Raw genomic sequence first — 124,185 nt, 5'->3', positions numbered from 1 at the left:
CTCCCACCAGCCATCAACTTGAGTCCCAGTTGCCCGTGTCTCTCACATACAATGATGTCCTGGCTGGTGAAGATGATGGATTGGTGAAGTTTAATGTCTCCGAGCAGGAGGTGGAATTCACATTCCATACAGGAGCAAGTTAGCTGTAAACTTCCAAATGTAACTGAAGGAGCTGGAAGTGAGGTTCGGGATCAAAAGCACAGGGTCCAGGGAGACCTCAGCAAAATGCCCACACCCTTACCCGAGGCAGACATTCACCCTCAGATTGTTTCTTCAGGTAGGACCAAGCCTACCATGAGCTCCTGTCAAGCATGGGGAGGGGTGGAGGGAAAGGGAGATGAAGAAAAGGGCCAGGGGCTGGGAGAGAAGGAAAGAGCAGGGAGGAGAAGGAGGAGATGCCTCACCAGGAGAGGACCCAAATGGCCAAGTGGCTGAACCAGGGTACAGCCATGTCCTGTCCTGGTGGAACACATCTGCCTTCTCACCCAGGCTAGCCCCATTTACACCAGCCACCAAAACTCAAAAAAAAAAAAAAAATGAAAATCACATCAAACTGGCAAAGAAATAATTTCTGAGTCCTGTGGAGGACAATTCCAAATCTTAGTCCTGTGACCGAATAGGTTAAAAATTAAAAGCCATCTGGCAAAATCCTAATGCATTCACTAACCCTGGCCTACTGGACAGGAAGAAGCACGTGAGGTGAAGAGCCCCAGCACCGAGAGGGGCCAGTCCCACCCAGCGCCTGATCTTGGGGTCCTCCCTGAGTGCAGAGACCTGGAAATACACACACACTTCTCACCTCGTTTCTGAAACCTCTCCTCTCACTTTAGCATTGGCAAAACCGTCTTGAACTCAGCCTGCCTCTTCTTCTCTGGGGTGGAGGGTTTTATTTTGTCTCCAGAAAGTCACATTGAAGTTCTACTCTGAGAGCACCTGGGATCAGGAAGGGCTCCCAGGAATAACATGGGCCAGGGCATCTGGTCACAAAGTTGTTTGTTGAACAAATTGGACAAACCAACCAGCCATCCACTTTGCTTGAATCTAATATGGCCTGGAAAGACCAATAATTCCACCCAATCTCCCCAATTTGTGCCCTTAATGTAAGTCCAAGCATTATGTCTTACTTTTTCACTAGTCACTAAATCATTCTGAGAGGAGTGCCATCACATATTAATTATGTAGCATGACAAAGCCCCCTGTCCTCTGGTTTCCGGGGTTGTGTCTGCTGGGAGGCAGTGGCAGTTATTAGACAAGTTCGGCTGCCAGGTTAATATCATCCCTTCTGGTATCAGTTTGCAACCCACCCTCTGTGCCTGGACTGTAAGCACCAAAATTAAACCCTCTCTCTCAAACATGCAGCAGGCTGAGTCTTCTGGGCCCTGGGCCATGCTGACCAGGCAGTGACTTTATTTCCTTGGCTTCAAACTTCTAAATTGCCCACTCAGAGTAAGTGTTCAGCGCCCAGGAGCTGTGCCAGCCCAGGCCCCAGGCTGGGAGCCTGGCGACCACTCTTCAGTGTGGGATCCAGCTCTGGCCAGGGGCAGCTGGCCAGAGGGAGGCAGAAGCACCTCCAGGCTCAGCCAGAGGCCCAGGAAACCTTAGCCCTGAGTGCTCCAGAAAACATTCCTGAAACCTTCCTGAAGAAGCCATTTCCAAACCCTGTCCATGTCCATCCCGGTTATTAACAATCTGTGACACACCAATAAACGTTTTCTGTGTGGCTAAAACTCCTTCATAACAAACCTGCCACCGTTCACACTGGAAAGGTTCTTCACGCTCACGCAGTGCCCACGTAACCAGGCAGTCTGCTCGAAGGGGCTTCCAGGGGCCACTGGGGAGTGAAAGGGACACCAGAGTCCCTTGCCCTCCAGCGGCTCAGTCGCCAGACCACCACCTGCAGGCCCCCTCTATCATAACTCAGCCCCCAGCTGGAGGCCTCTCAGAAGCAAACCACTGACAGCCGAGATGATGGGCAAACGATGCCATGCCCACTGCCTTCATTTCAAAAGGGCACAAGGACTCTTGTGTCACCACTGGCAGGGACACTTAATGAAGGTGTGTGGTGGTCTGCAGCACACAGCACTCGACAGGACGCCCTGCCAGCCCTTCCCATGTGGTGCGGCTGACAGCGTGAGGCAGCAGACAGACAGCAGACGCTCACCCCAGCTCACTCCTGCCCGCCCCTCGGGGCAGCTTCCTCCCAAGCTGGTGCTTGGGTCTCCAGGTCACAGCCACCTTTCACCCAGCCCCCAGACCTGGGCTTCTAAGGCTGCACCTGCTGGTGAGCTGGGCCTTCTTGGGGACAGTCCCTACCTCCATATGTACATATTTGAACTCTGAGGGACCACTGGGGTCAGAGGGGAGGGCTGGGATGCCTCCCTGCTGGGGTAAACAGGGCCCATGAGTCCACTTAAGTCAGGAAAGGAGGGGCACCCCATAACCCTGTCTAGACCATGGTTCTCAAATCTTAGCCTGAATCCAAATCATCCAGGGAAACAGTTAAAACACAGACCCCTGGCCCCAGCTGTGGTGTCTGATTCAGCCTGTCTTGGATAGAGTCAGAACCCAGGTTCTTCGGTTACCTGGGATGCTCTGCTGCCTGTTCTTACAATGTGCCAAGGCTGGCCAGCCACCTTTCTCCTTAGGGAGCAGGGCTTGGCTTGCCCTCTGCACACCGCCTGCTCTTTAGAGCCTTGTACTCTGGCATGTCTGGGTGGCCCCGAGTGCTGCCCAGCACCCTGGGTGATGCTGGTCCAGGAACCACAGTCTGAGAACCACTGGCCTATTCTGTTCCTTCCCCTAATGATAGGATGGTGCCTGTGATAAAAATGGGTCCCAGGGACTCATGGTTGCTGATGGTTCACTTGCCACCACAAGCAACCGTCTCAGGCTTCTGCAGCTTCCTGCACCCGACCTTGTCCTGATTCCACACCTCCAAGCCACTGTGTTCACAGGGCTGTAAAGACATCCAGGGTGTCACTGTCCCACCTCAGCGGACCGTCTCCCACCTGGCCACCTCTGAGTGTGGCAGGACCTTCACTCAGGAAGCCAGTGGAGGGTACTACCTGCCCCTGTGGAGTGTCAGGGGACGGGGCAGAACAAAGGAGCCCACAACAAGAGGAGAACCCACAGACCTGTTCTGGGTGGTGTGGGGATAAGGCGAGCATACAGGTGTCCAGCAGGTCTCAGCCCAGAAGCTGTGGACACTCAGGCAAGGTCACATGCAACTTCAGCTGCAAGACTCTGACATGGCTGATGAGAGTCCTTCCCTGCAGGCCTCCTCTGGGGCAGGAGAGGAAGGGGCCTTGGGAGACAAGTTGAGAGGGCGTGAGGCTGAACAGAGCTGGCTAATCCAGCTTGGGACTGGGTCATGGGATGGGGGTACAAGAGGGAAATACAGAAAGATGGGTTAGGGCCAAAATTACAAAAGGCCTGGATTGGCAACAAGAGGCTGTGGTTTTGCCTATAAGCAATGGGACTATGAAGTTCATTCAGTTTTCTGAGCTTGTGACAAATGACACTGATATGTTCAAGTAATTAGTTAATTAATCCAAGGCATGCTTATTAAGTGCCTGGTTGATGCTAGGTGGGGGCCTGGCAACAATTAAACAGGCCCCCTGAAAGAACTCTCCTTCTAGTGACAGGGAAGGGAGAAGACGGCTTTGACTGTGGAGGACAGGAAGGAGTGAGGCGCCACCGTGGGTGGCCAGCAGGGGGCGAAGAGCCCAGTCAGATGACCAGAGAGAGACTGGCTGAACAGCCTGGAGCACAAAGGGTGTCGGCTGTGGGCTGAGCTTCCACAGGACCCCCAGAACCCCCAGGACCCCCAATAATTTTCCTTTTTGAAAAAGAGAAAATTAAAACTGTTATATCAGAGCTGTAACCAGGCAGGATCCCTGTGTGGTCACCACATGGGGACATGTTGGCTAGAGCAGCCTGGTGACCCTGGGTGCAGCCTCTATGTGGGATCCTTCCATGAAATGGTGAGAGCCAGGTCACATGCTGCCCATAAAAGTACTAGAGGTATGAGGGTCACCCCAAGTTCCAGGAAAAGGGGGCCAGGACACACAGGCACAGGACCTCAAGGTCCCTTGAGGGACTGGCTACTGAGCACAGGCATATGCAGCAAAGGGTCTCGTCCTGTGCTCTGGAGAACCCCCAGGAGGTAATTAGACAACCCCCCACTATGAGGAAGAGGAACCGATCTTATTAATAACAGCATCTGCTATAGGCGGGGGCTGTTCTAAACATTTCACATGTATTGACTCATTTAATGAGCCTCTCAAAATGGATACACTATCATTATCATTGTTGTGTAGAGGAGGAAACCGAGATCAAAGGACTTCTTACAAATTCATAGCTGAGACTCAAACCAGGTGAAATACCAGATGCAAGATCACCATCTAATAAATGTCATCACTCAGATTAAAATCCATGTCTGACCTACAAAGCCCTCCGTATCCCATTTCCAAGTCAGCTGATAAGACAGGAAACAGTTTCAGCTTGAGAGTCCTACGTTGGCCAGGCAGGGGAAAGAATGCCAGTGGAGGCCCAGATACAGAATGCTTACTGTTACTTGGAACTATCATAAATCAAGCTAACCAGTTGATTCATTAAATATGCTTAGCCACCTTCCTTGAAAACTAGTTTCATAGTCTAGAAGACAGGTGCACATATGGAATCCTTAGACTCTGTAGAGGCCCGTGGGACAAAATGGCAGGGGCAGAGCTGGCCTGACCAAGGCCTCAGCCCATTCTCCTCCCTCAGCCAGGCCTAGTCCTTTGCTGCATGTGTATATGCACACCCAGCCTGCAGTCCTAGTGTCCCCTGCTCCCCTGGATCACACTGGCCTCTTCTCAAGCCTAGGGATAGGGACACCTGTGGGGCTGGGGGCCCTGGCCTTGGGGATTTTCTATGGGATGAGGGAGCCAGAGAAGCAGGGCCCTTTGTAGTGAGGGCTGGGCTGGGCCCTTGTCTAAGGCAGCCCAGGATCTCTCCAGTCCCACTGCTCCCTGCTGCCCTAGCCACAGGTGGGGAGAGCTGGACCTTCCCTTTTACCTTCCTCAGAGACCATTCTAGGAGTCACCAGGTGAATGAAAACAGAGCCAGGGACCCCCTAATTTCCTTGCAAAAACTAATCCACTGCTTTGCAACTTTATTTTTCTTACTGAGACTTTGAAAGGTCTGCAAGGCCCATTTCCATCTTTGCTTTGGCCACCCAAAAGCTCAGAACCTAACTTCTTCTTGAATCACGCTTGTTTTCCCACCTTCTCCGCCTTCTCCTCCTGCATAAGTTTTCCATTTTCTCTTCCTGTTTTAGCAACCTTATTGTGCACATATCTTTCAATGGAAGCTGCCTCTGATCTTTTTAGAAGCTGACACAGTGTAAATTATAAATAAAAATAAATACTGCTGAAATCTCCCCCATTGAAGCCTTCTTATTTCAGAAGGTACCTGAAATCCTGACTTGGCATTTGAGATCAATTCAACGCAAAACATCTTGTGCACCAACACATTTCTAAGGTTTTGCTTAGATGCTGGCTTGCAATTGGCCTGGACTCAAAACTGAAAACTCTCCTGGGGTAAGCATCTGACCTCAAACAGGGCTGTTTGCAATGCCTCACATTTGCCCTAAGAAAGCATGGTTTAAATTTGGGGGTTAAAATTTGTGGGTTATTCCTAGCTAGCTGGGCATAGCTGGAGTGGGAGGTTGGGAAAAGTGGAGTCACTTATGATTGAAGATAAAGAGTCTTGAATTTACCAGTTAGCACAGGGATTTCATTGTCTTTCCTTTTTCTCTGTCATCAGAGGGGCCAAAGGAAAGAAGGGCATTCCCTCTGGCGGGGATGCAGTAGGGGGAAATCAGGATTCTGCTGCCACTGGTCTAACTCTCTAAAGGGAGTTCCAGCACTGACCGAGCAGACATCCTTCAGCTCTCCAGGGTCAGGGAAAAGGAACCTTCTTACCTAACCCAGGAGAAAAGACACCCAAGAGATTCAGCCTGTCCAATGAACACCTTTGTCTCATGCCTTTATTTTTTGAAATCTTATTCAATGAGACTAGATACTTTGCCATTTAATGCTATTGATATTTAGCAGTTGTGCTAGAGAATTCTGTTTTGTTCAAAAGAAGCTGTATAAACACACCCATGGTATCTGGCTGCTTTAAGCTCCTGGGGGCCCCTGTCCCCTGCCCTGACCACTACCCCGAAGGGAGTTTTCTTATTATGGGTCAATCATGAACCTGGTTCTGCTCCTCCCACCCCAACTCCTCCACATCCAATTTAGCCCTGCTTTTGGTCTGCAGGACAATGGGGTCTCTTCTCCATTCCTGTCTTCAGGACACTGTAAGCTCTATTCCTCGGCCATGGGCCCAGCTACTCACTGTGGGTATGTCTCCTGCAGTCACACTACAGGACATCCTTCCCCGTGCTCACCTGGGCTCCTCCAGGCATTCTGGACTTTGCTCCTCTTCGAACCACACAAGCAAAGCACCTGTGGCCTATGGAGGTCCTACTGCCAGACTCGCTTTGAAGGATGAATCACCCTTCAGAAAGTGAATTTACAAAGTGACATGAAAACCATAGCTGCAGAAAGGCTGGGCACGTGGCACTGTTTTCAGTGTGAACACTGCCGTCATTGTGCATATAGATGCATCTTTCCCATGCACACATCTCTGGAAGCCGGGACCCCAGGGAATTTTAACCCTTCTTTGCACTCGTTGGTCTCCCCCAGCCCCAGTGGACATGCCTTACTCTTCGAACTAGAAAAAGTAATTAAGGGTGGTTTTTTAAATAAATATTGAGAATAATAAAAACAACATTGCCTACAGTATATTGGTTGATCTGAAACCTTGAGCAGTCTCCACTCCCCAGTCCTACCCTGGGGAAGTAGAAATGCCCCCAGTCCTCCTTGCTGTAAGTCTCTGCACCAGACTGGTGCTTGCCTGGGGCCACTCGGGTTACTTGAGATCATGGAGACCCTTCAGTGTTCCCTCTGCCTTAAGAGCAGAGCCCTCAGTTCCCACTCTGGACTTTGCTTGCCCACCCAGAGCAGGCCTGCTGTGGGTGGAGTTGAGATTCTACAGAAGCTGTGTGCAGTCCTGCCCCCAGCACCTGTGACCTTCTTCAGAAACCATCTTTGCAGATATGATCAAGTTAAAGTCATATTTCATTAGAGTAGGGTCTACTCCAACATGAATGCTGTCCTTATAAACAGAGAAGAGACAAGGACATGCTGCAGAATGGCACTGTGAGGAAGACACGCTGGAGTGACAGGTGGCCCCCTAGGAGAAAGGAATGGAGCAGATCCTCCCCTGGAGCCTTGGAAAGCAGGGCCCTGTGCACACTTAGAACCATGGGAGAATAAATTTCTGTCATTTTAAGCCACCTAATCTGTGGCACTTTGGTGAGGCAGCTCCAGGGAAGAATACACGGCCTTGGTCGCCCCAAAAGCACCTGCAGTGGGCGGCCCCTGCCGGGTGCCCAGTGGAAACGCCTGCTGCTGACTTTCCCAGCCTCACCTCCTAGAGGAAGCCACCCATCTGCCACCCCCATCTGCCGCCCCCCTGGGCTTCTGATGGCGTTGCTTGTTTGTCAAGCTGTCTCTGCCTTCACCTCCAGTTCCAGGAGGAACTGCGTCCACGTCTTGTTGCTCTGTGTGGGTCCCCACGCTCTCAGCATGGGCTCACAGGCAACATGAGACAAGGTGTCCACCCCGCTCGCGGACCGATGGGTCGCTGGGCCACAGTCAGCCTCTCGCGCTCCTCGGCTTGTCCCGCTAAGCTAAGCCCGCCCTTCCACCGCGTCCCCTTCCAGGGTCCCCTGCGTTGGTGTTCTCAAGGACACCGTGTCGACTCCCCCGTGGGAGCAGGAAGCGCGAAGAAGTGTCATTCTCGCTTCGACCAGCAGATGGCAAGCCCGACGCGGCCCGCGGCTGCTGCTGTCGCGCTGCTGGCGGGTGACAGAACCGCGGAGAGGGCGGGGAGCGGGGCGGCCCGACACGGGGCGCTGTCTCAACCCGCGCAGGACGCGGCCTCCCCCGCGTGCCACAAGCTGGCCTCTGGCAAGCCAGGGCCCAGCCTCACGTGCCATCTGCAAAAAGGACTGCGAGGACACCGCCAGGTACCGGGCCCCGCCGCGCGGGTCGCGTTGCCTTTGGCTCTTTTGTTTTACGTCCAGTTCCCGAGAACCAGGGCCACTAAAGGCTCCCGGAAATGCCCAAGCGACATCTCGCCGATCTTCCCCCTGAGAAGCCACACGCAACCGGCCTGCCCACGTGTCCTAAAGGTGTGGTCAAGGGCTCGTGGTCACTCCGACCCGCTCGCCTTTAGCCATTGGGCACCAGTCCGGAAAGGCCCCCTCAGGCGGACCTGTCGCCTGTCCCTGGCTCCCGCAGCGCACAGCCCCAGATGCGGGAGGCCGCATGGTTCGGGTCCAGACGGAGGTGCAAGGGCGGAGAGACACTCGGGGTTCACTCCCAGCCGCTCCACCACCCCATCTCCACGCTCCCGAGAGCTGGCAGAGGAGGGCGACAGCCTGCGCATTCCTGGAACTCCTTGTCGTGCCCGGTGCCCTCTCCTGAAGCTCAGCCCCAGGGGAGCCCTCCCCAGATTGCCGGGGTTGCCGGCGAGATCCAGTGCAGTTTCTGGCGATTTGGACATCAGCTTACTTTCTAAGTGTCTACTTTCCTACTTTTTGAATGACTTTTGTTTCTTGCTCAAGATACAAAAATGAGAAAATGTATAAAACATATAAGATAAATGAATGAAGAGTCACCTGAAATCCCAGCTTTCTCTGCCAGTAATGGGAGTGACATTTAGGTGTGTCTGTCTCCGTGCATGGGTGTGTGTACAGTGATGTTATGTTTCCAAAGCTGGGGTCACACCCTCCCACCTACCTCTGAGATGTGCCTTTCCTGCTGCTGAAGCGTCATTGAGCACACACTCAGAGGCCACACGAAGAGCTGGCAGCCCTGGGAGGAAGGGCAGGGCGTGGGGGGCAAACCCCACGGCCCAGGGTCAGGGGGAGAAGGGCTAAGCCTGTGAGCCTCCCGAGCACCTGCCACCCCATGGTCCCCGGGGTTCAGTGCGGCCTTTTAAAGGACTCTTTGAATAAGAAAATACCATTCCTGCTCTTTCTCTCTTGCCCCTGCCAGTTCCATCTGCAATTGAAACAACTCCCTCCTTCATTGGGGGATCTTTTGTCATGGATTTAATTCTGAAAAATATGAACCACATCTATGTATTGATACCTAAAGGAGCACCATGCCTATTGTCTACAACCTGGCATGAAGGAATATTTAATCAGTGATTCTCCATGTGGAAGGGTGGAGGTCAGGTCTACCCCTCCCGCAGGGGACATGTGACAGTGCCTAGAAACATTTTTGATTGCCAAGACTGGTGGAGTGCTACTGGCAGTGCACAGGACTGGTCCCACAGGGCTGGGTGGTGGGGAGCATGGGGGTGGAGTAAGCCACTCAAAATGCCTATTGTGCCCAGATTGAGAAATCCCACTTCAGGTGTTTCTAGATACAATCCCTTAGGGCCCAAGAGCCCAGATCAAGGCTGCAGCACGGACTGAAGAGCCATGGCCTTGCCATCAACATAAAAGGCTTGTGACAGAGGCAGGCAAGAGGTTGCAAGGCAAGTCAGCTGAGGGACACTGGGCAACCGGGCAGGGGTGGCTAGAAGCTGGGTGTCTTGTTTCATGAAGCCTCATTCACGTGGATTCAGGTCCTTTCCTAAGGTGTTGGGGAGAAGCGTCTCATCTTCTGGGTGATTCAGGACCACCTTTGAAAAACTTCACATCTTTGATGGCAGAACCCAGGTTGCTAGAGTTCAAAGAAACCATGAGCACATTCTCCCACAAGCGTCTCCTTCTCCTGGTGGGAGCCCAGACTGAGGCTTACTCACAGCCTCACTCGGTGCCTCAGTTTCTTAGTCGGCAAATTACATATAATAACATCTACCTGCTGCCAGCTCCACCGATGCCTGGAGCACTTTCACACACATTATCTGTAGCGCAGTGGCCCTAGGAAGGGGAGTTGCTTATCCCGCTTTACAGGTAAAGGTAGGAAGCCTTGGAGACTCCAGATAATCTACCTGGAGCCACAGGGTGGGCAGAGCAGGTCCCAGGAGGAAGGTTTCTCTCAACGAAGGCCAGTCCAGCCCACTGGGTCTTAGACTCTGCTGCCCAAAGGAATCATCTCGGAGCTTTTAAAGTACAGATGTCAGTGATTCTGGTCTAAATGGTCCAGGGGCACTGTGGCCCCTGAGCTTTTCAAATGCTGCTCAGGAGAATCTAATTGCTCCACAGTTGGAGAACTGGCACAGAACGCATCTCTCTCAACCATTCGTGAGGCCAGGGAAGAGTCTGTTTCAGGAAATGCTGAGATTTAGGACTAGCTTCCTGGTAACTCAGAGTGTGTGTGTGTGTGTGTGTGTGTGTGTGAGAGAGAGAGAGAGAGAGAGAGAGAGAGAGAGAGAGAGAGAGAGAGCATTCATGTCATTCAGGTTACCTTCAAATGAATATTCCTTCCACCTACATATGGAGTTCCTTGAGCCTGGTCCATTTGAGACCCATACTTCCTGGCTACTGTTTGGAGACTTGAAATATCAGCTGGAAATTTACCCAGGGTCCGTGGGGTGAAGGGCTGACCCAGACACCTGATCCATACAGGCAGTGGGGGTAGGGTGGGGCAGGAGCTGAGAGCAGCTTCCCCAGCCCAAGGGATTAAGGCCCCACCTCTCCCAGGAATATTTGTGTCTAAGGAGAAATTCTGGAAAATGGAAAGCCTTTAGATTATCATCACATTAGCATGTGACATTTTAGGGACCAAGAGGCAGGAGGGACAGTAACTGGCCTGGGGCAGGGCCTGTTGCCTCCTCTGTCATGGGCCTCAACCCTGCAGGCCTCCCCTACCTCTATCCTCCAGTCTGTCTGGTCCCTTTCTTTCTTAAAATGAGTCTGAAATGTGAGACAAGGAAAAAACATACTTAAAACCTGAAGTAGACTGTTCTCTGGAGCTGGGTGTGTTGCCTGCTTTTCTGCCTCACTTTGAATAGCGAGCATTTAACCCCCAAGCCACGGAGCACAGTCTTACAACAGCTGACCGAGCACACCTGCTCCCTGGCCTTTTGAAGATGAGGTCACCAGAATCTCAGAGTGGCTCTGAGAGTGCTGGGGCAGTGGGTCTCAGTTCTGACTCAGGTCCTGTCTCCCACTTTCCCAGAACTCCCCCCCCCAGCTGATGGCCTCCTTCCTGGGTCACTGCTCACCCCTCAAGTCAGCTCATTTGCATTCTGGCCTCCATATTCCAGCCACTCAGGAACTCCTCCATCCCTGGCACAGGGCAGACCATGTTTCTTTTACCTCAGGGCTTCATATTTTCTATATAAGTCTCCAAAAGTCACATCTCAGAGCCAACCCTACTCTGACACTCCTTTCTGGGCATGTTGGGTGACTTTAGGAAGGCTCTAGCTCTCTATTGTTATTTCCCCACATCTTCAAGCTCAGTTTTTAAAAAATAACTTTATTTTATTTATATATATATATGTAGAGCTGAGGATTGAACCCAGGGCCTCGCATGTGGTAGACAAACATTCTACCCCTGAACCATAGCCCCAGCCTCTTCAAGCTTGATTTTGACAGAAGTTTTTTACACTAAAAAGGTTTGGTCCATCCTGCAAATGTTTCTGAGTTGTTAGAGTCTGTAAACAAGTCAAGATGGCGCCTGGCATTTTGCAGAAGGAGTGGTTTGTGAAGTAACGCCAGCAAGCCATTAAGTGTGGAGATTCCTTATTGGTTGACTGCTGTATCTAGTTTATGTTAATTAAGATAAGCTGTGTGGAATGTATATATACCCCTCCTGTCCTACAATAAAGGGGTTCCACTCCTGCTGTATCAATCTACACAAGTTGCTCATCACCCCCCCCCCCCAGGTTAGTTTGCTGCAGCCGGATTGCGGCAGATGGTGGCCCGTACGGGGAGCCCCAGGACACTCGGGGGTAAGTTGATGAGAAAAAGCTTCTTGTCCTTAGATAGGACGGGAGCAAATTTGCTCATCCCTAGGCAGATAGGTCAAGAGGAAAAATGGTCATTTTGAGAAAATGGAGAAGATTGATACAATATGTTTGTGTCTTGTTTTGTTTTGAAATGTCTTTGTGATGAAAATATGGAAGGGGTGAGAAGTAAATTTCTAAGGGAAGGAGGCACTCCAGTGGAACCAAGAGCAGTTAGGGCATGTGTTGACAGAAGCCCAGGAACTCTAGTCAGAAAGAAGAAAGTTCAGAGGAGGAAGGATTATCAAGAAAGAAATTGCAAAAGACTACTAGTAAATACTTTTCATTACTGGAGAGTGCATGAATCGGTGGTGGCTGCCACGTGCACGTGCGCAAGCCGGTCATGGCGCAGCAAGGACTTTCCAAGTGGCGGGAGCCGGGTCTTCCCAGCCCCCCCGCCCGGGGTGCAAGACGCCACTGCAAGAGCCCAAATCCAGTCCTGACCTGGAGGCACAGTCTCACAGGCTTTTGCTCCCTATGCCCAGTGACAGTTTGAGTCCTGGACGCTCCCTGGGACTCTCCCCGGGAGTCCAGAACACTCCCCAGACTCTCTCTGGGGCCATCTGGGGCTGCCTGGGATGCTGCAGGTGGAAGATGGCCCACGTCCCTGAAGTTTGATCATTTCCAAGGCCAGTAACTACAATGGTTCTCCCACACTTGGATTAAGGCTTATTTCAAATGTAAAAAACCTTGAGATAATGTACTAAATTGTTCAGAAGGTTGTTTTCTTAGTGCCTGCTGGAATACTACAGGATTTTCTTTAGAATCATTGCTGGAGTTCCTGCCTTCATCCCAGTGCCAGTGAGGACGAGGCTGGAAACTTTCCAGTGTTGCTGAGAACCAGATGAGACTTTGGATCAAACTAGCTGCCTAAAGAAGTTACCTGGACTGTGATTTAAGCTAGCTGCCTGCTGGGAGCCATCAGCCAAGTAGGTATGACAATCTCCTTGCCAGCTTACTTCCATGCTGTCTTGTGGAAGGACTTCTGAAAGGTGACCTTGCTCAAGGACCAGGGCGGTTTAGCATAATAGGAGATTAGGGTGTTCCCCCTTTAGAATAGGGCAGTTTAGCATAATAGGAGATTAGGGTGTTCCCCCTTTAGAATAGGGCGTATCCTGCTGCTGAGTTCCTCTTGAGTTCTTAGGGTCAGACAGTATATTTTGGGAGACAGAAGCGCATGCGGAGTGGATTTGGGCAGAGTAGTGGATTTGGGCAGAGTGTGGATTTGGGCAGAGAACGTGGATTCCCCCAGAACGTGTTTGTAGACTGCTGGTGTGAGATCGGGAATAAAGAATTGCTGTTTGAATCTACAAGCTGTGTGGAGACTCGTGATTTGTGCCCAACCGGAGACTGCGGCATTTGGTGGCTCGTTCGCGGAACGTCTGAAGCTTGGGGGTAAGTGAAATTTCTCGCCCCTGAGGGAAGGCAAGAGAATGGGTGACCATTTCAAAAAACAATGTGTTCTTCTTTTGATTTATTTTGTTTTTCTTTCAAGCTGCCTGTCCCTAGAAATTTCTCAGGCAAACTGGAAAAAATGGTTGACTAAAGGCTTGAAGTTTGTCAGCCCTGAGGAAGAGAAAATTGATACAACGATTTTTTATTCCGTTTTTGCTTCATTCAGTTTCGGTTTTGTTTTGTGTTATCTTATTGGGTTGCGTTATCTTTATAGTAGATTAAAACAAACTGAAAAGATGTTAAGTAAATTGTTAGAGGTTCAGAACATGGAGAAAGACATTTTAGATCAAGCAAAAGAGAAGGTCTCTCGAGCTAGTCAGACAGAGGAAGAAAATTTAAAGGAAAAGGGGTTCTTAGGAAAAAGGCCACAACAGGAGGCTGTTACTAACTCCGTTTTATCGCAAGAGGGTTTAATTCAACCAACAGCCCCACCGATAGAGACAGCTGAGTGGCCCTCAAACCCCGTAGTTGATAATTGGGATCCTGAGACAGGACCTCAAAGATTAGCATGCCCTGTACTTGAGCAGGCAGGAGGACAGTGAATTCACCGTGCTTTAGATTTTAAAACAGTGAAGCAGTTAAAGGAGGCTGTAACAACCTATGGTCCCCAAGCTCCCTTCACGGTGAGCATGGTTGAGTCCATTACTAACTTGGACATGACGCCAGCAGATTGGGCTAGCATGTGTAAATCTGTGCTAAATGGAGGACCATATTTGTTATGGAAGGTTGCCAATGAGGAATTTTGCACAGAGACAGCTAGGCGAAATGCAGCAGCTGGTTACCCTCAAAGAAATCTAGAGATGTTGCTAGGGAAAGGACCTTATGAGGGTCAGCGGCAACAAATTGAATATGATCCTGCTATATATGCACAAATTGCTGCAGACGCAGTTAGGGCATGGAAGACTTTACAAGGACATGGAGATTTACAAGGTCAGCTATCTAAGGTAATACAGAAAGCTAATGAACCTTACGCTGACTTTGTAGATAGGCTAATTCAAACGGCTGCCAAAATATTTGGGGATACGGAACAAGCAATGCCATTGATAAAACAACTGGCTTATGACCAAGCAAATCGTTTCTGCAGAGAGGTTATTAGACCATGGAGACATGAAGATTTAAACACATATATTAAATTATGTAGAGATATTAATGAACAAGGGCAAGTCTTGGCAGCTACAGTAAAACAGGCTTTAGATGCCAGGCCAAAAACATGCTATGATTTTGAACAAACAGGACATTTTAAAAGGAGTTGCCCCATAGGAGGAGGATTTAACAAAACTAGGTATCAAAGAAATAGAATACCGGGTATTTGCCCACGATGCCGTACAGGGAGACATTTGGCTAATGAATGCCATTCTCAAACCACCATTGAGGGTACTCCCTTATCAAAAAACGGACAAGGACCAGGTATTTACCCACGATATCGTGGAGAAAGGCATCAGGCTCCATTGCCAAAAAACGGACAGGCAGGCCCAATGCTCAGGGGCCCACAACCACAAATATATGGGGCAGTGGAGGAACCCAGCAACACCATCAGACTAATGCCCAGGACACATTGTCCATTAAATCCCTCATCAGAAAAACCTGAGGGAGCACAGGGTTGGACATCTGCGCCTCTGCAAGAGCAGTACTAACTCCAGAGATGGGAGTTCAAATCATTCCCACAGGAATAAAAGGACCTCTTCCCCAAGGGACAGTAGGCTTATTATTGGGACGTAGTTCATCTACATTAAAAGGACTTATGATAAGTCCTGGGGTAATTGATCCTGATTATGTAGGTGAAATAAAAATTATAGCTAGTTCTCCAAGAGGTATATCAGTAATTTCACCTGGAGATAGAATAGCACAGTTGTTAATAATACCTAGCCTACATAATAAATTTCCTAGTCATACTGTAAAAAGAGGTTCCAGGGGATTAGGCTCCACAGGTGTAGATTGGGCTATGTTGTCTTTAAATTTAGATTCTCGCCCAATGTTAAAACTAAATATTCAAGGACACGACTTTAATGGGCTACTGGACACAGATGCAGACCTTAGAATCATATCTAGTCAGGAATGGCCAAAACATTGGCCATTACAACAAGCCACTCAAACGCTTCGAGGCCTAGGAGTGGCTACTAATCCTCATAGAAGTGCAATGGGATTAGATTGGAAGAATCCTGAAGGTTGTGAGGGAACTATACAGCCATATGTATTGGATCATCTTCCTATAAATTTATGGGGACGAGATGTCCTAGATCAATTAGGTTTGACGTTAACAAATAACATCAATCCTAATGTGCCCACTACTAGGGCTAGACAAGGTTTTAGGAAAGAAAAAAGATTAGGAAAACAAGGACAAGGTATAGCAGCACCAATTCAAATAGATCAAGGAACAGACAGACATGGGTTGGATTTTCAGAAAGGGCCACTGAGACAATAAAAATTACTTGGAAATCAGAAAGACCAGTGTGGGTTCCTCAGTGGCCCCTGTCTAAAGAAAAGATAAAAGTAGCCCATGATCTGGTCAAAACAACAATTAGCGGAAGGACATATACAACCTTCCATATCTCCCCATAATACTCCCATTTTTGTCATTAAAAAGAAATCTGGTAAATGGAGATTATTGCAAGATTTAAGAGCCATTAATAATGAGATGGTTATAATGGGACCTGCTCAATCAGGGATTCCTCAATTGTCTGCTTTGCCAAAAACCTGGCATGTTTTAGCCATAGATATTAAAGATTGTTTTTTTTTCAATTCCAATTCATCCCGAGGATAGTCCACGTTTTGCATTTACTATCCCTGCATTAAATCATGAAGGGCCTGATCAGAGATATGAATGGAAAGTACTCCCTCAAGGGATGGCTAACAGTCCAACTATGTGTCAAATATATGTTAATAAAGCAATCCAGCCACTTAGAATTCAAAATCCTGAACTACAAATATTTCACTATATGGATGATGTATTATTGGCACATAAAGATAAAAACATATTGCTGGAATGTTATGCCACACTTACAAACTTATTAAAAAATTATAATCTAGAGATAGCAATAGATAAAGTACAATTAAATTTTCCAATTAATTATTTAGGAGTTCTATTATCCTCAACCATGGTCCGTCCACCAAAAATTCAAATACGAGTAGATCAACTCAAGTCACTTAACGACTTTCAAAAGTTATTGGGAGACATAAATTGGATGAGGCCTTATCTAGGCATACCAACAGGAGAGTTGGGACCTTTATTTGATATTCTAAAAGGTCCATCAGATCCAAACTCACCTCGCATGTTAACTCCTAAAGCAAGAAAGGCATTGAAAATTATTGAAACATATATGGAAAATATACATTTGGATAGAATTTATATAAGTTTGCCTTTATTATTTATTGTACTACCAACAAAAATATTCCTACAGGAGTATTCTGGCAAGAAGGTCCATTATTGTGGATACATTTATCTTATTCTCCTAACACTATTCTTGCTAGGTATCCTGAGGCTGTAGGACAATTAATACTCAAAGGAATAAAACCAGCGAAGGGAGTGTTTGGAATTTCTCCCAATAAAATTATTACTCCATATACTATGGAACAAATTGATGAGTTAGCTAATGAGTTAAATACTTGGGCAATAATCATGTGTAAATCTAATGTTTCATTTGATAATCACTTACCATCTAATCCTTTGTTGTTTTTTTGGTCTAAGCATCCTGTAGTTTTTCCAAAAATGACAAGAAAAACCCCTATCATGAATGCTCCAAATATATTCACTGATGGGTCAAATAATGGTACAGCAGCAGTAGTTACCCCTGATCAAACTTTTACATTTTTAGTACCCAAACAATCAGCTCAAAAGGTAGAGCTTAATGCAGTATTACAAGCCTTTTTAATGTTTAAAGATTCTGTTAGTCAGTATGTAGTTAATGCTATAGTATCTCTTGAAGATGCTGGTAGGATTTCCCCTTCTTCTACTGTTTTCTCTTTGTTTTCCACTATACAAAGTCTAATCTGGGACAGAAAAGATCCATTCTTTATAGGACATATTAGAGCACATACAGGATTACCTGGAGCCCTTAGTTTGGGCAATGATTTAGCAGATAAAACTACACATGACATACATATTTTCTCTACACTAGAAGAAGCTACGAATTTTCATAAAAAATTCCATGTTAATGCTAATACTTTACAAAAGCGTTTTAAAATAACTAAGGAACAAGCCAGACATATAATAAAACAATGTCAAAATTGTGTGACCTTTTTACCACAAGTTAATCTTGGAGTCAATCCTAGAGGACTGATACCTAACCATATTTGGCAGATGGACGTCACACACTTGCCAGAATTTGGAAAATTAAAATATTTACATGTTACAGTTGGTACTTCTTCCAGATTTTTGATGGGCTCCCTTCATGCTGGAGAAAAAACTAAAGATGTTATAGCTCATTGCTTACAAAATTTTGCCACTGTGGGCGTTCCTAAACAGTTAAAAACTGATAACGGTCCTGGCTATACCTCTACCTCTTTTAAACAATTTTGCTCATCATTTGGTATTACTCATATAACAGGAATTCCATTCAATCCACGGGGACAAGGCATAGTTGAAAGAGCTCATCAAACTATGAAAACGTACTTATTAAAGCAAAAAGAGGGAATTGGAAAGGGGTATATATCCCCCAAAGATAAACTTAAAATAACGCTTTTTACTCTAAACTTTTTAAATTTGGATTCATCAGGACTTAGTGCTGCGGAAAGGCATATTTATCCAAAAAATGTGCATAAACCTAAAGTTCTTTGGAAAGATATTCTAACAGGACAATGGAAAGGTCCTGACCCAGTAATTGTCTGGTCAGGGCTCTGTTTGCGTGTTTCCACAGGGAGAACAACAGCCGATTTGGATTCCAGAAAGACTAACTAAAACGATTTCTACAGATTGAAAAGAAGATGATTTGACTCAAATCCATAACAGCTGATATCCAGAACTCCAGCTTGGCCATTCTTACATCTGTGACTGTGATTAACCAGGATGCTTTTTTCAATATCTATCTTATTATTGCATTTTTCCATATCATAAGGTTCTATTTTTATTTTTTGAGCTCATACAAACCTAGGTTAATGTTTTTCTGATCAGTTTTATTTTTTTGACTGTGGAGTTTTTAAACATTGCAATGGAGATTTCACCTAGGTAAAGCTACAAGGCCTTTATTATTATCTTATGTGTTGTACGTTTGTTTGCACATTTGTGTTTTGTGTTATATGTCTGTGTGTGCGTATGTTCATATTTCATATATGAGGAGCGCTCATGAGAATATGGATCCAAATTATTTTTTTTATTCACGTGATTTAAATGGCTTAATTTAAAATAGGTAAACAGCTCTTAAGGATTATTTTTAAAGGTGGTTAACAGATCTGCTTGTTTACTAATTTAAATCAGGTAAACAGCTGTTAAGGATTGTTTTTTAAGGAGATTAACAGATCTGTTTGTTTACTTTCACCTTTTCTTTTCATTATATTTAATAATTCTTTTCAGGATAATGTCTTTTTAGCATCATTGCCAGAATTCCTATCTTCATCCCAATGAATATAACTCAACAAGTATGCTCAATCAAGGAATCAACTTACTTTGGGAGGCAACAGACTTTGGGAGGAGACGGACAGATTGATAGATTCCTCCACTTTGAACTGCTTACAGAACTTGCCTAGACTATGTAACTACGTTTAGTGCAGCAAATTGTGGTAATGCTGGCATATATTTGCTGATGGTGTCACCAGTGATGCAATTTTTATTTCCTTGCCAGCGCACCACATGTTAATTGTGGTAATGCTGACATGTCTTTGCTGATGGTGTCACCAATGATGCAATTTTTCCAAAGGAACTGTCAATTGGCTTGGTGTCGTGGCATTTCTGTATCCTCCTCCCTTCTGCTAGTGATGGTCTAAAATTTGGGGGCCAATGGCTATATGCTGGACCGGTAGTCAGTGACAGGCATGATCCAATTGCAGTGGTATCAACCTAAGACAGGAGGCTGACGCCTAAAGGTCAGTTGCCTAAAGGTCAGTTTTCCGATGACGGGTAAGAACCATATGTTGAATTGGAAAACCTACCAGGCACGGTCCTTAAACCACATTAACCTCACTGCCCCACTGGCAAAAAGGCCAAATTTGTGGGCCAACAGAGGTGAGGCAAAGAACCTCACCCCCCCACTGGTGCATAGACCTATCCACAAGTATGACTGTATGCTGGACCGGTAGTCAGTGACGGGTATGATCCAGTTGCAGTGGTATTAACCTAAGACAGGAGGCTGACGCCTAAAGGTCAGTTTTCCAATGACGGGTAAGAGCCATATGTTGAACTGGACAACCTACCAGGCACGGTTCTTAAGCCACATTACTTGTCGTTTAATTAATCAGAAGGGGGGAGATGCCGGGAGCCATCAGCCAAGTAGGTATGACAATCTCCTTGCCAGCTTACTTCCATGCTGTCTAGTGGAAGGACTTCTGAAAGGTGACCTTGCTCAAGGACCAGGGTGGTTTAGCATAATAGGAGATTAGGGTGTTCCCCCTTTAGAATAGGGCAGTTTAGCATAATAGGAGATTAGGGTGTTCCCCCTTTAGAATAGGGCGTATCCTGCTGCTGAGTTCCTCTTGAGTTCTTAGGGTCAGACAGTATATTTTGGGAGACAGAAGTGCATGCGGAGTGGATTTGGGCAGAGTAGTGGATTTGGGCAGAGTGTGGATTTGGGCAGAGAACGTGGATTCCCCCAGAACGTGTTTGTAGACTGCCGGTGTGAGATCGGGAATAAAGAATTGCTGTTTGAATCTTCAAGCTGTGTGGAGACTCGTGATTTGTGCCCAGCCGGAGACTGCGGCAGCTGCCTGCAGAACTTACCTGGACTGTGAGTTAATCTATTGAGACACTGCTTTACCTGGACTGAGACAACAAACTGTAATCTACAACAAATTGTAACTTGGTATCTTTGTTAATGGTGTCATTGCTGGTATAATTTTCCAAGGGCTTCTTGCATGGAGCCATCAATTGGCTTGGTATTGTGGCATTTTGTATCCTCCCCTTCTGCTTGTAGCAGATTATTTATGGTGTTTGTGTAAAAACCACTATGGTTGTTATTTAAATTAAACAAAAGGGGAAAATGTTAGAGTCTGTAAACAAGTCAAGATGGCGCCTGGCATTTTGCAGATGGAGTGGTTTGTGAAGTAATGCCAGAGAGCCACTAAGTGTGGAGATTCCTTATTGGATGACTGCTGTATCTAGTTTATGTTAACTAAGATAAGCTGTGTGGAATGTATATATACCTCTCCTATCCTACAATAAACGGCTCCCACTCCTGCTGTATCAATCTACACAAGTTGCTCGTCAACGCCCGGTTAGTTTGCTGCAGCTAGACTGCGGCACTGAGTGTGTTCAGGGGCGTGTGCAAATGTGCATGAAAAGTGTTCAGTCAACTGTGCTGGTTCTCGTCCACAGCCATCGCCTGGTGACCTGTCAGAAATGTCATGTCTTAAGCCCCACCCCACACCAGCCCTAGTGAATCAGAAATTCAGGTAGGCCAGCAAGCCACATCTCCGCAAGCTCTTAAGGTGATTCTCTTACACACTTATCTCCAGAAAAAGCCAGTGTTTTATGATTCACTCCCTCCCCAGGAAAGAGGGACCTGAGCCTTCAGAGTATAGGAACACATGGATGCTAACATCCCTGACCTGGTTTCAGGTCTGCAGACGCCTTTGTTCTTCATCAGATTTCTTTGTTCACTATTTAACTTACAAAGCATGCATTGTGCATGAGTGCATGCACATGAGTGTGCAATCACACACCTTCTAGCCCTGCTCCTGTTTTGAGAGGCCTTTCCTCAGCATTTGGCTCTTATTCCTAGGGAAATGTAGAACCGAGTCCCATCACTCCAAACTCAAGTCATTTTTTCACAGAGAATGGCTGAAGGAAGCAACGATTAAACCAAAGGAATAAAGCTGCAGTGGTGGGATTGTGGGCCCTGCATGAGTAGTGGTGGTTGTGACAGTGACATAGATGGAGGCAGTGGTAGTGACCGATGGGTTCTTGTTGGTAGTGATGCTGTTGAAAGGAGTTGTAATGATTGTGTTGTTAGTGATGGTAGTTTGGTGATGGTTGGTAGTAGCAGAGCTGAGAGTATTACTGGTGATGGGGTTGGTGGTGGTAGTGGTGATGATGGTGATGGGGTTGGTGGTATTGATGTTGGTGATTTGGATGGTGGTGGTAGTCATGATGGTGATGGTGTTAGTAGTGATGGCAATGGTAGTGGTGATTGTGAAGGTGGCAATGGTATTGGTATTGATGGTGATAATGTTGGTTGTGGTGGTTTTGGTGGTGGAGGTGTGACAGAATGGGTATTGATAGTGATGGTGATAGTGTGGTATCAATGGTGATGGCATTGTTGGTGATAATGTTGGTTGTGGTGGTTTTGGTGGTGGAGGTGTGACAGAATGGGTATTGATGGTGATGGTGATAGTGTGGTATCAATGGTGATGGCATTGTTGGTGATAGTGTTGGTGATGATGGTGTTGGTGAAGGTGGTGATGGTGTTGGTGATGGTGGTAATGGTGATGGTGTTGGTGAAGGTGGTGATGGTGATGGTGATGGTGTTGGTGGTGATGGTGTTGGTGAAGGTGGTGATGGTGTTGGTGAAGGTGGTGATGGTATTGGTGGTGATGGTGTTGGTGAAGGTGGTGATGGTGTTAGTGTTATTGGTGGTGGTGTGGTGAGTGGTGGTGACAGTGGTAGAGATGAGGGTAGTGCTAGTGGTGAAGTTGGTGCTGGTAGTGATGGTGATGGTACCAGGGCTTCATTCATACCAGACCTTCAGATCATCTTCCTGACTGCCCCCTCCTCACTGAGGCGGTCTGCCCTGCAGTGCATGGGGTGTGTGATGGTGTGTGTGCATGGACTCGGGTGAGTATATGTCTGACTTTGACATTAGCACTTCCAAGGTAAGTCCCGAAATTTTTAAATAAAAATAGGGTTAAATTATTTGGATCCTGGGCATTAGAATAAATGAACCACCCAGATGTAGTTAGTTATAGGCAATTAATGTGATTCTGGGAGGACTTCAGTACGATATAATGGAAGTGCTGATGAGAAGTGGGCCAGGGGTTCTAAGGGAAGTCACGGCAGTCCCTGAGCTCTGGAGAGAAGCCAAGACCCCACTGTTAAGGCACGTGGCCTCCTCCCACTCTGTCCTCAGCAGAGGAGGGCAGCCAGCTGGGGCGGGGCTGAGCTCAGCCTTGTGTATCTCAGGTCCGGCATCTGGGAGCACCACACTCTTCTCCGTCGTCCCTTCAGGTTCATAAAGAAAAGGCAGCTGAAAGAAACCCAGAGAAGGGCGAAGAGAAGCAGGGCAGAGAGGAGAGTGGGGAGGGGAGGGTTCCATGACAGTGGGTGGGAAATGGCTTCTGTCCTGGGTGGGGGACAGGCCGGATGAAGGACAGTCCAGGAGACCGGGAAACTTGGGCCCCAGAGCCACCTGGGATTCTCTCCAAATCCCACATAAGGCATCTCAAAACCCAGTGTGGCCATGGTCCGGGTCCTCAGGAAGCACCCCAGTTTGCATGTCTACATTCTAAGTGTACCCTCCTCTGGGCTCTGTTTGGCCCCCCTCCTGAGTCTTTTAGGTGTCTTTTGAGGTTCTGGTATTTTGCTTGCTCTTCTAACAAGTCAGAATGTGCATGAGCAGGCCAAGAAAGAAGGCACAGTGCCTCACACTGGCTGCTGCTGAGCTGCCCAAGTCCACCAGGCTGGCTGGGGTTTGAGCTGAGCTAGAATGTCTTTGGGTGCCACCTCGCTTTCCTCAGAGCCTGTGAGGCAGCTGTGCCCTCTCTCTAGGGACCAGCCCATCCATGATCAAGGGGCTTGGACTCTTCTCTTGGTGCTGTGAGCCTCCTGTGGTCAGGTAGGGTAGGAAGACCTGTTGTCTGGCCCTATTTAGGTCTTGAAGGAGTTCTTGTCCTCAAAATTTCTGTAGTTTGCAGAGACACCAGGGACTTCATCTTCCTCCTCAGACAGTCTGGGTACAAGGAGTACCTCCTGCCCACCCCACTCCTAGAAGCACAGCGAGGGCCCTCTGGGGCAGCAACTTGGGTGAGCTGCCCAGGAGAAGCTCTACCCTTTGGAGGATAACTACAAACCTGGTCGTTTCCAGTGGACCTTGTGAGTGGTGCCTGGGAACCTCTGTGGCCATTGCTCTGTAGCACTTGTAGGACTGAGACGCACAATTCACAATCACACATTGCCGCAGAACAGTGTATTGCGAGAGAGGGAATCTGGGCCAGGCTGTTGGGTGGGAACCTTTTCCACTGACTGTGGTGATTCAGTCTCTCTGAAATCAAAGTTCTTGTGTCAAGCTGGGATAAACCTACCTTACAGGGTAACTCTTAGCATTTAGAAGTAAAAGATTCAGTGTGCATGGTTCAGCCCTGGGCCTGATGCAAATTATGATAATGATCTTTTCTTCCTATCATTTTTCTTGGGCAGCAGTCATTGGCTTGATAACCTGTCAGAGAAATTCCACCATTTGTCCTTTGATCACGGCTCAATATAGGGGTCATTAGAAGCCACCAATATCTGGTATCTAGATTTTACTGCCCAGTGACCTGTCACTCAATCTTGGAAAGCTGTCCCCATGTGGCACCACATGAGCACCTGTGCAAAGACTGATTTCAAAATGGGCCTTGTGCAGAGAAGTGAAGCCCTTAGCAGAGGTGAAGAGTGCTTTCTGGGGTCTCCTTTTCTGCGTTTGTTTATGTTGGTCCTTTTGTTCAAACAGCATATATTTGTCCTATTATTGGTGGCTCCCCTCTTCTTAAGGAAAATCCCCACCATATGAATCTTGACTTCTCAGGCAGCAGTTCACATTCCCAGCTCCCCTTGCAGCTGGACTTGGGCTCCACCCACCAAATATGACCACAGAGGGAGTCTGGGAGAGGCCAATGCACAGGAACCAGCCTGCCGGGCAGCCCACCGTGCTAGCACTGGTGGAGGCAAATGTACCCCAGTTCTGGTAACAGTAGTGGCTTGGGCTGCAGCACCTGGCTGCTTGGTCCCCTTCTTGTGCAGGGAGGCACTGTGGTGGGTAGAGCCCTGCTTGTGACGGAGCCTAGAGCTCCATGTTTGGTGTGACTTTGACACTGATCCTGGAAGATCAGCCTTGACCTGTTTCCCAGACCTCTCCATGAGCCTGAGGACGCCTGCTACCCTTTGTTGATTTCTTTCTGTCTGAGCAAAGCGATGTGTCCTGCTGCTCAGAACCAAGACAACTGCCCAAGAAGCCTCTGTTCCCTGATAGTTGCGATACCATGTGGCAGGTCCACATCCTCTTCACCTCGCTTCACGGCATCGCCTCATTCCTTCCACAACAGCCGTGGAAGGGGAGCGACTGGCCTCAGATCCAAGCCTCCTCGTGTCAGCCATATATCTCTCTCTATATATATTTGGGTCATCAAACCTAAAATACACTTCAGACCAGACGCTGAGATGGGCACTGGAGCTCACTTGGAGCTCACAGGTACTCCATTGCCCCCGAGCAGCTGGACCCCAGTTGCCCCTTCTCAACTTGGAGCCCCTAGGTCTCAGGCAGAGGCAGGAGACCTTGGGGAGTGACGGGGAGAAGTGTGCACCCCTGAGGCTTCCTGGTACCATCAGGAGGGAGAAGGCCACCTCATGCTGCCTGGGGAGTCTGCCTGGGCCTTGCCCTTTGCCTCACTTCTTAAGTTTGTTGAAGCATTTGAGCTGCTCACCAGCCACTCAGAATACCCATTGAACCGCGTCTCTGCAGGCCAGGCCCGTGCATGGAAGGAACAGCTGTGCATGCTCATTTTCTCTCTGATGACCCTTGTCTCAAATCTTTCTGTGAGCAGCACTTTTTATCTCCTTCAACGACCACCAGGTCAAAGCCAGGGTCTAAGTCTGGATTAGGAGGGCTGCTCCCCCACCCCCACTCATTCCCTCACTTAATGCACATTTCTTGAGCAGACACTCTGCTGCGCTGGGTGTGACCCTAGGTGTGGGTTCCCGGTGTTCATCAGACAAGGTGATGCTGCTGTCATGTGGCCTTCACAGCATGGAAGGCAGACTCCAGGAATGAAGGAGGTGGTCTGACAGAGGACAGGTCCCGGAAGACATGGGGAGAATGGGGTTTGCCTGGGCTCTGGGGGTGCTGGGCAGGGTCAAGCTCTGTGACCACCACAGACTGAGACAACAGGGTCCACTAAAGGTCTGGGGAGCTCCTGAGCCTAGGAAGAAAGAGGACGATTCTGGTGTTCAGAGGCCAAAGGGGCTGGAGTGCGGGGGATGACAGAGAGGGTGGGCAGAATCTGTGGGCCCACTGCAAGGCGAAATCACAGGCCTATTTTAGTCAGCTTTTTTGTAGCATTGACTAAAGGACCAAACCAGAACAATTGTAGAGGAGGAAAAGTTTATCTAGGGGCTCACAGTTTCAGAGGTCTCAATCCATAGACAGCAGACTCCATTCCTCAGGGCTCAAGGTGAGTCAGGACATTGTGGCAGAAGAGTATGGCAGAGGGAAGCAGCTCACATGGTGATCAGAAAGTCGAGAAAAATCGCCACTTACTAGATACAAATATATTCCCCAAGCCACACACAATGCCCACCTCCACCAGCCAAACCCCACAGCCTTCTGTTACCACTCAGTTCATCCCATGGATTTGGTTAAGACTCTCACAACCCAATCACTTTCCCCAAAAACTTCTTGCATTGTGTCATATGGTGGTGGAGGCGATCCCCCACTCACTGTCTTGACAGGGTCACAGTGAGAAAAAGTGTTGGCAAAGCCGCTCTCCCACTGTCTTGACAGGGTCACAGTGAGGATGAATGCTGGCAAAGCCACGCTGGTTGGTGGATAACCGAAACCATGAGACCCTTTTTTATGTAATTGGGACTTTGCATTTTCATGCTTATGTTTCTCACAGGAGGCATGAGTATGTTAAATGCCAAACAAATTAAATTTCAGATGGCTAGAACAGAACAGGTAGTTCATGCCTTGGAGGCCGTTCTACCCACCCCTCAGCATATCAAGGACAAAGTAAAAGGCTATTCTTCTATCTTAGTACACTGTGGACAAACTTAATAATGGACAACAATCACCCCCTGAAAAACAAATTCTTTGAGAACTAGTGCACCTTGACTGAGAAACAAACTCTTTGAGAACTAGTGTACCTTGACTGAGAAACAAAGAAACTCTTCGAGAAAGCAGCTCAACCAGTTTTATGAGAATAAATTTAGGAATTAATTAAAATAGCTTTATAAGACACAGTTTTAAAATAATGTTAGAAATATTATTTTATTTAGATTCTTAAGTTTAGAAATTCTTAAGTCTTTAGTTGTATAGGTTTCTGATATGTTTTAAGGATGATTCATAAACTTTAAGATATTTTAAATATAAGATTTAAAGGGACTTTTTTAGATGGGAATTTTGAATTAGAAATAAAGTACAAGTGTACTTTAGGTTAATGATTGGCTAGGAGACTTAGAGTCTGGTTACGTAGTTTGGCATTAGTTAATAAGGAAATAACATATCTTGGGAAAAATAGTAAATCTTGGGAAAATCTGAAGGATGTAAATTGGTGACATGTCTTACTGATGATTCTGTACTTTGATGATTGTATGGCTGGGGGTCATATCCAGGAAGAATGTAGATCGGTGTGCTCTCAATCATGGTTAAGGAAATGTCATGTCTTGGCAAAGTTTTAAATTATATAATCAATGACGTATTGTGAATCTATAATGATGAAAAAAATTGTAATAAAAAGGGGACCCAGAGAAAGCAGCTCTAGCTCTCTCTCTGGAGATTGCTCAAACGGAACGACTCCTGTCTCATCATTTCGCCGATGCCACTCCTCCTTCAGGACTCCCTGGACCCCGCTGGGGCTGGACCCCGGCAATTGGCGCCCGAACAGGGACCTGAAGGTAATCCCCTCGGCACCTGAAGGTAAGCCCCCTCGGCATTTTCCCTCTTGTTTTCGGAGTGGATAGGCCATTACCCGTGGGTTTTGCGAGCCCCCTGTTGGCAGAACAGGTGAGAGTGGGTAATTAGGTAAAAGAAAAATGGGAAATACAGAATCCAAGGAACGAGGATTATTCATTGATATTGTTAAACATTTGCTTAGAAAGAAAGGAGTTCAGGTTCCCACTTCACAATTACAGAGGTTTTTTCATTTTATTCAGGAATGTTGTCCTTGGTTCCCAGAAGAGGAAACCTTAGATCTAAAAACATGGGTAAAAATAGGAGAAGCTTTAAGAGCATATTACTCTAATTGTGGACCAGAAAATATGCCTGTAGATGCTATAGCATTATGGAATCTTTTAAAAGATATGTTAGATCCAGCTCAAGAAGCTGAAATCTTAAATAAGATTAACTTAACTGTCCCTACTGAAGAAACTCCCCTAAGGAAGGACTCTAGAAGTGCAAACTATGTCCTGAAAAAAGATGAGGAAAAGGATCAGTCTTGTTTAAAAAATAAAGATAATTTAGAAGAAGCAGCTACTAAATATTATAATAAAAAATTCTTTTCCCCCATAAGTACACATTCTTGAGGATCTTCTACCAAAAATAAATTGGGTTCCAAAATAAAAATTAACTTACCACCTCCTCCACGGAATGTAAGATTTAAAGGAGCTATGAAAGAGGCTCTACAATCTAGAGATTTAAGTTTTACTCTCCCTATCACTTTTGATTCAAATGATTAAGTTAATTTTAGATAGACAACATCCTTATTTTATAGGACATATTCGAGGACATTCTGACTTACCAGGAAAATTGTCACAAGGCAATACATTGGCAGATTCATTAACCAGACCCCAAATTCTTACTGTTCAGGAAGCTATAGCTAGTCATGCTTTACATCATCAAAATGCTTCTGCCCTTCGACAGCAATTTCATATCCCTAGGGAATCAGCTAGAACAATTGTCAAAAATTGTCAAAACTGTCCATCATTATTGCCAACTTTACCCATGGGAGTTAATCCTTGTGGTTTAAGACCTAATGATTTATGGCAAATGGATGTTACTCATATTCCTTCATTTAGAAAATTAAGTTATGTTCATGTTGTTGTTGATACTTTTTCTCATGTGATTATTGCCTTAGCAAGAACTGGGGAAGCATATAAAGACGTAGTGCAACGCTTGTTTATTTGTTTCTCATATTTGGGAATGCCTAAAGCATTAAAAACAGATAATGCACCAGCTTACACTTCAAATGCTTTTAAAAAATTTTGTGATATGTTTAAAATTTCTCATTCTACAGGAATTCCTTATAATCCTCAAGGACAAGCTATAGTTGAGAGAGCTCATCAAACATTGAAAGCTCAAATTACTAAACTTCAAGAAGGAGAATATAAATATAGTTCTCCTTATCATGTTTTACAACATGCTTTGTTTGTGATCAATCATCTTAATTGTGATTATAAAGGAGTGACTCCCATGTTAAGACATTGGGAAAGTGAAAAAATATCAGCAAAACCCTTGGTAAAATGGAAAGATCTTTTGACAGGTAAATGGATAGGACCTGATGTATTACTAACTTGTGGGCGAGGATATGCTTGTGTCTTCCCACAGGACGCAGATTCCCCCATTTGGATTCCTGACAGACTGATTCGACCCTATGTTCAGCCTCCGGACCAGAAAGTGGAACAAATCGTGCCCTCCGAGTCTCCGACATGCCTCACCATTGACCACGGTTCCTGAGGAAGATTTGATGACTACCTTGATTCCATCTTTCTCCCGAATCAGCTTTGATGACCCTCAATCCTTATTCAGACAATTATCTTCTACAAGATTGGCAGAATTACCAACTTGGGGACAATTAAAACAATTGACTCATCAAGCTCGAGAACTTATTTCTACTCAGTCAAACCTCTGCACTCCTGAGAAAATGTTTGTTGCTATGCTAGCTATTCTTGCCTGTCAGGTAACCAATGTGTCTTCTAAATATTATTGGGCATATTATCCTGATCCACCTTTATTTCATCTCACTACTTGGGGAAAAGGAGATATTAAGGTATTTACCAATAATACTAATCTCCTGGGGGGTGAATCTAATTCTTTTATTACTCCTATATCAACTCATAATTTTAGTTTTAAGGGTCATAGTCATTTACCTCCTCTGTGTTTTAGTTATAATATTATTCCAATTGTGGGCTGCATACCACTTAATTATAGAACTTTTATGACAAATTCTCCAAATGAGGAAAATGATATAAAGGATCTTTGGATGCTTTCTATTTTAGCTTTAGATTTTCCTGATTTTAAAGAAAATTTGCCTTCAGAAAAGCCTTCTTCTATGTTTCAAGATTGTAAAAAAGCTGAGTCCCATCTTGATCATTCATGGGTAAGAATAGATAGACAATTTGGGTTTCCAATGTGATATACATGTATGTTTATTGAAAGAGGATTTAAAATCTTTACAAAAAGTTCTTCTTTTCCAATATATGATTTTTCTATTTCTGAATCTAAATATGAGGCTCCTAAAATTTTATCATCACCTTCATGGAATACTCCTCGAATGCAAATTATTAGGAGCATTCCACTTGAACCCATGAATGAATGGTTCTCAGCTGGATGGGTTGCCCCTTTATATTTTACTAAAATTAAACAACATTATCAGGTTTATACAGAACTTTACAGATTATTGGCTTCTTTAGACATAATACATATGATTAGGCCTTCTTTAGTACATGAAAGTCATTTTGTTACAGCTTGTGTAGGATCTCCTTATGCAATATTACTTAAAAATCAAGGAACACTAAAGATTTCAAAATTAGAAGAAAAAACTTATGAAGAAAAAACTTAGATTATTAGAAGAAAAAACTTAGGTGAAGGAGTAACCACTGCATTAGGGTCCTATAGGGGACATTCGGAGGGAGAGGTGTCAGTAATAAACTCACTAATCAGTATATTGCGTGAGTCACTCATTTTGCATGGGGAACTGGAAGACCTTCAGTTGGGACAAGGGCCAGAGTCATCTTATAAGACCTCATAACATCAAATTCCCATGTGCAGTGTTTGTAGCCAGCTCTAGAATTGTCAAGTGGAAAAATGTAGGTGAAACTGAAAAATTACTCTCTGTCTTTCCTAATGTCAGTGCAGCATATCACCTTAGATGTCCCTTGGCTGTGTGTTGATTCAGCACTCTTTCATAAGCACAGATTCAACATGTAACATTGTAGTCACTACAATGCTGCTACCTTTCTATTAAAAATATCTAATTACAAAAGAATTGTATAGATATGTTTTAGATGTTAAAAAGTCTACTTGAATCATTACCCGATCCTAGCCCCATTCCCACAATTATTTATTTGGTATTCATGCTTCCAAACACTTTTTTTTAGCATTTGCCACTGAATAACTGTGCCAAGAGAAAGTATATAAAATTAATTTGGAAGGCTGTTTTTGTGTGATTTGCTGTTTTTATGTGATAGATATTCTGTTTCCCTTTTTAAGTTAAAAACATATTTTAAACATCTTTCCAAGTCAGAATATAGAAGGCTACTTTCCATCTCATTTCTTTTTATTCCATGGTATTAAGTATTATAGAATTATTTAATTGTTCCCTTTCATGAACATTTGGGTTGGTTTTTTTTTTTGCCACTATAAACAAGGCTACAATTAACATTCCAATACCATATTACTTGTTATTAAAAACACACAAAGCTAATTAAATCTCTTGGCAATGGAGGTGTTTCTGCTAGATTATAAAGAAAATTCCACTCAGCCAACTGGACCTGAGTATCAGGCAGTGCCAAATAGTTCCCTCACAGGGTTTTAAACAGGAGCCTCCTGCCCACCTGTTGCCTGTGAGTCCCACAAGGTAGGAATTTGAATTAACTGCCTCCCTATTTAGAGGCAAATGCTAGCGGATTCAGTAAGGGTAAGATGAGGGGAAGCTCAAGTAAGCTTTTCCTAGATGAATCAGGTAAACAGGGTCATTTCTGGCACAAATAACAAGAGATGACTGGCAACAGGGCCACACTGGTAATCTTCTCAAGGCTCTGACACCAGTGCCTGGAAGCTATAGAAGTAAGGAACCACTGTGCCCCCTGAGTCTCTCCAATGACTGTTTTAACCTGTCCTTGAGAAGCTTGTGCTCATTCAGTGTAGAATAACCTCAGGACTGGGATGAAGTGCAGAAGAATTCCAGCTGTGGCTTGGCCTGCAGTTAGTGCCTGCCTGCAGGTTACTCCTGGGCTGTCCCTTCCCAAAAAGCTTCTGGAGCATAAATGTAGTCAAAACTTGAACTGAGTGGGTCTATTAAACCAAAGGTCGCCCTTGTCAGTCCAGGGCAGTAAGCAGACCTCCCAGCACCACCATTCTGAGAGCTTAGTTGGAAGCAAGCAGGAAGACCTTCCTACTTTTTATTTAGTTTTGAATGACTCAATGTATAAATGGTTAGGGTTGATTTCAGAATCAGCTTACTACTGTGTTTAGAGAGCAGTGTTCTCAGGTTTCACCAAGGTGGAAAAATCCCTGCATATGTTATTAATATGCCAACAGAAAGGCTGTTTTTTTTTGTTTGTTTGTTTGTTTTGCCAGGGGCAAGGGGTACCAGTGATTGAACTCAGGGGTTCTCAGCCACTGAGCCACATCCCAAATTGCAAAATGTAATAGGTTATTTTGTATTTTAGTTAGAGACAGGGTCTCACTGAATTGCTTAACACCTTGCTTTTGCTGAGACTGCCTTTGAACACTGGATCCTCCTGCCTCAGCATCCCAGGCTGCTGGTATATCAGGTGTGCACCACCACACCTGGCTAGAAAGGCAGTTTTTGAGGAGATGCCAAAATGTCTATCAGCTTCACTGTATAGAGATGAATGTTTGGACAATTTCTGTTTCAGTTTTTGGCTAAAACTTAGAAAAGATGGTTTAAAAAAGAAGTGAGTAAGCACCGAATGTGCCTCCAGGGGGCCGCAATCCTGACTCCTGGTCCACTGGTATCAGGGTTTCTAATGTCCAGGGCTGGAGCAGTGAGTCAGCAAAGCCCTGCTGTCTTCCACTGTCAGCTACCTGCCTGGTTCACCTCTGGCCCCTTAAAACATCCACAAGCCATTTCACATCCAGATGAAAAGTAAGGGGTTTGCCTGCTTGGACGGAAAGTGAAATATAATTAAGGATATTTCCTATGGTGTAAAAGAGAGAGATTTTTGAATTAAATGATGGAGGGTTTTCCATCCAAAGCTACCATTGACTGTTATCTTTCGTGAGTGATTTAGTTTCTTTGAGCCTTAGTTTCTTAACCTATTACATTTTGCTATTTGCCTTCAAGTGTGAATAACTGTGACACCATATAGAAAGCATGTAGCAGAATGCTGGGCACATGTATTACAAAATATAAATACCATCAATTGCTATCATCTAAGGGTTTCTCTAGAGTAGAGAAAAAAAAGAGGGGTAGGGAACTTTCTTTTATTGTGAATCTGTAGCCCAGATATGTATTTGATGCCTGGTTGTCACTGCAATGCTGATATCTGGGACATTTTTCATCTAAACCTCTGCTATGCTGTCTATAAAACAAAAAGAAGTACCCCCATAGGCGCCTAAAGTCACATAATTAGAAAGTGATGGAACTGTGGTACACCAAACACATATCTATCTTCCATGCCATTTTTACCAGAAAACTCATTTACCTGACTGCTAAACATGTTTCTTTTGCTCAAAAAATGACAACCATGTTAATTTCATATTCTGTTGCATGTAAATGCTGAAATAACCTCAAATCCATTGTCTTTTTTTCTCCACCAGTATCTATAATTATCTCAGTTTGCAAATACACAAGCACAGCCTCACTGAGTTATACCTACATATGGTTAAATTTTGTTTATAGTGTGTTGGAACCAAGGAACACACTGCAAATTTAAGTTGCTAAATTAACTAGGACATTGCTTATTTCATGCCAGTAGTAAAAGATTCTGTAAATATCAAATAAAGTGGCACTGGGTTTGTTTGCTCTAAGAAAACAAGATAATCTTCTCCAGGGACAGATTTCTTCTTGCTATTAAGTTGCAGTTATTTCTAGATGTATTTTTTTAAAGTGCATGTAGAAATTTCTGTCTGTGGAATTTCTTTATAGGAGCCATTAATTCCTCATGGAAGAATGTTCAAAGACAACTCTTACTATTTCTCAGGGTTAGTTTATCAATATATGATGGGGATATTTCCTCATGAAGCACAATTTTAAAATGATAGTTTAATTTCTGTCGCTATATAAAATATTTAGTGAATCCAAGAAAAATAAATACAGACTTAAATTCTATGAAAAATAACAATTTCCATACTATTAACATACATTTTGAATCTTTTAGAACAGGCTTTTATAAACATATTCCTCTCTACATCAGCCAAAGAAACACTGAACCCCTATCTAATGTACCATTCCCTTGAATTTGCTATTTCCAGGGACATCGTGAGCTGTGATCTCTTCCCATGTGACTCTATTCCAGGTGCCCTGTGGGAATTTTGATGTTCTGTCTGATCTCTGTTCAATGAAATTTGTCAGTGTGCATCAAGGAGAATAATTGGCCCTAAAAGTGGTGCATGTGTTTAAAGTCCACAGAAAGGAAATCACTTGCATTATTTACAGACTGATCGCTGCAGGGGACTGTGTAGCTGTTTTCTAGCCAAGAACTCTGCAGTCTCAATGTGAACACACAATAATTGCTTGTTGATATGAAGTTGACTCCTCAGAGTATGCTTCTTAGCTAAAGTTTCCCATCTTTTCATGGGAAGTCATAGGGATTGAGAAATGAAGAAGATGTGTATTACAGTCATGGACACCCACTTCCTCTTATGGTTGTTTCTACCCACATGGATAGAATTGGCATTAGTGTTTCTCACCCAGGTGCTCTGGCAAAGTGGCACAAGAACAGCAAATTAGCCCAGAGTCCCTGGACTCCTAATCATTTTCTGTCTGACCTTGTGCAATTCTCTAAGCTATCTCCTTTTTCTGATGTGCAAAACAAGGGGATTAGATGATCTCTGAGAAGCCTTCAAACTCTAAAATTTCTTTGATCAACTGAAATGATTCAATAGTAGAATTCCTTGGATTGCAGGTGTTCTAAAAAAGGAAACATGTTTCTATAATTCGGTTTGACAATGAATTGACTCAGATTGTGGATCCTATGAGCCAGTTCTCATGATTCTTTATATTAAGTCATTTAGTCAAGTGTGGCCACATGCCCCATTTTATCAAGTTTGTGTTCAAAAGGAAGTCCCATTCCATTTACTATTCAAATTAAATAACTTGTGCTTTCATCTTGCTTAATGCAAGAGCCACTTTATTCCATTCACTTGGTCTTCTGTCTCATTCCAGGCCCTTATCCCTAGGTCTGCCTACTTGGTTTAAAGGAAAAGTTTAGAGAGTGGTTTTGCCTTCAGATAAAGAACTTGGAAGACCTCCCTAGTCAGCCAAGGACTTTCTAAATATTGCTATTAGGGATTTTGCATAGGATGATTGTTGATTCATGGGCACATTGCTATCCCTGAGCATTCCTTATCACCTGGATTCCACTTAAAGCATCTTTGAGCTGCATATACCTACACACAATGGATACATATAGCCAGCCACCAGTAAGGCCTGTCAGCTTGGATGTCTGGCACAGTCCCTTTTCACTGAAGATGAGGAGACCTGGACTCCTCCGTCACTGCTTTAGTGGGGGCAGTTTCTCTGAGTAAAGTGATGGAAAAACTTATCTCTATTCCATTGTTAAGCCCTACTACTGCTGTCAGAGGTCTGTAGGTATATAGCTCTTTCAACTTACGCACATGAACATAACATGTTGCTCTTTCCTCATTGTTAAGGGTAGTGGGTCTAGAAATATTTTAAGTCTTAGCCGCACACTGTACGCAGACCCAACCCCCTTCTGTGTCCCTAAGGCTTGCTCTATTTCCTACTTCATTAAGTCCAGTATCATTAGAACAAAGCAGAGTTATCCCTTGAAACCAAAGCACATAGTCCAATCCACAAAATGAAACTATTTTATTTTTTTCTCATTGTGAGTGGTAATATGGGAAACCATCGCTCAGTGGCAATAATATCCATCTGGGTACAGCAAGAACTAGAGTTCCAGTTTACCTCGGTCATTACATGTTCTAATTGCTATGAAAAAAAGGAAGATGCATCTTTACATCAAAGCCTGATTTCTCGGCTTATTTTTCAAAGCATGAGTCAAAGTGTAAGAGGAGGCAAGAGCATCCCACATAGAATAAAAAACAATTGACAGTTTGGTTCCACAACACTAGTTTTAACCTCCTGGGTAGTGGCATTTAATCCTGGCTGCAAGCTAGAATCACCAGGGGACTTAAAGTGAAAACAAAAACAAACTGATGTCCAAAGTTCCCAATTAAATTCAAATTCCTAGGGGATGGACCTAGGCATCATACATGTATAAAATGCCCTCAAGTGATTCAAAGGGTCAGATAGAAGTGAGATTTCTGCATCTTATGGAATGTCAAAGATATAGGTGTACTCTCATGTTAATTGCAACGTTACTCCAGTGGTCAAAATATAGAAGCCAAATAGGTGTCCATTACTAGATGAATGAATAAGGGAAATGAGGTATACACAGTGGACTACTAAGAAGCCTTTAAACAGAATGACCCTCAGTCATTTCCAAAAACAGTGATGGAACTAGCGGACATGCTGCCAAGTGAAATAATCCAGGCACAGGAAGACAAACACCACATAATCTCACTTACATGTGGAATCTTAGAAAATTGCTGTCATAGAATCAGAAGAGAAAGGTGTTTACCATAGTAGGTAGATGATAGTGAAAACGGAGATGTCCTTTAAAGCATACACATTGTAGTTAGACTAGAGAAGTGAGTTTTAGTGATCTGCATGGGACCACAGTTAATAACAACATATCGTGCATTTAAGATTTTTCAAACAGAGAGATTTTTAATGTTCGCACCACAAAAAATAACTTGATGTATATGTTTGTTACCTTGATTGAATCTTTCTACAATGTCTATATTGATTACATTGTACTCCATAAATATGCAGTTATTATTAGATTTGAGATCTGCTGAGCTTACACAATGCTCTTAGCTTAATAAGTGAATAGTCATAAATACATGTAGTCTGACCACACCACCCCAAATTCCCAAGAGGGGAAAATAAAAAAGGCTGAAAGAATAATCTGCAGTATGAAGACTCACAATGCTTCTTTCCAGGTTTAGCCTCACAAAGAAGAAAATATTGCATTCATCTTTTTAAAAAAATTGTCCAGGCAGCACATAAGCAAAATGAAAGAAAGTATGGGTAAAAAGGAAGAGGTGACAGAGTCATTTCAAGATAGGAAGGAGGAGAATGGCTGAAACTGGGGGTGTTGGAGTAATAAGGCAGTCTCCACTGATGAGCTGTAGGTAATATCAAAGGCACATTTTCAGAATATTTCCTTGTCAGTAATTGTACAAAGACTCCCTTGCCATTACAAAGCACTTTTCTTCTTGGCAGATTGAAGAATGCTTTACCAACTAAATGCATCTCAGTAATGTCCAGAGCTCAGGTCCAACATAATAACAAGTTGCCTTGTTATTACGGAAGTAGCAGCCCCATTTAATAACATATTAAATGCATTATTCATTTATGTAACTCAGACCCAGGGACAGCTGCTGGGATGAAAATGGAACCATTCTGTAATGCAAAAAGCAGGTGTGTGCTTACTTGAATAAATTAACTCTGTATTTCTGCACAATTTTCTTCTAAATTTCAGGGACAGGTCTGGTAGGGCTAATGTGATGCCATTTTCATCCAAGAAATAAAATGGTTTCAGAATGGTTTTTGATGAGCATTTAAAAAAAAATCACCAACAGCCTTCTCTGTGGCAGAATCCCAGGAGGATAGATTCATGCTTTGGGTTGAAGCAGAGCTCCTGTTGCTGCAGGATTTGGGAGAACCTGATGTCATGATTGGTCAGAAGGGGTTACAAACAAAAGAAATACTCTGCACTTCATGATGCCAGTAGCAGTGGTGGGCCAGTTCTTCTAGTGCTGCTCGCCAAGATGGAGCCACAGGTGTGCTTGATACTATGCAATTAAAAAACAAAACCTGCCTTTAGTTTGCACACTGCCACACCTCTGAAACCAGCAGGCAGTTTCTAATGCACAGTTAAACTCCCTGAGATGCCATGATTATTCCGGAGGCTTTTGCTGGTCATTTTCTTGCTACCATTGCTGTTACCAAAATGTTATCATTCTCCAATGTATGCACCATGGGAGGTTTTTTTTTCCCCTTTTTTCTTTTCCGCCTGCCCTTATTTTCTCTCAAAATCAGTTTACACTCATAAAAACATAAAAAGGAATTTCTTTTCTAGGCTGATGTTCAAATTGCTCAGGCATGACAGTGACCCAGCAGAATGGTCTAAGTACCGGAGCTGGAGTTTGGAGGCTGCCCAGTCAGCTAGGTGTTAACTCCTTAGTTGATGGATTATGAGGAGAAGCAAGGACTCCTAGGATAGAGATCAGCACTGCTCATTTGGTGGGTGAGGGGCTTGGAGTGTTTGGGGCAGCAGTAATAACTGATGCTATGCTGGCATGTCAACATGTAAACTGATACAGTTACACCAGTGAGGATTTCTAGATTCTCAGCTCTGCTTATTTGAGCACAAGGAGTCCCTCAAGGAGCTTTAAAGTTTATTCATTTCTCAGGAATCCTGTGAAATCATGCAATTCAAAGAATTTCTATTACCTGAATCATGAAGACCTCTTTAAGAGTGTAGAGGTGGGTCAATCTTACTACTGTAAAGAGGCAGTGCAGAAAGGATGTGTTATAGAGACAAATAATCCAAATTGGCCACGCAAGAGGGCACAGAAGCAGAAGGAGCAGAAGAAAAGAAGTGGTTTCAAGAAGATTAGAAAGAGTTTTGGATGGAGCAGAGTGAGCTGGCTGGGGAGAAACTTCAGAAAAAGTAGAATAAAATCACCTTGTAGAGGGCTTCTGTGAAGAATTACAGGATTCACACTTATCTGGAGGGCATTTGGAAACCATGAAGCTTGTGAACAGAGAAAAGAAATAACAATACTAACTGAAAATAGTTGAAAACATTTCACAAGTACTTGCTAAATGATAGGGCAGTTTTCAGCAATCTGGGTACATTAATTAATGGAATTCTTGCACCTACCCCATGACATGAGTTAAGTATTAATGGTTGACCTTTGTGCTGATCCATAATGTCCAAAGTGCTTTTGCAAGTTTCTCATTGATTTTTTTAACCCTGCTTTTAGCTTGTAAATCCTGAGATTCAGGAACAGAGGGAAGGACATTGGCTAGATGTAAATGAATTGGAAAACTGCCTGCAGCTCAGATAGATCCAATCTATTGCCAGTGTTGTCAAGTTTTCCTGGAACCTAGTTTTACCCATTCTTTAATGTACTATGTGAACTTTTCATGGTATAGTCACCAAGCTGAGTAGTAGTGCAAAGACTACATAGCTTACAAAGCAAAAGGCTTATTAGCTGGCCCCTTAAAAGTTTGCCAACCTCTGGTCTAGTATATTTTGATTTCTTCCAATTTATGTTCTACCACTAACGCTGGAAAAGTGAATTTGAGAGATCAAATATAACTACAGGGATTGCTGAGCCCCTCAGGGGAGAAAAAAAAGATGAATTGGTAATACTGAACCTCAAAGTTCTTAAAGGTTGGTCATCCTGAATATACAGATCCTAATTTACTGTGAATCTGATAAATTTCTAATAAATTGAAAGGGACATATTTGTAAAATAATTCATTTATTCTTTTATTAGAGCTAAAATGAGAATAAGCAAAAGTTTGAAGGATTTACTCAGAATGCAAAAACTGAAGCCTCCTTGGTGTAAGGTTTCAATAGTTCAATCAGTATACTTTCTCAAGAAATGATTAGAAATTACCTAATTTAGCCAGCTTTTTCTGTACAGTGCCATTATTGTAGCATCCTTTCTCTGAACTGTAAGTTCCCTTGCCATCTATGCAGTAGTCCCCCATTATCCATAGCTTCACATTCCACAGTTTCAGGTACCCATGGTCAACTGCAGCCAAAAAATGTTAAAAGGAAAATTCCAGAAATACATGTTTTATTATTTTTCAACTGTGTGTCATTTTGAGCAGTGAGGTGAACCATGCCTAACTCTACATCACAATGCCTTTGTTGTTCAGCTAACAGCGTCTCATCATGTAGCCATTGTTCACATCCCATCATCATAGGAAGATACTGGGAGTTCAGTAAGATATTGGGAGAGAGAAAGGGAGACACAGAGAGACCACATTCACACCAATGTTATTATAGTCAATTATTGAAATTGTTCTCTTTTATTGTTATTGTTCTTAATCTATTATTGTATCTAATTTGTAAATCACACTTTCTAATAGACATATTGTATAGGGAAAAGCTTGTATTTATCAGATTTGTTACTATTCATAGTTCAGGCATCAATGGGGATCTTAGAACAAATGCCCAGGACTGTATTATTCATTTTGGTCCTTAATTATATGTTCTTTAAATGATCTCCTTAATTATCGATTTATGTCTCTTCACCCTGATTTTTGACTTAGTGTAGGGACAATGTCTTCCACTGTGTGTATTTCCTACAGTTCCAAAATGAAGAAGTGATTCATCAGTTGATTTGATGAATCAAAGAAGTCAATTAAGATGCAAATAATAGGTAACAATTTGTTGTTCCAATTATTTCTCTCTATTTATCTCTGTTGAATGCTAGATATGAATCAGCCCTAATGCTCAGAGTAACAGGGAAGGTAGGTGGTTGATGGCCCTGATGACCCTCAGGGCCAAGCAGCTCAGTGTAGTAAAATCGTGGGAGTGATCTACTTTGTCAAGAGCTAGATGACAACTTGAGCTTTTCTCCTTTTAGGTATAGAAAGGTGGTTTTCAATAACTGCACTGATGGCGTGCGAGAAGAGTACACGGCCAAACCACAGAAGTGTCCAGGGAAGGCCCCTCATGGGCTCCGGATCGTCACTGCAGATGGAAAGCTGACTGCAGAACAGGGGCACAATGTCATCTCATGGTGAACCTGGAAGAGGTAGGCTGATTCCTGTCTTCCTCTAACCTTCTAGAGCTGGTGATTTTGTTCTAACAAAGCATAGTTTCCTTTGAGTATCCTTTTTAACCTTCTCATTTTTGTTTTTTGGTCTTTTAACTTTGCCTTATTGGCACTTTCAGCAAAATATATTCTCAGGATACATTAACAGTATTTAGAATAATTTAACCCATACATATACTCACCAACCTAAAAGATGCTAATGCTTTTGCCCTCTCAGCCTCACTTCTTGGCTTTTTGTTTTGTTTTGTTTTTTTCCAAAGGAAACAGGCTGGTCAAACATACATCACGAAGGCCAATCGAAACATCACCAAGTCTAATATCTTTGACAGTTGGGAGCTTGTATTTTGGTAGAACCTGAGGGATATCATTGTGAGCATCAATTATTTTTTGCCAAACTATGGTTGTCTGAAATTTCTGACTACATAGATGACAGATAAAATGAAGTTTCTCCTATGAGGTTTAGAATGCACACAGGGCTTTTGTCATCTTGTAAATGAAGAAGAAGGCCTCCCAAGGATAAGTACTTTCATTACATTATTTCAATTATTACATCAGGCAGTCCTACCTTCAACCATATTTTGGAGGAAGCTAAAATGTGCCCAGCACTGTACTGGGCCAAACAAATAAAAAAAGATTTTAAAAGTCAATATTAAATATATACCATTGCCTTCCAGTTTCCTCTTCTGACAGTTCTTGGCTTCAGGTCTTTGACATGCATGGACTTCCCTGGGGAGCAGGTTCAAATGCTGTGTTTTGGTCACATCCCCAAAGATTTTTATTTGGAGAGTTGGCATGGAGCCTAAGAATTCCTTTTTGGAGCAAGTTCAAGGGTTATGCCTTGTGCTTGGAGGAAAACAAACAAAAACAATGTCAGTGTTTTTGGGAGAGGACAAATAAGGAGAGAACAAAATCATAGGCTCTGGGGCATGACTTGAAAGAAAAAGGTGAAGTAATTAGGATTGCTGTGTCAGGTTACATCAAAATTATTTGTATTTTTGTTCCTCTGGGATAAATGAATATTGAGTTTGAAACCGTGGCTTAGATGATGCTTTTCCTTCTGGTCCAAGGGATACTTAAAAACCAGTGCTTTAATCTAATACTTTTTTCCTAATACTCCTAAATGAGTGCCTTTCAAGACCAATATTCTAAATACTGAGATTTCCCCAAAATCATGTATTGGGACTAGAATTATACAAGTTAATTTAGATCAATTGGAATCGCTTGTATTTCACATAAATAAATTCTGTGTGGACTTCTGCCTGAAGCTATGACAGATTAGCTTGCAGCAAACCAAATCAAGAAGACTGGGAAGCTAAGTTCTCTTCTCGAGAGATGAGGGATTCGATGGGATTAGTACAATATTTTATCTTATATTTCTCTTGAAGAACTTTGTCAATTCATATATTATACTATATAGTAAGCTTGGATTTCAGATTCCTAAATAAGACCAGACAGAAAGTGTTGGCTAAAAAGGAATAATAATAATAATAATAATAATAATAATATAAGAAATAAAGTAAATGAGTAGTACAACACTTGCTTAGCCTGTATGAGGCACTGGGTTTGATGCTCAGCACCACATAAATAAATAAAATAAAGTATTGTGTCCATATACAACTAAAAAAAATGGTAGAAAATGATGAAATGATAGGTAGGTCTAACACAAATGGAATTATAGGCCTAGCAAAAAGGGACATTAGGAGCAAGCATCACTTCTGAAGAAATAGTGACTAAGAATGTTCTTAGAGTCTAGAAATGGAACAGAGTCAAGAAACAGAGGTATATAAAAATATATGTTTATGTATTATCTAATGAAATGAATATATATGAGTATGTATACTTATGAATATATATGAGTATGTGTACTTATAAAGAATGTATATATATATATATATATATATTTTTTTCAGTAACAAATACATAAATATCAATAAACAAATCATAGTCTTTTCAATAATGGTGCTGCAACATTGAATATCTACATGGGATATTGAGGCCATTGACTATCCTATGTCTTCCCATAATATGAGAAATAATTCTCACTGGACTGTCATTCTAATTTGGAAGGTAAAACCAAACTTTCTAAAATAAAGCAAGAGTATCTTCATGACCTTGAGTTTGACAAAGATTTTTTTTTAAAGGAAACAACCCGCTGGGCATAAAGAATCTATGGTTTAGTGCACATTAACAAATACTATATAAAATCAAACAAAATATAGTACTTTGTCTTTAGATCTTTGTGGGGAAAAAAATCTCTGTTGGATTCTTAGGGAAGAATTCATTTCCTAGACCAACCCTCTATTCTGTTTACCTGCATTGTATATTACCCAGAGACACATGGAACCTGAATATGATTCGCCAAAAGGTATCTCTTTTGAAGTAGTAGATGTTTATTCTGTTGCTCCATTTCTTAGAACATAGTAGAGCACTCTCTGAAGTAAGACCTTTGGCTCCTGATCAGCTCAGACCTTTGAACAAATGAGAACACACTTGAGGGGCATGGCCTTGTCTCAATTCCATCTGGCTTTCCAAATAACAATAATTATCAGGCATTTCACATTGGGCTGCCTGACATGGGAAAATGGAAACAGACTGGGTGACCTGGTACTAAGATGTGTGAATTCATGCCTTCTGCTCTCAGAAAGGGAAAGAACATATTAAGTCAATTCATTCCACTTGAGTGGGTGAAGCTACATTGGAAGGGATAAAGTCTGCTGCCTTCTGCTGTCAGACATGGCCCCTGGATGCTCTTATCTCCTGTGCAGACATGGAAGCCAAGACAACTGACTCCCATCAGGAGGCCCTGGAGACCACATATTTGAATATGGGATTCTGTGCTTATTCTTCACAGACTCTTGCAGAAACAACCTCAGTTTTTCTGTTGCTCTCTTGATTATGCACATAGGCATGTGTGATAAATGTAATGAACAAGGGAGAGTAAAGGTCTCTGTGTATCCAGGGAGCACTGAACTTTGGCACAATTAATGACAATTTGGATGTACATTTATTGAGCAGTATCAGTTCTAGTTTGCAAGTGCATCACTTGGATTATCTCATTTAGATCTCACGGTGCTCTATGTAAATAGGTGGTGTCATATTTGCCATTTATAGATGATGTAGCTGAGGCATAAAAAAGCAAAGTAAATTAGCTGAGATCATACACGTACTAAGTAGTAGACTCAGGAGTAAAAGTTCAAGCTTGTAGCATCTTTCTATAGCTTCTCTATGATAGAAAGAAGCATTTTCTGAGCAAGAACTTTCTGTAGTTTCTATGCCTCTGTAGAAACCCTTGACTGGGGGCAGATAGTAACAAAGATAAAGAAGTAAAAAGGAAAACCAACATCATCTCTGCCCAAGCCAGTTTGGCCTACAGGTGCTCATGTATTGTCAGACACTAGTTGACAAATCTACTAATATTTTCCTTATTTTATGAGATGATTTATACTTTCAGACCAGTTTGTTGAAAAACATTTCAGCAAAGAGAGATACTAAATCCTCTCTTGGGTTTCTCCCTCTTTGAAAAACTATGCCTTTCATGAATGCCTACTTATATCTGAAATTGTTGAATTTATTCTAAAGAATATTGAAAATCATAAGCTGTGAATGCAGTACCTAAGGAGTTTAGAATTCATGTATAGTAAATCAAATTTCTCCTGTGGCCTAGGTATGATTTAAAATGTAATTGTTTAATAAAAATTAAATCCCAAACTAAAATGATTTTAAAAATTCCCCACAACTGGCAGCACATGTTGTTTCTAAACCCTCCTCAGACATTTCTGAGCATTCACTTCTCACTTGAACTTGATGCACCTGATTTACTTTGGAAATAGTGTCTCACTCATGCCCAGTATCTAGTGCCAAGTGTTATAACAATAGGAATATTTAATGTCATTCCTCTGATACCTGAAAAATAGCAAGTCTTTCTTGTGCCAAAGGGATCCAGAGGTCCCTGCTACCTTATGATGTGACATCATGGTTGTGATTAATGCAGCAGTGGACGAAAGACTCCCCTTCCCTAGAAGGATATTTGTTTTTACTTGTGCACTGAAGCCTGTGTCTCTGTTTCATTGTTCAACTTTCTCCTATAGTCTTGTGGTCCCTCTTGGGCTTGGAGGATGTATGGGCTGATGAAGCCCTCTTTTTTGTTCTCAATTACTTACATCCAAACCCTTTCACATAGTTTCCATCTCCTCTGCCTATTAACTGAAGCACCATAAGGCTCAGGAAGCAATAGTTAGATGTATATCTATTTATGTGTTCTTTAATATATATTTTTCTAAGCACCAATTTTATGTAATGTACTTTCCATTCACAAGCAGACTTACTTTAGGTGTAAGTGAGAATACATGTTTTTGAGTTAACTAGGACCTCTGCTGTATCAAACACTATGTAAAAATCCATCCATATGAAGCATAAATGACTAAAAAATACAGAACAAAAAAACAAATTTATTGCATCACATTATAATAATATTTTTGACATTCTCAAACTATGAATATCATTAAGGTAAGAATCATGTCACTTCTAGTTGCATATTGATAGAGCACATTTATAGAGAAAAAAATAACACAATAAATATGTGTGGATTTGAATAAGCTTATCCAGGAAGGACAGAGACAAAGCCCAAACTTGGAAAAAAAAGACTGTTGAAGTTTGAATACCTTACAAAACAGGTTAAAATCTCCATCTGAAATCTAAGTCTCTTCCTTTATCCTCTAATTGTGCATGTTCTAATCGCAACACAGGAATACATGAAGTGAAGCCCAGTAGCCCATACCTGTAATTCTTGCTTCTCAAGAAGCTGAGGCAGAAGGATCACAAGTTCAAAAGCAGCCTGGGAAATTTAGCAAGACTCCATCTCAAAAGTGAAAAGAGCTTTGGATGTTGTTCAGATGTAGAACACTTGCCTAATATGAGTGAGGTCCTGCTTTCACTCCCCAGTTGAGAGAGAGAGAGAGAGAGGAAGAGAGAGAAAGAAGAAGAAGGAGGGGGAGGGGGAGAAATGGTAGAGAAAATGACCTTGATAAAACTTGATAACACTGCCAAAATCAGAGCAAAGCAGAGAACTTTCTCTTATTGACAATAGAAACTCAAAGATAAGGTTACCCAGGCTAGCTTGCAATTTCACATATGACAGTAAGTACCTAAGCTAGAGTACTGCAGATTTTACCTGTGTATAAAATTAAATCCCTTCTGCAAATAGCATATGAAGTCACTCTCAAAATTTAGGTGACATAAGTGACTTCCTAATACAGTTTCTCTAACATCCCACAGTCTGCCTTACCTAAAGTATTACTCAGAGGTCAACATAACTTTTGAGGTTGATGAAAAATTCCATTGTCAGTATCCATCCCTTCTGCTTTTAGAGTTCTCTCCATATGTATGCTAAAGGAGGGGGGAGCTTCATTAGGATCAGAAAGGCAAAGGAGTGGTATTGCTTCCATCTCAAACTCATTGTAGCACAACTGAGGAGAATACTCACATGCACACACACATACATTGTATTTGTTCATTGTTGTCTCTGTAAGAACAAAGAACAGTTGATCCAAGAACCAACCAAGAAGGAAGTGGAAGAATCTATGAGGTTGTGTCTAAGAAGCCAAACCTTTTCAACTATGCCTGAGTCTTACCAAGTTGATCAAAGATATTTTTGCACTGAGACCTAATCATGCAGTGAGAGGTGGCATTTTAGCATTTGGAGACTGACTCAAGGTGGATGGTCTCTGGAGGACTAACAAGCATCTGATGAGCCTGCAGACTTTCAACATGATAACTGCACAGAGAAATCCAGAGCAAGAACCTGCAGGCACAGGGTGGTTGGTGAAGGAACAAATCCATTTCCAGAACTCAACACAACTAATTTGGGAGTAGTGCCTGCATGTTACAGAAAATAAATCACATCTGTTTTATACTGCTGTAAGAATAAAGAGATGCCATTTTGTGCATACTTTAAAATTTAAAATTAAATCTGAGGCAAGAGACTAAAATTAAAACTTTGAATGGTATCTTGTTGTTTCAATACTTCCATTTACATACAAACACTGAAACTTAAAAAGGAAAATTCATGGTTACATTTCAGTGAGATTTAAGTGAAACCTGAGGGCTGTGTCCTCATTAGATGGATTCCTATGAGCCATAATTTCACTTTCACATACATTGAAAGACTGATGGGGCATGGACGTGCCCACAGTGTAATAACACTTCATAAATATTGCAGGGTACTGGCCACCATCAGATAGTAGAGAAGATGGCCTTAATAAAATGGGCTGTGAGATTCTCCTTTGTTTGAATTCATGACCGAAGAAAGACTATTTAGAGCCTTTAGAAGTGGCACAAAAGGGTTGGCAGACAGTGTTAAGTTGGGGCAGATATCAGCTCAGTTCTGACATACAAGCCTCAGTTGTTTTCTCCTTCTACACAAAGGAGCAAAAGCTGAATTCAATGAGCCGTGAGATTTGAGAATTTCTCGTGTATTATTGCTTACTCCATTCAGCTTTACTCTCTTTGACTCTAATGAGGCAATTGAGCCACTTCATTTCTCTTCCCGTGTTGCCTAAGATTACAAAGGAAAGAAGGAAATGGGGCAGGCAGTTAGGATTGTCTTCAGCCAGAGGCCTAGTGTCTAAAGTTCAAGTTGCATTGGTTGGGCTCCATTGTTCTCTCCTCTCAAAAGCAGTACACATAAGTTGGGGTATTGCTGTTCCTTAGGGTCTCAAAGGAGAGATGTTTGCAAAGAGTTTTGCTCCGCCTTGACCAGCAAAGGGAGATACCTGGCTGATTACTGAGGGTTTCAGCTCAATGAACATCCTCGGGCTTAGAGTCCTGAAATAGTCTTCAGTTTGGAATTTTACCCTTCTAGCCTGCTTGATTGAGGCTCTAACGTTCCACATCATTAACAGGGTGGCAACCACCCTCCAGTAAGGGCTTCACCACACCTGCTAATCCTTGACTGTGGATAACTTCCTCTAGCTCAGGCTTTGCAGTTTACCATTCATTATTCTATGCCTCAGCCTCAGGAGCTCAGTGTTCAACCTAATCCATAACTGATGTGCAATGGAAAATTTCTACCATGTCACAGCAGCACTTGAGTAAGTGCTGCATGTTCACCAGAGTTGAGATGATCCCATCAGCCCAAAGATGTATTAGGATATGTGTGTGTGAGTATTCAATACCACCAATGATAAGAATAATGGAATAATAAAAGTCACTGCCTATCTGAACTAGAAATAGCAATAAGGATCCTCGGGTCTGCCCATCTTTATTTTACAGGCAAAGAAATTGAGATCCAAATGTTTAAAGTATTTCAAAGGACATGCAACTATCTGTTCTAGCTGACCTCTGCAAGGCACCTCTTCCACATATAGCACCCTGCTAGATCTCTGTAAACTCACTTTGATTCCACAACAGCCTAATAATTTGGAACGGGGATGAAGCTACTTTAAGGATAAGAAATGGTGCGTCCATTTCATAGAAGGGGTTGTGTCACTTGGTGAAGTCCACCAAGTGATGACAGGCATAAAAACTGAAAGGTATGTGAAAATGTCTACAGCAAAATCTTCAAATAGCGATTCCACAGCTGTTATGGTAGTCTTGGTTATGTGTATGTGTTCAGGAATTCTCCTTGATTAAGATGATATTCACCAATCTGTTGACAATCTGCTTTCTAGGTGGCAAAATTGTGTGCAATTTTAATTTTCTTTTTCTTCATTTTTTGACATTTCTCCAATGAATACACCGTGACTTCTCTCTCCATTTCTTTTCATAAAGCTTACATATTTCTATTACATCTTTTACTACTAGGAAAATCTCGTTTCCAAGGTTGATTCCTAAAGGAATCTTCCTACTACTCATTTAAAAAATGTAATTCTGTTCTTATTACATAGTTGAATGTTTTACTTTATGAGTGATTTTAAAAGTCACTCAGAAACATTTATAAGATTTATGTCTCTTGGTAACTCCATAGTTTTCCTGCCAAAGTCTACTGAGGTAATTCCTTAAGCCACCATGTAGTGGTAATATAGAGAAAATTCTTAGTCATTTAAAAATATCTACATGGAGTAGAGAGGCCCCAATTTATAGTCATCTCTCTACTTACACAAGCCAAGTGTGCTTCTTCTATGTGCGCTGTTCTACCCTAAGCCAGGCACCAAGTACAGAAGACATAAAAAAAAAATTTGAAAGTCTGTAGTTCCTTCAAATATATGGTGTTATATCCATTTGAAAGTGAAGGAGCAAATCATTTTTGAGGTTCCTATTGAAAGTTCTTGATCTGAATGTTACATCTAGAAGTACCTGGAAGTTTAGTTGGCAAATCCCAAGGATCAGAGTCCTCAGAGAAAGGCTTAAAAACCGAGCTAGTTGCCATCTGATTAATAAAAGGTGAAATTATCATAAGTCAAGTCCAATGATGCGTTGGTCAATACTGTGGTCTCTCTGGTATCCCTGGCCTTATCAGGCCTGACTTATGCCTCGAAACATTACGTACCACTCTCTTCAGTGTGATGGCCATTCCTCCTCCAGGTCAGACCATACGAGTTCATGTTGCCTTTGCTTGCCGAGAGGCCCAGGAGACCTGTGTACCTGGGGAGACACGTGTGCTTTAGAAAACCATCTCTGAACAGGCAAGGGGAGGAGGCTGCCTCTGTTCTGCACCTCTTCGTGTGGTTCAGAGCTCAGGTTTGAAACTAAAGAAAAGCCCATAGGGCATGATTCAAACCAGAGGTGCTGGGGAGACTCTCTTCCAGCTGTTCTGGTGTGGCAGCCTCAGCTTTCAGCATTGGCAGCACCTCTTGAAAGGAAGACAAGAGGCCCAGGAACTTGCTTGGAGACAAAAGTTAGGACAGTTGTAACTGCCTTTTGTCATAGAGTGGTTTGTTCTGCATAGGAAGTTCCCAGATAGATCACCATTATAAAATCTCCCCTGGGAAGGCCCAAATGGCAGTTATAACAGTTACTTCCCAATTACAGTTTCTCATTCATTGTTCAAACACTCACACCACCAGGGGTCCTCATAATCAGAATTTTGTAGCTTCCATGGTATTTTATAGAGCCTGGCACATTTCACTGGGAACCTCTTACATCAGTATTTTCAGAAGAAATTTTTACATGTTTGCATGCCCCTAAAGAAATTTAATTAGGGTCTTACTCTGTTTTGTACTGGTCTAACAGACTGAGATGAGTAATTTAAAAAGAACAGAGATTTACTTGTTACAGGTCTGGAAGCCGGGAAGTTCACAGTCAAGGTACTTACATCTGGCAAGGGTCGTCTCATGCATCATCCCATGGTGGTAGGTAGGTTGGCAAGAGAACATGTGTACTAATGAGAGAGAAGGGGCCCACATTCATATTTTTATCAGGAAGGCCCCACCTCTCAGCACTCTTACACTGGACATGAAGTTTCCAGCTCTTGACCTTTGGAGGGCGATTTCAAACCAGAACAGTCAGCCCTCTGATTTTATGTATGAATGAATGCTCACTCTAGCACCCAACTAGACATGAGCACAACAGAGCAGGATGAGTATCCTGTGAATTAGTAGGAGTGTGAGACTTAGAGTTAAAAAGGACCAGTCTAATGATTCTAGGAAAATTCAAACAGGCCTGAGTCTTTCAGGGTTGAAGATTAAATAAGATAATACACAGAAAGCAAATTCTATTATTTCTTGCACAATAAACTTCCAAGAAACCTTTCTCTGCTTCTTAGTGACCACTAAGGTATGTTCTAGAGTAATCTAGTTTGCACCCCAACTTTGTGTGTGAGTCACATGAGTTCAATCCTATTGAATAAGTGCAGTGTAGATAAAACTTCTATCCAGTGCTCCTTCCACTGGCTGATTAAACATCTTATTTGAAGTCCAGGGTAAAAGGAAAGCAAAGAATGGGGAGACAGGAAAACGAGAAATGAAAGATGGAGACCAGGCAGAGATACACATGGGATTTTATTTGTCAGAGCCAACAAATAAAGGCACATCTCTCCATAGATGGAGAGAGGCAAAACAGGCTTGGGGATTTGGACTTTTATGGGGTGGTCTCAGGGATTAGAGAGCCAGGTGGGTCCTGATGCTGTGTGTGTGTGTGTGTGTGTGTGTGTGTGTGCGTGTGTGTGTGTGTGTGTGTGTGTGTGTAAGTGTGTGAAGTTTCAGGATTGTTACGAGGGAGTGATGAGCCTTTCTCAGAAACACCCTTGGGTTGGAAAGTGAAATGTTTCTTAAAATGGTGGCTGTCACTTAAGATGGCCAGCCAGATGCTAAGCAAGGACCTTACACAGGACACTTTGCTCCATAGTTTTCTCCTTTCCCACTTATCAAGATCTTGCTAACCTGGGTCTGCCTACCTGGAGTAGTATGCTAGGTAATGCTGAGTGACTTGCTCCCTGCCTAAAGATTGCCATAGGATAAAGGGCTGAGGTCTATGATTTCTGTTTAGGATGCTCAGTGCAGCATAAGGATTTTTTATTTTGGTCTCTTTTTTTTTCTTTTTTAAATTTTTTTTATTTGTTCTAATTAGTTATCCATGACAGCAGAATGCTCTTCAATTCATTGTACACAATGGAGCCCAATTGTTGTCTTGTCTGATGGTACACTAAGTAGAGTCACATCATTCATGCAGTCATACACATACCTAGGTTAATGATGGCTGTCTCATTCGACCATCTTATTTTGGTCCTAATTTGTGGTCACAAGAGTACTTAAATAACAACAGACACCCAAACTAAAGTTGACTATGTTTCATCATCAAATATAATATCGGTGTCACATTCTGCTTAGGTCCCATATATTTAATCAATATTTCAATACTTATGGTAATAGTGGAGATAAAATATTGTGATTTGCAATGCTTCTATCCCCCTTTTAAATCTAATGGGATCACCATTTCCCCACTTTTCTCCCCTGTCTTTCAGAGCTCCTGTTGTCTTCGGGCCCCTTCCTTTACACCACCCAGGCCAGAGTAATCAGCATGGTTACATTGGTTAACACCCTTCTTTGTTCTCATACCCACCCACTGTGACATTTTTTGTTTATTTTTAATGAAATGGGATGTACTAACTTGGTCTCTACAATGCAGTTTTTGTCGGATGATCTTTAAGCTCCTTCGGAGACAAAATATTACCGAAACCTGAGTTAAGCCTACTGTCATACTCTGACAATGAGCTTGATTTCATGCAGCGTGTCTCTGACACTTCCTTGTATCTCTGTGTCTTGCTTCTGGACTGAGGCCTTGGTGCGGAGTTACTATGGCATTTATTTTCTTCTCTGAGTCTATGTCACAGAATCTGATAGACTCACACACCTTTCACTGCTTCGGTTAATCTGGGCTTCATTGTGGCTGATTGATACATTTGTTTTTCTATTGCAGAAGTCAGTGATGCCCTTGGAGAATCCCCATCTGGATTTCTTGTGGCTTTTCTGCTTTTGCCAGGCACTTATTTGAGCCAGTCTTCTCAGTTCTGCGTCTATATTAGGGCAGGTGACTAAAGGGCTTTGGATGTAAAGAATTTTCTGTGATAGTCCAGGGGTTTGCTGGCCTGGGTTCAGGTGCAGAAACAATGGCTTTCATTCATTAAATTCAAGTAACTTTCAATTATACATAAAGTTTCCCCAACCATGGATTATAGAAACTGAGTCTTTCTCATATTCTCTATCTTCTCTATGGCTTGAGCATGATACTGCTTCACTGGGGCCAACCCTTCTTGAGTTAGAAGTGTCTAAGTTAAAATGTTGACCAAGGAGAAAATGGTCAAAGCTGCGAATAGAGTCAAACAAGAGAAGAAAGTGAAGCCCCATCTTATCACCTTTCTCTCACCCTGAAAGGTATTACTAGGAACTCTCACCTGAAGAAACTCAGAGAAAACTGTGCTAAGTGGACAGTCTAAAACTCCTCTATAAAACTCTTAATAGCTGTGTGACTCTAGGAATCTTATTTAACATGTCTCTGCCAAGGTTTCCTACTATATCAAAGAGAAATTGCATCTGTCCTTTCAATCTCCCAGGTATCTTAACGACTAAATGAGATAATATGTTAAAAATTACCATTTTGATAAACACATTTTAAATGCACAACAATCAAACTGCATTAAAAATAATTATCTGAATCCAGACATTAACAGAATACATTCCAGCCTTTAGGAGTTTGCAAATGAGTGTGGTATCAGACAGCGACTCATTTTCCTAGAGAAGGCAGCTAATCTTGACTGCACATATCCCAGAACTTCTGTGAGTGATTGTGCTGTATTCCACCAACAGGGAGTTTAGTCCTTTCGTTCCCAGCTTTATTAATGCACCTTTAGCACTTCAAATTCTAGAGCATCCTAAAGAAACTTTATCATCACATTAAAATCTAATAAGAATAGCATCATTTTGTGCTATACTATATTCATCTTTGGATGAATCCAATCACAAGAAGGCCTGCCATTCAACAGTCTGAACCAGAGGGCCTCAACCCTGAGTACAGCCCCATGTAGTGGGGGACCTTCTAGATCTGCAACAAGACTGAGCATCCTCCCCAGAAATCATGAATCATGGTTCTTGGGAGTAGTTGGGCATCAACATTCAAAAAAATATCTATAAGAGATACTGCTGTTAAATGCTCGGAATAATTGATTATGACACCAATTAACTATTTGTGAGTTAGTTTTCAGAGAGATGCATGTAACTTCATGAGGCAGCTTTTGTTTTTAGTCTGCCATTATCTACCCCAAATTGCCTGCTCATTAGCTTCCCAGCATACATGACCCCCTTCATTTCATCCTCCACATGGTAGCTGGAGAGATCATATATCACCATGCATCTTACCCCAAACTTCTGCTTGGCACACTTTAATGGCTGTCCATTGCTCTTAGAAGAAAGGTCAAATTCAGAAACTGGACCCTCAAGTCCCAAAAGGCCTGTGTCTCCTCGCCAGCCTCATTTTACAAGAAGCTCTTGTCAACTCTTTCTTCTTCAGTCTCCTTTACCTGTTTCCACTGTACCATCTCCCCTTGCCACAGAGCCTTCCACTCTTCTTCCTTCTCTCTTTCTCATCGCCTCCCTCACCTCCCACTCTCTCACTCAGTTTTTTTCATTTGGTTAATTTATTTTCTTCCTTCAGGTTTTCTCAGCTCAGTTATCATTTTCTCTGGGAAGACGTCCCTGAAGTTCCCAGTCCATGAGCTTTGCAGCTCTCCTTAATGTATGAACTCACCATGCCCCAGGACACTCCTCCATGTCTTTTTCTTTCTGGTGTGATTATTTAAAATGCATTTATCTCACTAATGATGTGGAAGCTCATGAAGTCTCAGGCCATGTTTGTATTGTCGTTTTGGTTAATATTTACCTCCCTGCAGAATGTGTGTGTGTGTTTAGGAGATATATATGTATATTAAGGTTAGATATATGTCTATCTAGATATATGTACATACATCTAGATAGGTAAATGGATCTTCTAAGAACCTGATTCTGCTGTGGTCTTAAATAATGTTTGGGCCTCAACATTTTAAAATATTTAAAACATTTTCAATTAGAGATGCTTATCGCTGCATTCATGTAAACATTGAGTAACTCCCTTCTTTCACCAACTGTATGCATAGAGAACTTTATCATACATCAAGATGTCAGAATATTATCAAGCCAGAGGACCACATGAAATCCAGACAGATAGAACTTGGAGGGGTTTATGTAACTGACAAGAGGTCTAAGTCAAGGCCAACTAAAGGAAAACAGTGAATACCTAACAGGAAATTCACACCAATGTAGACTAAAATGATGTTGGCTGACATTTTAGTCTTGCTGGTTCTGTGGGTGGCTTCTCTCTCCTTCACTCTCTGTTTGTCTCTCTCTCAAGGGAGAATGAAGCAGAGTTAGCTGTAGGTGGAAATCTCCCCTCCGTCCTCTTGTAAGCGATGGCCCCTGTCTGATGCCTTCTTTGTCCCCACAAAGCCTGTCACTCTCCCTCTCCCACTCCACTGCTTGTTGAATGCCCTGGAGAACCCCGTCTACCCCTGATATTTACCCAAGACTCTCACTTCAAAAAGTCATCTCCCCCCCCCCCCCGCACACACGTAGGGTTGGCTTCCCAACTACTCTGTCAAAAACCCAGAAGACCTGGAAATGGAAACTCACCAGAAACAGAAAGATGGATTCATCAGTCCACTCTGGTTGCCCAAGCGAAGGACAAGTTAGCAAGAATAGTTGACATTTATATTTATTAGTGAAGGGAATTCAAGTAATCACACAATGCCTGAGCTTGTGGATATTTGCTTCATACTTTTGAGTCAAGTTTCTTTTTCCACCCCAGGGGAGGACTTTGGCCTGTGTGTTTCCTGAGAGCTGTACTAGGTTCTCAATGAGTATTAGCTGCTGTGTGCCCCTCAACAGTGCTCGGCTAGGCATAGATCAGAGGAGTAGGTCACACAGATTCATAGGATTTGAACTGCTTTTCCTTTGGTATAAAATAATCCTTTAACCATCAGCTTTTAAATTTGGCCTTTTCAAAAAATGTGATACCATATAAACCTTACTTAATCAAAAAGGCATTTCTAGTTTAAAGGTATTTTTTTCTTTTTCTTTTTATCTGAAAATGCGAAAGACTATCAAAAAGAATGAAACATGGTTTGATAAAGATGGACTGTGTGAAAGAAGTTTTTAGTTCTTGTTGTTTTGCCAATTTGGTCTAAGCAACTTTGCTTCTTGAGAAACTAAAGAGGTCTGAGGTTTTGGATTAGAATCTTTACCTTCTGTCTGCTCATGGGAGGTTTAGAGTCATATAATCCCAGTCCATCTTTGCAGAAGTATTGTAGGTCTTTTACAGCTGTGTTGTTTTTATAGTCATTGATTTTTGTGTAACACTTTATGGATTACTAATTATCTACATATTTTTAAGAATCTTTTGAGTTAAGATGGTGTGGTAGTATTGTGTCCATTTCATAGATTTGGTAACTGAGACCAAAGCAGGCTGAATGATTGACCACATGTATGAAGTCATCAAGCTTGTTAATTACACACTGGGATTCAAGCTTCAGGGGCTTCAACTTTACTCACAGTGGTATGTTGAAATGGATGAACCAAAATCCAGAGGACCAGGTCAGAATCCTGGTCCACCAGTTACTAGCTGTGTTAACCTGAGTGAACGATGAAACCTTTGTAGACTTCATAGTCTGCATCTGTCAAGGCATTTGAACTGTCCCTGTTCTTTTATCCAGACTCAGATTCTGTGAAGACTAAAATGAGACCATTTTCTTAATACAAAATACTGAATTTTAAGAGAATTCAGTGTCCTATCTGATGTCAGGCTAGGTGTTCTCTACCCTTCCTCCAACATGGTTAGGGAACCAGAAACAAAGAGAATGATTCAGGAGAAGCAGGAGGTATCTGGTGACCACAACAGGTAGGCTGAATTTTTGAAGCCACCTGGGTGCAACTTTTATTGATGTGGATGATAAGACTGTTAACAAAGCCTTCTTGAGTAATTGAATATCAAATTGAACCTGATAATCAAACACTGTTAATCTCCAAAGCCTTGAAATTTCTGGTAGTTGGTGCCCTACATGTTTGGAGAGTATCCATCTTAGCAAATTCCTGTCTGCCAGGGAGTGTCAGGAGGGATTCTATCAAAACAGACAGATGTTCCCAGCTGTTGGAGGAGTCAGGACCAAAACAAAGCCCCAGGCCCCTAGAAAGTGCAGCCAAGCTCTGACTCCATTTCTGCTGACTCTGGGCTCTTTTGCAGGGTGATGTCCAGCGGACACTCATCCAAGTGGACTTGGTGATGGCATTGCAGTGTCTTACGTCAATCTCAGCTCCATGGAAGATTGGATCAAACACGTCTATCAGAACATGTGCATTTTTGGAGTGACCATGCAGGTGGACAACAGTCTGGGGTCTTACAGCGCCGTCCTGTACTTGCATGTAACTTGTATGTTATTACTGTTGTTGGCTTATGACATAGCTTAAATTTGTGTCCTTTTAAAATGTGATCCCACATTTCTTATCCAGAAGAAACACAGGAGTTACATTTTAGCAGGTGGGGGAAAGGAAATGAGTCAGAGGGCAAAGTAGAGATAAAGTAAGAAGAAAATCCACGAGGGGAATCTGAGCCATCTTGGAATCTGAATTGCTTGAAATTGTAAATGCAGTGAGATTATTTCTTCCAGATACCTCAGAGATATAGCACCTGCGTGTGGGTCTGAATCTGGGCAATTTTCAGAACTTCTTAGTTGAAACATGGCATGAGTTGCCCCCCACCACCAGCTCTTTGGTTACAAATGGTCAGAAACAAAGAAATGCACAGTTCAATCAAACTAGCTCAGGCAAAGGAATTGCTCCCCTAGCCACTTATTTCAGTTTTCCAAGTTATGTCTTGCTAAAAATCATCCTTATAACATTTTCACTCCTTTTTTTTTCTTTTTAATGTGATTTCTGGGCTACTGTCTAATGATGGTTTGGTATTCCAGAGAAGGTGATATGGAGGGAAAGAGTGTTATGAGTGTTAAGAAAGCTACCCTAGGAAAGAGTTCCAAGACACGCTGTAGCTTTTCCCCATTGAGGAATCAGAAGGCACGGCTGGCTGTAATGAGGTAACAACTAAATTATTTTGGGTATATTGTGTGTCATAAATATTGTATGCATGAAGTTGTCCCCCACAGTCCTCAGACTCATTTTGGTTCTTAGAAAAATAGTTTACATTAAAGTAATTTCTTTACATTAAGGCTTAGCACAAATTTCAAGTCCCCAGATAAAGAGTATTAAGGCCTGGCAATACTCTATACCTCTCCCCTGCACCTTGTCCAGGGAACAAAATAAGAATAATGAAAGTGACATCTAGGTCTCTGTCTTTAAATAATAAGAATAATATAAAAACTGTGTGAAAGGACAGGACTATTTAGGGATGCCCAAGAGACAGTGTGGTTGATTGCTGAAGACTCCAAATGTATTACTTCTTCTCCATCTTTGCCTATTGTACACTCATGGTTGGGGTTCTTTGAGGAAGCACACACTCCCTAATTTGGGTCTAAACAGAGTTAGACAGGGTTCCCACTTTGATAACTGTCTCTCCCACTTTGGCTACACTTTATTAAGCTCTTCCTCTGTATGCCAGGTAGGCTTTGCACTATAAGCTCTTTATGTGTATTACCACACTTCTCAAAACAATCCTATGAAGTACAAGCAGTGAGAAACCCTGCTTTGCAAAGGACCACAGAGCTAAAAGTGAATTGTTTGAGGTAGCTTATGTACTACCTAACAGAGCCAGGCCCCAGACTCAGGCCTGCCAGTCTCAGGAATTCCAGTTCTTGATCACTAAAGTTAGGGTCAGTGTGAAGGGTGGCTTGGGGCTGCAGGAACTATCTCCATCAGCAGGTATTCTCTCCCTCCATACCTTGGCAGACATCCTGAAGACAAATGAGTGTTTAGGTTAGAAGTAGCTTCCTTGTTACACAACTATGCAGGTTTAAGATGCATTCCACAAGTTCCCCTCCATCTCATATAGCCCAAGACACAATACCCCCTGTCCATCAGTGTTGAGGGCAATAAAGGGATGATTATGAGAATAATCTAAAAATCTCTGAAGGTACACCACAAACAAATGTTAATTATTGGTAACAAAAAAATGACTTGTGACACAAATGACAGTCCATTTGCTGAGAATGGTGGCCTTTCTAGTAGCTTATCATTTCCTACAACTTGTTCTGTGAGGGTGGATTTCTACTAGACAGTGACCCTCCTTGGGAAATGGAGCTGCAGTCCACTTCTCATGTATTTATTATGCATGCACCTCACTCCAGTCATGTACAACTCTGGACCTAGAATTCAGGAGTGGCTCTGATCTCCGCTTCTCAGGGCCTCCCATTGAGTCCTCCCTGGCTCAATCTCCCTGTGCCCCTGGGCACTTTTTCTCATTTCTGTACATGATCAGATCCCTTGAGGGATCTACTGCTTCCCCTAAGGATTGTCCCAGATTTCCTAAATCCAGGGAAGGAAAATAATAGATAGTAGACCTCTGTCAAGATCAAGGCCTGCCAAAGCCCAAGGCTTCTAAAAGAAATGAGTTTCTTTGTTTCTCTGCATTTTTTCATTCTATCAACCTGGTTGATCAGGTAAAATAGCAAGAGATGATTTGTGATTGAATGTTTGTGTTCTGACTTTAATCTCTCAGACTCTTCTTGGGTGAAGTTATTGGGTAAGCCCACCTCCTCATATTAATGGAACCCCTTTCTGAGCTTGGCCTTGGGGATGAGAATTCACTCTTATATACAGATTGTGTTAAAGCAGGATCACATTTAAAGCTGTTTGTAGCTCACATTAACCTAATACCCACACCTCAGGAGGGTCCACAGGTTCTGACACATTAGCTCAGCACCTCTTCTAAAGTCTCTGGGGTGCTTTACTATGACCTTAAACTCATTTTGTCTGTTTTCACATCTGTACCATAATAAATGACTTAGGCCCTTCCTTTCAGGTAGAAAAAACAAAGATTGGAGAAGCTCTCTGATTTTGGCACTGTTTTGCAATAAAAGAAAGTCACAATAAGAGTAGCACTGAGTCACACTCCAGAACTTCTAATGCCTGGGAGGTGTAGTAAGTGATTTTTAGTGCCTAAGTGCAGGTGGGGGACAGAGTTGGCTTTGTGAGAGAAACGTTTTTAAAAGTACTGGTCAGAGTTTCTGATGTGCTGTTTAAGTCCAAATGCTAGTCATATTACTCTGTCTCACTGAACCTAGATTTTTTTCTCTATCAAATGGAAGCACATCTTATTCTCAAAAGATCTACCAAGCAGTACCCTGTCAACTAACAACATTTGGTTTTCCATCATCTTAAAGCAGCATGTGCATTTGGACTTCGTGGATTCTGAGCTACAGAACTAGCCACAAAGCTTGCTAACCTCCTCTCTGGCTCTGTCCCACTGACTCCCCCATCGGTAAACTCCAGAAAACCCATTTCTTGTCATACATACACATTCTCTCCACTCTCCAGTGCAGAAAGGTGATTTTATTCCAAATCAGAGGTTTTTCAATATGGGTTTGCAAAGGTCATCAGAAACAAATGGAGCCCATGTTCCTGCTTTAATGCATCAGGAATGGGCCAGCTGCTCTGCTCTCACAGAGCGCCTGGGTAATTTGTTGAAGGTTGACAGTTGGAAATTCCTTGGGGATGGTATTCACTGTGCTCTGCTGTTTTGCAAACTAATGAGACACATGCTGCGGCCAGCATTGCCTTCAGCTGGATGGGGCAGAGATTTTAGAGAGCATGCAGATTTTTGCTCAGAAAGCTGCCCTATCACAACCATCTTGCAGAAAAAAAAAAAAAAAAAAACATTGAAGACTCTGCAAACTTGCAGGATGGGAGGTGAAAGAAGATGAGGTAGATGTTCTAGTTCTTCCTCAAACATTTTCCTTAACTGCTCCCTTACATAGGAGCAATTTGAAGATATCTCTCTGGCCCCACCTTAGGGTAAAGTCATCCATATGGCTTGAAAAAAAAATGTGGCTTTGCAACTATCATGCCATCATTATATTGACTGGCAAATCATAACAGTTTTTTTTTTTTTTAAGTGTGGTTGAATGAGCCACCTGCTCAAAATTAAATAGTAATTTTCTATTTCTGGGTTCTATCCCTAACCTACTAAATTAAGATAATAGGAAATGTAGTATCATAGTGTGCTTTGAACACAGTAGTATGCTTCTTATATATGCTGAAGTTTGAGAAAGTCTGATTTTGGTATATCTTCCTTATAGTTCAAATCCCCTTTACTTCTTCTAGTGTCTTTTTGAAAATCACTTCAGATAAATAAGAATATTACATATTTGCAATATTTAATTAAATATTCAGAAGTCTTCAGGACATAAATGCTAGAGGGAGATCACAGCAGTCAGCGTGCATGTATACACACACACACACACACACACACACACACACACACAATGTTCAGTCTCACAGACATCAGCTGTTTCCTGCAGCATGGGAAGGCAATACAAAAAAAGGATAAGGAAACCCAATTCACCCAAGTAATTCCTAATTCTCTCAACCATCTTGCCAGGAATATTCATATGGAGTGATGCAGCGCCACCTGCTTTCCCTTTTGTGTATCGCAGGCACCTATATGTAGAGCAGCATCTACCAATTTGTTTAGCTCTTTGAGCAGAACCATCAACTGGGGACTTCCATAGGGTGGAATTTTACTCTGTGGCTCCTTTAGGGAAGACTTCTCCCTCTGTGCAGAACAGAGATGCTTAATGGTTAGGGTTCTGGACAGCAAAACCCCACGTATTTTATACCCATGAAAAGTAGGTAAAGACAAGAGGTCAGGCAAATCTGAAAAATGTCACACTTTTATGGAGGTATAATGTATATACATGCAAGGATAAACTTATACAAGCCCATATATATGTACTTCAGAGCCTACAAGGCCAATGTGCTGTGTGTCCTTGAACCCTGATGGACTTGCTCGGCTACATGTTTCCCTCCATTTTTCCACTTAGCTGTTCTTGCATCCTTGCTGGTCGACTGATATGGAAAGGGCATCTTCTCCTCAAGGTCTTACACTGGAGCATCACAAACAGACACTTGGTATAATCTTTCACTCTATCTAGGCCACTGTCCAAACATCATTTCTTCTGAGAAGGCTTCTTTAACCACTCCATCAAAATTAGCCCTGCTTTATGTTTTCAATAACTTTTTCCCTTAAAATTACCTAAGCTTATTAAGTGCTAAATATCTCTGGGACCTAAGATTATACTCAATACCTAAGTACTGTTTAGTTAGCTTTTTCATCACTGTGACCAAAGGACCTGGCAAAAACAATGTTGAAGAGAGGAAGTTTATTTGGGGCTCATAGTTTCAGAGGTCTCAGTCCATAGATGGCTGACTCTATAGCTCTGGCCCAAGATGAGGCAGAACATCATGACAGAGGAAAGTAGTTCAGGATCTGGCAACAAGGATGGAGAGAAATCTTGACTCCCCAGGGACAAAATATAAACCCTAATGGCTCACCCCAGTGACCGACCTCCTTCAAGCATACCCTACCTGCTCAGAGTTACCGTCCAGTTAATCCATATCAGTGGATTAATTCACTGATCAGATTGTATCTCCCAATTCTACCATTCTGCATCTGAACAATTCTTGCATTGTCTCAGACATCAGCTTTTGGGGGATGCCCCATATCTAAACCATGACAAGTGCTTAAGAATTATTGATTGAATGAATGACCATGACTCACTAACAAGGTGTCCTATTTGTCATTGACACAATGACAGGGAGAGCATCACAGAGGAGGTGATGCTGGAACCGAAACCTCAAGGCTGACAGGGCCGTGAGAAAGGTGTATAAGCACAGGACCTGCAGAAGGCAAAGGTGTGCCTGCTGGGGGAAAAGTGTGAGTGGCATTGGCAAGATCTGCACAATCAATGATGGCAAGACCAAGGGGCATGTTCCAAAGCCCGGAGCACACTGGCACAGAGCCCTTCCTGTGTGCCTCTTTCCTGGGCAAGCCTAACTCAGCCCCAAATATAGTGTGTTCCATGCTTACCAGGCAGATTCCCATTCACATGCTCATACACACAGGCACACCTATACACACCTTTGAAATGCAAAAATAATAAAAAAAAATTACTTGTGAAATGATTTGGGGATTTGCATACTTCTAACCCCAATATGATTCTCGGCAGGTCCCCATGATTCTGGTTTATCACCAAGGCTATAATCTCTTGGAAAGACCTTGCATCTTCCTGGGAAATCTTGTCTGTTCATATAAGCACTTCATAAACTACTTGTAAATTTTTTTTAACTTTCACACATCTATAACTCAGGTTATAGACCTGGAAGTAAGATCTGTAAATACAAAATGACAAAATGACTTTGTTTGCAATATATTTCTGTTCTCCAAAGTGGTGAGAGCACCGGGCATTTCCCTTAGGGAAGGTGGCTGTGATGTTTGTGAGGCTTCTGAGTAAATATGTGTTCTCTCAGAGCAGGGAAGGCAGAACAGCTGAAGCTCTTTCCTCTCCATGGCCCCTCTTTTTCTTGTGTTTTAGGTCCCTTGGAGCATGTGCACCTATCTCTTCCCTTTGTCACCACAAAGAACAAGGAGGTCAATGCAAGTGCAGTGCTGTGGCCCAGCCAAGTGGGCACCCTCACTTATGTGTGGTGGTATGGAAATAACACGGAGGTGAGTCTGCCTTCTGTACAGGGCTAGTGACTGAGGTTCAGCTTATGCTGGCTGAAGCCAAATGGAAGGGAATATGGCTTATGAATGCAAGAGTTCAGGGGGAGCCCTAGCTTCAGGGCCAGCAGGCGGTCTATGTTAAGTATCTCATTACAAAGAGGCAACCCATATGCATTACAAACCCCTCCCCACTGCCGCAAAAATGCATGTACACACACACACACACACACACACACACACACACACACACACACAAAATGACCTCACATCCTAAATCAGACATGGTCCTTTCTTTAGGTCAGCTTCATTTTTTATGTTTTCCGTAAATATCCTGGTACTCAAAAGTCAGCAATAATTTTAAAACCAGTAGAAACCTTAACCTTCATTTACTCTTAGTCCTTCCTTTTTCAGATGAGAAGAATGAGGCTGCTACAGCAGAAGTAGCTTCCTCCAATCTTTTCTAGGTGCTTCATAGAGACGCAAAATCCCAGGCCTTCTGCTCCCTTTATTCATTTTCTTTCCTGCCCTCCAGGCTGCATGGTCTTTGTCAGTTTTGAACTCATTCCATTCTCGGAAGATTAAATACTTCCAAATGTCAGTAAAATAGTGGGATTAAGGCCCAAAGCATCCCTTTCCAAAAGGGCACTCAGATGAACCTCCCTGGACAGGGATGCTCTATCATCTTCCAAGAGTTACATTCACTCTGTGGCTTTGCTCTTCCAATGCTATACACCTCATTTTAGTAAAAACGTGATTTTGATAACTGAATTTTGGCTTTAACATAGCTGTGCACATGCAGGGAGGAGAGCTCTCTTGCACCTAGACCTGCTGCAAGCCTGATAGGGAAGGAAGCTCTTGCCCCCACTGCTGATACAACAGAGTACAAAAGAAGCTCCTTGATTTCTTCTGAAGCCATGCATGCAAATGTAGCCCATTGGGCCCACTGTCCACAGTGGGAAAGGAGAAATTAATGCTATTTGCACGAAAGCTGGCATAGACTGTGAAAGCACTAAACAACTTTCTTCTCTGCCTCCTATTATTTTTTTCATAATTTTAATATAAAACAAAATTCTCAGCCGACCCTATTAAAAATAATTCTTATGCTGGACTTTAGTCTGCCCTTCACCATACAGGGAATTAAATGAATTTTGATTTTAGAACTAATTAAGATGGGAAAGAAATATTTGTGAGGAGTGAGTCAATGGAGGTCAGCAGCTTAATAATTTTTTCTTCTAGAAACTTGGCATCTGCTTATTTTACAGCACTCCTCCAATACTTGTTTTTTTCTTGAGTCCTGAAACCACAATCCAATAACTACTTATTTTCACGGAAGCTACTTCCAGGAAACTGTTGATGGTGCTTCTCACAGGGAGCCGCCACACCTCCCATTTCTATCTATTGTCCAATTTAAGTGTCCACGGTTGCTGTGTTCCATTGGAATTTCATATAATGGTAGAACCTAGAGATGAATATTTGGCAATGTATAGATTTTCTGTGCCTGCTATTAAGTTTAGATAAATAAGAGATCCCCTTTCTTGTTTGATTTGAAAGTGTGCTTGGATTAAAACATGTTCTTGATCAAAATAGATTGTGAAAAAAGAGAGACATGTAACCCATCAACAAGAAAGACCTGTTGATTTTCCAGTCCAGAGTCAGGATGATACTAGGAGAGAGGTGTCCAATCCCCCCAAAATGGATAGAATTACATGGGGCCATTGTTGCAATAGACAGCCTCCCCTCTGGCCTGCATTTCAGGTGATGGGGATGCATAGAAAGTTCCATGCTAGTGTACCAAGAAGAGCCCCTGCAGAGTTACTGACCAGCTGGTTCATGGGCTATTTCAACTTTAACTAAGAAGCTTTCTGCTTGCTCTGTTTCCTATTTATTATAGCCCTTGATCACCTTGGAGGGAAGCATATCATTCAAATTTACTTCAGAAGGAATGAACAGCATCACAGTGCAGGTCTCCGCCAGAAATGCCATTCTGCAGGACACAAAGACCATTGCAGTATACGGTGAGTGCTGTTCAGGTGGATATGAACAAGGCGTTATCAGGAGAGGGTTAAAAAGACAAACATTTAATATTAATATGGAAGGGGTACATATGTATCACAGAATACTTGGAAAAGAGGATTTAAATTTAGGTGAGGAAAATATATGCCGTGCCGAAAGAGAGAACAAGAAGGTGGGAAGGAGAAAGACAGGCCGAGAAAGGGCAGCAAGGACCCCAGTTCTGTAAATTAATTGATGCTGGTGAGATAATTTGGGACTTCTTCTTTCTGTGGAGAGTCAGATTTTGTTTTTCATTTCTCCTCTTGCCAGTTTGATGTTCAAAACCTGAAAATCATTTGTAGGCCACTTCAAGCATGTCGAGGAACCAAGGGCCAAGGACACTATTCCATGCATGGCCGGCCAGGAATTAGATTTCATGATTTTTCTTCTCTCCCTTCCTCCTGAAGAGACTTGATCAGTCCAGATAGTAGCAGGAAGTAAACAAGGGCTGAGAATTTTCTAACTAGGCCCCATCAGTGAGTACAGCTTCTCCTCCAGGTGGCCATTGAGTGGCTGTGTGCTTCTCTTTCCTCCCCCACCTCTTTTCTTGGTCCAGGTAATGCATTTAATGCATTTAATCTTCTTCGTATCAAGCCTACTACCAGGCAGGTGATATTATTAGTCATTTTCTCCTGGAGGTAAATAACTTGCCCCAGTCAGTAAGAGGTAGAGTTGGACCTCCAACCCAGACCACCTAGTCCCAGGGCCCATTGTCTGAAATCACCCTGATTGACTGACTTCGGTTTCTTTTCCATCGGATGCTCTATTTCCTCTCTCTGCCCCTTCTGGATGTCACAGGCTACACTAATGGCACTCAGCCATTAGCCTGACAGATGTCCTCTTGGTTAAGTGTATGGACAGCTTCCTCATTAGAATCACAAAGAAAACCTTAAATCTGGAAAGATTTTGGCCTTTTCTTAACAGGTGTCATTTTACAGATAGGAACTTGAGACCCAAATTTGGATGAGTACTGGTTTAAAGTCATTTCAACAGCAATGGTCATGGTGAAGGTGATAATAACTAACACTGATGAAGCACTTACCACCTGTATCTGTTCTAAGCACTTGATGTATATGGTCTGTTTTATTGAATCCTTTGAACCGACAAGAAAAAATCTGTAATTATCTCTGTTTTACAGATAAGCAAAAATGAGATAAGTGTAATGAATAAACAGCCTAAGGATTCTGAACCCAGAAGGAAAGTTTCTATGCACCTTCCACCCCACTGCTGTTCCTTCTTCCTCTTTCTGCAGTCTCCTCAAAGGAATCATCTGAGGGTGACTCACTTTACATTAAATGCATTCTCTCTCTTTTCATTAAAGATTTGAGCAGAGGAAGTGGTCTCCTCCTCCTTTAACCAAATTCCTGAGCCACCAACCATCCTTAACTCATCCTCAATCAAACGAGTTATCCAAGATGTCTACACATGATTTGGAATTTTTAGTGGCAAGTGTGACTTATTAAGGGAGAATCACACCAGACAGAATTAAACAGGCAGGATTGAACTCCACTGAAACAAAAGGCAGAAGACCCAACATGCTGGGATTAGCTAATAAGAAAGTACTGGAGGATATTGAGGAGTACATGGAGTTATCAGTGTGATTAGTCCTCTGCTCGAATGAATGACCCTTTGGGGGAAGTTAGTTTCCCATCCTCCCTCATAGCCAAGGAGACAGGGAAACCTTTATTTCTTGATGATACTGAACCCTTTCCTGAGTTGTAGCAGATTAGAATCTTGAGCATCTCAGTGGGGCAGAGAAAGAAATTACAGCTGCAAGTTATTTAGAGTAAATGCTCAAGGAAAGGGAGGTCAGGGGCCTCCTGTTAGACACCTGTCTAAAGCTTAGTCAAAGGGCAGAGGATACCGTTATGGTCAGAGGAAGAAGGCATTCCACAGAGAAGTGAATGGGGGGGCTGGAGGTGCAGCCCAGTAGCAGATGCTTGGCCAATATGCATAGCATACAGGAGGCCCTGGGTTCAATCCCCAGCACTGCACATACACAATAAAACAAAATTTGGCTGAGGAAGGAATAAAATGGAATTCCTAATAGAATGGAAGAAAGAAAATCTAGTTTGCATTGTTTCCATTAATTTGCTCCAGGGGATGGGTTTGCCTTTAAATAAAAAATGCAAATGCTCTTTCAGCACCTGCAAAAGAGCTATATTTCTGGTGTTTGCCTGAAGTCCTCCCACAGGCAGCCCCTGTTTATTGAATAAATTCCGCCACACCATCACCACTTTTCCAGCCATCATCATGGAGGCAGCTGTGTCATCCATGTCCTTTCACTAAGGTGAACACTGTCCCCTGTAGATAACTCTCTAGAGCTTGGTGAGAGGTGCAGAGAAAGTGAGAGTAACATAAATCTACCATCACAGCTGCAAAATTACGACTCAGTGCATCTTCAGTGCCACGGTTTACCACGCTGCTAATTAACATGCATTTCATTTTCTCCATCAGAAGTGAATCAGTGATATTCGCCTAGGTGACCAGTGACTCATAAAATAGTCAAGCTTTGAAAAATATGTCTTTGGAATCAGGTTACTGCCATAAATTCACATCTTATAATGTAAGCATCTTCAAAGCATGTGTTGGATAACCCATCAGCATCATTAGGAAGTGCACAAGGGGGATTTTATGTTTCCTGAATTTATAATTGATACCAGTGACATCGCTTAACCCCAACTGAAACCCAAGGACATGCTTAAAATAAGGACTGTGTACTGAAGAAGTAAACATAGAAATAACAGAGAGCCTTCACTATAATTTAACCATTTATTTATTCAATAAACATTTACTAATTAAATGTCCCAGAGATAATAATTGAAAACCTACTATGTTCTAGCACTCTCTCACAGCCAGGAACATAGTCCCTGTTCTTAATCATTTTACATTCCAATTAGGGAGATATGTAGTGAAGACAAATTAGATAATATTAGGTATAAAGAAGACAAACAGGATCCAGAGATGGAGGGTATACAGGGCTGGTGAACAGGAGGCTGCCTGAGGTCAGTTGGTCAGAAAGTCTGCTAGCAGACTGAATAATGAGAAGAGCTACATGCTGCAATGTGGAGAGGCAGAGGTGAGCTGGGGTAGGAGAGTAAGTGTACACCAGCGTGTGGGGGAACAGGAAGGCTTGGTAAGAATCTAAACTTCACTGTGGAGTCACTCACAGGTTGTAGGGGAGAGCTTACCTGGGCGTGTCCTTTGGCAAACACTGCCCTGTGTTAAGGTATAGAAGCCATAAGGATGCACCCTAGAAACTTCCAACTCTGGGAAGCAAAACTGACAAACCCTGGATGCTGTGCTCTGGAATTCCTCACTGTCCTGGGCCTGGTTGCTTCTTCTAGGGATGGATCCCAGCCAGTGATGGGGGTTCCAGGGGTACCAAGGCTGGCCCATTCCTGGGACACAGGGGACTCCTTTGCAGGTCAGCTTTGGTTCAACATCTCCCAGTCATCTTGCTGAGCCTTCTGTATGCTGCAGGGCAGTCACCAGCCCTCTTCCTCTATCTCACAGCCGTGCAGGCCTGTGAGCTGATGGCTCTCCATGCCTCCCCTGGGTCCCTCCTCATTTTCTCCCAAAGATGATTCTGTTCATAAAATCTTTGCTTGTTTAATCCCCAACCCATTTCCTGGAGGATGCAGATGAACCCAGGCCTAATTCAGGGGTTACACAAAAAACGAACACAGTCCTCAACATAAGGAGCTTAACATTCCTTTCAATGAAACTTCTTTGCAGACAAAAGATAAAGTAACTATAATAAATAAAAGTATATAATTATATAACTATTATTATACAATCAAATGATAAAAGTATGTGAAAAACATAGTAGTTTCATTAAAAAATTAAAATGTTTCGGGTTTGGTAGAATGGTCAGTTGGGAAAACTTAAACTAGAGCTTGAAAGCTTTGTGGAAAGACAGTGGGGTGAATGGGCATTCCAGGTGGAGAAAGAGGACAGGCAAAGGCCCTGGGGTCATAAGTATATTATGTATTCCGAGCTCAAAAGTCAGTTAGGATCCAGGAAGGCCAAGTTTGGAACTGGGGATAATAGTCAGAGTCTATAGAGCTAGAAGTGAGCCAGAGTCCTAGAATTTGGTTTATAAAGTAAGGAACTAATGAGATACCAGGGACAGGGATAGAAAATTTTCTTTCTCTGGTGAGTGTGAAAGGAGAGAGGACCCTTCATGAGGGCTTTGCATCAAATACAAAGTTTATGCTGCTTGACTAAACTACCTGACTTCCAGTAATCCACCTGCTGTTGTATTCCCAGAGGAATTCTGTTCTCTTCGCTTGTCCTTTTCTCCAAACCTGGATGACTACAACCCAGACATTCCTGAGTGGAGGAGGGACATCAGCAGAGTCATCAAAAAGTCCCTGGTAGAAGTGAGTGCCAAAAGTTCTTCTTTCATTTGGACCCATTTTCTCTCTTTCCTTGGAGAACTTTATGGAAGAACACCTAAAAAGGGACAGGAAAGAGATGGAGCCACAGGAAGCTAGTTCTGAGGTGTGGTGTCACCGGTGCTGAGCCCCCACATGCAGGCCTGTAGCACACACCAGGGTAAAGAGCAACCATGAGGGTCACGAGGTGCTTGTCCCTCACAGAGGTGATTCTGCTTAGAGAGAGTTCACGATGGATGAGGCCTTTAGTGTAAGATGAGCCCCTGTGCATAATGATGGAGGGGCATATGCCAGAGTGTCCTCATGGGCAGGTGTAATTACTAAGAGCAGCCTGGGTGCCAGCCCCACCACTGTGTGCAGTGAGGACTCATACCTGATGGTGGGTCATATGTGCTGCTTCTCTTAAATAAGACATTTCCCTCCTGTACCAGTATCAAGAGGAAGCTATTACTATTTTATTTTCATAGATGAGGCAACTGAGGTTCAGAGAAGTTATAAGACTTTCATAAACTCTCACAGACAATAGGTGACAAAGCTTCAGAATTGAAATGAAGGGCCCGAGTCCAGTGTTTAAGGTTTTGTAATGCAACATGATCTCCTGAGGTTTCTAGGGGCATCCAAGAGGGTACACTTTATCCCTCCCTGAGCAGATGTTCCTGAAGAGTGGGTAAGACACCCTTTGTGGGGGTACCATCTTCCCCGACATACTCCACTTGCAGGAGTAAGCACAGTGGGATAGCAGCTCCTTGGCTGCTTAGACTAGGTGCACAAACCCAGGACATTAGGCATGAGCTGTCTTTTCCTGAGGTTCTAAACCCACACAGAAAACCAGTTTAAGTTTCTGTATATCCTACTCCCAACACATGTTATCACTGATGGAAAATGGTGTTGTAATAAGACCTTCAGAGAACCCTGGTCAGAAAAGAGATCCTATATTAGCCTCTCAGCATTCCAGTCCTCACACCATCACCTTTATTGACATTTGTTTATCACTTAAAATATTCTAGACCCTCCCGTCCATGCTTCATACTGTTTAATGTTAAATACCAAGGATAAGCCTATGAAGCTTGTACTCCTTTTACAGGTATAAGAGACGTCAAGGAACTTGCCCAAGGTCATGCCGCTACAAATTCAGGCTCAGACCTTCAAGGCTAGAATCTCCATTTTGTGGTTTCCTACTGTTCCACAGTACTGCTGTCTGTTGTCTTTCTTCAAGGAGAAACAGGGATGGAAGCCATATTGGGGTAGAGAAGGGGGATCTTCATGTGTCTCCTGGTAATTGCAGTCCAGCTCTGTCTCCATGGCTTCACCAGGCATGCCCTTATTGAAGCTTCAACACTATGGCCACCAGGAAGGGCAGCTACTAGACTAAGGACTTTCTGCATTTGGAGCCATCTTTCCCTGGAGTGACAATTGGTTTCTTTCTCCTGCTATTCAAGCGAGATGACTTACAACTTTTCATGAACCCACCCACAGCCCACTTGGTTCACTCTGCAACCTTCTAGAGACATGGGATCCCCTAGAGACCTAAGTATCCCAGCCAACAATCCAAACCCACCAGGTGATTGTGGGCACCAGCTCAGCAGTGATTAGCCTTCTGGGATGATTTCTCTTCACATTATCTAGAGGTCAGATGTCCTGGGCCACCTCCTTCCCACCAGCTGCCCAGTAGGCCAGAAACCACTGCTCATCAGTATTCCTAAGGCTGCTGCATATTATAATCAGCTAAACAAGAATAAATGTGTTGCTAAGCATCCTTCAAGACAGGGTGGTGGTGGTGGTGGGGGGTGGTAATATCTTTTAGTACCCAAAATTTTCCAGTTACTCCATCCCAGTAGGCAGCTGATCCAGCCTGTGGTCCCCTGGAACCCTGTCTTTGAGATCAGCAATTACACTTGGCTACTTTCCTAAGTCTTAAGGGACACATTGCCAAGTGTGCCCTAACAATCCCTAGAAAATGTACAACTTAGAATCGGTTTATTGGCAGTTTTCTTCCTATTCATTTATGTGAGAGAATTTGGTATAAAATTAGTGGTCCATTCCTCATCAAATTGGCTTTTGCTATTGACATATCATGATGAAATCTTTAATTAAATGTCATTCAGGAAGCATTTTTGTTATAATGAGGATGATTTAATTTAATCTCTGAGTTTACAATCTAATAGGGGCATTAAACAGCATGTGCTCAGCTGTAATGGGAGCTGGTATGTGTGTTTGTCAGGAGAAAGGAGGCCTAGAGTTCAGGTTACCATCACAGGCTTCACTGTGAAAGGCAGCTTCATAAGCCTCACAGCCTCTTCCTAAATGGCCTTGAGCCAGTATTTCACCTGCCCTCAGCACCCATCTTTCCCGGGGTGGAGATAAGGACACATACCTAGATCCTGGCTCAGGAGAGATTTGTCTTGGCTGCTAGGGAGCTGTGGGCAGAGGCTTTACCTGCCTTGTCGTGGATCATGTCATCTCACAGGGTAGCTCCAGTCGAGTGATGGACATGTATGGTTATACACACAAAGTCCTGGCCATCTCATCCCAACCTACAAAAACTCTGAAGGCCAGCCTTTCTCTCCACAGGTCCTTTGAGACTGGACCTACATGGCTGCTCAGTTCCTCCCCTATTCTTGCCTGCTAACCTTCTCTACCCCATAGGTGTTATTCTCAAGCTCTTCTTACTAAGTTCCCTGAACACTAAACTCAGAATGAGCATCCTGAGGCACCAACCTGTGATGTGATTTTTTACCATCCAAATGAGGTGGAACTATACTTGCTTGCTTTATTATTTATTTATTTACTTTGCATAAAACAATATCTATAAGTTACTTAGCAAAATTCCAGGCACACGATAAGGAAGCAAATGTATAAAAAAATTGTGACTGCTTCAAAAATGTAGCTCCAAGACAGTCACCTACTTTAGAAACTAGGGAACAATGTACTGAAATGTGTGGATTTGTAAATGACTCATGAAAGGTAAGCAGAGTTCTATCTGCAAAGGGAGAGAAAAGACATCCTGAGGGAGGTGGCAGGCACACAGAGAAACACAGGTAAAACTTGATGGGGTACACATAAAGATTGAATTGGGATTTCAGTGGTGGATGTTTAAGTGAGAAGGAACCAGTAGGATCATTAGTGTGGAAGAGGACTTGTCAGGGTCTCATAGGATGATTGCATGTAACAGAGTGAGGAGGGCATAATACAGGAGGTGAGTGTAAGGCTTCAGGCTAGGGAATCTGGGAAGGGCCTACTTCCTGTCACCTCAAAGATAGAATGAAAATGGCGGGGGGTGGAATGGCAAGTTCTTTTTTTGACACACTTGTTGGAAGTCCTAGTGAAGAGCCAAGCAGTGTGTTCTGACTGACCATGAAGAGAAAAGATGGGATTATAAATATTGATTCTAGAACTGTCTAGAGAGAGGGATTGGGGAACACCCTGGGATATAAGCTCAAGGGAAAGCTAGAAAAAGGCAAAGAGGAAATTGAGTAATATTTCTAATTTTTAAGAGAAGCGTGAGCACAGCAAGTGAAGAGCTCAGAGTGCTTCATGGAGCAGGACTGGCCATCAGCTTCTGGTACTGGACAGAAGTGAACAGGAGCCCCTGAGGGCTGTCCTAGTTGGGTTGATAATTAGAATATGACTGGTGGATTTGAAGAGTATCTCCACTTGGGTGACAAAGGAAGAAGCTGGGTTAGCATGGATGATGGCCCCGGGGGGCGGGGGGGCAGATAAAGAAGTTAGTGAGGGTCCCTGTTTTCTATTTGAGGAAATATAGGCAGAGAGAAGATAAGCGATGGGTGAGTCTCACAGTGCCGGAGCTGGGAAGAAACCTCTGTGGATCTCTCTGGAGTCTGCACTTGTGATCCAGGGGTGCCTCTCCTGTGCCTTCCTGCCAGGAGCACCCAGGCCTCTGCCTTCATGTCCCCCACACACTTCCCTGTATCTTCTGCCTGAACCCACACCCCAGCTGAATACCTGGTTTCTTTTCACCATTTTCTGCAGGACCTCACCTGAGCCTCTCTTTCTCAGGCCACAGGAATTCCAAGCCAGCACATCCTGGTGGCAGTACAGCCTGGTTTACCCACCACTGCCGAGCTCTTCGTCTTGCCTTACCAGGATCCAACAGGAGAAAACAAAAGGTCACTGGAGGATCTGGAGCAGGTAAGTCCCCTAGCAACCATTTTCAGCTTCTGCTTGCAGTCTGGGTCACCCCACTGCTAGTTCAACCATCACAGCAGCTCTGAGGGGTTCTGGGGAGCAGCGTCTGGGGGCACCACCTCTTTTGGGAAATCTTCCGCTTTCTGGTTCCATTTCTCAGTCACACACTGGTGGCCCTAACTGTAGTTTCACCAAATCAACACATACAGGACCGAATTGCTCATAATGCAAAATACTTGGCAGCATTTATGATTAGTTAGAGAAATCTATGTGCATAGGCATGAAAACATGCCCAAGACATTATGAGAAAAAAATCAAGTAGCTGATTGACACATGGACAAGAAGCCCACTTAGAACTTACTTGACTTCTTTCATTTTGAGTGTCGTGGGAGTCCAATGACACCTGTTATAAAAGCTACAACTTTGATTCAAACACTGATCCTTTTATTATCACTGTGCTAAGATGATCTGATTTGTATTCACAACAATTATGTGATATCTGCTCTAGAGCTCCTCTTCTGGCTATGTGAAGGTTCACCTTCTCTTTATTTCAATCACTTCTGGAGTGTGTGTGTGTGTGTGTGTGTGTGTGTGTGTGTGTGTGTGTCCTGTCCTCTTTGGTCATTTTTTTTTCTTTCTCATCCTTTTAACTTCAAAAGGCTCTTCTCTTTCTGTATTGAGGAAGATATTTTTCTCCTTTATCCATTCAACTAAAATGATTAGTCTTGGTCTGTTGTTCTCATAAAAACCTAAGGATTTGGGTTTCTCAATTCTTTCAGGAACATAGATTTAAAAAGGGATTCTTCTCAACCACTAAATAAGTATTGGATTTGGCTCCTCAAGAACTTGGAGCTTTTTAATTTACTTTGAATAAACCCATAATCCAGTCCCATGATCTCTAGTCTTCCAGGTTGGCCTACGAACTACAATACCCTTACTAACAACAACCCCAAATTAAAGCTCAGTCCACCTCTCAGCATATATTCTCCTTTCAGCTGCTACTTTCTCACCCATCAGAAAAATTGCCTCTCTAATTTTCTCTGTATGTAAATCATGAAGAAAATAGCTGTCCTAGAAGTCCCGGATGAACCCATTTCCTAGCCAGATGCAATTGGAGAGCAGGCGGCAGGTAACCTGTTGGATTTGCATCTGACCTTGCCCTCTGCCATGCTCAGCTTCCCATTATATTCTACAAATTATTATCTGCACTGTAATGTAATAGGAGAAAAAATGAATTATTTCTTACCACAGAATGCTGAGAACCTGAGGGGGAAGTTAATCCTTATCCAAGATATGGACATTTGTAGCTGTTCCTTTTCTGGAAATTTTAGGAATTTTCTATGAAATCCAGATTATAATTATTTTAAGTATGGAAGAGTGTCCAGAGATTGAGCCAGATATTTTCCCAGGCATAAGTCATCCATGCATTTCTATGTTTCATACTGCCCCCTCCTTTTTTTACTGTAATATTTTCTCAATGATTCCATGAGGGGAAACATGGAAAGATGGGTCTATTTGTTAAACATGTTTATACAGGATGTATCTTGCTTTGACTGCAGATTTTTTTTAACTTCTTTTCCTCTCTTCTCTGTCTCTTCTGGGTGCTTCCTTCACAGAGGCACACAGGTTGCTGAGGGAAGGTACTCAAGCAGCCTGAATGAGTCATTGAAAAACCATTTTATCAGAGATCTTAAGGCAGCTGATTCATTTGAAGAAAGACTGTGCAACATAGCACCCAGCACCCATGGGGGGGGGCATCAGCCATTTTGGTAGAAGATCACAAGTTTAGAGAAATGCAAACCAGGCTTCTAGTTTCAGCTCTGATATCCATGTGTCTATTTCATAGTGGAGGAAAATAAGGAACAGAAAAGTTAAATAATATAGCCAAAGTCACAGCGATTCCATAGGGTGTTTGAGAAGATAAAATAAATAATACAGTTGGGGAACTTGTTTTGATAGAAGATATTCCATAAGTGGTAAGTTGATAATAGCTATATTTATGCTTATTTCATAATAGGAAGAGATATGGAAATGCAAATTCAAAGTTAAGGCTTATTAACCAGGCACGGTGGCACATGCCTGTAATCCCAGGGATTTGGGAGGCTGAGGCAAGAGGATCATGAGTTCAAAGCCAGCCTCAGCAACAATGAGATGCTAAGCAACTCAGTGAGACCCTGTCTCTAAATAAAATACAAAATAGGACAGAGGACATGGCTCAGTGATTGAGTGCCCTCTCTGGGCTAAAAAAAAAAAAAAGCCAAATCTCATTAAATGGACCATATAGTCAGGGACGTATGTTGGAAGAGAGGGTGTGGAGAGTAAGCAAGAAAAAAATTAGTGAATGGGATTTCACAAAATGGAGACAAAAACAAGGACAATATGAAAAGGCAAGAATGTATATTATTGATGTGAGTCCATGTAAATATGCAGATTTAGAACAGAAGTCTTATATCATTTTAAAAGAAAATAGGATACCAAGCTAGAGATTGTAGCTCTGATTAATAAGGTTGGCTGCAGTCTCTTCCAGGACTCAAACCAAAGTAAACATGGTGACCACACAGAGCCCCTGAGAAAATGGTGTCTTGGTTGTGCATAACATTATTACCCTGAGAGAAAAGTACAGTAAATCAACTTTTGAAACAATACACTTTTGGAGGGCCTGTGAAATGGGCTGCCCACTGGAAACCTGTAATTTTCAATCTAGGTGGATCTTTCGAGCCTCTGTTCTGACTTAGTCTCTTAAATAACTTCCCAGGGAAAGCAAGTGAGCTTATGAACTCACTTAATTTAGAAGTCCAGAGATTCAGTCCCGGCATGGATGAATTCAGAGCCGTTCAGAAGTGCAGAAGTGTCTACAAATTGCTTCCCTCTGTCTGTTTCTCTCTCTCTCTCTCTCTCTCTCTCTCTCTCTCTCTCTCTCTCTCTCTCTGTTTTTCTTTCCATCACATGGGTGTTTTGGAATGAAGCCTGAACATAGAAAGCAAGGATGGCCACAGCACCAGCTGCCATTTGGCCATTTTTTCAACTCCATCCCACAGACAGCACCAGCCACAGCCCCAGGTTTGCAGTTCTCACCACTCCAGCCTGGGTGAAGTGGGATCTCTTAACCAATCCCTGAAGGCTTGAACAGAGTGCTTTCTGTGACTACCCCAGTGTTTTATGTGCTCTCCACCTCATGGGGTTAGGGCAGCCCTTCCTGAACCAAATGGGCTGAGAGCAGGGCACTCGGTCCCTCACAGAAAGATGAAGGGGGAGGGAGGAGGTCCACTGGGCAGGCAAACACAACTGACTTTCAATTCCATGAAATACACACAAATTAAAAAAAAAATGCACAGAAAATCCAAACAACAGAAATGAACCTCTCCCTTGAAGATTACTCTAAATCTTAGAGGAAAGTTGGGAAGGGCTGACCTCATTCCCTCTCCTCATGCTTTGGCCTCCTTCTTGTAAGCCTAAGTGTGCAGGAGCCCAGAAGGGAAGAACAAGGATCCTGGCCAGCGGGCCCTGAAGAGTGGGAGGTAAAGACCCAGCAAAGGCCCTGAACTCTCTTCCCTGAGCTTCCTGTGGGAGCTTTCCCAGGGGAGCAGAGATGCTGGCTTGGATCGAGCTCTCTTTTCTGTGAAATAAATTGAAAACTCTTCCCTGTGATAGTACTTGATACTGTTATCAGGATCACATGGGCTGAGTTAATCAAGCGACCTTCTTCCAGGAGGCTTCCAGCCAGTCTTTCTTTCAGCTCTCCAGCAACTCAGAAAAGGCTCTCTTGCCCTCCGTGGCCTCTCTAGGGGTAGTGCATCCTGCTGTGCTGAGGCCAAATGCTCAAGCATGGACAAAGCTCAGCCTTCCAGGCACCGCATTTCCCTGCTTTCCTCAAGTCCTCAGGGGTGATGAGTCTGCGCCCTTCTCTCCTGATGGGAGGACGGAAGGTCAAAATGCTCAGGGAGAATTTTTGTGATGCTGTTCTGGGGCGATGATGTTGTTCAGTGTTATCTTTCAGAATCCTTAAAGGCTATGAGAATGTTCAAAAGGAACAAAAAAAGTGCATGTAAAATGTCAATCACAATACATTTCCTTGTCTGTTTGTATTAATTTTCACATTTGACAGATGGCAGAATACAAAATCAAAGGGAGAAAGCAGAGGCAGATATAAACATAGAATAGACTATTGGCAGCATTTTAGAAAACTAAAGATTCACTATGAAATGTAGTTAATACTTCCAGGTTGTATTCTATATCCACCTGGTCTACTTTCTTTGTTCTGAATTTTAATGCAAAGATTTGGATTACAAAGGTACTCTGGAGTTCACAAGGAAGGTCACTGAAATAGGAAACTATAACTAAAAGTAGAGTAGGTAAGAAACGGACCTTTTGGGGGGAAGAAGTTTAAAACTGGTGATGCAGAAAGAATTATTAGGGGTTTGATTTGTTTCTTCTTGTACATCATCCAGGAAACTCCTTCAGCATTTTCATCAAGCTGAATCTTTTCTGATAAGAAAGGATTGGATTGTGTGAACTGTGTTAACTCTTAGGTAGCTTTTGGCTGCATTGCCTCCCTGTGATTTAATCCTGACACTGTGTTGTGTAAGTTGGGGAAAATCTTCCTCCATTGAATATAAGAGAAAGATTCCTCAAATGCTATTTGAAGGTATCTTAAAATGTGACAGCATTAGGATTGACCAAGTGGGTCAGCTCTGGGGTTATCTCAGGCCAGGCTCCATCTCAATTATCTTGCCACAGTGCTTTTTTTATGTTCATTAGGATTTTTGCTTCTCATACCAACATCATGGCTTATCGTTATATTTTGGCCAAGGTTAGCCTTATCATTGATAAATTTTCCAAACCCATTTTTAAACCTATATCTTCACCTGATGCCACTTCTTTGTGCTACACGTTCTATAAATGTGCCAATTGCTCTATTGTTCTTAAACTTCTATTTTTTCATATTTCAATGATTGACATTTTTGTTCTGATAATCTGAGACTGATTATCCCTAATGAATTTAATTAAAAGTGGTTTAGATTTGTGTAGTAATCATCACAGGTGTTGGCTAAATGTTTCCAGCCCACTGCCTGTGTTGTAGTGTAGGATCATACCTGTGTATCTCTTCTGATTGGGCAGAGCCCCAGTACTTATTCAGGCTAATGAATAAGTGATACGTGATACGTGTCACTTCCAGTTTGACAAGTTCAAGTGCCCATAAGCCTTGAGAACTGTTTTCTCCTCCCGAGGTATAGCAAATAGAAATGTTTAAAATGACTGCTCCACTAGCTTGGTTCCCTGTGTGATCATTAAGAAATATCTATCCGCAGTGGTTACTACGTGTCAGCAAGAAGTATGCCTTTATTGTTTCAAGCCTCCGAGAAGTTACCATGCTTCCTTCAGCGCACCCTAGTTGATTCCCACTGCTGTACTTGATTTTCATCTTTTATGAAGAAGGCAAGAAGAAAGTTGGTATTTTTCCTCTAGCATGTCCCCCTAGCTTTTATCCTATTTGTATTGAATCTCCGCTGTTCTCTAATGTGGTAATTTAACTGAAGTGTGGGCTACCTTTGAATAATGTGCATAGTCTACCTAATAAGTAGACACTGGGAATGATTTGTGTTTCTTTGACCATGATTGTTTAGCTACAGTACAGTAGGAGGTGAACTGTGTAGGAGAGCAGCATCAGGAAGATGTCAGTAGAGAGGATAAATGAAATTGGCTAAAAAAAATGCATTTTTAAGGCTATGAACACCAAAACCTTTAATCAAGCTCATGTTTTGGTTTTAATTATTGGGATGTACTTGCTAAGAATGCGTGTTTTGTTTTCCATGTATTTTTATCGGTGCATTATAGGAACACAACTTTACAGGACAGAAAAAGAAATAGAAGTAAATTCTACCTGTTTTGGCAGGTTCAGTCTCCCAGATATCACATATTGTTTCACTTGGATCTTTATCAGGCCAGTGTTTTTGATCTGCTCATTTAGGTCTTGCTGTGCCTCTCTGTGTATTGCATTTATTGTACTCTTCTCAAAGCCCAGATGCTCCCAAATATTACAAAAGGTGCAGACTTGTGTAAATAATGTGACAGTTCTGAGATTAGAAATTGCCTATTCCTGTGGTCCATATTAGTCAGCTGACTTTGGGAATGGTATTTTAACTTGTGTGCTTCATGGATGAATCAGAGATGACAGTAAAGTTAATAAAAGAAACCTTTCTTATTTTCTATCTCCTAAGCCCACTTAGCCAGAACTTTCTCTACATATCTCTGGCGGTCTTTGTCAACTTGTTCACAGACTTTTTTTTTAAATGAAAATTCTCTAGATTACGGGTCAAACAAAGATGAAGTCTAGTCTCAATTCTTCAAATAAGAACTGGGTAAACTTAGGTCTGTCCAGTAATCTCTGTGTTCCACTCCACATAGACACCAGACATGTAGTATTAGGAATAACAGCCAGAAAGAAGCAATTTTATCAAAATAAAGTGCTCAATGCACGTATAATATTCTTAAAAATATATGCAACCAGCTCATGATCTGATGCAAACAATCCAAGATATACATTTCTCCAAGTAACATAGTAAATATTTAAAATGTTGTCAAAATCTGTCAACAGTCTCACAGTAATTTATTTGAGTAGAAAAGTACATGGTTCTAATTGAGGTTATTCTTGTATGGAATGTAAATTTCACTTAGTTTTGTTTCTTATGCACAATTTCTTTCCCACAGAGTATGTGTTCTTTATTGAATGTCCTTTGATGCAAGTTAAATACATGAAATATACTTTCTGCTACCTGATGATTTTTGCACAGCCTGCTTAGTTTTGTAAATGATACAGAAAAAACCAATGAAGCAATGCTAGGAACCAAACACATCTAGGAAGTTAATCATTTTCAGAACAGAGTTTCCTGAAGATTATAAATGAGAAGCATGCAGTTCTGATAAAATCTATTTTATCCTTTGCTTATTTATTTTTCTCTCTTGAGGAAAAACATTTACAGGGATAAGAAATGAGTATAGCTTCACCTGGTTGAAAGAGGAAAGTCTTTCTCTTTCAAGTACATCGTTCTCTTTTGTTTGTGATAATTTCTACATAAAAAGGTAAACTTTTAACTTGCTTATGACAAGTCTTTCATATTGAGTTAAAATAATTTTTATGTAATTACATATGTTCATATATGTATGTATATTAAACATTATTATATGTGCATGTTTGTATCTCACAGACAAAACCTTTATTAAAGAACCATTGTCAGATTCCTATCAAGACCCTATCAATTGAATGATAAGAATAAGATAGGAGGGCTGGGGTTGTGGCTTAGTGGTAGAGTGCTTGCATAGCTCATGTGAGGCACTGAGTTTGATCCCTAGCACCACATAAAAATATAATAATAATAATATCCCAATAATGTTTAAAAAGAGAAAAGAATAAGGTAGGAAAGGACCTTACAGGACATATAGGTAATCCATTTGATGGATTACTGATTAGAAATCCATTCCTCCTATAAACTGGAACCATTCTGGAAGATTGTCAGTACTCAAGAAAAGGAGTATCTTAATAGAGAGAAAAAAGTTGTTTTCAACATAGTTTTAAAAGTCTAATTTTTCTCTGTGGTTTGCCAAATGAAAGCATTTGATGTACTGGTATTACTCAAGATCCCGGGTGTCCATCCATAGTGCATGGAGAATTATCCCAGGCTCCTGTTATTCAGCAGAGAAGTTCATCTTCAGGGCAATTTAGTTCTATTGCCAACCAGGGCATTCTTTAAGGGTCTCTGCTGCCAAACTAAGCCATCAGGCCCTGTTTAATTATTAAAGAGATCAAAAGTGTCATTTTGGCAACTCAGTGAAGAAAATGAAGCTTGATAAATTGAAAAAAAAGGGGGAAATGAAGAATTTTACCAGCATAATGATTCTCAGAAAACATCTATTTACATTTAAATAGTGTATCAAATAAAATATGAACTTTATGATTAAAACAGATTATTAAAAATAGATAAGGATACCAGATAAAAAAAAATAGGAGCGTGATTATCCCTCATAGCTTTGCATAAATTCTTCAAAAGTATAAGCAAAACTGGGTAAAAGTCTACTGTAAACAAATGAATACAATTTTACCATATCTATAAACCTTGCATTGTAATATTTACCAAAACTAAGTTCTGCACCCCATGGTCAGGTTCAATATTCCATGGTCCAGAATTCTACGTTTCTGTCCAGTTCATGTGCCAGCCCAAGGAGCAAATAAGATCACTCCCTCTGTTGGTTACATTTTGTGTTTGTGAATACACTTTGTTTCAACTATACAATTTATTATTTCATAAGAATTTTATGTACCATTCAGTAGTACCCTCAAAGTACCTTGTCTGGGAGAGCAATGGGGTATGGTTTGGGGGAGGAAAGGAAAGGCAAATGAAATCTCATGAATCTTACCAGAATGAGTATATTGGGGTTGTGGCTTAGTGGTAGAGCGCTTGCCTAGCACATGTGAGACATTAGGTTTGACCCCCAGCATAACATAAAAAATAATAATAACAAAAAAGAAGTTTTTATCTACTTCCTTTAAGTCCTTATGCATAACAAATGCTTTCTGAGAAAACTGAGAGTGACTTCTCTAAGGTAACAGAGGGTAAGTTTTAAAAGTAGAAATGATCTTATTTGCTAATATCTTGTTTTTTAGCAATCAGGATGTAAAGTCTGGTCATTCTTAAAAATAGTTCTATCTACATACTCCAGAATATAACTCAAAATCATATAAAACTTGCTTATACAATTTACAGGTATAATGTTGGGATACCTCAATAAGAATAGTAATATTTCTCAGCATTTTTATTCATGGTCAGTGTTAACAGTTTTGATAGCACTAACTATAACACTTCTTCTTTCAGATATCAGAAGTACTGATCCATAAACTCAACCAAAACTCAGTGCACTTTGAATTGAAGCCTGAGGTCCAAGTTCTGGTCCATGCAGCTCACCTAACAGCAGGTCAGTTTCTGTGTCCCAGGACTCTGGCTAGTGACCCTGTCAAAGGGAAAGCCCAGACCTTTGAAAATAGGTGTGAAACTTATTTAATTAAATTTTCTATTCTGTTCAGAAAGCAGACTAGATCTCATAATCCTCTCCTGTGGCCACTAGAGCTACTTACTCCCTATGAATTTAGAGGTTGAAGAGCAACTGAACCTGATATTCCATACTGAACTCCATTTTAAGGGATCACTATCTAGTCCATTCTTTGTGGTCTAAAATTTGCTTTATAGCATACTCAGCTTCTGAATAACATTCTCAGGCTGTATGTTGTGCTTTGCACTGGTGTGATTTATCAGAAAACCCTCCTTTTACCAGAATCATCTACTGAAAGGGGGAGCATCCTAAGTCAAGCTGGATAGACAGCTAGCCTCATGTTTCCAATTCTTCAACTCTGGAGGTACGCCAACATTTCATCATTCTTCTTTCTCTCATAGTTCTCTCCCATAGTTTATTATTTTTGTTTGATTTTCATTTGACTTATTATTTTTTTATTATGTGGCAAATATTGCTCAGATTTTTGGGAGGGGTTTGAAATATTAAATGCTATTTTAAAAAATGTTCATGCAAGAAGAATTGGGTTAGAGCTGGGACCAAGTTGAAAAATAGGAATTTAAGAATTTGGTAATTAACTGAGACTGGTTTGGCCAAGACTTGTGTCAAGATTAGCACTTTTCAAAAATTGAAACAAGGAAGCCAAATTTAAGAGGGTTCAGCTTTTTGTTTGAGATTGATTCTAAGTTAGAACTAGCTATCTGATTTAGAAAAACAATACAAAAAATATTTTAACAGGTGTTAGACTCTATCTACCAAAGACAATAGAGAGAGTTCTCCTTTCACACATGGAAAGACTGACACTTTGAATGAAGGATTTGTGGGATGAGATAATTGCCATAATTTCTCTCTTTCTTTGTTTTCTTTTTCTTTGGTACCAGGGATTGAAGCCAGGGGCACTCGGCCACTGAGCCACATCTCAGCCCTATTTTGTATTTTATTTAGAGACAGCGTCTCACTGAGTTGCTTAGTGCTTCACCATTGCTGAGGCTGGCTTTGAACTCACAATCCTCGTGTCTCACTCAGCCTCCCAAGCCACTGAGATTACAGGCATGCACCACAGCACCTGGTTTTGCCACAATTTCTTTTAATTTGAAATGAACATATTCATTTTGGGTGCCTAGAAGAGAAGCAGGAGGAAGTCTGAAGAAAAGGAGGAAGAGTGAGGAAGAATTCTCACTTCACTTCACCTTCTTTTCCATTTCATCTCCCTTGTAGGGAGGGAAAATGTTTTTTTTTTTTTGTTTTGTTTTGTTTTGTTTTCTTTTGTTTTAAGAAAAGGACCACTGTTTGCAACATTTCATGTCTCATAAGCAGGATCGCTAATACCTTCCCAGGGACCATTATAACATGCTGCTGCATTCCATTAATTGCTCAGCAGATGTTCAGCAGTCATGTTTTAAAAATGTTCAAGCCAGAGTCTGTTGCCAGTGAGAATGGCAATTCATAATTTGGGTTGTCTCCAAGGGAAAAAGAAGTGTCTCCTTTCGGGAATTCACTAGCCTTATTTTGGTTTTTAAATTCCGTTTCCTGTTTTCTTTCATGAGAATACAAGATAAGCATTTGCAGATACCTAAGAATCATCCAAGATTGGTTTTGCTGGTTTCCTCCTACATGTCAGAAAATCTTTAGGAAATTCTCTTTGCAGGAGAGATTTGAAATTGCATGAGAATAGGAAGGAGATGAGAAACATGTTATCAATAAGTTTGAGGAACATGACCTCAGTGGCTCCCTTAGGCATTTCTGACTTTGTGGCTGCCAGTGACCATGTTTAGCAGACAAAGTCTGGGGCATTACAGAATAATCCAGAGAGTTGGAAAGGGAGTAAAAACCATCATGTGGGAATTGGACTGGAAGCACCAGTGTTTTGACCAAAGTGTATCTTTGCTTATGCTATCCCTGATTGGAATATTTTCCCCAACTTCTTCATCTTTCTTCATCCCCTTATTCTATTTGTATTTTAAGGCTCAGCTCAATGTCAGTATTCACATAGAAACTTTCCAGAGAGCTTTACCTAAATAATATCTTCCCCTGGTCTGAACTCACATGTACTTTTAAATCTATATCTTTCTGATGATAATGGTCATGACCAATTGTTACCATAATTTTCATCATTCTTATTTAAATCCTGTGGGTGTGGTTTATTGTATATTTATATTTTCTTCATCATTGTACCTAGCAGAGAACTTGTACATAGCAGGTACATATTACTTTGGTAGCAATTAGATGTGTAATGAATGTATAACTTTAGCAATGTAGTCAAAATCTCATTCTCTCAGTTAGTCTTTAGATTCAACTTATTCAGTTGGGAATCATATTCCCTGTCACAAAACAACTGGTTTGTGGAGACTTGCATATATTTATCCAATAAGCATCCAGGGGAAATCCACCTCATTTTTTCCCTATGGCATTAATTATATGTGGCAAGCATTGAGAATGGGTAGGTTGAAGAAAAATTAGATTCATGCTCTCTAGATTTTTGTGTCCTAGAAAAAGAGGTCTGAGAAGGACTCAAAGAAGGACCACCAAGAGGCTGTTGCTGAAAGAGAGTGAATCAAGTACAACTTATTAACCCTTATTCTATGTTCTGCTCCCATACAGGAGAGTTTCCAATATCAGAAATCAATGTTACATCATGATGGGGCTCCAGGTCACATACCTGTTATGGAACCAACCTCACCTTACCAAACCAACATTTTTTACGACATTTCCCTTGCCTTCCCTCTCTCTCTCACTTATGCATTTTCCTTGCCCTTCTGAATTACACATATGTGTATATATACATATATTACATATATATGTGTGTGTGTATATACACACATATATAAAACGTATGGCATTTATTTATGTATTTATTTATTTTGGTACGGGTGATTTATCTCAGGGGCACTCAACCACCAAGCCACATCCCCATCCCTTTTTTTAAAATTTTATTTAGAGATAAGGTCTCAATGAATTGCTTAGGACCTTGCTACATTGCTGAGGTCAACATTGAACTCAGAATCTTCCTGTCTCAGACTCCTGAGCCACTGGGGTCACAGGCATGCAACTCAACTTGAATAATATATCTTAAGAGCAGTGAAGTCATTTTAGGGGAATGTTTTCCAGTGATTCTGGAAAACTCTGATTCAAACCATTTGGTTTCTATAAGTTCTTGTGGAAGAACAAATCCCATCCATTAAGAAAATATTCATGAAATCCCAAAAGTTGTTTCATTGCTTCTGGTAACTTGAGATGTATCATCTTATTCCTCACATGACTCTAGCCCTAGTTTTGCAATTATTACTTTAAACCTGTGGTTTCTCAGAGGTTGTGAAATGAATTAGGACTCTCATTCACTCTATACTGGCTAGACTTGAAGCACAGGTGCTAGTACATGAACATTCACTAATTGTAACTACAAAGAATAAAAAAAATATATTAGTTGCAGAAGGTTGGGTAAGGATGAGACTTTAGGTTGAATGGAAGTTCACCCAAAGGAGAGGCAATAAGCCTGCCGGGTTGAGAGGCTATTTGAACAAAGTTGCAGCAACAACTGGTTTATGCATCCAATTATGCACTGTTTGATGTGGTTCAGGGCATCTAAACATGTGCTGTCAAATATTCATAGTTGGTGTGTTTATTGTAAGTAAATTATGACAAAGGGGAAGGGTGCAAAAATTCAAGGAACACAAATATGCCAGTGTATCATAAACTTCATTGACCCTCATCCATGTGTACTAGTGAGGAATCTCATTAGTGTAGGTTGGAGATAGTAAAACATGATAAATGTGGGGAAAAGAAAAAGAAGTACAAGAAAGAATTAAAAAAAATAATGTTTGAGTAATGGTCCACAATCCTTTCTCTTTATAACATAGATGTTTTCTACCCCATATGTCAAGAGATGGTAATTTATTTGATGGCAATGAGGATCTAGCAGGAGAAGCCTCTTTCTTGGTTTTCAAAGAAGATAAGTTTGGTGGTTTATGTTGGGTTTGATGTCATAAAGCACATAAGTGAAACACCCCATCAGGAAGCTGGAAATCAGAGCTTGAAAACTCATGTGAGAATATCAGGACCTGAAAATACATTCAACTTTGAGTTCAAATTTACCACCACCTACCAGATTCTCAGGTGAGGGGAATCTGCTGACAGGTGGTAAATTAAAGCCCTAATTTGCTGGTACAAATCTTTCAAGCTCCATCAAACCGCAATCTTTGTTCTTGTGGGCAGTCATGTTCATGAATAAATTTAGTCCTTATATTTGACTGGGGTCAGGGACATTGGGAAGTGGCATAAAAATGTGTTGATTCTTCTACCATAGAACAGATAATGGTTCTGCATGAGAATAAAGAGACAGCAAGAAAGGGGTCACACTGACATTTTATTTGAGTAGGCAAAAGTCTAACTAGATTAATCCACACTAAACTGTAAACAATAACTTTTCAGGGATTATAGGCATTTCTCAAGAGTTGTTTATTGGGCAAATGAACTAAAATCTGAGTGGTGATACTCCTGTGCAGAATGACTAGTAAGAAGAGGGCTGACTCATTCCTTCTACCCAATTAGAATGAGTGAAAACCAGTTCTATTTTTGGAAAAGCTATTTCTAACCTATGGTAGGAGATATCTGTTGTAAATCATTTATTCTTAAACCCAAGCACATTTCAGTAAACTTGTGAAACGTTGAAAAAAGAGAATTTTCAGACCTCACTGCATTCAGTGAAGCATCCCAGGAGTTCCCAAGGGATGATATCCAGGAATCTGCATTTTTTTAGCAAGTTTCCCAAATCATGCTTATACAGCCATCACTTTCACCAGCCTCAACAACCACTGTTGGAAATAATTCCACAAATGAAAATCCATCTTCAAAACAAGGGAAGGTGTTGGCACCATCTCCATCAATGAATCTGATTGATAACTAGTAATCCACTCAAACAGAGAAATAAGAAGGGCCTGCGATATTAAATATGAGAGAAAATTATTAATATACATTAAAATCTAATTTCCTGGCATAGTTGGAGACAATGTAATAGGGAGAAAGGTAGATGACGGGGAGCAAAATGAAATGTGCCTCCAAATCTGGAATGTGCTCTATCTATAATCTAGAGGAATGGCAAAGGCCAGCCAAGCACTGTGGCCATGAAGCTGTTGAAAAATGATTAAAGTATGAGTGAGAATCTTAGTGGCAGAATAGCCGTGAGTTCTATGAGAGTTAAACAAATGATATTATCTAGATAATATTCATATGCTAATAGGAGCAGAAAATGAACGATAAATCCACATCTCACTGGATCCCTACACATACTTCAAAATAAGGATGCTGTTCCACCCTTAGCTTTCCAGACAGGTCATTGTTCTCCTGGAATTTTGGACACACGTGATTAAAAAAAAAGAAACAAAGGTTAATATTTCTCAAAGGAAGAGCCTCAAATCTCAGGTTAAATAAAATATATATTAAAAATTGCACAGTAATGTCACTCATACTGCCTATCAGTTGCCTTTTTTAAGCAGTTACATTTAGGATAACTGTCCTTTGTCAAGGGTATGTGTGGGTTTTGTAATAAAACTGTTATCTTGTGTCATCTTGGCTTCCATGGTTTTGCTGATTGGTTTAATTTCTTTTGTGGGTATAATAAAAAGATATTATCACAGAGATATTAGAGAATTAATATTTCCAGGCTTCAGTCGATGCCACTGGACATGTGATAAGTAAGGGTGGAGCATTAGCACCTCCAAATTTCAACCTAGGTTGTCCAACTCATGAATTCTGCCCTCCGGCTTCCTATTGAGAAAGACACTTCCTGTGTGAGGGTAGAACTGGCATTTGTCAAGAAGCTTTGAACCCTACAACATCATCTAAGTTACAGCATTACAGATGCTACTGTCAAATGTTTGTTGTGGAGCTCTGAAATGTAAAGTGAAATAAATTGTTCCCATAACATTTTCCATTTAGGAATGGAATTAGTACTAGTGAAACTTCCACAGCCAATACATTTCTCTATTTAGTCTCTGGTTGCCTTATTATCCACACAGTGATCATTTAAAGGTCTCTTGTGAGTAACTGAATAGTGATAGTATTTGTTCTTCATTTTGTTTTTCCTAAAATTAATTTTTCTCTTCTTCAAATAATTCAGTTGTTTCACAGATATATGCAAATGTGGCTTTTGACAATTATGAAATCATTATGGTGTTAAGATGAATAATCACAGGTGCTCAGAGATCTAAATAGATCCCTTATCCCAGCGTGATGAAATGAATGTGATGTTTTCATAAATCTATCAAAGATAAGCAATGGAGCTATTCCTCAGCTTCTAATAGATTCTTTTGTCATCATCGTCTTTTTTTTTTTTTTTTTTTCATTTTTTTCAATTACCTGAGCTCATAAAAGAACTGATCAGGGTAACTGGCCTGAGTTGACCAGCCCTGAGGAGGCAACTAGGAAGCGTTGGTCTGGGGGGAAAAAATGAGAAAACACATAAAGAGAATAATCCAGAACCTAGGTCCAGCTAGTCTTCAGATACTAACCAAGTTTCTTATACCTAAAGTGATCGGACTGTCCTGGATTATACCTATTTGTCAGTACAAGCTCTAATACTCCTTTATTCTTAAAGTGTTCTCTTTATGATGGGTTTATTTTTAACCTGCCTTACCAATTTCTTATCAAGTATTGGATAATGTGGAACCCAGAGGTGAGACTTGCCAGTTGGATTTTAACTAGTTGAAAGAGAATTTTAAGGAGAGGAAGTAGGCGTGGCTTTGTAACAAACCACCTAGAAGGTCAGCATCTTAAAAATAAGCTTTTATTGTTGCTTCTGAGTCTGTCGATCAGCTGGGCGATTCTTCTGGTCTTGTCTGTGTTCTTCCTGCTACCATATAATCACCTCCTTGATCTTGGCTGGGCTGTCCCACGTGGGAAAGGGTAGCTGCATAGTGACTGCTCTAGATTGGCGTTGGTTGGGATGACTAAACTGTCCTCCACGTGGCCTCTCATCCTTTAGGAGACTGTTCTGGGTTTGCGCACCATGTCAGTGTTCCAAGAGGGACAGAGAACAGAAGGACACAGGTCTTCAAACACATGATGAGCACACCATCACTGCTGTTACATTCCATTGTCAAATGCATGTTGTCATGGTAACCCAGACTCAAGGGGTGAAAGAAACAGATTTTATCTCTTGGTGGGTGAAGCTTCAAACTCATTGTACAAGGCCTGGACACAGAGTGTTAGAAAATTGAGCCAGCAATGTAGTCAGTGCCCATGAGGCTGACAATTCACTAAGGGGAGACTTGAAATGTTTATAGGTAATTTTTAGAAAACTCTGAGAGCCATAGTCAGATTCAGCTACTAATAGCAACAAAGAGATACTTTTGGTTTGGTTTGGTTTGGTTTTCATGACCTAGAAAATATGAAATTCAGGTATGCCCTAAAGATATGGGCTAGATAATTTTATGAGTGATAAGTCTCAACTGATTGTGCATAATAGTCATTTATGTATATATATGCAAATGCACACACACGCACACATATATGTATATACACACACTCATATGTAAATATAGATTTTGGAGACTTAATCTCAGAGATCATATTAGTCAATTTTGCATAACTGTAATGAAATACTTGAGACTGGGTGACTTTATAAAGTCAAGAAGTTTATTAAGCTCACAGTTTTGGAGGTTCAAGACTCACATCTGATTATAGCCTTCTTGCTGGTAGAGTATGGAAGTGGACATGGAGCATATGTATATGTCTGTATTCTTTGGTCCCCCTCTCTCCTTATAAAGCCATTAGTACTCACTCATGGGAGCTTTATTCTAGTGATCACCTACTTCTGATCACTAATGAAAAGCCCAATCTCTAACCACCATAGTCATTTTAAATTTCTACTGCCTTAATAACTCACAATGGGGATTAAATTTAACACCTATAACCCTGTGGGACACACTCAAACCATATCCAAGTCCTATCATTCAAATTTTTTTTTCTCCATTGCAGCATAAGGATCTGCTTTCCCACAGTCCAGTTAATTCTGATTAAGAAATTCATAAACTACATTTTGAAAAACAATTTATAGGGTAACAAGGGTTTCTCATTGAATCTCTTTGTGTATATGCACATGCACGCGTGCCTGTGTGTGTGTGTGTTTTATTTTTTTGTTCTAATTCATTATACATGACAGTAGAATACATTTTGACACTTCACACATAGTGGAATATAACTTTCATCCTTCTGGTTACTCATTGTCTTTCAACCGTAAAAAAACCAAAGACCTGTCTATTCATTATGATGAGGTTTGTTCTTGGAGGTTCTCATGACTCATGATTGTCTTTACTCAGTCAAGTGACCTCAGCTCTCTCTGACAGGATACTTCTGAAGACTAATCCCCAGTTTAATTTCCATACAATACTTCACAAATCATTGAAACTATTAAAAGACAAACTGAAGCACTCTTCAAATACTGAAGAGGTAGAGTTAGATAGCCAACAGTTTGGGGATCCCCCAAGGGGCACTTGGGAATGTCCTTCATGGGTGGAATGTTGAAGCAAGACAAAGAAAATAATGTGACTGGATGAAGTGGAGGAGTAGCCTTATTGGATTATTCCAGTCAGAAGCCCTTGATTAAAGATTGGTTGGTAATTTGTGACTGGTTAGCTTAAATTTTGTTTTCCTACAATATGACCATTTATGCTGAACTGGGTTTTGGAAAAGTTCAGAGGAACCTGAGCTGCCTCAGTCTACCAGACTCCCAGTTACTTACTTAGCCAACTTCCCTGGCAATTCCCATCTACTCTGTCCAGTGGTCCCACAGCTTTATCCCAATATGGTACAGCAGTCATTAAGACCATCACAGTTGGGCTTGAATTTGAACTGGAGAGAAGTCCATTGGCCAAGTGAGCATGAGTTTTTATGCCCGTTTTACACTCTAGGAAAGCTTTTTCTGTGCTATTACAACACCACCTTAATTTCCCCCCAAAAGTTCCAGATCACATGGATTTTCATATTGCCGTTCTACAAGTTGGACTTGGGTGTGCTTTGGGAGGTGGGAGAGGGTAAAAGAAAACCAAGGTAAGGTGAACTAATATGCTTCTGTAACTTCTTGACAGCACCAGTTCTTGGGTTAGAAATATATAGTAGTAGCTGAGAGTTTCAGAATCATAGTGCAGGTAGAAGTTCTCCAAGATGATGCCTTTAATAGAAGAAGAGGGAACGCAAGGTAGCCACCATGGATTTTTTGCCTGGATTCACTAGGTTATGCTACCATGTCCTTGATTTCAGAACTTGAAAATCAAGTAAGGAAAGGGGCAAAGCTGCAGTACAAGGGACAGTGGTTCTCAGGGTGAGGCAAGCGCTTTGTGGGAAACTGGTCTGATGAATTAGTGGAAAACTATAGGAAAGGTAAAGGAGTTCCTTTCCTGCAGGCATGCAGACCTCTGATGTCTTAATGTGCATCATAAATCTTCAGAAGGAGGTTTGCCATTTTCCAAAACTAGTTCACCATGGAACTCTCTAGCACTATTTTTCTACAGAATACGCTTTCAGACACATGACAGTAATAATGACAGGGTAAAAATATTAGGCATGTACTGTGTGCCAGAAGCTGTAACAGTGCTTTGTAAATCCCATCTCATTTTATTCTTACAACTTACTACACCAAACATGATTTTTATCTCTATTCTGCAAATGAGAAAACTGAGTGTAATTTGAAGTCTCTTAGCCTGAAGTAGCAAAACCAGGATCTGATTCCCAAATGGGACTCTATCAGTTACTTAACCCCAAATAGGGAGTTTCAAATTTACTCTCAGATGTGCAACTGTGACTATATATGTCAATCATTTTTTACAAGAAGATGTGTTTATTAATGTGAGCATCCCTATTAGGATAATCAGCTCAGATCCTAATAAATAGAATATGATCATTCAAAGCATTGCTAAGATCCTCATAGGATTTTTCAAATGGTGTGTGCCAGCTTTGGGGCTTAGAAATGTTGAGTCACTTGGAGCAGTGCTTGTATCTGTGTTTTGCTCTGTGCGCTTATAATGGGGGGAAAAAACTGCTCAGCACTTTTCCTCCTGCATATCTACTTTGTTTAGGCTGCAATTGAAGAGGGATTAATTTATGCTAATTCCACACAACAAGCCAAAGCCCATTTATCACCACTTTCCATTCCTCAGCAAAACACACAGAAACGCACCTAAGTATTGGACAAACTAAGATATGCAGCCGCTGTTGTGTGGAGAAGTAAAAAACTGTTTATATCCAGGCACACATCAACAAGCAGAAGCCACCCACGGGACACAGAGGGCAGTGGCACTCAATCCCTTTCCACTGCTGTCTGCTGTGTCCCAATTGCTGCCTCTGAGAATTGACTAAGTGAGGAGAGAGAGAGAGAGAGGGGATAGCATGAGTTTTGGAAATTGGGAGGGTGGTCAAAAGCTGCTTTTCCCACACAAATGTGCTAATTGCTAACAGTGTTAACACTGTTTCCTTAAGAACAACAATTTGAGTGTGAATGGTTTAGGATTAAAAGATTTAACCTTGTGATGGGAAGAGAGATGGGAGGAGGAAGGCAAAGATGGGCGGTAAAGTTCTAGTGTGTGTGTGTGCCTGCGGGTGCATGTGCATAAGTGCATATGTAAGTTTGGTTTCATATGTGTTAGTGAGGACCTAGCCAAGGAATTTCCTCTTAGTTTTTCATTTATTTTAGATGCCACCCCTTCAAGTAAACTGTGTCTTCTTCTTGGTGGCACCAAGAAGCTATGCTGACAGAGCTCACGTCCAGGGTTGGAAGTTTAAATACTCTTGACTCTAACCACCTCCAGACCTCCATTTATTACCTGACAGATGAAGGGTTTGCCTTAGAAGATTACCTTGCAAATATCTAGTTTTCAATATGATGATGGTTTCCTGATAATCAAGAGAGAGGAGAGAGATTTTATCTTTTAGATTTGCAGATGATGAAATTGTATGATATAAGCTGCTTCAAAATAATCCAATGGTTGAGACTGTGGAGATTAGATGATGGTGAAGAGAAAATAAGATTGGCTGTCAGTTGATGGCTGCTGAGACTTAAATAATGAGTATATTAGGATTAATTTCTCTATTCTCTCTCTCTACATACACACCCCCCCCACACACACATGCACACACCCACAAAAATTAATGCATATGTATACATGCCATCTACGTTTAAAAGTGTATGATCTAGGATTCTAACTGTTCCTTTTAAAACAAAATTTTAGCTTGTCACTTGTTATTTCTTCCTGTACTATATAGTTTTAGTCCCAATGCCCATATTCATAAATATCTTTTTAAATTTCTAATTATCTCCCAGCAGCCTGAGTATATAGCATGTGTGTGTATGTGTATCTGTGATGACTTGGATTCAAGTATGTGTGCTTCTGTTTATTAGTTCCAAGTCTTTGGAGTGACAGGAACCAAGGAGAACTTGTCTGTTCTTATCTACACAATAAGGATCATTGTCCCCATTTCATTTGTGAAAATCTATGGAGATTTTGTCCATGATAAATGGAAGGTATTCTCCTGCCTGATGATATCCCACCAACCATAGTGCTAATTCTGAAGTGTTCCTGGACTTGGTTGATGGCACTGAGGCTTTATTTTCTTATTTCATATGGAAAGCAAATTTTCCTTGGGTGTTCCACACAAATAGGGCTGCACCCATCTTCTCACACATGCCAACACAGCTATTTCACAGCTTAATTAAGTGCTGCTTGACTTAGAGGAAGAGAAAAGAGCAGGGAGCTTCCTTATATTCAGTGAGCCAATTCTACTAAACTCACTAAGAGAAAGAAGAAGGCTTGGCTTGCGTTTTACACTGAACTGGGTGGTGACATGAATTATACTTTCTAGTGGTGGCCACTGAGTGACAGTGATGTAATCTTATGAAAACCAGACAGTACAGAAGCAGCCGAGGATCTGTACTGAGACCATTAATATTGCAGTCACTTATTCTTGAACGTTTTTAACCTTGATGACCAGAATGTTGACCTCTCGGCTCTCAACAGAAACAAGCCACAGAAAATGGTGCTTAAAGGTCACCTGCATTTCTGGGCATCAGATTCTGCTTAAATTGATGGAAGGTAAAGGTCAACATGCTGGCTTCCACGAGGTTCATGTGGATTGTTGCTCAGGCTGGAACTGTGCCAGATTTGCAGAATGTCAGTTCTTGAGAGGGTAGAAATTAATTGTAAACAAAGTCATTACAAGTACAACAGGTTTCACCCTGAGGTGGAAGAAGATTTGGAGGTCAGGAGAGATGCTTTCCAACACTGCATGTGTGTGTGCCCTTTCAGGGAAAACTTGAGAAGACTAGTGTTCGCAGAAGCTATATTTTTGGGAGGAGAAATCACTGCATTTGAAAGACAGGGGCTTGTTGTCAGGACTTCATGAAGTCATGGAGCCCTCTGCATGTCACACCTTCCCCAGCATCAGAGTGACTGCCCTTGAAAAATATTCACTTGGCTATCCACACCTTGTAGTGCACAAAAATATAACATGCACCATCACTTTCCAGTTCTGGTCCTTACAACTGCTAGAATAGGAGCAAAAGAGATTGGGTAATTCAAAAAAAAATATTCCTATTGGTGGTTTTACTGGTTATCTGCTTTGCTTAGTGGGAAAATCTTGCATGTAGAATATGGGAAAATTTAATAAAATTTAGCATTATATTATTATAAATATGGATGGTCCCTGACTTAAAATGGTTGGGCTTAAGAGGTTTACTCATACCAATGTTCAGTTTTTAACTTTCAGTACAGTATTTAGTAAGTTATATAAAATCATCTAACACAGACTTGCCCTCCACAGGGTGGTCTATAGTTGAATGTTTTGATCTGGTCCACTACACCTTATTCCCCAAACTCTTGCCAGCCCTCCAGTCCACCATCCCCAGCCTCTGAGACCTCTCATTCTTGTATATTGCTCATAAACATTTGAAGCCCAGTGTTTTAGGGAGGGTTTTTGCAAAGGGGGAATTAATGAGAAAGGGGAATAAACTAAATAGAAGCAAGAAAGAGGCATCTTAGCTGTTTCTCTCAGGGATGAATCTGTGTTAGATGATTTTTTTTTTCCCTACCGTAAGCTAATGTAAGTGTTTTTTGCAAGTTTAAGGTAGGCTGAGCTAAGTTGTGATGTTTGGTAGGTTCAAGTTACGAAATGTATTTTGACTTGTGAGTATTTTCAATGGTATTATCCATGAGTTTATCAGGATATTATCCCAACATTAACTCAAGGAGGACATGTATTAATTAATAATAATAGTAGCAGCTGTAGAAATAAAAGCAAACCTTATCGAATTCTTAATAATAAGGTACATTAACTCATTTAATCTTTGTGACCACAGAGGAATAGACCATTCATCTCCTCTAACCACAGAAACACATTAAGATGGAGTAACTTGCCCAAGATTCTACAGCTAGCAGGTCGTGGAGCATGGCTGGAATCCTTACAGTCTGGCTCCAGGGTCTTTGCTCTTCATTGCTCCAGTACTTGGTCAGGCCAATTGGAGCATCTGGGGGCTAGGACAGGCGCAGGTGCATACATGTATCAGCTCTATGATTTGTACTTTGTATGTTCCTCCCATGTGGCTTTCTGGGACTCACCAAGCCTGTGTGTGAACTGTGTGAGTCTCTCATGGAGTCTTACCTGCCTGAGTCTCTGCTTATGACAATTCCTTGTTTCCTTCCACAGCCCCACTGGTGGACCTTACTCCAACCCACAGTGGATCCTCCATGTTGATGCTGCTCTTGGTGGTGTTTGTGGGGCTGGCCGTGTTCGTCATCTACAAGTTTAAAAGGTGCGTGTCCCTCCATCCAGGTCTCCCCTACCTCTTCCCCCTCCCTCTTTCTGACAGGTTCCGAAGCACACATGGCAGTGTTGTGCTTCTCCCTTGCACAGCAGTGATGGTTTCTGTTAATGTTTTAGGAAGATCCTGGGGATTAATGTTTATGCCCAGATGCATAATGAAAAAGAACAAGAGATGATCAGTTCAGTCAGTCACACTGAAAACAGGCCCAATATCCCTCAGACTGAACTAAGAAGGCCTGGCCAGCTTAGAGATGAGAAGGTGGAATCACAGCTCGTAGGTAAATGATTCCCAGTAGCCATCAGTTGTTCAGCCTCTGTAACCAATGGCTGACTCTCCCTCTAACTGCTTTCTGGCTTCACATAACCACTTCCTTCTGTTCTAACACTCCCTGAGAGAAACAGCTAAGATGCCTCTTTTTTGCTTCTATTTAGTTTTTTCCCCTCTCTCATTAATTAATTCCCCCTTTGCAAAAACCCTCCCTAAAACACTGGGCTTCAAATGTTTATGAGCAATATACAAGAAGGAGAGGTCTCAGAGGTTGGGGATGGTGGACTGGAGGCCTGGCAAGGGGTTGGGGTCGAGGTGTAGTGGACCAGAGCAAAACATGGCAGCCCAACTATAGACAACCCTGTGGAGGGCAAAGAGCACCACCAAAGAAGGGACATAATAAGAGTGACAAGTGTGACCATCCAGAGATTTTTTTAATGTAGCAATTATCTAGAAACTGGTTCCTGAGAACTTGAGGACAAGAGACACAAAGTTTGGGAGAGAGGATCCTAAGAGAGCCCAGTTACAGGATTAGATAATTACAGAGAAGATCAACAAATGCCTTTTTTTTCCAACTGTCTCATATCAGATACCTTAAAATGGACTTCACATTTCAGTAACCTCTCTCTACCTGTGAAGTAAGCATGGGAGATAAGCAGCTAGGTATAGCATGTCTGAAGCTCAGTTGCTGAGTCCTAGTATTTATTGCAGAAGAAAGTTTCCAGGAAGTTAGACAAATCCATGGAGCCACCATTGCTGATCCATTTCTTTCCTGGGTTCCTCTTGTCTGTTGGCCTCAGGAGTTGAAGCTGTAAATGTTCACATCTAGATCCTGCATTACTGACCTCGAAGAATAAATTATTACATAAGTGTTTGCACTTCACTCTAATGTCATAACGCCAAACTGTCTAGAAGGCTTTTACATAAGATTTTAAATCTTTTATTTTAGGGGAAAAATGAGCATGTAAACAGAAACAGAACCCTGTCTTTTACATGGATATGGGAGAGGTCTGTGGAGACATTCAGGGGAAATTCAAATACAATGACTGGCTCCTGTTGTAGGTGGTAATAACACCTGCAGCCACATCTGGTATCCGGTTTTCACCATGCATTTTCTTTTATGGGGGACATAAGCTAATAAATTCATACCCCCCACCCCACCCTGTCTGTTTACTTACAAAGCATCTAAGATGCTGCATTTTTGGGTGTCGGAGACCAGCTCCAACAGGGCATCTCAGGAGACGAACGGATGGTGAGGAGTCAGCGAAAGAGGGGTGGAGAAACAACACAGACACCAAAGTGGGGGTGTTGATCCCAATCTTTACTTGTGAACTTGATCATATATACTTTTCATTTTGGCAGGCTCACAGTACTTTGTGGTTACAAAACAGGAATCATTATTTAAAGAAACAAAATATTACCTAGCTTCAATCAGAATAGAAGAATATATCTTGGCTTGTGCATAAGCAAACATTTGTACTTTCAGTTCGTGTTTTGGTTTGAGCTGTTTCTGCTTAGTTAACTTTTAATAATAATTACAAATGTCCCAAACTATTGGCCTATACTTTGACTATTCTTTCTTGACTTACTGACTGGAACCGGTGCCATGGTTATGGCAAGTGGTTGACTTGTTATTAATTTTAATCAAACAAGAGTAAGAGCACAAACCATTGTGCACAGGAACAAGAACAAGTTGCCCAGTACGAAGCACTAATCTGTCTTCTTAACATTAATTTTTCTTCTCTAGATTTTAATTTAATTTCTCAAAAACTTCCTTGACAGGAATACAGAGAGTTTTTCATTAGACATTAACAATTTACACTCCACAGCTGAATCACTGCATTTAGAGCAAACAGATCCATTCTTTAGAAGTAGTTGTATTAACTGGGAAAGTCATGTTTTTTCCTTCATACTTAATGGTCATATGAGAAGTCACAACTATACTTATTAAAGGAATACAAAAACAAATTAGCCCATTCCCAGAAACATACTGCGCTCCTCCAGAGGATGGACGCCTTGCGCCATCCACCTCAGTAGGGCCTTGCCATTGCCTGAGTCAGGGGAGGGGCGCAGCATTTGGGGTCATTTGCTTCTCAGTATCATTTCCACAGGGTATATGGCACAGTGGCTGCTTACTGTATTAAAGTAGCAATTCCTCCTTCTCCAGGAACATGTCACACCACATTGCAAATTCTCTGACACTTTTCCATTTCCAGTGTCATTAAATGAGTAAGTGTTACACGTTTTCTCTTAGGAGAGTAGCTTTACCCTCCCCTCCCTCCCCTTCTACTCAACCTGGTGACTCATCTCTCCAATTGCAAAGAGCAAGACACGCCACTCCACCTTCAATGCCAAAGCGGGGATCTTCTGGGACACAATTTGCAATTTAAGGAAAAACCCCAAAGGCTACAGGCGACCTGCTGATCAGGAAAGAATTTCGCTCTTGTCCAGCGCATCATCCTTTATGACCACTAACTTTATGTTTCTTTTCTTTCCTCTGTTGTTCTGTTTCCTATTTTTGCCAGGAAGTATTTCCATAGTTGCTGAGAATTAAAGCACAAAAGAAATCCCTACCTATGTAAATGTTTGAATGGAGGACGCTAGTAAAAAAAACAAAAACAAAAAAACAAAAACAAAAACAAATCAAAACAAAAAATAAAAATAAAAACAGTCAAAATCCAAACAAACAAAAACAAACACTCATTGCACCGGGACTTTTAATTTTTCTGACACAGACAACAAGGGTTTTTAGTTTTAAGCCTGTGCATGTGGACAATACCTTGAGGACATGTTTGGAGGGGCAGTGTACAGGTGCTCTATTTTAATGGAAAACACTCCCCTCCCCCTTTCTTCTTTTTTTTCTGATCGGACGTGTTTGTAGAAAATTCATAACATATATAGGCCAAGGAAATCTGCATGTATTTTTGTAAATATTCTTGACTCTAGATTTAACAGCTATTTTAGCACTCCTGGCCGAGGGGTGGATTAGCCATCCCGGGCCTTTTCATAAGACACAAAGACATGCACAGGGAAACCCTGAGCCGTTTCTCTGTCCCACTGTCCTTACTGTCGTTTCCCCCTTCTAAGTTAGCGGTGGTAGCTTTGTTGGTCAGCAGAGGCCACAAAGCTGCTTTCTCTCTATTCTCTTTTGCCACAGGGACAAAGATGCAAGTTGAAGATTGTGCGTGCAGGTACACTAGGACAAAAAGAGAGGCAGGGAAGCAAAGCACGTCAGAAACGGACCTTTGTTTCTTGTTCAGCTTTTCTCCTTGCAGCTTTCCCTACTCCCATCCCAACTGAAGTAGAAGATGGAATTTTTTTCTAGTAGTTATCCTCTGTCTTGCCTTCCCATTCATTTGCCATCCCTGTGTACCCATGATCCGTCCATGTCTTTGAATCCCTTCCTTTCAATCCCCAAGTTATCCTTCAACTGTTCCTACTTTATCTTCACAAACACGTTGCTAGATTTTGGACATCACCCCTGATGTCTCCTAAATACTGGCCTAGGCTGTGCGAACCCTGACCCCACCACTTGCAAGTCTCAGATCTCTGTTTGTTTTGTACACTTCCAAGCATGCCAGCTTCTGTGCCCACTTCTCCGGCTGCATCCTGCCCAGCAGGGTTCAGTTTCATGTACCCTTTGTCTCTTCCTCTAGAACCTGCCTTTTCCCAATATCCTTGCCTTTTCCCACCTGGAAACATGTAATGTGAAAGAGTTGATATATGCAAAGCAGTCAAACCTGGCCATATTCTTTGGAAAAAAAAGTGCACAACTGAGTAGTGGTGTTCTTGCACATTAACAAACATCTCGTGCGTTCAGATTCTGGAAGCTTCTTGTGAGAAATGTTTTGAACATGTGACTGTATTGCAGGGTATGTCTTGCTGTGATAGTTGCTGTTACCACATACTCTCTTTCTCACAACAGAATAAAAACACTTGTGAAATAAACACTGATTTAACCAGAAGGAGAAGCAGGTTAATGGACTTAATGTTTAAGAATGTCAAAAAGTCTGAGAAAATTAGGTCTTATCTTATATTAGGATGAGATTTTGATTACTTAGGGTGATCCTGGTGATTTCACGTGTGGTCTCTAATCTTTTGAGCATCACAGTATCAGTAAAAGAAAAATAACTCAGTATACACGGGAGGAGTTAGGCCTCCAACAAAGCAAAAGAAATCCTCACAGTCCTTAAATCCTGAAAGCGTTTAGATATCCTCAGTTTTCCCAGGGTGATCATGAAAGAAGGACCAGAGAAGGGAACAAAAGTCCATCCACTATTGGAGCCCCCTCAGTACTTGAACTGGACAAAGCCCATTTGAAAGGTGGGAGAAATCATTATGATAAACCACCCAGAGAACCTACTGTCCTTCTTGGCTGAGTCCCCAAGCCACCAACAGGGTATAACAGGGTCCTGGTGATGATGAGGATATCCTAAAGATCCCAATGACTCCTGCCCTAATGTAGCTTAGGTAGTGCGAGAGTAGCAAGCTGCTGCCAGAAGTTAACCGTGTAAAAGGTGTCATGGTTGAGGAGGCCGCATGTGAATCTGGGCAATGGGCTGTGCCTGGGGGCAGCCACCTTTTAGTAAAACTTGATTGATTCCCAATCTGCCAGGCTTCCTATCTCATAGAAAACATCCTCATTGATTCTCTTAAGTTGGAGCCTTCCAAATTTCATCTGGAAGACCCAAGTGTTTAGAAACCAAAAGAGTCTCACTCACACCAGCACAGGGAGTTCTCAGAGTTGCAGTTCAATTCATTTTAATTAGAAAATTGTGAAAAGGGGTATATACTCTTAATCTAGCACAGTGCCTTGCCTAGAGTAGTATTCTGAAAATTATTTGTCGGTGAAATAAATGAGTGAAAAGTCATAGGGAAGAAGGGGCCCTAATTTAAAATAGAGGCAGACATGAGATGCTTGGCATTTTGGAGAGTGACCAAAGGTGGTCAGATATAGATTCAGCATCTCCAGTGTCCTCATGTGCCTCTCCTCAAAGCTCCCTTCCACCTGTAGGTGATTAGTGAGGCAAGGTACTGCTCAGAGGGGACCTCATTGTTCCTATGACTGTGGCTCCTTGTTCTCAAAGTGTGGTACTCACGCTAGTAGTATCAGCATAACCTGTAACTTGTTAGAAATGATAATTCTGGGTCTATACCCTGGAGCTACTGAGTCAGAAACTCTAGGGGATGAATAGTGTTTCTCTCTCTCTCTCTGGATGGGAGTAGTCCCACCAATCAGTCCAACAAGCCATCCAGGTGATCATGATGCATGCTCAAGTTGGAGAACCACCAGAACAGGCCATTCCAGCTCAAGCCCAAAGACAAGGCAATGATGTCAGCCTACAAATGGGAGGGACCCAAGTGCCTACCTACTCGCTAATAGCAGGTGCAAACACAATGAGGAGTTTGGTGGGCCTAAGGCCAGAGGAGTGTGGAGAGGGATGTGTGTGGAAGGTAAGATTCAGGGCAAGCTAAAAATAAAACACTGCAACATTTTCTAAAACCCCAGAAGGCAAACTGTGCATGTTCTACCTTGAATTACCCAACCAACATTTTCTCTCTTGCCTTATTCCTAATTGGATCCACTATCCAAAATGCAGAGGTTGGCTTTGCTTTTTATCAGAAGTTCCAAACAGCAACTTTGAGAGCAATGGGGTGCTTGGCAGCTGTTGTGTGTTTTCCAGGATTCCAACTGAGCATTGAAATCCCTCATTTGCCAACTTTTTTTTTTATAGGAAGCCAATTTAAAAAAAAAAAGAAAGTTTTCTTATAGTATTGGAACTACTTCTAATTTCAAAATGACTTTTTTTGATGTATTTTTTTTGTTAAATACTATGTAGTGTAATGTATAATTGCTCTTGTTTATTGCTTTAACATTCATATTTATTAAACAGATAATGTCTCTAAAGTCTTTGCCTGGAGATGTTTATTTTTATTCCAAAACTCTGTATTTAGTCAAAAAGTTATGCATTTACAAGATTTCATAACAGCTAATTACAAAACAATATCGTTAACACCACAGGCTCAAGGTTTTTTATATTTTTTAATTTTTTTTAAACTAACAAAGTAGAATATATTTTCCAATCTAAATTGTACCTATATTTCAGTTGAGTGTACAATACCTGTCACTTCATTACATTGCATTATTCCATTTCAGCATCCTTCCACACTGGTTACATTGAAAGGAATAACATTATAGTTGTTATCAATTCAAAGTTACAAATTAACAGGGAGCAAACCCATTCAGATTTATTCGCAACCTTGTAGTTACTGAAGGGCCAAACTACATGTAATTAACTGAGACTTGGAAGATGCGCTAGAGGCTCAGATGGTAGAAAGAAACCTGGAATAGTTCTAGGACCTGGAATAGTTCCCTTCTGTCTCTACCAGCTGTGTGACCTTGAGCAAACCACTTTAACACAGAAGATTCACTGCCTCCATGTGTATAATTTGGAGGAAGACCCCTTACTATTGTGGTGTTTTGAGTGGGTGAGTCATTCCCAAGAGTTCCAAATAAATGATTCAAAGTTAGTGGAAAACAAAGAAGTCGACTGGATCTGTCACTCTTTGGGGACCATCTGTTCCTTAGGTCAAAACATTTGTGCAGGCACAAAACCTTCCTCAGCACTCCCCCAATATTATTGGAGTCAGAAGGTTGTGGTGTCTTCAGTGCAGTCCCAGTATGCATGGGAATTTCCTTTTTTTTTTAATTTTATGGCTGCCTTTAGTTTTTTCCTTTTCCACAGACTGACGCCTCTCACCCTGCATTGCTCTTCAGGCCAATCTGTGCCCCATCAGAAGCAGATTATCTCCTGTGTCAGTCAGAGGTTAGCCACAAGAACAGAAAGCCTGCCTAGATATTTCACACAAAGGGGATTTAATACAGGGAATTTGTTACTTGAATAACGGAAGAGCTGAGATGCCAGTTAGGAGCAGAGAAGGCTATGCTGAGATTAGCCTAATGAGGACATCTCTAATTTCCCTGGTCTGGAAATACCAGGCATGATGAGAGCCTTGGAGACAGTACTGACACATGGAAGCCAAAGTCACAGCAGATGCATCTGACAGGACCAGGGGGCAGGGCAGTGATGGTTGGCCAAGGGGAGGAGAGGGCAAAGGCAGTTTGTCTTTGTTCTGGTTCTTCCTGGGCAATCCTCCTCACTGCCCACACCTGGCCAAAAGCCAACAGTCAATGAAACCTGGGAAATGTCATTTACTGAAATAGCCAGAGCAAGTGTGGGTGGGAAGTCGACCTGTGCGAATACGGGCAGGTGACTGGCACAGACTCCCTTCAAATTCAGCCTGTGTGGAATCCGCAAATCTCCCCCAGCCCAAAGGGAGTCTTTATACAGGGAGAGCTTCGTGCTCTATGATTTTTTTTCCCACATAGTTAGAATTTAGCATTATGTTTATGTGTGGCATGTTACTCCTTTTTTTTTCTGAAGTCTATGCTAATTTAAAAGAGGATCATTTTTATTTTATTTCATTTGATTTATTCCATTCCTTCAGCATTCAGCTGTGGACATTGCCATTAGGGGGCACTAGATAAATGTTTGATGAAACTCAACCCTTGATTTTCAGCTTAGTGTTGTAAGCAAGTCCATTTTATTTAGACACGATCTCGGAGGTGGCGTCATGGGTCAAACCTAACCCAGCTTGCACCTCTAATTACATGTCCAATTGCTGTTTGTCAAGAACCAACACCTCCTGCCCTTTCTCTCTGTTACCATGCAAGCTGTAGGATTCGACGAGCTATTCTTAGACAGTAATTTAAGTGAAATAATTGCACTTTAGAAAAAAGGGGGGAAAATTGGCTAGAAAGTGGAATAAAAAATCAAAGGTCCAAGTTCGATTTCTAGATCGTTATATAATTTGTTTACCTACTTCCTGAGGAGCTAATAGGATTTTGAAAATGCATTTTTGGGCTGATGTTTGCATGGTGGGGGAAATCCCAAAATAATTCCAGATGAACACCTGCAAGGAAATGGCTATTATACATTTTAGTGTTAAATACATGGACAAGAATCTGTGGTTTACAGAATAAAGATATTTATTGATCTGTATGTGGCGTATACTGCTAGAGGTGGAGATGACACAACTACTATCAAGGCAGTTAAAATATCTGCCTTCGGGAAGCACATTCTAACAGGAATGATGTAATTTGGTATGTCATAAACAACACTCATAAGATAATTTCACAGTATTATAATGTGAAAATAAAACAGGATAGGCAAAAGAGTGATTGAGGCCCAGGATGGGAGTGAGAGATTTGGACCTCAGAAGCTCAAATGTCTTGATGTTAAGGACCAACCTGTCCCTGATCTTAACACAGAACAAGAACCAGCAATTTGAAGACATGTGCATAGTTCCAAAGTGTTTCAAGTCAGCCTCAAAACCACCTGACCCAGAAAAAAACGATTTTGAATCTAAACAAAACTCAGAAATGCTCCTGAGATTCAGGGAAAATTCTCTCACATTGCACATGCAGAGGTTTTTTCCCATAGGGTGGTATGTATAATCAGTTGTTCTGTGATATGATGTGACATGGTATTCTGAAAGATCCCCTCACTATGCAAAAATGGCACAAGTAAAACACCACAAAGCCTAGAAAAATAAAACCTCTTTCACATCTCAGGATAATGTGTCCAGGGACACACTGAAAAGAGGTAGAAGCCTATTTAAAATGGTAGACCTTTTACACACATTAAATTGTTAATAAGCACACATGCACAAAACATGCAGTTTGCTTGAAAGAATGGTCATTCAAATGCTTCCAGCTTATGAGTTATTGTGAAATGAAGCAAAGAAAGTTACCTGTAATTACACAGAAGTTTATAACACTAAATGTGATCAGTGTGGTGTAACACTCAGGGAGGAGAGGGCTGCTGGTCAAAGTTATAGGGTGTGTGTGTGTGTGTGTTCTGTGTATTTTTACATAGCTGGTGTTTTGGTCAGCTTTTACACTGCTGTTACCAAAAGACCTTACAAGAACAATTAGAGGAGGAAATGTTTATTTAAGGGCTAATGGTTTCAGAGGTCTCAATCCATAGATGGTGATTGTATTCCTCAGAGCTTGAATGATGAGTGTGAATGTCATGACAGAAGGATTTGGTAGAGGAAATTGGCTAAGAAAATGATGATCAGAAAGGAGAAAGAGAGGGACTACACTCAGCTCACCAGATAATTATCCTGAAGGCCTGCCCCCAGGGACCCACCTCCTCCAGCCACACCCTACCTCCAGCCTAAAGACACTACTCAGTTAATCCCTATCAGGGGAATAATTCACTGATTGTGTTAAGGCTCTCATAATCCAATCATCCTACCTCTAAACCTTCTTGCGCTGTCTCACAGGTAAGATTTTGAGGGACACCTCATATCCAACCATGGTATTTCTCATTCATGCAGTTATAAACAAGCTCGTACAATCCTTGTATTATCTTCAAACTCTCCCCTAATACATCAGTTATATTGGAACAAATTTACATATTCAAAAAATACTTCATAGCAGAACAAACTAATGCAGAGTGTAGTTGAAAAGTAATTTGGATATACTGTAGAAGAAAAAACGTCTTCACAGCAGTGGGAAAGGAAAAGAAAATCACGCCATCAATCTCCATTATATTCCTCATCGCCTCTGCCTGAGGTCTTTGGTGTGGGGCCAGAAGCCCTATTCACCTCTATAGACCTGGAAGCAGTGCACAGTTCCCAACTCTCCAGCAACTCCTATTTGGGAACTTCACTGTGGCTCCATGGAATGTCAAAGTGTAGCCAGAATGCCTCTTTAAAGAAGATAGTGTGGAAAAGAAATTTGTAAGGTATTCAACAAGAAGTAGACAGTCAGGCATGGTTACACAAACCTGTAATCTCCAGGACTCAGGAGGCTGAGATAGGAGGATAAGAAGCTGGGGTACAGTCTCGGCAACTTAGTAAGACCCTGTCTCAAAATAAAAAATGATAAGGGATGAGGATATACCTCAATGGTACGGTAGCTCTGGATTCAATTCCCAGTAGTGAAAAAAAAGTCAGAAAAGGAAGAAGAAAAGAAAAACAAAAGAAGGCTTTGAAATTTTTAAAGTATAAGCTTCTAGATGAGAATAAAAATGCTACATGATCATACTAACATTTCAATATATGCATATATATGTATATTTATAAAATCTTGCATATGTAAGTATTAATAACAGCTGGTGGATGCATAAGAATTCAATGAATAGTATGCATAAGCTTAGTAGTTAGTAGGAAATATAGACACACACACATATATGTATATATACATGTATATACATGTACTCATAACAGAAACTTTCTCTTAAAGTACTTTTTCTAAGAAATATTTAAAGACATAGGATAAAAATTGATGTTAATAATAGAATTTAAAGTCTTACATGGTATGATAACTTTTTACAGAAATATAGGACTGAGGAATAGCTCTGTAATAGAGCACTTGTCGATCACAGAAAGACTAAATATTAACAACAGTGTTTAATCATATGTGAGTACAAGTGAGTTAAAATAAGAATTGTTTTCACATTTGGATATCATTGAAATATAAAATACTAAGATTTGCTTATATGTTGAAAATTCCATTAGTTACTTCATCAAGTTTTGGACATTTCCTGTGCTACTTGTCCCTTTTGTTTTTTGTAAGTAAACATTTTCATGTTTCACTATTGGTACAGGTAAAAACAATCTTCTGTACATTTTCACTATTATATATATATATATATATATATATATATATATATATATATATATATATATAATTGGAGACAATAACTTTATTTTACTTATTTAGTTTTTAATGTGGTTCTGAGGATCAACCCAGTGCCTCACACATGCTAGGCAAGCACTCTACAACTGAGTCACAACCCCAGCCCCACATTTTCACACTTTTTAAATAATATTTTTATGGTGAAAAAATTTTGCTTGTTCTATTTTATGGGTGTGTGATCTTTAAACTTGTGAAAAAAATGCTTGGCCTTAAGAAAAAAGAAAGTTTAGAGAATATAAATCACCCCCATCATGTGACTGAAAAACTAGAACACCCATATAATATTCACATTCCATCCCTCAGATTCTTGGTAATAGTTAAGTATGCTTTTGAAACTGGTAAACGCTAATGACATGCCTCTAACGTTTTATTTATACCAACAAGTTAAGAAAAAAGAAAACACCAATTGTTTTGGTGTACAAGGGATGGATAGTTTTTTCTTTTTCCACAAAAATGTAATGATTCTTAACAGTGAACATTATTTAGTAATAAAGTAAAATGATGCATAGTTAAACTAATTTTGCATGTATTTATGAAGACAGGTTAATGTAAAATACACTTTGGCTATTATATCTCTTACTTTTTCAAAATTTCATTTTTAAAAATTTTCTTCATTTTTTGCATTAAGAATATAAAACATGGGAAAATATAACAAGGACTAGGTGACAATTAAATATCACATTTCTTATCTCAAAAAATTGAGCATGATTTTGATGTTGCTATTTTTGGAAAACTCTTAGAAGAATTTTGTATACAATATCTTTCTTTAAACAGAAAATATGTTATGGAATCAAAAATGTTTATTGCATCCCTTAGCTAATTCCTCTCTTTAATATAAAGCTAATGTTTAATATTTAAGAAAATTCAAGACACAAAAGCTAAACTCATAATAAAAAATCACATAAAAATATTAAAAATTAATCAAATAATAATTTTTATATTAAGTGTTTGGAAAAGCAAAATCATTTATTTTGCGGTGAAAGAAATATTCATAAGCATTACCTTTATGGATGAAATATAGAAGTAAAAAGGTTTATATCACACAATGTAACCCCAAAATGCTAGTTGTTCTCCTCTATGCTTATGAACTAAATTAGGGGAAGTTAAACAAATTCAGGCTATCTCACTTTATAGAAAACATTCTGTCCATAGAACAAAAGGGAACTTTCTGTTTCTATGACTTATAGGCAGAAATAAAATTATATTTGCAATATACAGTTTTGAACATGATTCGAATTTCAAAATACAATTCCAACTAACTCAGCTAGTTCACTCAATAGAAAATGAAACTCTTAACTTTTCAAATGTAAATGAACCAAAGAGTATAGATTTCATATCTAAATATCTATCAATGTATTATGCAGTATGTATGTACTTATCTATGTATCTAGCCAGCTACCTATCAATCCAAGTACAGCTATGAATAAACTAAAATATAGAAAAATAGTAGTACACAAGCTTACTTAGCTATTATCAAAATTACTCGTTTAAAATAATTTTCAACTGCTAAACACAAACAGTATTGGGAAAGGAATATACTGCTCTACTGCTTCTAGTCTTCTTTAATAAACACGGTAATATTGAAAAAATATATATGGCCTATTATATTGTATAAAACTTTTGAGAAATTATTTTCCCTTTATGTATATTGTACTTATATAGTACATAATGCATATTATGTATTTTTTATATACAAGTTTGTATGTATGTGTGTATACACTCACAAATGTGCATGTACACAAACTCACCTACAATTTATATATATATATATATATATATATATATATATATATATATATATATATATATGAGAGATATTAAGAAATTTGTGAGATCAAATAAAGGGAAAAAGAACAGAACTGATCCATGAACTGGAGGAACCAAAGGAAAATAAGACAGGTAGCATGGTTTTTGTCCTGTTCTGTCCCAATATTCTGTTCCTCTTAACTCCTGTATAAAACATATTGAATTTATCTCAGCCCTTTGAGACAATAAGGTGATGAAGACTAGAGAAAAAAAGAAGAAAATAACTATTCACTCTTCCATGGATGTTCTTATAGTACTGGCCAAGTTAACTCTCTGCCTATGCCTTCAGCTAAGACAGTCATTTACTTGGGGACCTACGGGGATAGCCCCTTGCATAAATATTTATGGCATGGGGCACCAGCAAAAATAGGGATGATATTTCTAGAGAGTACAATGGCACCTGTTTAAAACAACCCATGAATTCAATACATAAACATTAAAACCGTTTTTTGTTTGATATAAATTTCGAACCCGGGAATTACAAGACTGGAATTAGCCATAACTAGTCTATTCTAAATATTTCTAAATATTTTATCAAATGTTCTGTGTAGTGTTATGGATATTATTGCATATGTTATTGAATCCAGAGCAAGTAAACCTCAAAAAAAGGACTGAAATAGGACCTGAATAAGTTGTTGATTGTGTTATTTCTATCAAAAACTATAGAGGAATTACTGGTTGGAAAATTACCCAGTGTGAGGAGGAGGACTGGCTAAATCTTTTAGAGTGCATTTAGGAAAATATCCAGGCTTTGAGAAAATATGCATGCCAAACTACCAAATTTATGCAACAGCAAACTGACCACAAGAAATGGAAAAAGGAAAATGTAGGGGCTTACACTAACATTTTAATAGGAGTACATCCCATTTTCTGTAATTGCATGTATTTGTGTATTATCAAGTTTAAAGGCTTAATCAGAAGACGATAATGCAGAGGCTGGGGTTGTGGCTCAGTTGTAGAGCGCTCACCTCGCACATATGCATCCCTAGGTTAGATCCTCAGCACCACATAAAAATAAATAAATAAAATAAGGTATTGTGCCCAACTACAACTAAAATATATATATATTTTTTAAAAAAGATGTTAATGCATTTCAAATTTTATGAGCTCATTAGAATCATGCACATTTAAGTAAATGGGGTACGTTAATTATACAGCTAAAATGGAATATGATATATGGTTTTGAAAGAAAGAGAGGGAAAATTTAAGGACAATGATTGGTGAGGGAGAAAGGAAGTGACAAAAATTTTCAGAAGAAAAGCAAATGTAAAGGAGATGCAGACTGAAGGAAATCCTTGGAGGGTGAGAGATTTTATTTCATTCTATTAAACTTCATTTCCTCCTCAGCTATTTGTAGTTTGTCAACCCACTGATTAAATAAAAATCACTAATATAATGCAAATAAAGTGGAAGTCAGTTTTTGTGCATTCTTTTATATATATATATATATATATATATATATATATATATACATATATATATTAAATTTAATTACACATGTGCTTAAACTCTTAATATGGGTAATACATAGTCTGAGAAGTTCCTAGATATCACCCCTTAATTTTCTTTCATAAAAGTATTTACTTGTACAAATAAAAACAAAGAATATGTTCACTTGCAATAATTATAATGAGTTCATCTTTTATTTTATTTTATTTTCATAAAAAACGTATGTGGAACACAATGGAATATTACTCAGGCATAAAAAAGAATGAAATTTGGCAATTTTTGGTAAATGGATGGAACAGGAGAATATCATGCTAAGCAAAATTAGCCAGTCCCAAAAAAACAAGGGCCTAATATTCTCTCTGATAGGCAGATGCTGACTCACAAGAGGCAGGATGGAGGGAGGAGTGGAGCTTTGCTGAACTGCACAAGGAGGAATGGAAAAAGGGAGGGGAATGGGAATGGGAAACACAGTATAATGAATCAGACATAATTTTCCAATGTTCATATACATATGCATTACCAGTGTAACTCCACATTATGAACATCCACAAGAATGGGAAGTTACACTCCATGTAGGTATGAGATGTCAAAATACATTTTACTGAGATGTATAACTACAAAGATCAAATAAAAAAAGGTATGAGAGTTGCAACAAAGAACAACACAAATTCAGGTCATAAATACATCTACATTTTACTTAGACATTATGTGTATGAGTGTGTATAGTAGTACCTAAAATTATATTGAAAAACACAGTGTTTCCCCCCTTTACTCTTATTTGGATTTGAGAGGGGCATTTGATTTAATATAGTATAATTAAAAATGCTATTTAGGGGTGCTTAGTCAGGTTCTAATGAAATAGAAGATTTTCAAATTACATTTTAGACAAGTATAACTAACAGTGCAAGAAAATAAACAGTGAGATTGTTCAGCTACTTCTGAATCTATTAAACTATGTTTTCATTATCAGTCTAGGCTAGCAATGAGCTGACTCTGTACTTTGGGCAAGGCTCCTTAATTCTTTTGGACTCATGTGTACATATTTATTAAAGAAAGTATGTAGGGCTGGGGATGTGGCTCACGTGGTAGCGCGCTTATCTGGCATGAATGTGGCCCGGGTTCGATCCTCAGCACCACATACAAACAAAGATGTTGTGCCTGCCTAAAAACTAAAAAATAAATGTTAAAAAATCTCTCTCTCTCTCTCTCTCTCTCTCTCTCTCTCTCTCTCTCTCTCTCCCTCTCTCCACTCTTTCTTAAAAAAATAAAGTATGTAAACCAAAATTATAGTGCCTTTGACATACTATATTTTATATAATAAGATAATTAAAAAATAGAAACACAAAGTCAATTAGTGGACCATAGAAGCAATACATTCACCAATGTCAGTGATAAAGAATAATAACTATACCCTAAAAAAGAATCAGGATTTATATGTATAATTTTTTTCATGTACATTTATAAATTTTTATTAATTAGCTTCAATTAGAGTCATATAACTTCTTGTTGTGTAACGTTTTTGTGGATTCCTATGATGGAGTGCAATTGGCAATGGTAAAAAATATTCTCATTTTTAAAGCCTGATCAGAGGTTACCCTGCTGACAACTTAATCTTCTGTAAATGAAATACAGAAATTGTTTTAGAATGAGACAATCTACAAGCCTCCATTCACACATAAAGTTTACATTTTGTATTATGAAGAACTGAGTCATTGAAGACTATTTATATATGTATATATATATATATATATATATATATATATATATAAGACACACACACACACACACACACATACATACAAAATGCTTAGTTCAATCTTGATGCCTTTATGTACTTAATATAATCTAGATTAGAATACTTGTATAAGGAAGAATCTGATTAGGCAGAGAGATGGTAGGAATGTATAGAGTGAGAGATTAAATATCACTATAAAATTCAGGAGAAAATACAGGCTTTTTAAAATTTAAATATCAATAGTCTCTTATGATATTCTGTTTTAAAATGTGAAGTAATGCTTTGGAAATTTTTAAAGTATATTTATATTTTAATCAACTATAGTCAAATTTTCTCATATTACAATATTTATGTTATCTTTTGTGTGCTTTTTGCTGGGAGCCATCAGCCAAGTAGGTATGACAAATTCCTTGCCAGCTTACTCCCATGTTGTCTAGTGGAAGGACTTCTGAAAGGTGACCTTGTTCAAGGACCAGGGCAGGATCTGTGTTTAGGGTGTTCCCCCTTTAGAATAGGGCAGTTTAGCATAATAGGAGATTAGGGTGTTCCCCCTTTAGAATAGGGCATATCCTGCTGCTGAGTTCCTCTTGAGTGCTTAGGGTCAGACAGTATATTTTGGGACACAGAAGCCCATGTGGAGAGGATTTGGGCAGAGTAGTGGATTTGGGCAGAAGTGGATTGGGGCAGAGAACGTGGATTCCCCCAGAACGTGTTTGTAGACGGCCAGTGTGAGATCGGGAATAAAGAATTGCTGTTTGAATCTACAAGCTGTGTGGAGACTCATGATTTGTGCCCAGCCAGAGACTGTGGCATCTGGTGGCTCGTACGCGGAACGCCTGAAGCTTGGGGGTAAGTGAAATTGCTCGCCCCTGAGGGAAGGTGAGAGAATGAGTGACCATTTCAAAAAACAATGTGTTCTCCTTTTGATTTATTTTGTTTTTATTTCAAATTGCCTGTTCCTAGAACTTTCTCAGGCAAACTGGGGAAAATGGTTGACTCAAAGTTTGAAGTTGTTTGCCTCCAAGGAAGAGAAATTGTCAGAGAAAGGAGGCAACCCAGTAAGACCAAGAACAATTAGGGCATATGTTGATACAATACAAAAATGTAGCCCATGGATTTTTAAAGACGAGTTATTAAATATATCAATGGGACCATCATGGTATCCTGTAGAAGGATTTTTCTTCAACAAGAAAGAGATGGCTAATTCTGTTTACTACATTTGTCTAAGATCTTGGTTTTTACAGACATCTGATTAATTTACAAAGCTAAAGTGTTAAAATATCAACCACTAAATATGAAATCAAGTACTCTTTACTTATTAAGTTCCATAAGGTAATATATTTAATCATTATGTGTATTTTCATAAATTGGTGAATGGAAAAAAGTTTAATATTGCTTTGGTCTATGTCTTTGCCGAAACAAGGTTACTAAGTGTTAAGATTCTATCAGGTGTAATTTATATACAAAGAGTATAAGAAGTTTCAGTTGGGTTTCAATTATAGTATTAGAGTACCATAAAAAACATGAAAGTATTTTATCTTATTAAAGTGGAGTAATTTGTCTAGATCAGAAATTTTATAAGGGTTATTTCAGAATGTGAATTTATAAAAAGGGTTAACGGCTAGAAAAGAGATATTAAGATTAAAGATGTGAAAATATATTTTAATATGGAAGGTTAAAAAATGTTTCTAGGTGAGATAATCTCTGTGGTAAAGTAAAAAGTTGTAAAATGCCATTTAAAAAGATTTTGAGGAAACTAGACTTACTTTAAAAGTTCGAGAAAGGAAAAAAGAAAGGTATTTGTACATGGCAGATTGAGACAAAGCTTCTTAATGGAGTAAAAAAGGCCTTTGGTTGAAGGGCAGCCATGTAAACTAATATGAAAGCGATTTAAACAGAATCTAAGCCTCATTTAAAAGAGTGAAGCTGTAGGTGGTGAAAAAGTACATTTAAAAGTGCAGTATAGATGATAATTGGAAGGCTTTAAGAGGTTAATTTGAAGGTGGTTAAGATGCCTTCATGACGGAGGAAAGATTGCATGATTCGAAGCCTAGTTAATCTTAAAAATTGGAAAGGGGTATATATCCCCCAAAGATAAACTTAAAATAACCCTTTTTACTCTAAACTTTTAAAATTTGGATTCATCAGGACTTAGTGCTGCGGAAAGGCATATGTATCCAAAAATGTACATTAGCCTAAGGTACTTTGGAAAGATATTCTAACAGGATAATGGAAAGGTCCTGACTCAGTGATTGTCTGGAGTCGGGGTTTTGTTTGTGTGTTTCCACAGGGAAAACAGCAGCCGATTTGGATTCCAGAAAGACTAACTAAAACGATTTCTACAGATCAAAAAGAAGATGATTTGACTCAAATCCATAACAGCTGATATCCAGAACTCCAGCTTGGCCATTCTTACATCTGCGACAGTGATTAACCAGGATGTTTTTTTCAATATCTATTTTATTATTGCATTTTTCCACATCATAAGGCTCTATTTTTATTTTTTGAGCTCATACAAACCTAGGTTAATGTTTTTCTGATCAGTTTTATTTTTTGACTATAGAGTTTTTAAACATTGCAATGAAGATTTCACCTAGGTAAAGCTACAAGGCCTTTATTATTATCTTATGTGTTATACGTTTGTATACACATTTGTGTTTTGTGTTGTATGTCTGTGTGTGCGTATTTCATATATGAGGAGCGCTCATGAAAAAATGGATCCTAATTATTTTTTTTTTATTCACGTGATTTAAATGGCTTAATTTAAATTAGGTAAACAGCTGTTAAGGATTGTTTTTAAAGGTGGTTAACAGATCTGCTTGTTTACTAATTTAAATCAGGTAAACAGCTGTTAAGGATTGTTTTTTAAGGAGGTTAACAGATCTGTTTGTTTACTTTCACCTTTCCTTTTCATTATATTTAATAATTCTTTTCAGGTTAATGTCTTTTTAGCATCATTGCCAGAATTCCTATCTTCATCCCAATGAATATAACTCAACAAGTATGCTCAATCAAGGAGTCAACTTACTTTGGGAGGAAACGGACTTTGGGAAGAGACGGACAGATTGATAGATTCCTCCCCTTTGAACTGCTTACAGAACTTGCCTGGACTATGTAACTACGTTTAGTGCAGCAAATTGTGGTAATGCTGGCATATCTTTGCTGATGGTGTCACCAGTGATCTTTGCTGATGGTGTCACCAATGATACAATTTTTCCAAAGAAACTGTCAATTGGCTTGGTGTCGTGGCATTTCTGTATCCTCCTCCCTTCTGCTAGTGATGGTCTAAAATTTGGGGGCCAATGGCTATATGCTGGACCGGTAGTCAGTGACAGGTATGATCCAATTGCAGTGGTGTCAACCTAAGACAGGAGGCTGACGCCTAAAGGTCAGTTTTCCAATGACGGGTAAGAGCCATATGTTGAACTGGACAACCTACCAGGCACGGTCCTTAAGCCACATTACTTGTTGTTTAATTAATCAGAAGGGGGGAGATGCTGGGAGCCATCAGCCAAGTAGGTATGACAAATTCCTTGCCAGCTTACTCCCATGCTGTCTAGTGGAAGGACTTCTGAAAGGTGACCTTGCTCAAGGACCAGGGCAGGATCCGTGTTTAGGGTGTTCCCCCTTTAGAATAGGGCAGTTTAGCATAATAGGAGATTAGGGTGTTCCCCCTTTAGAATAGGGCATATCCTGCTGCTGAGTTCCTCTTGAGTGCTTAGGGTCAGACAGTATATTTTGGGAGACAGAAGCCCATGTGGAGAGGATTTGGGCAGAGTAGTGGATTTGGGCAGAAGTGGATTGGGGCAGAGAACGTGGATTCCCCCAGAACGTGTTTGTAGACGGCCAGTGTGAGATCGGGAATAAAGAATTGCTGTTTGAATCTACAAGCTGTGTGGAGACTCGTGATTTGTGCCCAGCCAGGGACTGCGGCATCTTTTGTGTGCTTTTGAATTTCCTATACATGTCAAATATTTCTGAAGAAAGAAAAGTATAAGTTTTGGTATTGTAAAATGTAAAAATATCTGTTACAATATCACGCATATAAAATGTTTTACAAATTTTAAAGAGTATTAACAAAAACCACATCACTTGAAAACGATTCAATAGTAAATTGAATACTAAAGAGGAATATAATTTAAAATGTACTCTCATATGAAATATAAAAAGATCATGATGTGTACCTAAATTACCCTTGTGATGGAACACTGTAGACCAATCCAAGGAACTGTACCAGGCTAACAGATATAAGAATAATATTAAAGAAAACATATCCACTCATGTTTTATTCCAGGCTTTATGATTTCACAGGACTCCTTTTTATATTATTGGAGAAAATACCCCCCAAAACAATAGAACATCACTTTTTTCAAATAAATGAGATCTTATTTGCCATTAGAGGAAATTACTTTTTATAAACTCTTGGCTCTTCTTGCCAGATACTCATATTTAACAAGTATTTTACATAAAATCCTCAGTAAAAATGTGTACAAGTATTTTTTTTACCTACATAGAAGTTATTTTAGATTGAAAGTTATGTTAGCTATAATAAAATCAAATATGTACTTAAGACTATAAACCCTCATATGCAGCTTGTATATTTTGTATACTATAAGTTTTATCATTTTTAAGAAATATTTTATACTTAAGCGTCTACTCTTATTAACAAATATAAACCTTCTACAAGAATAGTGTTAAATTTAGTTACTCAGATACAATATTTGGATATTAATGAGTTAAATTTAAAATCTTAGGCAGATGTAATAGGAGAAAAAGTTATTTTCAATTTCATTTATAAACCTTTGTTCAGTAGTGGAACATGAACAAAAATAAACTAAAAAACAAGAAAAAAAAAAAGCCTGGAATCCTGCCCATGAAGCTACCAGGTTATTAGATACTAATCCAGTTGCTAAATCTTTGTGAATTCTGAATTGCTAATTAACAGAATGGGGATTTAAAGTTTTATTTCCCATGCTTCTTAAAAGAAAGCTTTTTGAAAGATCAAATGAGATAATGCTTCAGAAAAAATCTGTCAAATGCATTTTGTAATTCAAAAAAATGCAAGCAAAATTGTCGAATACTGCCTGCACTATTATTCCTTTCCCTTCTCATAGAAATGTCTTCTACTTGCTCTCATTTGAGTGACAATTGAATAGAGCTGAAGGTATCCATGACAATGCAATGAAATAATTGTTCTCAGTAACTTGTTATGTAATAAGAGACTCTAAGGTACATGTAATTGAAACCAAATAGGAAGATTACACTAAATAGCAGTTTTATGTTACAGCTCTTATCATGAAAGAGGTCACATATAATAACCACATCCTCATATAATTTAGCAAACAAACATACTAATTAGTTGACTAGGAAATACCTACCCACTTCAGACATTTCAGGAACACTGGCAGTATATAAGTCTTTTGTAAATATTGGCTCATTGTCATCGATATCATGAATTTTAATGATAAATTCTGATTCTGGTTCCACCTGTCGACCAGTCTTTCGGTCTATAGCCTTGGCTCGAAGAATGTAGAGGGATTTTCCTTCTCTGTCTAATTTCTTTGCAGTGTGAATGTCTCCTGTATTTTCATCTATGACGAACAGACTGCCAGCCCCAACTCCTGTTAAAATGTATTTCAAATTTCCATCTCCTTTATCTTGGTCAGTATGAAGCTTCAAAGAGGTAAAAAAGAAGAGTTCTGTAAACACATGCATTATTACAGTAAAAATAATTTTGGCATATCAACTAGACAATATCACTACAAATATGCTATCTTATTTTCATTGAGTGGAAACTAAACATTTCAGGTTTTGTTTTGCTAAATATTTTTAACAATTTCATTTATACATCATACGAAGCTAGATTGAAATTAAAAAGGAAAATAAATGTATCTCTTTCAATGCATAGTATTTGAAAGATATTTAAGTAGAACACTACAAAGAAATCCTTGTTACCTCTAGAGATAAAAAAAATCCATTAACTCAGATCGTGAGTTTTAAATATCAAGTAATCATTGTAATATTTAAAATAATGAAACTCAAAGTTATGGTATAAGGAATTTCTGAACTTAATATAATGCTAAGTTTAAGATGAATAACTTAATTTTAAATTGATTTTATCACAATCCAATATAACATTGTCAAACCGCAGACTCTGTATACAGGAAGGCCAGTCAGAGAGAATTTCAAACTCATATTTTCTGTATCACTTTTGAAGAGTACCTTTTCAATCACAATGTTCTCACTTGGAGAAAATTATTTTGTAGATATTTTAAATTTAAAATGAAACAAAACATGACTTTCCTCTTTGTCCATATATTTTAGGTCTTAATAGAAATAAATATTTATTCACAAATTATTTTCTTTCAAAAACTACCCTTCTATAAAATAACTTCTTAATGTAGAAAGCTTACCAATGAATATTTAAAACAGTTTTATAATCAAAGAAACTTTGATTTGTAAAAGTTTTAAAATTTTTGCCAATTCTTTAAAAATCAAATTGAGAAATAATAATTGTGTATGTTAAAAAATTGTGGGTTATGATATGATGTTTTGATGTATGTTTATATTGCAGAATTAGTAAATAATTGTAGATTAATTAAATCAGGCTAATTAACCAATCCATCATCTCAGGCTTATCATTTTTCTTGTGTGGTAAAGTCATTTACAAAAAAATCGATGGAGAAAGTGTGGTGTTATTTAAATGGTACAACACTTCACCTATTCAGGAATAATAATAATAATAATAATAACAACTTAAAATGCTCTTTATTTCAAAATTGCTAAAACTGTAGATTTTAGTAAGACTGGAATCCTAACTAGTCTCCCCTTTTGGGGCAGTCTTACACCACATTCATCACAATTCTTATTGTTCTGAACTTACATATTCATCATGTCCAAATCCATCTTTGAATTGTTTGTTAATATAAATGCTACTTTTTATGTTAGTCGAAGTTTGAAACTTGTTTCCTTTTTTATCCTTCTTTGTTTTAAACCTATTAAAAATAATCATCATATGTAATCTGTCATTCTTTGAAATACTTTCTTCATCTGTCTTCCCTCCTTGGCTAATACTCTGGCTTTTCCTCCAACATACTTCACCAGATCACTGATCATGCTACCTCTATTCTTGCTCTATTTAAAAAAAAAATTCACTTTTCTACATCACAAATATAGATATTTTACTAGAAATTAAAAATCTTCAACAAGGCATAGTGTTTATGACCATGAACTTAAAGTCCTACAAACTAGGATTAGTTTCACGCAAGTTTAAGTATTATATTGGGAACATCCTTTTGCTTTCTTATTTATTTAATAATTTAAGCCTTCTCCATTGAAAAGGGTTAATGTCAATATTTTAAAATAGTGTTTACATTATTGTCATTATAATTTGCTGATGTCTAGTACCTCATTCAAACATCCATAATGTGGCCCTTCATCCTGGAGGCTCTGCCACTTTGCCCCTTTATGCCTCCCATACATACCAATTGTTTTGTTTTCCATTGTTTGTTTAATTTCATTTCTCAGGAAGCCTTTACCTCTTTTCACAGCTGGTGTTTACATATGTATCTTTCACCTTTAGACACCTTCCACTCTTTTTTGATTTCCCCTAAATAAATAATTGGCATATCTCATTTTGACATTTCCTTTTCAGGGCAACTTCTAATGTAACACTTTACTCCCCACCCTGACGTTCATCAAGTTAAGTATAATTTTGAACCATGCTTCTAAAAGGTAAAATAAATTAGGAAAACATAGATATCCATTTTAAATAACTCAATATATATTTCTTCTCTCTCCCACACACACACAAACACACACACATATATTTATACATGTATATTCATAAGAAAACCAAATGATAATTCTCTTTTTATTTTTTTTAATATTTATTTATTTATTTTAGTTCTCAGCGGACACAACATCTTTGTTTGTATGTGGTGCTGAGGATCGAACCCGGGCCCCACGCATGCCAGGCAAGCGCGCTACCGCTTGAGCCACATCCACAGCCCCGATAATTCTCTTTTTAAATAGCAAAATTTATTTATCTTCTCAAATAAATAGAAGGATTTGTCTATCATTGATTAATTGAAAAAAATCAGAACAGAAATAAATTAAATTACATATTAGAAACCTCTAAAGTCCATAATATTTTATTGAAGAGTGATTATTATTCCTCAAAATATTTACAAAAGTATTTTGTATATTTATCTTTGTATCACCTGTTCTTTTACTTTAAGAGGAGAAAAAAATGAAGAAAATTATTGGAAAAAGATGACGGAGATGGATGGGTAAATAGAGAATAATGTAATTATGAAAGTCTGTCAATTTGGCAAAACTTGTAGAATTAACTGAAAAGTTCACTTTATTGAGTTGGCTAGGCTAATTATTGTACAAGAAAATCACCTGGAGCCATCAAAATTCTGGTCTACATAAATGTTGAATGTAAATCTTTGATTAAGCAACATACTTTTAGGTAGGATATTAATGGTGCAATACAGTTTATCTTTTCATGGATATATGTCATTATTTTTCATAAAAATAAACAACTACACATAATATTTATTAAATTTTTAATTTATCTTTAATTTTTAAGCTATACATACTTTATGCATATTAGGAATAAATTTGTATTGATTTCTTGAAACAGGAAAACAAAAAAAAAGAGTCTGAAACCACATATAAATGAATTATAAAGTACCTATTCACAGTTATATTCTACTGTTCTCTGCTTCATGCTTATTATACCTACAGGAAAATAAATGTAGTCCTGTATAATTTTAGAGTGTAAGTATGGAAGTGTCACTGTGATGCTGCAATTTGCTTAAGGTCATGGTATACTAAGTACTGTGGACAAAGAATAGATCATTTTTTCAGTGAAATCTATTTAATTCTTAAAGAAATTATTGATAAGCAACTTAGCTACATAGCAGAAAGTCTAAATGATTGTAATAAACTCTATAAAAATTTTGAATACATATGAATATAAAATAAAAAATAATTTTACTTTTTTTCTATGTCATTTCCTGTTATTTTCCAATGTGTTTAACATAATGGTATTATTTTAAGGAAGTATTTTCTTGCCTTTTATGATTTAAGTAATGTTCAACACTTTATTGTGTTGTATTGATCTCTTCATGAAATTGAACTTGTAATTCTCAAACAAAATTAGATATGATTCTATATCCTGTTTAGATTAATGTTTAAATACTCATGGAAATACCTTCACTTTCAGTTATTTTATCCTCATTCAAAATACATAAAAGTCTGGAAAATGTTTACATAAACACAATAGCTTTCATAATCACTCCTATTTGAATGGTTTTATAATCAGCATTACAATGTCAAAGAAATGGAGCATAACACATATTCTTTACACAGAAGATGTTGACCAAGACAAATTGAAACATTCATGAAATTATAGGATATTATAAAGAAGTATATTGTTTGAGTGTAATTTAATTTATAAATAAAAGATTTGCAAAAAATGGTAAAATCATTTTATTCATTTTACTATTGAGATTGTAATAATGGTGATTTTATTTTTTTATATCTACCTGATCTAATTTCTTCCAAAATATTATATATATATATATATATATATATATATATATATATATATATATATATATACTTTTTACCTTTTTATTAAAATATGATTTCAGAAATTTTTATATAATACCATACATACATATTAAAAGGTCATTTTTTGCTATTATTTTTAGTATATTTTTAAAATTTATTTTTAACTGATACATAAAAATCATACATATAAACACAATATTAGTTAATAGTTAATACACATCTACATTGTGTTTGTTTAAATCAATTTAAACATACTTATATCCTTGATTATTTATTATTTCTTTATAGTGAATACTTCAAAAATTTGTTTTTATAGCTATTTGTAAACTTACTTTATTTATAATCAACCCAGAGTGCAATACCATACCAGAGCTTTTTTTAATGTTTTACTGTAACTTAGTACCTATTGATTAATCTTTCTCCATTGTTTCCCACATGTCTACTCTAAAAGGTTGAGGTATTTTGTAAATGAAAAGAAAATACTGAATGGTAGTGAAAAATGGTTGTAAAGGTCAGGTATGACCATGCGACCACTTGGAGAAACAAGGATATACTTTTTGTGACTCTTTTTCCTTATTTTGTTGAATGTTTTTGTGAGTATGTGTCAAATATTTCAAATAAACTTGTTTTATTCACTCCATTATCATGTAATATTAAAGATGGTGACCTGAAATCTTACAATTTAATTATTGCTAATTATATATCATGGCATTTATGTTATAGCATATTATTGAGAAAATAAACAGAACTCAAGGGTGGAGGTAACCTCTGGGGAAGGAGTTAGTATTTTATTGTAAGCAGGGTTGCTGTGTCATGGTAGGTGGGATTATGACCTTGTTTCTGTTTTATTTGAAGATAATGTGTTGTGTAAAGAGATGTCGCCTGTGAATGTCAATTTGGCAAGGATTGGAATTTTGATGGTAATTTCATGTGTCAACTTGACTGGCTTGTCCAGATATCTGGTAACAAATTATTTTGGATGTCTGGGTGAGGATGTTTTGGGATGAGATTAACCTTTAAATCCATAGACTAAGCAAAGGGTATTGCCCACCACCTCCACATGGGATGGTCTTCCTTCAACGCCTTGAAGTCTTGTGTACTAAAAAAATCTTGAGAAAGGAGGAATTTACCCTGTCTGACTATGAGTTGACACAGCAGGCTGGTCATCCTTTGGACTCAGATCCAGGATAGGACTTATTCCATTCATTGTATTCTTTTAGTCTCAGTTGAAAATAATATTATGGGTTCTCACCAACTGCAGCCTCCCATATCTATACTTCTCAAACTCTACAATAATGTAAGTTAATTTCTTGCAATAAATTGACATATATTTGCTGTTTCTCTGGAAATCTCATATAATCTAAATTCAATTTTTTTAAAAAATATAAATTGTGAAATCAAAACAAATTCAATAACAAATCATTTTCAAAATAAGGAGTGAGGATTTTTGGTTGTTTGTTTAACCTTATAAAAAATGACTTTAAGACATAAATTGTATTCAATAAAAAGTGTACATTTAATTTATAAAATATTATAATTTTGACATGTATATATCTGTCATTGATATGTTTTTTAGTTGATTACCCAGTCTGACTATGAGTTGATACAGTATAAAGCATCATAATTGCTTTAGACTTTGCTTAAAATGCTGGAAGTCCAAAATATAACAAACTCCATATATATAATATCAATAGTCCTTGTATGTTCTTAAATATATCTTCTTATTTTATATTATCTTATTTTGTTTGTAATGAGGAAAGGCATAGATAATAGCTAAAATAACTAGTACAGTACAGTATTTTTGATGATTTCATGTCCAAATACATTTCCAAAACATTTTCAAAAATGAAATATTTCATTTCAATACAAAATTTACATTTTTTCTAGCTCCCACTTGTAATCTCAGAGTTTTGAGAGGTCAAGGCAATAGGGTCACAAGTACAAAGCCAGCCTCAGCAAAATCTAGGTGCTAAGCAACTCAATGAGACCTTTCTAAATAAAATATACAAAATAAAGCTGGGAATGTGGTTCAGTGGCTGAGTGCTCCTGAGTTCAATCCCCAGTACCTTAAATAAATAAATAAATAAGCAAGCAAATAAATAAATAAATTAATTAAATTTTTCTCATTTATTTCAGGTAAGTCAATTTATATATTTAAATCAACTCATATGAAATATTGCTTCATGACTACTATATTAGAGCTTGAATGTGTAATAAATGCAAACTCAATATAATATTATTACTATGTGATATTTTTACACCATAAGGATTTTGTGCTTGTGACTGGGCATGGTGGTATACACCTGTAATCATAAAGAGGCAGGAGGCTGAAGCAAGAGGATTGCAAATTTGAGGCTAACCTCAGCAATTTAACAAAACACTGTCTCAAAATTAAAATT

General features: G+C 40.3%; 1 pseudogene; it reads left to right on the top strand.

Moving 5' to 3' along the window:
• Positions 1 to 22,107: 22,107 nt before the first annotated feature.
• LOC143640198 (VPS10 domain-containing receptor SorCS1-like) lies at positions 22,108 to 102,143 on the top strand (annotated as a pseudogene).
• Positions 102,144 to 124,185: the final 22,042 nt, after the last annotated feature.

The sequence above is a fragment of the Callospermophilus lateralis genome, unplaced genomic scaffold, assembly GCF_048772815.1.
Source record: "Callospermophilus lateralis isolate mCalLat2 unplaced genomic scaffold, mCalLat2.hap1 Scaffold_132, whole genome shotgun sequence".
Taxonomy (NCBI): Eukaryota; Metazoa; Chordata; class Mammalia; order Rodentia; family Sciuridae; genus Callospermophilus; species Callospermophilus lateralis.
This window is presented reverse-complemented; position numbering and strand designations above follow the sequence as displayed.